The sequence below is a fragment of the Acinonyx jubatus genome, chromosome D2, assembly GCF_027475565.1.
Source record: "Acinonyx jubatus isolate Ajub_Pintada_27869175 chromosome D2, VMU_Ajub_asm_v1.0, whole genome shotgun sequence".
NCBI classification, from domain to species: Eukaryota; Metazoa; Chordata; class Mammalia; order Carnivora; family Felidae; genus Acinonyx; species Acinonyx jubatus.
The window spans coordinates 85934321-86078499 of record NC_069393.1 but is presented as its reverse complement, the minus strand read 5'-3'; the positions used below and the strand labels follow the sequence as shown (position 1 = coordinate 86078499).

Sequence of the window (144179 nt, the reverse complement as noted above, 5' to 3'; positions counted from 1 at the left end):
CCTAACCCTAACCCTAACCCTAACCCTAACCCTAACCCTAACCCTAACCCTAACCCTAACCCTAACCCTAACCCTAACCCTAACCCTAACCCTAACCCTAACCCTAACCCTAACCCTAACCCTAACCCTAACCCTAACCCTAACCCTAACCCTAACCCTAACCCTAACCCTAACCCTAACCCTAACCCTAACCCTAACCCTAACCCTAACCCTAACCCTAACCCTAACCCTAACCCTAACCCTAACCCTAACCCTAACCCTAACCCTAACCCTAACCCTAACCCTAACCCTAACCCTAACCCTAACCCTAACCCTAACCCTAACCCTAACCCTAACCCTAACCCTAACCCTAACCCTAACCCTAACCCTAACCCTAACCCTAACCCTAACCCTAACCCTAACCCTAACCCTAACCCTAACCCTAACCCTAACCCTAACCCTAACCCTAACCCTAACCCTAACCCTAACCCTAACCCTAACCCTAACCCTAACCCTAACCCTAACCCTAACCCTAACCCTAACCCTAACCCTAACCCTAACCCTAACCCTAACCCTAACCCTAACCCTAACCCTAACCCTAACCCTAACCCTAACCCTAACCCTAACCCTAACCCTAACCCTAACCCTAACCCTAACCCTAACCCTAACCCTAACCCTAACCCTAACCCTAACCCTAACCCTAACCCTAACCCTAACCCTAACCCTAACCCTAACCCTAACCCTAACCCTAACCCTAACCCTAACCCTAACCCTAACCCTAACCCTAACCCTAACCCTAACCCTAACCCTAACCCTAACCCTAACCCTAACCCTAACCCTAACCCTAACCCTAACCCTAACCCTAACCCTAACCCTAACCCTAACCCTAACCCTAACCCTAACCCTAACCCTAACCCTAACCCTAACCCTAACCCTAACCCTAACCCTAACCCTAACCCTAACCCTAACCCTAACCCTAACCCTAACCCTAACCCTAACCCTAACCCTAACCCTAACCCTAACCCTAACCCTAACCCTAACCCTAACCCTAACCCTAACCCTAACCCTAACCCTAACCCTAACCCTAACCCTAACCCTAACCCTAACCCTAACCCTAACCCTAACCCTAACCCTAACCCTAACCCTAACCCTAACCCTAACCCTAACCCTAACCCTAACCCTAACCCTAACCCTAACCCTAACCCTAACCCTAACCCTAACCCTAACCCTAACCCTAACCCTAACCCTAACCCTAACCCTAACCCTAACCCTAACCCTAACCCTAACCCTAACCCTAACCCTAACCCTAACCCTAACCCTAACCCTAACCCTAACCCTAACCCTAACCCTAACCCTAACCCTAACCCTAACCCTAACCCTAACCCTAACCCTAACCCTAACCCTAACCCTAACCCTAACCCTAACCCTAACCCTAACCCTAACCCTAACCCTAACCCTAACCCTAACCCTAACCCTAACCCTAACCCTAACCCTAACCCTAACCCTAACCCTAACCCTAACCCTAACCCTAACCCTAACCCTAACCCTAACCCTAACCCTAACCCTAACCCTAACCCTAACCCTAACCCTAACCCTAACCCTAACCCTAACCCTAACCCTAACCCTAACCCTAACCCTAACCCTAACCCTAACCCTAACCCTAACCCTAACCCTAACCCTAACCCTAACCCTAACCCTAACCCTAACCCTAACCCTAACCCTAACCCTAACCCTAACCCTAACCCTAACCCTAACCCTAACCCTAACCCTAACCCTAACCCTAACCCTAACCCTAACCCTAACCCTAACCCTAACCCTAACCCTAACCCTAACCCTAACCCTAACCCTAACCCTAACCCTAACCCTAACCCTAACCCTAACCCTAACCCTAACCCTAACCCTAACCCTAACCCTAACCCTAACCCTAACCCTAACCCTAACCCTAACCCTAACCCTAACCCTAACCCTAACCCTAACCCTAACCCTAACCCTAACCCTAACCCTAACCCTAACCCTAACCCTAACCCTAACCCTAACCCTAACCCTAACCCTAACCCTAACCCTAACCCTAACCCTAACCCTAACCCTAACCCTAACCCTAACCCTAACCCTAACCCTAACCCTAACCCTAACCCTAACCCTAACCCTAACCCTAACCCTAACCCTAACCCTAACCCTAACCCTAACCCTAACCCTAACCCTAACCCTAACCCTAACCCTAACCCTAACCCTAACCCTAACCCTAACCCTAACCCTAACCCTAACCCTAACCCTAACCCTAACCCTAACCCTAACCCTAACCCTAACCCTAACCCTAACCCTAACCCTAACCCTAACCCTAACCCTAACCCTAACCCTAACCCTAACCCTAACCCTAACCCTAACCCTAACCCTAACCCTAACCCTAACCCTAACCCTAACCCTAACCCTAACCCTAACCCTAACCCTAACCCTAACCCTAACCCTAACCCTAACCCTAACCCTAACCCTAACCCTAACCCTAACCCTAACCCTAACCCTAACCCTAACCCTAACCCTAACCCTAACCCTAACCCTAACCCTAACCCTAACCCTAACCCTAACCCTAACCCTAACCCTAACCCTAACCCTAACCCTAACCCTAACCCTAACCCTAACCCTAACCCTAACCCTAACCCTAACCCTAACCCTAACCCTAACCCTAACCCTAACCCTAACCCTAACCCTAACCCTAACCCTAACCCTAACCCTAACCCTAACCCTAACCCTAACCCTAACCCTAACCCTAACCCTAACCCTAACCCTAACCCTAACCCTAACCCTAACCCTAACCCTAACCCTAACCCTAACCCTAACCCTAACCCTAACCCTAACCCTAACCCTAACCCTAACCCTAACCCTAACCCTAACCCTAACCCTAACCCTAACCCTAACCCTAACCCTAACCCTAACCCTAACCCTAACCCTAACCCTAACCCTAACCCTAACCCTAACCCTAACCCTAACCCTAACCCTAACCCTAACCCTAACCCTAACCCTAACCCTAACCCTAACCCTAACCCTAACCCTAACCCTAACCCTAACCCTAACCCTAACCCTAACCCTAACCCTAACCCTAACCCTAACCCTAACCCTAACCCTAACCCTAACCCTAACCCTAACCCTAACCCTAACCCTAACCCTAACCCTAACCCTAACCCTAACCCTAACCCTAACCCTAACCCTAACCCTAACCCTAACCCTAACCCTAACCCTAACCCTAACCCTAACCCTAACCCTAACCCTAACCCTAACCCTAACCCTAACCCTAACCCTAACCCTAACCCTAACCCTAACCCTAACCCTAACCCTAACCCTAACCCTAACCCTAACCCTAACCCTAACCCTAACCCTAACCCTAACCCTAACCCTAACCCTAACCCTAACCCTAACCCTAACCCTAACCCTAACCCTAACCCTAACCCTAACCCTAACCCTAACCCTAACCCTAACCCTAACCCTAACCCTAACCCTAACCCTAACCCTAACCCTAACCCTAACCCTAACCCTAACCCTAACCCTAACCCTAACCCTAACCCTAACCCTAACCCTAACCCTAACCCTAACCCTAACCCTAACCCTAACCCTAACCCTAACCCTAACCCTAACCCTAACCCTAACCCTAACCCTAACCCTAACCCTAACCCTAACCCTAACCCTAACCCTAACCCTAACCCTAACCCTAACCCTAACCCTAACCCTAACCCTAACCCTAACCCTAACCCTAACCCTAACCCTAACCCTAACCCTAACCCTAACCCTAACCCTAACCCTAACCCTAACCCTAACCCTAACCCTAACCCTAACCCTAACCCTAACCCTAACCCTAACCCTAACCCTAACCCTAACCCTAACCCTAACCCTAACCCTAACCCTAACCCTAACCCTAACCCTAACCCTAACCCTAACCCTAACCCTAACCCTAACCCTAACCCTAACCCTAACCCTAACCCTAACCCTAACCCTAACCCTAACCCTAACCCTAACCCTAACCCTAACCCTAACCCTAACCCTAACCCTAACCCTAACCCTAACCCTAACCCTAACCCTAACCCTAACCCTAACCCTAACCCTAACCCTAACCCTAACCCTAACCCTAACCCTAACCCTAACCCTAACCCTAACCCTAACCCTAACCCTAACCCTAACCCTAACCCTAACCCTAACCCTAACCCTAACCCTAACCCTAACCCTAACCCTAACCCTAACCCTAACCCTAACCCTAACCCTAACCCTAACCCTAACCCTAACCCTAACCCTAACCCTAACCCTAACCCTAACCCTAACCCTAACCCTAACCCTAACCCTAACCCTAACCCTAACCCTAACCCTAACCCTAACCCTAACCCTAACCCTAACCTAACCCTAACCCTAACCCTAACCCTAACCCTAACCCTAACCCTAACCCTAACCCTAACCCTAACCCTAACCCTAACCCTAACCCTAACCCTAACCCTAACCCTAACCCTAACCCTAACCCTAACCCTAACCCTAACCCTAACCCTAACCCTAACCCTAACCCTAACCCTAACCCTAACCCTAACCCTAACCCTAACCCTAACCCTAACCCTAACCCTAACCCTAACCCTAACCCTAACCCTAACCCTAACCCTAACCCTAACCCTAACCCTAACCCTAACCCTAACCCTAACCCTAACCCTAACCCTAACCCTAACCCTAACCCTAACCCTAACCCTAACCCTAACCCTAACCCTAACCCTAACCCTAACCCTAACCCTAACCCTAACCCTAACCCTAACCCTAACCCTAACCCTAACCCTAACCCTAACCCTAACCCTAACCCTAACCCTAACCCTAACCCTAACCCTAACCCTAACCCTAACCCTAACCCTAACCCTAACCCTAACCCTAACCCTAACCCTAACCCTAACCCTAACCCTAACCCTAACCCTAACCCTAACCCTAACCCTAACCCTAACCCTAACCCTAACCCTAACCCTAACCCTAACCCTAACCCTAACCCTAACCCTAACCCTAACCCTAACCCTAACCCTAACCCTAACCCTAACCCTAACCCTAACCCTAACCCTAACCCTAACCCTAACCCTAACCCTAACCCTAACCCTAACCCTAACCCTAACCCTAACCCTAACCCTAACCCTAACCCTAACCCTAACCCTAACCCTAACCCTAACCCTAACCCTAACCCTAACCCTAACCCTAACCCTAACCCTAACCCTAACCCTAACCCTAACCCTAACCCTAACCCTAACCCTAACCCTAACCCTAACCCTAACCCTAACCCTAACCCTAACCCTAACCCTAACCCTAACCCTAACCCTAACCCTAACCCTAACCCTAACCCTAACCCTAACCCTAACCCTAACCCTAACCCTAACCCTAACCCTAACCCTAACCCTAACCCTAACCCTAACCCTAACCCTAACCCTAACCCTAACCCTAACCCTAACCCTAACCCTAACCCTAACCCTAACCCTAACCCTAACCCTAACCCTAACCCTAACCCTAACCCTAACCCTAACCCTAACCCTAACCCTAACCCTAACCCTAACCCTAACCCTAACCCTAACCCTAACCCTAACCCTAACCCTAACCCTAACCCTAACCCTAACCCTAACCCTAACCCTAACCCTAACCCTAACCCTAACCCTAACCCTAACCCTAACCCTAACCCTAACCCTAACCCTAACCCTAACCCTAACCCTAACCCTAACCCTAACCCTAACCCTAACCCTAACCCTAACCCTAACCCTAACCCTAACCCTAACCCTAACCCTAACCCTAACCCTAACCCTAACCCTAACCCTAACCCTAACCCTAACCCTAACCCTAACCCTAACCCTAACCCTAACCCTAACCCTAACCCTAACCCTAACCCTAACCCTAACCCTAACCCTAACCCTAACCCTAACCCTAACCCTAACCCTAACCCTAACCCTAACCCTAACCCTAACCCTAACCCTAACCCTAACCCTAACCCTAACCCTAACCCTAACCCTAACCCTAACCCTAACCCTAACCCTAACCCTAACCCTAACCCTAACCCTAACCCTAACCCTAACCCTAACCCTAACCCTAACCCTAACCCTAACCCTAACCCTAACCCTAACCCTAACCCTAACCCTAACCCTAACCCTAACCCTAACCCTAACCCTAACCCTAACCCTAACCCTAACCCTAACCCTAACCCTAACCCTAACCCTAACCCTAACCCTAACCCTAACCCTAACCCTAACCCTAACCCTAACCCTAACCCTAACCCTAACCCTAACCCTAACCCTAACCCTAACCCTAACCCTAACCCTAACCCTAACCCTAACCCTAACCCTAACCCTAACCCTAACCCTAACCCTAACCCTAACCCTAACCCTAACCCTAACCCTAACCCTAACCCTAACCCTAACCCTAACCCTAACCCTAACCCTAACCCTAACCCTAACCCTAACCCTAACCCTAACCCTAACCCTAACCCTAACCCTAACCCTAACCCTAACCCTAACCCTAACCCTAACCCTAACCCTAACCCTAACCCTAACCCTAACCCTAACCCTAACCCTAACCCTAACCCTAACCCTAACCCTAACCCTAACCCTAACCCTAACCCTAACCCTAACCCTAACCCTAACCCTAACCCTAACCCTAACCCTAACCCTAACCCTAACCCTAACCCTAACCCTAACCCTAACCCTAACCCTAACCCTAACCCTAACCCTAACCCTAACCCTAACCCTAACCCTAACCCTAACCCTAACCCTAACCCTAACCCTAACCCTAACCCTAACCCTAACCCTAACCCTAACCCTAACCCTAACCCTAACCCTAACCCTAACCCTAACCCTAACCCTAACCCTAACCCTAACCCTAACCCTAACCCTAACCCTAACCCTAACCCTAACCCTAACCCTAACCTAACCCTAACCCTAACCCTAACCCTAACCCTAACCCTAACCCTAACCCTAACCCTAACCCTAACCCTAACCCTAACCCTAACCCTAACCCTAACCCTAACCCTAACCCTAACCCTAACCCTAACCCTAACCCTAACCCTAACCCTAACCCTAACCCTAACCCTAACCCTAACCCTAACCCTAACCCTAACCCTAACCCTAACCCTAACCCTAACCCTAACCCTAACCCTAACCCTAACCCTAACCCTAACCCTAACCCTAACCCTAACCCTAACCCTAACCCTAACCCTAACCCTAACCCTAACCCTAACCCTAACCCTAACCCTAACCCTAACCCTAACCCTAACCCTAACCCTAACCCTAACCCTAACCCTAACCCTAACCCTAACCCTAACCCTAACCCTAACCCTAACCCTAACCCTAACCCTAACCCTAACCCTAACCCTAACCCTAACCCTAACCCTAACCCTAACCCTAACCCTAACCCTAACCCTAACCCTAACCCTAACCCTAACCCTAACCCTAACCCTAACCCTAACCCTAACCCTAACCCTAACCCTAACCCTAACCCTAACCCTAACCCTAACCCTAACCCTAACCCTAACCCTAACCCTAACCCTAACCCTAACCCTAACCCTAACCCTAACCCTAACCCTAACCCTAACCCTAACCCTAACCCTAACCCTAACCCTAACCCTAACCCTAACCCTAACCCTAACCCTAACCCTAACCCTAACCCTAACCCTAACCCTAACCCTAACCCTAACCCTAACCCTAACCCTAACCCTAACCCTAACCCTAACCCTAACCCTAACCCTAACCCTAACCCTAACCCTAACCCTAACCCTAACCCTAACCCTAACCCTAACCCTAACCCTAACCCTAACCCTAACCCTAACCCTAACCCTAACCCTAACCCTAACCCTAACCCTAACCCTAACCCTAACCCTAACCCTAACCCTAACCCTAACCCTAACCCTAACCCTAACCCTAACCCTAACCCTAACCCTAACCCTAACCCTAACCCTAACCCTAACCCTAACCCTAACCCTAACCCTAACCCTAACCCTAACCCTAACCCTAACCCTAACCCTAACCCTAACCCTAACCCTAACCCTAACCCTAACCCTAACCCTAACCCTAACCCTAACCCTAACCCTAACCCTAACCCTAACCCTAACCCTAACCCTAACCCTAACCCTAACCCTAACCCTAACCCTAACCCTAACCCTAACCCTAACCCTAACCCTAACCCTAACCCTAACCCTAACCCTAACCCTAACCCTAACCCTAACCCTAACCCTAACCCTAACCCTAACCCTAACCCTAACCCTAACCCTAACCCTAACCCTAACCCTAACCCTAACCCTAACCCTAACCCTAACCCTAACCCTAACCCTAACCCTAACCCTAACCCTAACCCTAACCCTAACCCTAACCCTAACCCTAACCCTAACCCTAACCCTAACCCTAACCCTAACCCTAACCCTAACCCTAACCCTAACCCTAACCCTAACCCTAACCCTAACCCTAACCCTAACCCTAACCCTAACCCTAACCCTAACCCTAACCCTAACCCTAACCCTAACCCTAACCCTAACCCTAACCCTAACCCTAACCCTAACCCTAACCCTAACCCTAACCCTAACCCTAACCCTAACCCTAACCCTAACCCTAACCCTAACCCTAACCCTAACCCTAACCCTAACCCTAACCCTAACCCTAACCCTAACCCTAACCCTAACCCTAACCCTAACCCTAACCCTAACCCTAACCCTAACCCTAACCCTAACCCTAACCCTAACCCTAACCCTAACCCTAACCCTAACCCTAACCCTAACCCTAACCCTAACCCTAACCCTAACCCTAACCCTAACCCTAACCCTAACCCTAACCCTAACCCTAACCCTAACCCTAACCCTAACCCTAACCCTAACCCTAACCCTAACCCTAACCCTAACCCTAACCCTAACCCTAACCCTAACCCTAACCCTAACCCTAACCCTAACCCTAACCCTAACCCTAACCCTAACCCTAACCCTAACCCTAACCCTAACCCTAACCCTAACCCTAACCCTAACCCTAACCCTAACCCTAACCCTAACCCTAACCCTAACCCTAACCCTAACCCTAACCCTAACCCTAACCCTAACCCTAACCCTAACCCTAACCCTAACCCTAACCCTAACCCTAACCCTAACCCTAACCCTAACCCTAACCCTAACCCTAACCCTAACCCTAACCCTAACCCTAACCCTAACCCTAACCCTAACCCTAACCCTAACCCTAACCCTAACCCTAACCCTAACCCTAACCCTAACCCTAACCCTAACCCTAACCCTAACCCTAACCCTAACCCTAACCCTAACCCTAACCCTAACCCTAACCCTAACCCTAACCCTAACCCTAACCCTAACCCTAACCCTAACCCTAACCCTAACCCTAACCCTAACCCTAACCCTAACCCTAACCCTAACCCTAACCCTAACCCTAACCCTAACCCTAACCCTAACCCTAACCCTAACCCTAACCCTAACCCTAACCCTAACCCTAACCCTAACCCTAACCCTAACCCTAACCCTAACCCTAACCCTAACCCTAACCCTAACCCTAACCCTAACCCTAACCCTAACCCTAACCCTAACCCTAACCCTAACCCTAACCCTAACCCTAACCCTAACCCTAACCCTAACCCTAACCCTAACCCTAACCCTAACCCTAACCCTAACCCTAACCCTAACCCTAACCCTAACCCTAACCCTAACCCTAACCCTAACCCTAACCCTAACCCTAACCCTAACCCTAACCCTAACCCTAACCCTAACCCTAACCCTAACCCTAACCCTAACCCTAACCCTAACCCTAACCCTAACCCTAACCCTAACCCTAACCCTAACCCTAACCCTAACCCTAACCCTAACCCTAACCCTAACCCTAACCCTAACCCTAACCCTAACCCTAACCCTAACCCTAACCCTAACCCTAACCCTAACCCTAACCCTAACCCTAACCCTAACCCTAACCCTAACCCTAACCCTAACCCTAACCCTAACCCTAACCCTAACCCTAACCCTAACCCTAACCCTAACCCTAACCCTAACCCTAACCCTAACCCTAACCCTAACCCTAACCCTAACCCTAACCCTAACCCTAACCCTAACCCTAACCCTAACCCTAACCCTAACCCTAACCCTAACCCTAACCCTAACCCTAACCCTAACCCTAACCCTAACCCTAACCCTAACCCTAACCCTAACCCTAACCCTAACCCTAACCCTAACCCTAACCCTAACCCTAACCCTAACCCTAACCCTAACCCTAACCCTAACCCTAACCCTAACCCTAACCCTAACCCTAACCCTAACCCTAACCCTAACCCTAACCCTAACCCTAACCCTAACCCTAACCCTAACCCTAACCCTAACCCTAACCCTAACCCTAACCCTAACCCTAACCCTAACCCTAACCCTAACCCTAACCCTAACCCTAACCCTAACCCTAACCCTAACCCTAACCCTAACCCTAACCCTAACCCTAACCCTAACCCTAACCCTAACCCTAACCCTAACCCTAACCCTAACCCTAACCCTAACCCTAACCCTAACCCTAACCCTAACCCTAACCCTAACCCTAACCCTAACCCTAACCCTAACCCTAACCCTAACCCTAACCCTAACCCTAACCCTAACCCTAACCCTAACCCTAACCCTAACCCTAACCCTAACCCTAACCCTAACCCTAACCCTAACCCTAACCCTAACCCTAACCCTAACCCTAACCCTAACCCTAACCCTAACCCTAACCCTAACCCTAACCCTAACCCTAACCCTAACCCTAACCCTAACCCTAACCCTAACCCTAACCCTAACCCTAACCCTAACCCTAACCCTAACCCTAACCCTAACCCTAACCCTAACCCTAACCCTAACCCTAACCCTAACCCTAACCCTAACCCTAACCCTAACCCTAACCCTAACCCTAACCCTAACCCTAACCCTAACCCTAACCCTAACCCTAACCCTAACCCTAACCCTAACCCTAACCCTAACCCTAACCCTAACCCTAACCCTAACCCTAACCCTAACCCTAACCCTAACCCTAACCCTAACCCTAACCCTAACCCTAACCCTAACCCTAACCCTAACCCTAACCCTAACCCTAACCCTAACCCTAACCCTAACCCTAACCCTAACCCTAACCCTAACCCTAACCCTAACCCTAACCCTAACCCTAACCCTAACCCTAACCCTAACCCTAACCCTAACCCTAACCCTAACCCTAACCCTAACCCTAACCCTAACCCTAACCCTAACCCTAACCCTAACCCTAACCCTAACCCTAACCCTAACCCTAACCCTAACCCTAACCCTAACCCTAACCCTAACCCTAACCCTAACCCTAACCCTAACCCTAACCCTAACCCTAACCCTAACCCTAACCCTAACCCTAACCCTAACCCTAACCCTAACCCTAACCCTAACCCTAACCCTAACCCTAACCCTAACCCTAACCCTAACCCTAACCCTAACCCTAACCCTAACCCTAACCCTAACCCTAACCCTAACCCTAACCCTAACCCTAACCCTAACCCTAACCCTAACCCTAACCCTAACCCTAACCCTAACCCTAACCCTAACCCTAACCCTAACCCTAACCCTAACCCTAACCCTAACCCTAACCCTAACCCTAACCCTAACCCTAACCCTAACCCTAACCCTAACCCTAACCCTAACCCTAACCCTAACCCTAACCCTAACCCTAACCCTAACCCTAACCCTAACCCTAACCCTAACCCTAACCCTAACCCTAACCCTAACCCTAACCCTAACCCTAACCCTAACCCTAACCCTAACCCTAACCCTAACCCTAACCCTAACCCTAACCCTAACCCTAACCCTAACCCTAACCCTAACCCTAACCCTAACCCTAACCCTAACCCTAACCCTAACCCTAACCCTAACCCTAACCCTAACCCTAACCCTAACCCTAACCCTAACCCTAACCCTAACCCTAACCCTAACCCTAACCCTAACCCTAACCCTAACCCTAACCCTAACCCTAACCCTAACCCTAACCCTAACCCTAACCCTAACCCTAACCCTAACCCTAACCCTAACCCTAACCCTAACCCTAACCCTAACCCTAACCCTAACCCTAACCCTAACCCTAACCCTAACCCTAACCCTAACCCTAACCCTAACCCTAACCCTAACCCTAACCCTAACCCTAACCCTAACCCTAACCCTAACCCTAACCCTAACCCTAACCCTAACCCTAACCCTAACCCTAACCCTAACCCTAACCCTAACCCTAACCCTAACCCTAACCCTAACCCTAACCCTAACCCTAACCCTAACCCTAACCCTAACCCTAACCCTAACCCTAACCCTAACCCTAACCCTAACCCTAACCCTAACCCTAACCCTAACCCTAACCCTAACCCTAACCCTAACCCTAACCCTAACCCTAACCCTAACCCTAACCCTAACCCTAACCCTAACCCTAACCCTAACCCTAACCCTAACCCTAACCCTAACCCTAACCCTAACCCTAACCCTAACCCTAACCCTAACCCTAACCCTAACCCTAACCCTAACCCTAACCCTAACCCTAACCCTAACCCTAACCCTAACCCTAACCCTAACCCTAACCCTAACCCTAACCCTAACCCTAACCCTAACCCTAACCCTAACCCTAACCCTAACCCTAACCCTAACCCTAACCCTAACCCTAACCCTAACCCTAACCCTAACCCTAACCCTAACCCTAACCCTAACCCTAACCCTAACCCTAACCCTAACCCTAACCCTAACCCTAACCCTAACCCTAACCCTAACCCTAACCCTAACCCTAACCCTAACCCTAACCCTAACCCTAACCCTAACCCTAACCCTAACCCTAACCCTAACCCTAACCCTAACCCTAACCCTAACCCTAACCCTAACCCTAACCCTAACCCTAACCCTAACCCTAACCCTAACCCTAACCCTAACCCTAACCCTAACCCTAACCCTAACCCTAACCCTAACCCTAACCCTAACCCTAACCCTAACCCTAACCCTAACCCTAACCCTAACCCTAACCCTAACCCTAACCCTAACCCTAACCCTAACCCTAACCCTAACCCTAACCCTAACCCTAACCCTAACCCTAACCCTAACCCTAACCCTAACCCTAACCCTAACCCTAACCCTAACCCTAACCCTAACCCTAACCCTAACCCTAACCCTAACCCTAACCCTAACCCTAACCCTAACCCTAACCCTAACCCTAACCCTAACCCTAACCCTAACCCTAACCCTAACCCTAACCCTAACCCTAACCCTAACCCTAACCCTAACCCTAACCCTAACCCTAACCCTAACCCTAACCCTAACCCTAACCCTAACCCTAACCCTAACCCTAACCCTAACCCTAACCCTAACCCTAACCCTAACCCTAACCCTAACCCTAACCCTAACCCTAACCTAACCCTAACCCTAACCCTAACCCTAACCCTAACCCTAACCCTAACCCTAACCCTAACCCTAACCCTAACCCTAACCCTAACCCTAACCCTAACCCTAACCCTAACCCTAACCCTAACCCTAACCCTAACCCTAACCCTAACCCTAACCCTAACCCTAACCCTAACCCTAACCCTAACCCTAACCCTAACCCTAACCCTAACCCTAACCCTAACCCTAACCCTAACCCTAACCCTAACCCTAACCCTAACCCTAACCCTAACCCTAACCCTAACCCTAACCCTAACCCTAACCCTAACCCTAACCCTAACCCTAACCCTAACCCTAACCCTAACCCTAACCCTAACCCTAACCCTAACCCTAACCCTAACCCTAACCCTAACCCTAACCCTAACCCTAACCCTAACCCTAACCCTAACCCTAACCCTAACCCTAACCCTAACCCTAACCCTAACCCTAACCCTAACCCTAACCCTAACCCTAACCCTAACCCTAACCCTAACCCTAACCCTAACCCTAACCCTAACCCTAACCCTAACCCTAACCCTAACCCTAACCCTAACCCTAACCCTAACCCTAACCCTAACCCTAACCCTAACCCTAACCCTAACCCTAACCCTAACCCTAACCCTAACCCTAACCCTAACCCTAACCCTAACCCTAACCCTAACCCTAACCCTAACCCTAACCCTAACCCTAACCCTAACCCTAACCCTAACCCTAACCCTAACCCTAACCCTAACCCTAACCCTAACCCTAACCCTAACCCTAACCCTAACCCTAACCCTAACCCTAACCCTAACCCTAACCCTAACCCTAACCCTAACCCTAACCCTAACCCTAACCCTAACCCTAACCCTAACCCTAACCCTAACCCTAACCCTAACCCTAACCCTAACCCTAACCCTAACCCTAACCCTAACCCTAACCCTAACCCTAACCCTAACCCTAACCCTAACCCTAACCCTAACCCTAACCCTAACCCTAACCCTAACCCTAACCCTAACCCTAACCCTAACCCTAACCCTAACCCTAACCCTAACCCTAACCCTAACCCTAACCCTAACCCTAACCCTAACCCTAACCCTAACCCTAACCCTAACCCTAACCCTAACCCTAACCCTAACCCTAACCCTAACCCTAACCCTAACCCTAACCCTAACCCTAACCCTAACCCTAACCCTAACCCTAACCCTAACCCTAACCCTAACCCTAACCCTAACCCTAACCCTAACCCTAACCCTAACCCTAACCCTAACCCTAACCCTAACCCTAACCCTAACCCTAACCCTAACCCTAACCCTAACCCTAACCCTAACCCTAACCCTAACCCTAACCCTAACCCTAACCCTAACCCTAACCCTAACCCTAACCCTAACCCTAACCCTAACCCTAACCCTAACCCTAACCCTAACCCTAACCCTAACCCTAACCCTAACCCTAACCCTAACCCTAACCCTAACCCTAACCCTAACCCTAACCCTAACCCTAACCCTAACCCTAACCCTAACCCTAACCCTAACCCTAACCCTAACCCTAACCCTAACCCTAACCCTAACCCTAACCCTAACCCTAACCCTAACCCTAACCCTAACCCTAACCCTAACCCTAACCCTAACCCTAACCCTAACCCTAACCCTAACCCTAACCCTAACCCTAACCCTAACCCTAACCCTAACCCTAACCCTAACCCTAACCCTAACCCTAACCCTAACCCTAACCCTAACCCTAACCCTAACCCTAACCCTAACCCTAACCCTAACCCTAACCCTAACCCTAACCCTAACCCTAACCCTAACCCTAACCCTAACCCTAACCCTAACCCTAACCCTAACCCTAACCCTAACCCTAACCCTAACCCTAACCCTAACCCTAACCCTAACCCTAACCCTAACCCTAACCCTAACCCTAACCCTAACCCTAACCCTAACCCTAACCCTAACCCTAACCCTAACCCTAACCCTAACCCTAACCCTAACCCTAACCCTAACCCTAACCCTAACCCTAACCCTAACCCTAACCCTAACCCTAACCCTAACCCTAACCCTAACCCTAACCCTAACCCTAACCCTAACCCTAACCCTAACCCTAACCCTAACCCTAACCCTAACCCTAACCCTAACCCTAACCCTAACCCTAACCCTAACCCTAACCCTAACCCTAACCCTAACCCTAACCCTAACCCTAACCCTAACCCTAACCCTAACCCTAACCCTAACCCTAACCCTAACCCTAACCCTAACCCTAACCCTAACCCTAACCCTAACCCTAACCCTAACCCTAACCCTAACCCTAACCCTAACCCTAACCCTAACCCTAACCCTAACCCTAACCCTAACCCTAACCCTAACCCTAACCCTAACCCTAACCCTAACCCTAACCCTAACCCTAACCCTAACCCTAACCCTAACCCTAACCCTAACCCTAACCCTAACCCTAACCCTAACCCTAACCCTAACCCTAACCCTAACCCTAACCCTAACCCTAACCCTAACCCTAACCCTAACCCTAACCCTAACCCTAACCCTAACCCTAACCCTAACCCTAACCCTAACCCTAACCCTAACCCTAACCCTAACCCTAACCCTAACCCTAACCCTAACCCTAACCCTAACCCTAACCCTAACCCTAACCCTAACCCTAACCCTAACCCTAACCCTAACCCTAACCCTAACCCTAACCCTAACCCTAACCCTAACCCTAACCCTAACCCTAACCCTAACCCTAACCCTAACCCTAACCCTAACCCTAACCCTAACCCTAACCCTAACCCTAACCCTAACCCTAACCCTAACCCTAACCCTAACCCTAACCCTAACCCTAACCCTAACCCTAACCCTAACCCTAACCCTAACCCTAACCCTAACCCTAACCCTAACCCTAACCCTAACCCTAACCCTAACCCTAACCCTAACCCTAACCCTAACCCTAACCCTAACCCTAACCCTAACCCTAACCCTAACCCTAACCCTAACCCTAACCCTAACCCTAACCCTAACCCTAACCCTAACCCTAACCCTAACCCTAACCCTAACCCTAACCCTAACCCTAACCCTAACCCTAACCCTAACCCTAACCCTAACCCTAACCCTAACCCTAACCCTAACCCTAACCCTAACCCTAACCCTAACCCTAACCCTAACCCTAACCCTAACCCTAACCCTAACCCTAACCCTAACCCTAACCCTAACCCTAACCCTAACCCTAACCCTAACCCTAACCCTAACCCTAACCCTAACCCTAACCCTAACCCTAACCCTAACCCTAACCCTAACCCTAACCCTAACCCTAACCCTAACCCTAACCCTAACCCTAACCCTAACCCTAACCCTAACCCTAACCCTAACCCTAACCCTAACCCTAACCCTAACCCTAACCCTAACCCTAACCCTAACCCTAACCCTAACCCTAACCCTAACCCTAACCCTAACCCTAACCCTAACCCTAACCCTAACCCTAACCCTAACCCTAACCCTAACCCTAACCCTAACCCTAACCCTAACCCTAACCCTAACCCTAACCCTAACCCTAACCCTAACCCTAACCCTAACCCTAACCCTAACCCTAACCCTAACCCTAACCCTAACCCTAACCCTAACCCTAACCCTAACCCTAACCCTAACCCTAACCCTAACCCTAACCCTAACCCTAACCCTAACCCTAACCCTAACCCTAACCCTAACCCTAACCCTAACCCTAACCCTAACCCTAACCCTAACCCTAACCCTAACCCTAACCCTAACCCTAACCCTAACCCTAACCCTAACCCTAACCCTAACCCTAACCCTAACCCTAACCCTAACCCTAACCCTAACCCTAACCCTAACCCTAACCCTAACCCTAACCCTAACCCTAACCCTAACCCTAACCCTAACCCTAACCCTAACCCTAACCCTAACCCTAACCCTAACCCTAACCCTAACCCTAACCCTAACCCTAACCCTAACCCTAACCCTAACCCTAACCCTAACCCTAACCCTAACCCTAACCCTAACCCTAACCCTAACCCTAACCCTAACCCTAACCCTAACCCTAACCCTAACCCTAACCCTAACCCTAACCCTAACCCTAACCCTAACCCTAACCCTAACCCTAACCCTAACCCTAACCCTAACCCTAACCCTAACCCTAACCCTAACCCTAACCCTAACCCTAACCCTAACCCTAACCCTAACCCTAACCCTAACCCTAACCCTAACCCTAACCCTAACCCTAACCCTAACCCTAACCCTAACCCTAACCCTAACCCTAACCCTAACCCTAACCCTAACCCTAACCCTAACCCTAACCCTAACCCTAACCCTAACCCTAACCCTAACCCTAACCCTAACCCTAACCCTAACCCTAACCCTAACCCTAACCCTAACCCTAACCCTAACCCTAACCCTAACCCTAACCCTAACCCTAACCCTAACCCTAACCCTAACCCTAACCCTAACCCTAACCCTAACCCTAACCCTAACCCTAACCCTAACCCTAACCCTAACCCTAACCCTAACCCTAACCCTAACCCTAACCCTAACCCTAACCCTAACCCTAACCCTAACCCTAACCCTAACCCTAACCCTAACCCTAACCCTAACCCTAACCCTAACCCTAACCCTAACCCTAACCCTAACCCTAACCCTAACCCTAACCCTAACCCTAACCCTAACCCTAACCCTAACCCTAACCCTAACCCTAACCCTAACCCTAACCCTAACCCTAACCCTAACCCTAACCCTAACCCTAACCCTAACCCTAACCCTAACCCTAACCCTAACCCTAACCCTAACCCTAACCCTAACCCTAACCCTAACCCTAACCCTAACCCTAACCCTAACCCTAACCCTAACCCTAACCCTAACCCTAACCCTAACCCTAACCCTAACCCTAACCCTAACCCTAACCCTAACCCTAACCCTAACCCTAACCCTAACCCTAACCCTAACCCTAACCCTAACCCTAACCCTAACCCTAACCCTAACCCTAACCCTAACCCTAACCCTAACCCTAACCCTAACCCTAACCCTAACCCTAACCCTAACCCTAACCCTAACCCTAACCCTAACCCTAACCCTAACCCTAACCCTAACCCTAACCCTAACCCTAACCCTAACCCTAACCCAACCCTAACCCTAACCCTAACCCTAACCCAACCCAACCCTAACCCTAACCCTAACCCTAACCCTAACCCTAACCCTAACCCTAACCCTAACCCTAACCCTAACCCTAACCCTAACCCTAACCCTAACCCTAACCCTAACCCTAACCCTAACCCTAACCCTAACCCTAACCCTAACCCTAACCCTAACCCTAACCCTAACCCTAACCCTAACCCTAACCCTAACCCTAACCCTAACCCTAACCCTAACCCTAACCCTAACCCTAACCCTAACCCTAACCCTAACCCTAACCCTAACCCTAACCCTAACCCTAACCCTAACCCTAACCCTAACCCTAACCCTAACCCTAACCCCTAACCCTAACCCTAACCCTAACCCTAACCCTAACCCTAACCCTAACCCTAACCCTAACCCTAACCCTAACCCTAACCCTAACCCTAACCCTAACCCTAACCCTAACCCTAACCCTAACCCTAACCCTAACCCTAACCCTAACCCTAACCCTAACCCTAACCCTAACCCTAACCCTAACCCTAACCCTAACCCTAACCCTAACCCTAACCCTAACCCTAACCCTAACCCTAACCCTAACCCTAACCCTAACCCTAACCCTAACCCTAACCCTAACCCTAACCCTAACCCTAACCCTAACCCTAACCCTAACCCTAACCCTAACCCTAACCCTAACCCTAACCCTAACCCTAACCCTAACCCTAACCCTAACCCTAACCCTAACCCTAACCCTAACCCTAACCCTAACCCTAACCCTAACCCTAACCCTAACCCTAACCCTAACCCTAACCCTAACCCTAACCCTAACCCTAACCCTAACCCTAACCCTAACCCTAACCCTAACCCTAACCCTAACCCTAACCCTAACCCTAACCCTAACCCTAACCCTAACCCTAACCCTAACCCTAACCCTAACCCTAACCCTAACCCTAACCCTAACCCTAACCCTAACCCTAACCCTAACCCTAACCCTAACCCTAACCCTAACCCTAACCCTAACCCTAACCCTAACCCTAACCCTAACCCTAACCCTAACCCTAACCCTAACCCTAACCCTAACCCTAACCCTAACCCTAACCCTAACCCTAACCCTAACCCTAACCCTAACCCTAACCCTAACCCTAACCCTAACCCTAACCCTAACCCTAACCCTAACCCTAACCCTAACCCTAACCCTAACCCTAACCCTAACCCTAACCCTAACCCTAACCCTAACCCTAACCCTAACCCTAACCCTAACCCTAACCCTAACCCTAACCCTAACCCTAACCCTAACCCTAACCCTAACCCTAACCCTAACCCTAACCCTAACCCTAACCCTAACCCTAACCCTAACCCTAACCCTAACCCTAACCCTAACCCTAACCCTAACCCTAACCCTAACCCTAACCCTAACCCTAACCCTAACCCTAACCCTAACCCTAACCCTAACCCTAACCCTAACCCTAACCCTAACCCTAACCCTAACCCTAACCCTAACCCTAACCCTAACCCTAACCCTAACCCTAACCCTAACCCTAACCCCTAACCCTAACCCTAACCCTAACCCTAACCCTAACCCTAACCCTAACCCTAACCCCTAACCCTAACCCCTAACCCTAACCCTAACCCTAACCCTAACCCTAACCCTAACCCCTAACCCTAACCCTAACCCCTAACCCCTAACCCCTACCCCTACCCCTACCCCTAACCCTAACCCTACCCTAACCCTAACCCTAACCCTAACCCTAACCCTAACCCCTAACCCTAACCCTAACCCCTAACCCTAACCCCTAAGCCTAACCCTAACCCTAACCCTAACCCTAAGCCTAACCCTAAGCCTAACCCCTGCCAAAACCTAACCTTTTCCAGATAAGGTGAAAGGAGTATAAATTTTCAATATGTAATAGATGCAGATTTACTCTCAAAATTACAAACTTCTGCAGGTGCATTGTGTTTAAATTTCTACAGTGTTCTCAATTTCCTTAATCCTACACAACTGTGTGCTTAAATTATTTTACGTGATTCATATTATTTTTCCCTTTTATTTATTATTTTGTACTTATTCTAATTTTATTTGGCCAACATGCAGTGCAATATTAGTTTCAGTAGTGGAATTCCATGATTCATCACTTCCTTACAACATCCCGTAATCCTCACAAATGCGGGGCTTAATACCCATCACTCTTCCAGTCCTTCTCACACCCACCTACTTCTGTTAATCCTCAGTTTCTTTTCCATAGCCAAGAGTCTCCTGTGGTTTCTTTCCCTCTTTCCTCTTGTTACCCCCTCCCATATATTCATCTGTTTTATTTCTTAAACTCCATATGAGTGAAATTATATGGTATTTGTCTTTCTCTGACTGACCTGTCTCGCTTAGCACAATACAGTGTATCTCCATCCACATCATGCAAATGGAAAGGTTTCATTCCTTTTGATCTCTGAGTAATATTCCATTGTACATATACACATCTTCTTTATCCATTCATCAGTCAATGACATTTGGGTTTTTTATGTTGTTTGGTTATTGGTTATAATGCTGCTATAAACATGGGGGTGTATGTACCCCCTCAAATCTGAATTTTTGTGTCCTTTGGGTAAATACCTAGTAGAGCAATTGCTGGAACATAAGGATGTTCTATTTTTAACTTTTGGAGGAATATCCATACTGTTCCCCAGAGTGGCTGCACCAGTTTGCATTCCCACTAACAGTTCCTCTTTGGGGGAAAGAGGGATCCCCTTTCTCTACATCCTTGCCAACACCTGTTGTTTCCTGTGTTGTTAATTTTAGCCATTCTGACAGGTGTGAGGTGGTATCTCATGGTGGTTGTGATTTGTACTTCTTTGATAATGAGTGATGTTGAGCATCTTTTCATGTGTCTGTTAGCCATTGGGTGTCTTCTTTGGAAAAGTGACTATTCCTGTCTTTTGCCCATTTCTTCACCAGATTATTTGTTTTTTGGTGTTGCGTTTGGTAAGTTCTCTATAGATTTTGGATGCTAATATCAGATATGTCTTTTGCAAATATATTTTCCCATTCCCTAGGCTGCTTTTTAGTTTTGTTGATTGTTTCCTTCACTCTGCGGGAGCTTCTTATCTTGATGAAGTCCCAATAGTTCATGTTTGCCTTTGTTTCCCTTGCCTTTAGCAACATGTCTAGTAAGAAGTTGCTGAGGCTGAGGTCAAAGAGGTTGTGTCCTGTGTTCTCCTCTGGGATTTTGATGGTTTTCAGTCTCACGTTTAGTTCTTTCATCCACTTTGAATTTATTTTTGTGCATGGTGTAATAAAATGATCCAGGTTCATTCTTCTGCACATTGATGTCCAGTTTTCCTAACACCACTTGTTGAAGAGATTGTCGTCTGTCCATTGGATATCCTTTCCTGCTCTAACCAAGATTAGTTGACCATAGAGTTGTGCGTCCATTTCTGGGTTTTCTATTCTATTCCATTGATCCATGTGTCTGTTTTTTGTTCCAGCACCCTACTGTCTTGATGTCTACCGCTTTGCAAATTAGCTTGAAATCTGGAATTGCGATGCCTCCAGTTCTGTTTTTCTTTCTCAGGATTACTTTGGCTGTTCAGGGTATTCTGTAGCTCCATACAAATTTTAGGAAGCTTTGTTCCAGCTCTGCAAAAAATGCTGGTGGTATTTTGATAGGGATTGTATTAAATGTGTAGTTTGCTTTGGGTAGTATAGACATTTTAACAATATTTTTTCATCCAATCCATGAGCATGGGATGCTTTTCCATTTCTTTGTGTCCTCTTCAATTTCTTTCATAAATGTTCTATCGTTTTCAGGTACACATCTTTTACTTCCTTGGTTAGGTTTATTCCTTATTATCTTACAGTTTTTGGTGCAATTGTAAATGAAATCAATTCCTTGACTTCTCTTTCTCCTGCTTCGCTATTGGTGCAGAGAAATGCAACAGATTTCTGCATGTCCATTTTATATCCTAATACTTTGTTGAATTCATGTATTAGTTCTAGCAATTTTTTTTGTGGTCTTTCAGGTTTTATACATAGAGTATCACGCCCTCTGCAAATAGTGGAAGTTTGACCTCTTCCTTGCAAACATGGGACGCCTTTTATTTTTGTTGTTGTTGTTGTTGTCTCATTAGTGAGGCCAACTCCCAGTACCGTGCTAAATAGTAATGGTGAGAGGGCACATCCTTTTCTTGTTCCTGACCATAATGGAAAGGCTCTCATTTTTCCCCATTGGAAATGATATCAGCTGTGGGTCTTTCATATATGGCCTTTATGATGTTCAGGTATGTTCCATCTATCCCTACTTTGTTGAGGGTTTTCTATCAAGAAACAATGCTGTATTTTGTCAGATGCTTTCTCTGCATCTACTGACAGGATCATATGGTGCTCATCTTTTCTCTTATTGTGGTGGATAATGTTGATTAAGTTGCTACTATTGAATCAGCCCTGCATCCCAGGAATAAATCCTACTTGATTATGGTGAATAATTGTTTTAATGTACTGTTGAATTCAATCTGATAGTATCTTGTTGAGAATTTTTGCATCCATGTTCATCAGGGAAACTGGCCTGCAATTCTCCTCAAGGTAATGCTAGCTTCATAGAATGAGTTTGGAAGTTTTCCTCCCATTTCTATTTTTTGGAACAGTTTGAGAAGAATAGATACTAACTCTTCTTTAAATGTCTGGTAGAATTCCCCCTGGGAATCCATCTGGCTCTGGACTCATCCGTTTGTTGAGAGATTTTTGATTACTGATCAATTTCTTTGTTGATTATGGGTCTTTTCAAATTTTCTATTTCTTCCTGTTTCGTTTTGGGTAGTGTATGTGTTTCTAGGAATTGGTCCATTTCTTCCAGATGGCACAGTTTGTTACCATATAATTTTCATAGTATTCTCTTATAATTGTTTGCATTTCTGTGGTCTTGGTTGTGATCTCTCCTCTTTTATACATGATTTTATTTGGGTCCTTGGTTGTGGTCTCTTTTCTTTCATTCATTTTTTTCAAATCTATGTGGGTCCCCTCTCTCTTCTTTACAATAAGTCTGCATAGGAGCTTAACAATTTTGTTAATTATTTCAAAGAATCAGCTCTTAGTTTCACAGATCCATTTTACAGCTCTTAGTTTCACAGATCCATTTTGTCTGTGTGTGTGTGTGTGTGTGTGTGTGTGTGTGTGTGTTTATTTCCATATCATTTATTCCAGCTCTAATCTTTGTTCCAGCTCCGTTCTTCTGTGGACTTTAGGCTTGTTTTGTTGTTGTTGTTGTTGTTGTTGTTGTTGTTGTTGTTGTTACGCTTTATTTCTTGCTCCTTTTCTAGCTCCTTTAGGTGTAAGGTTAAGTTGTGTACTTGGGGCCTGTTTTGCTTCTTGAGGTAGAGCTGTATTGCAATATATTTCCCTCCTAGGACAGCCCTCACTGCATCCCAAAGGTTTTGGACTGTCATGTTTTCATTTTCATTTGCTTCCATGTACCTTTTTATTTCTTCTTTAATTTTCTGGCTAACCCATTCATTCTTTACTAGGATGTTCTTTAAGCTCCATGTATTTGAGGGTTTTCCAAATTTTTTCTTGTGGTTGACCTCAAGTGCCATAGCGTTGTGATCTGAAAATATACACGGTATGATCTCAATCTTTTTGTACTTGTTGAGAGCAGATTTGTGACCTGGAATGTGATCTATTCTGGAGAACGTTTCCTGGGCACTCAAAAAGAATTGTATTCTGCTGCTTTAGGATGACATGTTCTCAATATATCTGTTAAGTCCATCTGATTCAATGTCATTTAGAGCTCTTGTTTCCTTGTTGACGTTCTGTTTAGATGATCTGTCCACTGCTGTATGTGGCATGCTAAAGTCCCCTACTATTATTGTATTATCGTCAATGAGTTTCTTTATGCTTGTTAGTAATTAATTTATATATTTGGATGCTTTCATATTGGGGAATAAATATTTACAATTGGTACATCTTCTTTTTTTATTTTTTAAAGTTTATTTATTTATTTTCAGAGAGAGACACAATCTCAAGCAGGCTCTGCACTGTGAGATCATGAGCCAAGCTGAAACCAAGAGTAGGACGCTTGACCAACTGAGCCACCCAGGTGCCCCATCCATCCCCTCACTTTCAATCTGCAGGTGTCTTTAGGTCTCAATGAGTCACCTGTAGGCAGCATAGATGGATCTTGCTTTTCTCATCCATTCTGATACCCTATGCCTTTTGCTTGGAGCATTTAGTCCACTTACATTCAGATTGATTATTAATAGATATGAATTTAATGCAATGTTGGTGCCTGTACAGTTGGTGTTTCTAGTGATATTATCTGGTCTTTTCTAGTCTTTGTTGCTTTGGTCATTTTTTACCTCCACTCAAAGAGTCCCCATGAAAATTTCTTGCAGGGCTAGTTCAGTGGTCACAAACTCCTTTAGTTTTTCTTTGTCTGGGAAACTCTTTCTCTCTCCTTATTTTCATGCTGGATAAAGGATTCTTGGTGCATATTTTTCCCATTCAGCATGTTGGCTATATCCTGCCACTCTTCTCTGGTCTGCCATGTTTCTCTGGACAGATCTGCTGCAAACCTGATGTCATCCCTTGTAGGTTAAGGACTTCATTCCTTTGCTGCTTTCAGGATTCTTTCCTTGTCTGCACATTTTGGGAATTTGACTATGATATACCATGGCAATGATTGGCTTTTGTTGAATTTAATGGGAGTTCTCTGCTTCTTGGACTTGGATGTCTATGTCTTTCCGCATATTAGGGAAGTTTTCAGATATAATTTGTGCACATAAACCTTTTAGCCCTTTTTCTCTCTTCATTCTGGGACTCCTATGATATGAATATTATTCTGTTTTAATATGCCACTGAGTTCCCCAAGTCAGCCTTCATGGTCCATGACCTTTCTTTCCCTCTTCTTTTCAGCTTCATCATTTTCCATAATTTTATCTTCTGTATCACTGATTTACTACACTGATTTACTGATTTCATCCATCCTTGTTTTTATGGCCTCCATTTGGGATTGCATTTCAGTTATAGCATTTTTAATTTTGGCCTCACTAGATTTTAGTTATTTTATCTCTGCAGTAAGGGATTCTCTAGTGTCTTCTATGCTTTTTTCAAGCCCAGCTAATATCCTTATAATTGTGGTTTCAAATTCTAGTTCAGGGTGCCTGGGTACCTCAGTTGGTTAAGTGTCCAACTTTTGACTCCAACTCAGCTCATGATCTCACAGTTCATGAGTTTGAGCCCCACATTGGGCTATGCACTGTCAGTGCAGAGCCTTCTTGGGATTCTCTCTCTCTCTCTCTCTCTCTCTCTTTCTCTCAGAATAAACATACATACATACATACATACACACATACATACATAAATTTAGTTCAGACATCTTATTTATATCCGCATTGATTAAATCTCTGGCCATCATTTATTCCTGTTCTTTCTTTTAGGTGAATTCCTCCATTTTGTCATTTTGGAGAGAAAGAAAAACAAGCAACATTAAACAAAATTAAAATATAAAAATTAAAGAAAATAATTTAAAAAATAAAATGAAGTACCTACAGGAACTTAGATCTTAGGTGTGTTTTGGCCTGCTTGTTACAAGAAGCTTCCATGGGTTGCTTTTCTGGTTTGTAGATGTGTATCTTTGTTCTCTAAGACTTCTGATGGATTTCTTGGGTGTTCCAAATGATTTTATATTTATCTAGCTATATTCAAGTGATGAGACAAGCTTAGGGTCGCCCTACTCTTCCCACTAAATGGCTGATAGTATGTTATGTATTTGAAGCACAATGAATGTCAACTGAAATATATTACAACATGAATGAAAATTGAAAACATACCAAGTTAAAGAGGCCATACAGAAAAGGCCACCCAGATTTCAGTCCCCTGTGATCTTTCAATCGACTAAGGTTATCAAAATGAGGGAAAGTCTTAAGAAAAGTACAGAAAAAAAGAAACCTGGTCATATTGGAAGAAGACTCTTTCACACTTTTTGAACAGGTGGTGACAGCTGAAGTGGCCTGTGGATTCAATGATAATGAGGAAACCATAATGATTTCCTCATTTGGAAATTACGACATAGTTCTCAGGGAGAGTTTTCCTCTTTGGGGGTAAAACATACAAGCTTTTTGTGTGAACTGTCAGAGGTAGTAAAACCTAAATTATGTCTCAAAACAATGACATCAGTACCACACCAGAAAATAAGGAAAAAACATGAAACTTCATGATAGAGGACAAGGCCTGCCAACATGCCATTCACCCAAAGTGAAATTAATGACCCTTGTAAGAGGATATGTGTTACTAAAGGCCATAGAGTGAGGCTTACATTAGTGCCCCCTATGTTTTGGTTATTGGGGATGACCTGGGTAGAAACAGTACCATTTTCTAAATTCCCAATGTTACATATCACCCCAGCAGCAGCAACAACAACAACACACTTTTTACATGACTTCAGGGAAATTGCAGGACACAAAATCAAGATACTGTAATCACTTGTGATTATATATACTTGTAGGGTCCAAAGGCAGATCCCAAGGGGAGTCACTTTGGCATGAAGACTATTTTCACTTAAGAAGCAATCAAGGGGCACCTGGGTGGCTCAGAAGCATCTGACTCTTGATGTCAGCTCAGGTCAAAAACTCACAGTTGTGACATCGAGCCCCGCATCAGTCTCCATGCTTACTTACTGTGGAGCCTGCTTAAGATTCTCTCTCTCTCTCTCTCTCTCTCTCTCTCTCTCTGTGACTCCTCCTCCTCCTCTCCCCCACTCTCTCTCAAAAATAAATTAATCAAAACCAAGCAGAATCAGAAAAAGCTCTTTACCTCCCACACAGCTGCCTAAAAGAATTTAGATAGAGGACCTGCTCCAGGAACAGAGTTATTCACCATGATATGAACCAGGTATGGTAGACAGGGAAGAACCTAGCAAGGTCTGTTTGGTTAAAGCCCTCTATGTCTCATTCCGTCTGAGAGGACAGGAAAACATTTGTTTACCAAACACTTACTCTTTTTCATCTTCCTGTGAACTGAATTCCTTCCCTTTGAGGTACCTGACCCATACCTCCTTGTCTTTAGCTCAGGATGACATATATGCTTCATTTTGCCCAAGTGTCTTCAGAATTCCCATGTCTCTCTGGATTCCCCATATACACAAAATTAAATTTTATCTTCTCTCGTTAATCTGTGTCATATCAATTTGACTGCTAATCCAGTAGAAGGACCTTGAGGGGACAGGACATTCTTAATCCTTACATACTCATGACAAACCTTCACCAAGAAAAACTAAGAAAACAACATCACTAACAGTTTCCTCCAAAATAATAAAATATCTAGGGAAAAATTTAACAAAGATGTGAAAATCCTATAGCATCAGAACGATGTGATGTTGATAAAGAAATTGAAGAAGAGACCAGTAAATGGAAAGTTATTTCACCTTCGTAGATTGTAAATTTTTTTTTAAATTGTTCATTCAACCTAAAGCAATCTAGATTCAGTGTAATCATGACCAAAATTCTAAAGGCATTTTTCAAAACAAACCAACAAGAAAAAAACAATCCTGAAATGTGTATGAAACCACGGAGGGCCCTGAATAGCCAAACCCATCTTGAGAAAGAACAAAGCTGTACAAAGCTATAGTAAACAAACAGTCTTGACAGTGTTGAGATGAAACCAGATACAAGGATCATTGCAGCAGCATATGGTCAATTACACAGAGAGGACAGTCTCCTCAACAAATACTGCTGAGAAAATGAGTCACAAGCAACAGAAGGCAGTATGTTACACCATACACAAAATCTCGTACCACACACACTAAAATAAACAGAAACTCAGGTTTCCACATCAAGCCTTTCCTCCACCAGGTCCTCCGAAGACCACACTCTTCACCATTCACTACACATAGGAAGCCTCTACTCCATCTTACTCACTTTTCCCTCCCACAGCTCCACCTTATCCTGAAGCTGAGGACTCAGCACCACCTTCCAGGAGGGTCCTGTCCATGAGGATGCAAAGCCAACTCCACAGGAGGAGGAGTGAGCACGGCTCTTTGGGATAAGCATTGTTTGAGCCTGGGAAAATTAATAATAAGAAACCTCACTGAAATTAAGTCCTAAGGTTTGGAAGGGGGCACTCTTAAGACTCTAGCAACAGGAAAAGAGACACCTTGCAGGTAGATACACTTCACTATCCCAGCAGGAGGAAAGGCCTCTTCCTCCCCCAGCAACAGCCCAGCCAATGAGAGACACTCACTGCCCAGCCAATGAGAAGCCACTACTCTTCCAGCCCCCCCCCCGCCCCCCAGTTTATGCCAACAGACTTTTAGTTTACAACAGCCCCCCTTCCCCACGCCCTGCCTCCTCTATAAAAGAACCTCCTCTCCTTCCTTCCTTCTCAGGACTCACGGGTGCTTTTGCGGTAGTTTGCTTGTCACAGAGGCAATTCTCTACTGTTCCCAAATAAACCTGTCTTTTGCCGGTAAAATAAACGGTAGCTTTATTTTTAAGGTTGACAGGTGTGATTAATTTTAACGAACAGCAGACACAAAAGGACCTCTGAGGACTGAGTAGAAGTTGTCTTTAGGTAAGGAACATTTACCTTTAAAAGGAAAATTGCCTTTTGTGCTAGGAAGAGAAGGAGGACTCTAAATTTGCAGAAACTTTTATCAATGGGAAAGACACCGTTACCACCATACCCTCATTTCCCTTGTTTGCTCCTCAAAACAAAGTCTTTATCTTTAGCCCATAATAGCAGGTAAGGTGGTGGTAAGCCATTTCAGGGACCTACTCAGCTTCCCTGGGTTTCTTCCATGTATACAGGAGGAATCCGTGTTATTAAACTTCTGTTTCTCCTCCACTTCACTTGTCCCTTATTATGGGGAGGTGTTAACAAAAGTAAATTTAAGTATCTAATTGGCTTTACTAACTGATTCACAAATCACGCAGCACCCCGTGTAGCAAATAGAGGAGAGCTCCGCAGAACTAAACAAAGGAGAGCTTTTTTCCAGGCACAGAGAATGAATAAGACGAAAAACAAGAAACTTATTGACAAATGCAGTGTTGAGACAAGCTCGCTCTCCCGAGGATCTAGGAGTAAATTTCCTACTCTAGACTCCAAGAAATTCCATGCTGCCTAGTTAGAGGTTACATTCCTGTGGTTACACCCCCAGGTGTGCAGCAAGGAATACCAGCAGAGACAAGAATCCAAACCTGGGCCCAACACACGGCAAAGGTGCTCTCCACCTAACCTCCGCAAGCTCGGTAAAGTCGGGGAGGCCCGGCTGGAGGTGTCTGCACATGCGCAGTCACCGACTCCTCAACTGCCAATCGCAAGCCTGGAAGACCACGTACCCCCACCCCCACCTCCACCTCCCCTACTCTGAGTTTGCGGCCCCAGAGACTTTAAACATGCGCACTAGCACCTGTGTTCAGCCTTTGAGCCCCGCCTCAGCTCGAGGCTCACCGCGCCTGGAGCGCACTGCGCAGGCGTGCCGCGGGGCGCCCCGCCCCCGCGCAGGTTTGGCCCAATCCCAACCGAGGCGCCAACACGGAGGGAGTCTACGAGCGGAGGGAATGGCGGGGCGGCTGGGGCCTCCGAGCGCGGAGCGGGTGGGAGCCACGGACCCAGCTGAGAAGGCAGGAGGTAGTGCTGGGCCCCGACGCCCCTGGGAGGTGGGGCGGGGACACGCGGCGGCCCCCCAACCCCCGCTCCTCCCGCCGCCGAGGAAACGCAGGGTCACCGCCGGCAGGTCGGCCTCGGCTGTGTGAAGTAGCCCCGGGGACACCCTTTCTGTTGGGCCGAGCGGCTCTCTGCGCGCAGCTCCTGAGTGAGCCCCCTTCCTCTGTCCTCGCAGCCACGTCTGGGCGTCCCTGCTGCCCCAGAACGGTTCTTACCCGGGCATTCTTTTCCGAGGTTGGGTCCAGGCCGGCGGCACGCGGCGTCCACGTTGTTTTTCTCCCTGACGCCGACCTGAGTGAGCTCCCAGCTCCACGGGCAGGGGTGGCGCCACCCGGCCCCGCGGTGCGCTCCTGGAACACTCCCCTCCCTCGAGGGGCTGAGCCTGCCCTCGCTCCCTTCAGACCCACCTACACTGGTGCAGCCTTGGGACCCGGCGCGGCTCCGGGGTGTCTGTCCCACAGAGGAGAGGTGTGAGTAGCGAACCTTCGCACGCAAGGCTCGCCTGGAGCAGAGCGTGGCAGCCAGGCACGAAGAGGAAAATGGGACGGATGCATATGCACCCCTTGTATTAAACGCCTCCGATGGCCAAGGCTGCGCCAAAGGAGCCTTCCGGTGTGGCTGTTTCAGGTGCCTCCCATAAGCTAGTCCACGTGGGTGGTTTAGTCACTTCACCAATGGCTGAGCTTGCGCTGCTATAATGCAGTACCCTAACCTGGATCGCCCCGTGACCACTGAACTTTGCTTCTCCTGCCTCCGGAGGCTGGAAGTCTGGGACCAAGGCATCGGCAGATAGGGCGTCTGGTGAGGACCAGCTCTCGGTGCCTGCGTGACCATCCTCTGGCTGCATCCTCACGGGGGGGGGGGGGGGGGGGGGAGGGGGGAGGGCTGGGGAGTTGTCTGGGGTCGCTTTTATAAAGGCACTGCTCCCATTCGTCAGGACTCTGCCATCATGACCCAATCACCTCCCCAAAGCCCCATCTCCTGGCACCGTCACATCAGACCAGAGTATTTCAACATGCGTTGTACGGTGCTTACTACATAGGAGAGTGTCCTTGCCCTTTGCGCTTCACACCGGGGACTTCTGGGGTAATGAGGCCTTGTGTCTGCAACTCAGTCTCAAGGTTCAGAAATGTTAGCAAATGGGGGATCGGATTTTTTGTTAATTCAACAGGTGTTTCTTGCCAGGCTGTGCTTTGCCTTATGGCGGGCACTACATAGGCAACAGAGGGTAAAAACAGGGCAGCTCACTGCCTAGGCTATTAATAATACCTGGGGAATTGGTTGCCCAAACAAACTGTAAAGATCAATTTGGGGTCACTTGGGCCAGTTAGCTTTAAAAAATACAGCCATATGCAGAAGTGTGTATGGTGAAAGACAAACATCCTCCTTCCTAGTCCTACCCTCCAGAGGTAACTACTGCTGAGAATATTTTGGTGATTCTGGCCACAAATTATCTGGACGTAGTATGCATATGTTTGTAGACTGGCATATATTTCACCTCTTCTTGTAGCCATATGGGAGTCTATATGCACAATTTTTTACTGACTTTTCATCTGTCTAGGGTCTCCTTCCATGTTTAATGCATAATGAATCTACCTCCTTTTCAATGGCTGCACAGTATTTTGTTGTGGGGATGGATCGTACTTTTCGGCTGATGGGCATCCACGTTGTTTCCCACTTTTGACATGACAAATACTGCTTCCGTGTCTTTTAACATGCCTTTTGCATACTTAGATGAGCATGTCTTATACATAAATTCTTAGAACTGGAATTATGTCTTCAAAATGCTGATGTAGTAAAACTGTCCTCTGAAAGGTCACATCAGTTTCCAGCCTATCTGTATGTGAATTTCCCCACATCATCTCACTGGCCATTGTCAGACTTACTCATCTTTACCAACCAGATAGGTACGATATGCTGTTTTCATCTCATTAATCATGACTGATATTGTATATCTTGTCAAATATTTATGGGCCATTTGTAAAATTTTTGCTTAACTGTCCCCTCCTTTCTTCCACTCTTTGAAAGCAGTGATTGTTTACCTTCTTTATATTGACTCATTGCTTTTTTTAAAAGATTTTATTCTAAGTACTCTCTGCACCCAACATAGGGCTCAAAATTGTAACCCTGAGAGCAAGAGTCACATGCTCTATGTGCCAACCAGGCACCCCTGACTGGTTGCTTTTTAAAAACTTTTTATTATGGAAAACTTTAAGCATATACAAAAGGCAAAAACAAAGTATAAAATTACCCCCATGAGCCCATCTTTTCCACTTTGATGGTTATAAGCTTTTGGCCAACCTTGTTTCCTTTTTATCCTCACCCACTCCACTATTTCGTTTTGAAGCAGCACAGGCATCATAGCATATCATCCATAAATATTTCCATATGTATCTCTAACATCTCTAAAATATAGTACTGTACTCTTTCCAGAAAACTAACCACAGTAGTACTGTCCTGTCTGAATAACAGCTACAATAGTTCCTGTTTCACCAAAAACCCAGTTTTCAAATTTCTCTGATTATGTCACCACTATTTTTTAAAGTGCACTTGTCGAATCAGGATCTAAATACAGTCCGTTTTTGAGTATTGAGTATATGTCTTTTTAATCCCCTTTCATCTGTAAGGATCTTCCTTTTTTCCTCCCCCCCCCCAAAAAAAATTTGTTAAAAATCCTGATTTTTTCCTGTAAAGTTCCTGGTCTGGATGTTGCTAATTGCATCCCCGTGTGTCCTGTGTTCCTGTATTTTCCCTAAATTAGTATTTAGATTAAGAGAATTAAAAGGCATTACTCTGACTTCTTTTTTGGCAAGAATCCTATGTTGTATTTTTACATCAAGTGGCTCATAGTGTCCATTTATCTCTCTTGTGACGTTAGTACCATTAATAATTGCCAACATCTACTAGTTCATTAAGGAATTAAAAATAACTGCCTATATTGGTTATAAACAGGTGAATACAAAATATTCTACTGACAGGCTTCAGAGTAATTGATTATATAGAATAGCTCTTTGTATTTATGTGCAAATGACATGGTGTCTTATTAAATTTTCTTACTATTCATTGTGGGTTTTTTTAATAAGACTCTAGAACTTTCTAGTTAATTAGCCATCTGCCAGTTACAGTGACTTTTGACCCCTTGTTTCCAGTTTTGTTTTGTTTTTTGCCCCTCCTTTCTTTTCCTTTCATTATTACATCATGAGGTTTGACCCAGTCTTGAATACTACAGGCAGTGAAAGTTCACCCCTCCCCTTGCCCTGAGTTTTATTAAGGGAAACTCTGTGGTATGATTTCACGCTTTAGGAAAAGTTGACCATGAAATAGCCTGACTCCTCTCGAATTCAGTGTCTCCCTCAAGACAAGGGGCAAGAGCACCACTCTGGCTGGAGATCTGAGCCCCCCTCAGTCCCATACCAAAGTTATTGGACCCTTCCTTGGGCCCTCTCCTTTGGGATTGTGAAATGTTTGGTTGTGTCTCCACAGGGCAGGCCAAGTCCTCACAGAAAATTGAAGACTTGATGGAAATGATGAAGAAGTTGCAGAAAGGTCACATGTCTTCTCTGTAACTGAGGCACAGCCTGAGCTTTGGGAAAAGGCGGAAGTGGATTAAGTTCCAGGACTCACAATTCACAACCTTTGGAAATTAACCCATTGGCTCTTTCCTACTTTTTAAAACTTCTTTGAAGTAAAAATACAGCCCAAGGATTTGAAATTAAAGTATAAGGGGATAGAAGGCAAAACATTTCCCCCAAGCCCCCTTGCTAGCCACCCATGTGGTCCCCACCACACTCAGTTAAATCCAGGTTTTGACCTTCACCTCCTTTCCCTCCACCTTACCTCTGCTGCTCTCTGCTTGCTCACATGGCTTCTTCTAGCCATGTTCCCACTTCAGGGAAGGCCTTTTCACTGACTACCTACCACCCCACCCGGGAACTGCCCTCCCCTTGATTTAAGGCCTTCAAGAGGTCTTCCCATATCTGAAGAGCATGCCCCACTCCTTCGCGCTTTAATTAATTCCTTGCCCCTCTATTTTTCTTGACTGCGATGACTACAGCCTGACTCAGTATCTCTGTTTTTTCCCTTGTATCCTCTACCCAGAATGAGAGTCCCTGTAGGGCCCCCAACTCCCTCTGCCTGCCCTGTCATCTCCATTCAACCTCCTTTCCTCCCTACAGCGGGAAGCCTAGAGCCCAGGGTTGAGGTCCTGATTAATCGGATTAATGAGGTTCAGCAAGGTGAGCTCAGGGACAAGCTACATGATTTGCAGGGCCCCTGGTTACAGGATTACTAAGTATGTATTTCAGGACCACAGCAGCAGGTCAAACCAAGGGTGGGTTTTTCTAAAGGCAACTGCTGTAGTCACATGTCCGTGAACCTGGCCCTGCTGCCAACTGAGACCAACAAGAAGGGCTTGGGCTCTGGAAGCCTCATTTCTTGCCCTGTAAAATGTGTCCTCCCCACCCCCTCCCCAGTTTGCTTGAAGACAAATGTGAAATGTCACTATTTGCAAGGAATGGTGTAGTTGGATGTTGCACTTACACGTCTGTTTCTTGTTTTGTTTTGTTTTGGTTTTTTTGGCACAGCAAAAAAGAAAGCCAGTGAGGAGCTGGGAGAGGCCCGGACTGTTTGGGAGGCCCTGCAGAAGGAAATGGACTCACGTAAGCATGCAGGGTTCGGTCACCCAGAGGTCCCCAGTGTCATGCCTTCCTGAACTCAATATTCTGGACCCTTAGCATTCTTGCTGCGGCCAAGGGCTCCTGCCCCCTCTGCGGCATCAGGTCCTACCAGTCTCCCACTCTCTACTGTCCAAGCATACTCCCACCTCAGGGCCTTTGCTAGACTCTTCTGCCCCAGATACCACTGGTTTCTATTGCCATACATCATCACCATCAGCTCTTAGCTTGAATGTCCCCTTCTTAGAGAAACCTACCCTGGTCATCCCATCTAAAGACAGCACCTTGTCCCCACCTGATCACATTCCCCTTACTGCTTGATGTGTTTCTTCATAGCCCATATCCCAGTTCAGATGATGTGTCTTTCTCTCCCGTCCATGTAAAGTGCACTGGCATTCTGCAGGACCCTCACAGTCAACCCTTTATCAACATCAGGGCCCTTTGCTGCCACATCAGGGAGTGTGTGCACAAGATGGGAGGGGGCTCAACTCAAGGGGTCCACAGTTGGGACTGGGGTACAGTTGACCCAAACCGCCTGTGTGACTGTGGGCAGGTATGCTCTCTGAGGGTGCAGTGGGTGGTACCTGATGCCTGAACATGTTACTGTGTTTTCCAGTGAGTGGAGAGGAAGTACGTCTGAAAGAGACCTTGAACAAAAAGCAAGGTAATTGTAGTTATTCTGTGTCCAGGCTTTTGCCTTTGTCACCCTGCAGAGGCAGTGTGACAGTCTCTCCACAGCAGCTGAATCCTTTTGAAACCTGAATCCTCTTGCATCCCTCCTGTGGCTTCCACCAGACTTGAAGCAAATTACAAAGCCCAATCAGGTGTCCACGAGACTCCACGTGATCTGACCATATTAACTATGCCCAGGCCTGATGCTTTAACGGGTTCTCCTGGGGCCCTTGGTTCCTATCCCTGCAGAGACCCTAAGGATCCTCAGACTCCACTGCCAAGAGAAGGAAAGTGAGGCACAGAGGTAAGACCTTCCAGCTGGGCCTTGCTCTTCTTTCCCCTTCATTGTGGGGGAGTAGAGAAAGAGGGAAACTCAGTCATGGACCCAGAGCTCTCATTTCCTCCGTTTTTAAAATGGAGAGGTCAGATGCGTGTCTTCCCACCTTGGACCCAACAGTAGGCAGTAGTGTTAAGAACACTCTCACTCACTGGGATAATCATTCGTTTGCTAGAATACCAAATTCCTTTGGCTGTTTTTTCTTCTGTGCCTGTCACTCTTCCCAAAATAGGCCCCTTGGCTGTCTGTCCACTCATCTGTCCCTTCATTGAGGCATCAAGCCATTCCGTCTCTCTCTATTCATCGGGACCCTTCCATCCACCTCAGAATTTGTGAATCCACCTCTCCACTTCCTGAACATTGGTTTAGCTAATTTTGTGACCAGAGTCACTGAGCCCTGGCATACCAAGACTGGAACTGTGTGGGGAAATTGGGATGAGATGTGTGTGTGTGTGTGTGTGTGTGTGTGTGTGTGTGTGTGTGTGTTCGCAGTTGACCATGCCCCGGTGACTACACTATTCCCAGGGGGCACATGCTCATGCCCCAACCCATGAAGTTACTAGAGAAGGACCTCAATTTAGAAGGCTACAACACACCCCAAGAGGAGGCAGAAGCCCCACCCAGCCCCATCCTGGGGAGACATTCAGAGAACATGACTGAGGGCTGCTTTGCCTCTTCGCAGGAAGCAGACCATGCTGCAGGAGTGCAAGGAGCGAATTTCTGCCCTGAACTCCCAGATCGAGGACGAGAAGAACAAACAGAGGCAACTGAGGTGAAGCCCAGTGCTCCAATCAGGTGGGGGGTGAGGGGGCAGTGTGCGAGGATGGGTTGTAGGTGCAGGTAATATCAGGGATGGGGGTTATAAGAGGAGCTGGCTGACCTGAGGTTTGGAAGGTCAAGGTGGGGAAGGTGCTCCCTGCCAAGCAAAGAACATGGGCAAGCCTCCCATGGTCTGTACATGAAGACCCCTGGCCTGGGCCTGGCTGGGGAGGGGTGTCTCAGCCAATGGTCCCTCATCTTGTGTGGCCGGCCCCCAGGTTGGATTTTGAGGAACAGCTGGAGGATCTGATGGGCCAGCACAAGGACCTCTGGGAGTTCCACGTGAGTCACTCACAGCCATTCCTCCCACCTTACACATCTTCCCTAAGAGTCCCTGGCCCCAAACTGAAGGTCACGCCGCAGGCCTCCTTCCTCTCACTGGCTTTTGAGCCAGCCTTGGTGGCGTAACGTCAAAATGGCCCTCAACTCAGTGCTTTATCCCCACCCTCACTGCCACCCGGTGTCATCCTCTTCACTGGTCCTGCCCGCCCTCTCTGCTGCTCCCCCAGGGCCCTGCAGTGACCAGGAGGAGCCCTGATGAAGTCAGGAAAGGTTATCCATAGAGAAGATCCATGAATGTGTTTGCAGCCATGACTGCCACAGGGCAGACAGCGGGGAACCAAGCAGACTGGTGTTTGCCCCTTGGGGATCCTAGATACCAAGTGAAAGGGGCAGAGAGAACAGACGTTGGGATAGAGAGAGAGGTTCATTGAAGAGGCCACATAAGGGGAAGAGAAACGGCAATGCAGGGCTAGTAAATGATTCTCCAGGGAACACTTCTGGTTAGTGATGCTTTTAGGATCCCCTGTAATAAATGCTTGCCTCACGTCAAAGCTTCCAAGATTACCGAACGTTAACCACCTCGTGAGCCTCTCAAGCACAGCATCACAGGTGTCTGGGGTGAGACAGTTCCAGGTGGAGAGGATGGCCAGTACAAAGGCCCTGAGGCTGGAACGTGCCCTGTGTGCCCAGAGGGCCCGAGTAGTAGGAAGGGAGGCAGGCTGAGTAAAGACCAGATCCAGGTAGGCTTGTCTGAGGTGCATGGGGGTAGGCCGAAACACATGCACAGGCCTCCTTTCTACCTACTCAGAGACCAGAGCAGATGGCCCAGGAGATTGGCGCCCTGGACAGCAGCAAGGAGCAATTGCTCAGGGAAGGTGAGGCCTGGAGATTGGGGAGGCCCTGATTTGCCTTGCACTGCCCTGCTTATCTGTCCCTTCCTGCCGCAGAGAAGCTCGTGGAAGCAAAGCTGGAGGACGTGAAGCATCGTCTGTGTTCCCAGTTTGGGGCTGACGGTTGCTCGACCACTGCTGAGGGGCTCTTTCTCCGCAGCCAGGAGGCAGCAGCTGCAGTGTAAGACGAGCAGGACAGGGACAGGGACTGGGGTGGAGGGAGGGAGATGCCAGTGCTGATGCCCAACCCCCTCAGACATATGTTTGAAGAGGAGAACAGGAAGGCCCAGGAGCTCCTAGAGGCTGCTGCCCAGCACCATGAACAGCTACAGCAGAAGTGCCAGCAGCTACAGCAAAAGAGGCAGAGGTGCGTGTGGAGGCCCTCCCCCCAGTCCTCTAGGGGAAGGTGGCTGAGGCATCTCTGCTCCCTTTTCAGCCTGTCTCCTGGTCTCTTCACAGCCTCTTGTCCTTTCTCCTCCCCTTCCCCCTCCCCACACTCCTACCCTACCTCTGTCTGTCCAGGCTTAAGGAAGAGCTGGAAACGCTTGGGGTGCAGATCCCTGCTCAAGCCCAAAGCAAACAAGATGAAGGGGCTGGCCCAGGAGAACTTGTGAGCCCTGGGTTGGGTGGCAGGGAGCAGAAATAGCTCATGCAAGGAGCTGGGTGCAGGAAGGCAAAGAAGGGGATCGAGAGTCCTCAGAGGATGGTCTTTGGGGAAGGGTGCTCCCACAGGGCACAAAGAAGACAGAAATGCAGGGGCTGGCAGTGTGGAGTGGGAAGAGGCAGGTCCCAGGGAGGGTGTGGGCACAGGGATACATGGACATTTCCCTCCTCAGACTCTGACCTCCCACAGGCCAATCCTAAGCTCCTAGGAGTCAGCAAGGAGAAAGACCCAGGGCTGCCCACCAAGCAAGGCCATACTATGCCCTCCTAGGCCAGGACTCTCTTTGCCTTGGAGCATATTCCATGAACTTCAGGAAATAAAGGCACTATTTCAGTACAACTGCCTCAGCTGAGTTTATGCAGAGGGGGTAGGGCTTGTCTGGCCCCTGAGACTGTGTAAAGCCTTGGCCTCAGCCAGAGGGCCACAGCAGGACTCCCTACCCTCATAGTCTCTGGTCTGCTCCTTTCTAGGACTTAACACACTGTACTGGGTTCCCAGGCAGAAGGATGCAGGTCTGCAAAGCCACAGTGTGATTGTTTCTTTAATTCCTTATTCAGGCCTGAAGTAAACCGAATCCCAGAAATCTCAACAGTGGGGATGGAGGTGCTAGGGGTTCTCATCCAGTCAGTCCCTTGCCCACAGTCTCCACTGATTAGCTGAGAAAAAAAAAAAAAAAAAAAAAACATAATTGGAGGCCAAGTGTAGTTTGTGCCTTCCTGGGCACAAAATATGTAACCGACACCTGTCACAAGAACATAGTGTCTTAGAAATCCTGTGTGCTGGGAGTCAATCACCTAAGACTCCATGAAAATGCACTCACCCAATAAAGGGCAGCAGTGCTCCTGAGCCAAAATACGGTGAATGAAGTAGGAAGAGATTCCTTGTCTTGAAAGACTCCCACATCCAGGTAGGACAGTAACGTGGTGGGATTGCAGAGAGGTCCAGACAGGCTCCCTGGAGAGTACTGTTTCTGTGGAAGAACAGGGGAATGTGACATGGTGGGAAATTACTCCGTCAGTTAGAGACACCAGGCATAAATCTCCCAGTTTTCTGACATGGAGTTAATCAGACCTGTGTCATAAATGAATTGGTTACACCTTATCAGAACAACTCCTGCATTGCCTGGAAATTAGTACATTCCCCTGAGTAGCAATGGAAATAATCACCTTGAATAGCAGCAGTTCAGCTAAGTTTGCAGCTTCAGGTGATTCACAATAAAAAAAGACACATGAGGGGCGCCTGGATGGCTCAGTCGGTTAAGTGTCCAGCTTCGGTTCAGGTCATGATCTCATGGTTCGTGGGCTCGAGCCCTACATCGGGCTCTGTGCTGACGGTTCAGAGCCTGGAGCCTGCTTTGGATTCTGGGTCTCCCTCTCTCTCTATTTCTCCCCTGCTCTCCTTCTGTCTGTCTCCCTCTCTCAAAAATAAAGATTAAAAAAATTTTTTAATTAAATAGACACATGCTTACTTCAACAGAAGCACAAAAGGCCTTTGACAAAATCCAACACCTATTTAAATTTAAAAAGTGTAAAATCTAGGAATAGAAGGTACCTTCTTTAATACTTACCAGTGAAATGTTTAAAGCACTTTAGGGTATGTTCAAATACTATTCACTGTACTAAAGTTCTAGACAGAGAAACAGGACCAGAACCTTCCCCACCCCTGCTCACAACCACACGGATATCTGCCAAGGAAGAAGATCCTCCTTCCTGCTCTGCCTTGCAATCTCCCTCCAGGCCCTTTCTTTGGAAACCCAGAGATTGTGTCAGCTGGAATAAGAGAAATGTAGTCCCAGCATCACATAGTAGAGCCACCAAGGGTGGGTTTCTAGCTGAGACAAAAAGAAAAAAATCCATAGCTGGTAGAGTCACTTACCATAGGTATAGGTAGAGACAGAGGAGCTAAAAGAAATCGTTCAGTTTTAGAGAACAATCTAGACAAAACACCAAGGGGCCAGGACTACCTAGGTGTGAAAATAAAACTGTTCCTCCTTCCCAGCGTCTCCAGTCAGAAATAAAGATCCCTGAAGTATGAAATGAATGCAGGCTACAGGTCACAATCAGGATGCTACCGGCAAAATGGAGCACCAGAGCGAATCTCAGACCAAGGGTGTTGCTCTAAGACCCTTTTCTTGAGACTCTAAAGAGTGTGCCTTGTAAACCCTTACGACAGATGATAAATAGTAGCACTGTCCCCACATCTCTCAGTTCGAGGTGGAGTGGATCCTGTTCCAGAAATATAGGGGTGGCTTTCACCTAGTGGACTACATTATAATTTATCAGAAATCCAAAAACTTTCTTAAAGGCATGAAATCAATTTGAAACACAAGTTTTAGAAACAGTTCAAATGAGAAGAGCCCTCTGGGCAGGAACCAGAACTGAAGAAACTAGACAGCAAAATGAATAAATAAATCAGGCTAGGTCATGCAGAAGAGAGGTGACGGAGTGCAGAATCCAGAGCCCTAACGTCATTCCCAGAATCGCTGCATCCTAATTAAGGAACTGATGGTGTGCCCTGCCAGATTTCAGTTTCTGTGTATGGGAGGCTAAGTGCCTCCCAGTTCCTCTCCCTTTAATGGACCATCGGTGAATCCCTCATCTCTGTGCTACCATTGTGTGTTGAGTGTGTGCAGGGCACATAACTAGTCACATCAGGTCCTAGGCTTTCAGACTAAGTCACAGACAAGGGACTGTGTCCAAAAAGACTATGTGCATGTAGACCAGATACAGATGATGAGGTCCTACATTTTGAGCTAAACAGCTTTATAAACTGAGGTCCTTTAATTGTATAGTACAGATTACATGTGTGAGCAATGTGAACTCGGTGGTCATAAAGTGGACAGTGTCCTATTGCATTTTCTAAAGACGGCCACACTACTATGTCCCATCCCACATACTATTTAAGGTGCTCTTACATCGAAAGGTGGAGCCTATTTCTCTACCCCTTAGAATCTTCATGGGCCCTATAACTACCTTGTATAGAAAAAGGCAGAATTGACACCATGCTAGTACCATTAGTGTTGCCAAATATCCCCTTGTAGGCAAAATCACCCGCAGCAGAGAACCAATGGTCGTCTAGTTCAAAAATTTTTTTCAATACAGTACCATTTCTATCTGAAATTTTCATCCACATTACCTAACCTGATAGTTTTCCCTTAATGAGAAATTCTCTGATAGACACAAAGTCAGACATTCAGTTGAAAATTTGGACACAATAGGTATTTATCAGGTTTTACTTTATTCTCACTGTTCAATGAGCTATCTCTGACCAATAAAGGTATTCCTACATTTACTGCATTATTTCTTCCTATGATTTCTGACTTAGGGTTGAAAGATGAAAACACAGGTTCTTTCCTCTGTGAGTTTCCTACACAAGGACTGGTAACTTCAACAGAAGCCTGCCACAAATTCACAAATTCATAAAGTGAACTGGCTACAATGGATTGGTAGTGCTGTAGTCAGGTCACACATAGAAGGGTTCTCACTCAGGTAAAGTACAAGTGAGGATTTCTGAAGTAGAGATGGAAAGATTTCTGCCCTCCACAATCAATTCTTTCTGCCTGAGGTCATGGTTGCAATCTTCACTCTATGGCTTTGAAGACAAACCTGTGTGTCATCTGCACTTCAGGAGCACAGGGAATAAAAAAACTCAGCAAATGCATGTTGTTTTTGGTTTTTTTGTGGCCAGGCTTAGAAGTACTGTTCATCATGTGTGTTCATATTCTCTTGGCCAGAACTCAGTTACATGGTCCCGCCCACAACAAAGGGAGGCTGAGAAATGTAGGCTAACTGTGTGCCCAACACAAAGAGAAAGTGAGTTTTGGTATACATACAGCCAGTCTCTGCCACACATGACTTCTCCCCTGTGTGAGTTCTCAAATGTTTGCTGAGGTGTGATTTCTGACAGAAGGTTTTTCCACAATCATTACATTCATAGGGTTTCTCTCCTGTGTGAGTTCTCTGATGAACAGTGAGGGCTGATTTCTGGTAGAAAGTTTTCCTACATTCTTTACATCCATAAGGTTTCTCTCCCCTGTGAGTTCTCTGATGCCTATTGAGGGTTGACTTCTCACAAAAGGTTTTCCGACATTCATTACATTCATAAGGTTTCTCACCAGTGTGAGTTCTCTGGTGTACAGTGAGTTTGGACTTCTGGTAGAAAGTTTTCCCACACTCCTTACATTCAAAGGGCTTCTCACCTGTGTGAAGTCTCAGATGCACAGTGAGTTTTGGCTTCACACAAAAGGATTTCCCACATTCGTTACATTTATAAGGTTTGTCTCTTGTGTGAGTTCTCTGATGTACAGTGAGAGCTGGGCGATGGCCAAAGCATTTCCCACATTGTTTACATTCATAAGGTCTCTCTCCTGTATGAGTTCTCTGATGTGCAGTGAGAACTGACTTCTTATGGAATGTCTTACCACAGTCATTGCATTCATGATGTGTCTCCCTATTGTGAATCTTCTGATGTATGGTGAGGGCTGACTTCTGGTAAAAGGATTTCCTACATTCATTACATTCATAGGGCTTCTCCCCTGTGTGTGTTCTCAGATGTACGGTGAGTTTTGTTTTCACAGGGAAGGATTTCCCACATTCATAACATTCATACGGTTTTTCCCCTGTGTGGATTCTCTGATGAACAGTCAGGTGTGACTTATGGCAGAAAGATTTCTCACATTCGACACATGCATAGGGCTTCTCCCCTGTATGAGTTCTCCGATGTACTGTAAGAACTGTTTTACTAATGAAGGTCTTCTCACACTCGCTACATTTATAGGGTTTCTCTCCTGTGTGTATTTTCCGATGTTTACTGAGATTAGACCTCTTGTAGAAAGTTTTAGCACATACATCACATTCAAAAGTTTTCTCTTCTAACGGAGTTCTCGAAAGCTGAGCGAGGTGTGATTTCTTGCTGAAATTACCCCCACTTTGATCATGTTTATGGCGTTGCTCCTCGAAATCGGCTAGACCAAGATTCAACTGTGTTGGTTTCTCACAAAAGGTGTTCCTCCATTTGTTACATCCACAGTGATTCTCCCCTATGTGAGTTCTCTCTTGGGCAGTGACAGCTGACTTACCACAGGCTTCCCGATGTTCATTATACCTACAGGCAGTCTCTCCCATGTGAGCTCTCCTATAGGTACAGAGTGTTGCCCCCTTGTTGAAGTCTTTCCCTTGCCCACTAAATTCAAGAGGCTGCCGCAAAGTCTGATTCCTCAGATGACAACTAGGACACTCGGCACACCTGAGGGGGCTCCCAGTTGTATGACATTCCTCGGCATTCTCTCCAACACGCATCCCACCAGGCTCACCAGGGAGAAACGTGTTCTGACACACATTACACAACTCTGGCTTCACTCCTGAGTAGCTTCCGTTATTTACAATCAGTTTTGAAACGTCGGCTGCACTCAAATTAAGTGTTTTTCCCAAACTGGTTCTCTCCTTCGTTGACGTTTCATAGTTGGCCAATCCAACTTGCCACAAAAGTCTGCTCTGATACTCCTGGCCAGTCTCCATCAGGTCACCTGCAGTCTGGACATCTAAAATGAGACAAAGTAACCATATGTATGAACCACACCTAAGCATTTCTTACGGAATGTTCATGTAAAAATGGAGAAGTTTCTTTCCATCGTGTAGGATAAGAATTTTACAGAGTTAAAATGGGTATGATTATGGTAAGTATATGATTTTTCTTTCTAATGAAATAATGTAACAAGTTACACCAACAGATTCTCTAATGTCAGATCATGGTTTTATTTATTTGTTGGTTTTGCTTTTTTATCGTTTTTTTTTTTCCTTTTTGAATCCATGAGGAAACCATTGGTCACAATATTCACCTATTCCCTAGTCTTAGTGTTCAGCTGACTTCTCTTCATCTGCCATTTGTGTTCCTGTTCCATTTCCCGCTTTCTCTCACAATAACTGTAGGTCACTTGTGCTGGGCCTTTTCTCATCACTCAGCTTTGAAGACGACAAGGTCTTCCTGGATCCGCCACTTCAGGATGCAGTACAGAGCCATTCTTCTGTCATCTCAGCAGGGATGCTGCTTAGGAACAAGGATTTGTTCCCACATTTCTTTGCTTTTTCACCTTTCCCTGGGCATCCGTGGGGTTTTTCAAAGGCATCATCTCTCCTTCTCCAGGCCAGCCAGAGACCGCTTTCGGCTAATTCCTAATTAAACCCAGCATGCTTGGCTTCTCACAACCATAACAGGTACAGAGAGCTCCAATCCTCCACACTGGGCTACCTCTCCCTGCTGGCCTAAAGGGTTTAAGCTCTGCAACCCAGGCTGTGCCCACCATCATTGGAAAACCTCTTTCTGGCTCCTTCTTAGATCAAAAACCCTGGCATCCCCACCCCACTTCCTGGTATATGCAGCCCTACTTGACAATGTGCAGTTTCTAAAGGCTTGTGTTTTGCACTCTGGAGTTTTGCACGTGTCCTAGTTTCAGCGAAAATGGAGTCCGTGTATGGGCCATTGCTTCAGGATGATTTAGCGTAAGCAACTGCACCCTGAAACCCCGGGCTCCACTGGCCTCGAGGACACACGTTCTCCAGATTCTCCTCCCATGCCATGGACTGCCCCTTTCCACACTGTGCGTGGTTCTCCTCACCTTCCTGCCACCTGTGGTGCCGTGGTTGACAACGCTTGGTCCTGGGCTCCCCTTCTTTTCTTAACAACTCCCTGGGCAACCTCCTCTAATCCTCTGCCTTCAACAATTTTTCTAACTTGTACCTTGTAATAGCGATGTCCAATTTCTACTCCAGATATTATATCCACCTATATGTTATACTGTCAAATTTGGTAAATCGCCACCTTAAACTTAAGCTATCCCAAAGTACAGTCTTAATAATTAATCACCCCAAAACCACTTTCCCTGGGCTTCCTTACTAAAATGGTACACCCCATTTTCGGTCACGGTGACATCTGTGCGGGTTATCCCACTACTTCATGTGTACTTCGTATGTCGTATATGTGTTTCATGCTGACTCAATAACTGGTAACCACCTAGAAAGGAGTGCACTTGTTTGATTACTGTCGTTATCCCCATAATTACAAAATGACTAGCACTTGCTTAACACTTGTTAAAAGAATAATGAGTATATAAATAAATGTCTGAAAAAAACTAGTGCATGAGGATGGAGGAAAGGAGGGCATCTTACAACCTACAGACAGTGGCTAACAAAGAAAAACATTCTAAGAGGAGGCAGGTAAAGGCTGGATTTTGGGTAAGACTAAGAAAATAGAAAAAAAGATGGGGGTGGTTTATACATAAGAAGCATCTTTGGAGACTAAATAGAGCATGTCTGAACCTAGGAAAAGCACGGGTAAAAAACAACCCAGCACGGCCAACATCTGCTATGCTCTCCCCTTCCCAGACCCCTGCCCAGTATGCACTGACAGACCTGGGAGGCTCTGCTCTAGGGGTTCCTCTACCGTCCATGGCTCTGCTCCTTGCTCCAACTTGACGATCACCTCAGGTTTGGTAATGCAGTGCCCTGTTGATCAGAAATAAAGGGGGGGCTTTTACCAAACCGTTTTAAAGAATGACAGGAGCACAGCGTCAAGAGTCGTGCAACGAACAGCCGATGTGAACCTCTGATTAGAGAGGTGAACACCCACGTTCTTCTGGGCCTCGAATCTTAAACCTAAGTAGCATGTAACCTCATAAACAGTTTCCACGTTTACCAATGAAGAAAGCAGTGCTAGGACACTAAGACACTTTCACTCACCCAGTGACACCAGGCTACTGTAGGTCTCCAGCATCACGACCCTGTACAGGGTCCGCTGGGCATCATCCAGGTCCTGCCACTCCTCCCAGGTGAAGTTCACAGCCACATCCTCAAACGACACCAACCCCTGTAATGAATGACACATGTCTCAATTCAAGGGATCAGCTGGGATCAGAAGAACAAGTCTGGGAGTTCATTCTTTTTTGTGTGTTTTGTCTTACACAGAATACACCATGCTTTGTACTCTATACCGTGGGCTAAAGCGAATCCACAGTAGAACTATCCTACACATGTTAACTCTTTAATCCCTAAAAGTACAATCATAAAGTTTCCCTTGTCAATCTGGAACCGTCCTTGCTACTAGAGACGAAAAGATAACTGTGCTCCCCAAAAGTGTGTATGACCTGGTATGGAGGCCTTAGTGTAAACATACACCTGCAGTAATGCACTAGATAAACGAGGTTAGACGTGTTTAATGTAGACAAGAGTAAGAAAGAAGAAAACAGCTGCCCTTGTGCCATCCAATCACACTTCCCTGAAGAGCCAAACACATTAGCTGTTTAATGTGAACAACATATTCTCATAACTGAGACTACAGTAGAAGTCACGAGGGCAACAGGTACACATGCTACATTACTGGAAGTACAAACAGCATCATGTCCAAATGGTTGCTCCTAGGCTGTGACGAGACATAAAGGCAGTAAAGGTATTTAAGGAACAGATTATAGTTTGCATTTAAAAAAAAAATTGTTTTGAGAGAGAGAGGGAGACAGAGTGCAAGTGGGGGAGGGGCAGAGAGAGAGGGAGACACAGAATCCGAAGCAGGCTCCAGGCTCTGAGCTGTCAGCACAGAGCCTGACGCAGGGCTCGAACTCACAGACTGCGAGATCATGACCTGAGCTGAAGTCAGACACTTAACCGATAAGCCACCCAGGCGCCCCTATAGTTCTGCGTTTAAATATCTGACCTAATTCCAACACAACAAATTTGATGCACTCACCGTTGTTTTTATTACTTATACATTAAAAGCATGTACAGACGCATTTGAATATTTCCTCCTTATCCCAAAGGGTTGCTTCTGTCCTCCCCAGTGTGAGTACCTCCTACTTCCTAAACCACAGGGTGTGAATAATGAGGGGCCAGTAAGAAGAGGTAAGTTACACGGCCAGATTTGCATTTTAACAGTCCTCCCCTAGAAGCAGGATGGGAAAGAGCTTAGAAGAGAGTGACAGAGGACAAACTTGGGGTTACAGGATACAGAGCAATAAAATTACAGAATAGGGTACTAATCCTACAAAGCAAAAACGAAAAGAAAGCAGGAACACAAGTTGGTTCTAATTTGTTCTGAGAAGGGTGAAGACAGAACCCGGCTGTCTGCATGACCAGCTAGATACATACTGGTGCTATAAGATGAAATAAAATAGGGCACAGAGTGTGCACAAGAGACACAGATTTTGGACACAGCATGTCTGAAGTCTGTGCGTACGCAGGGATGTCATACTGGCAACTGAATACATGATCTAGAGCTCAGGAGAGATCCAAGATGAAAATAAACATGGGGAAGCAGCAGAATTTTAGTAGTAGCTGAAGCCATCAGAGTGAATGGAACGGCTCACAGAGAACCTAAGACTTTGAAAGGAGAAAGGAACAGGTGCCGTGTTTTAGGACACACCAATGCTGACTGTCAGAGAAAGAGAGAGACACCACGACACAGAGAAGATTTCTAGAGATTATTCCAGGAATAGAAATAACCTCCATACTAAGGAATCTATTAATACACGTCATCATGTTCACGTTTCTGAAAAGTCCTATGATGATTCAAATAGACACTAAGCAAGTATCCACAAAATATTCTCCCATTTGTAATAATAACCATTAACCAAAGGGGATTTAGAGGATTCTTCCTTAAAATGATTAAATGTGTATGTCTTACCCCGGAGGCAGCATCACACTTCATGAGGAAACACTGGAGTATAAAGGTGCTCTCCCACCACAATTATTCAACAATTTACAAGTGGTAACAGTCAATGCAATTGAAAAGAGATAAATAGTTGTAAAAACGGTCATAATTTAAATATAATTTATACGTAGAAAACTCAAAAGAATCCTATGAGAACTATTCTATAGAAAGAAAATAATTTTCTTTTTTAAGTTTGAGACAGAGAAAGAGATAGTGAAAGTGCACACACAATCAGGAGGGGGCAGAGAGAGACAGACAGAGAGACAGACAGACAGAAAGACAGAGAGATAGAGAGACAGACAGAGAGACAAGGAGAGCACACCAGCAGGCCCGACTCTTATCCCACCAACTGTGAGATCATGACCTGAGCCAAAATCAAGAACTGGACACTTAATCACCACCCAGGCGTCACAAAGAAAAGAATTTTCTATAAGAAAATTCTATAAACTGTAGATTATAAAAATAATGTCTTCATACATACAAAAACATTCATACTATAACAACAACAAAAAGCAGAATACATATCAATACATTAACAGAAAACATACAAAGCTGTGGGAGAAAAAAATATGAAGACTACAAGAACTAATAAATGAAAGACACCATATTCACAAGTAGGAAGATCTACATCAAAAAGATATCAATTCTCAGTAAGTTAATAATCAGGAAATTCATGTAATATTACCCTAATAAACAACACATCCTTAGATACAGACAAGCTAATTTAAAAGTTCATAGAGAAGATTAAGTAAGAATAGACAGAGACCGTGGTAGGTTATACTTCTGTTCACCAAAATTTAGTGTCTCTCCCTTATCAGTCAGCTCTGGCTGACACAACAAATGCCCTAGACTAGATGGATTCAAAAGCAAATTTCTTGGGGCACCTGGGTGGCTCAGTTGGTTAAGCTTCCAACTTTGGCTCAGGTCATGATCTCATGGCTCGTGCGTTCGGGCCCCACGTTGGTCCGTGTGCTAACAGCTCCGAGCGAGCCTGGAGTCTGGAGTCTGCTTTAGATTCTGTGACTCCCTCTCTCTCTCTCTCTCTCTCAGCCGCCCCGCCCCCCCCACCCCCACCCCCCCCCCCCCCCCGCTCACACTCTGTCTCTTTCAAAAATAAATAAACATTTAAAAAAATTCTTTTGTAAGCAAATTTTTCTCAGATTTCTGGAGGCTGCGACATCCAAGGTCAGGTGTCAGCCAGTTCTGTGCCGGGTATAGACCATCTTCCTGGCTTGCAGATGGTCACTCTCCTGCTGTTTTCTCATGGTGGAGGAATGAAGATCTCTCCTCTTCCTCTTTTCATAAGGCCACCAATCCTATCAGATTAGGGCCCCACCATTAGGACCTCATTTAACAATAATTACTTTCTAAAGGCTTGATCTCCAAATGCAGTCACATTGGCAGTTAGGGCTGGCCTTCAATATACAAATTCTGGGGGAATACAATGCAGTCCACAGTACTCCCTGAGGTGCCCTTCTCTGCAAAAGGATTAGTATCCCTTGGAGGTGGAACTCACATAAACAGATCTATATTCTTCCATGTACCTGGCACTGAACAAGAACAAGTCAATGGAAGTGACACATGTCACTTCTAAGCAGGAGCTGGAAGAGCCATGCACAGATCACCATGTCCTCCCTCTGTCACAGGACCAACAATGTTACAGTAAAAAAAAGTGCTCCTCCGTCTGGGATACTGAATGAGACAAAAAGGATAAAAAGCAAAACTGATCCGTGATAGATAGGTAGCATAAGAAAGAATGAAACCTTTGTTGTGGACCTAACTGGTAATGAATCGGCATAATCACCAAACAGAAACAAGCAGTGCAAAGAAACCGGGAGGAAGGTGATCCATGACCAGGGGCTAAATAGCAGATCAGTGTTACTTATGATCACTGGTACTTATGTACCTAATGTTACTGAAGTAACATGAGTGATGATTACCATATGGATTTAAAGCTTTAGAAAAAGAGGTGGGAAAACAGAGTATTAGTAGTAAGTATCAGGCACTAGTCGCTGCCTTTAGTTAAATACTATAGGAAAAGTGATAAGCTCAGGTGGAAAAAAAAGAGTTCAGTGTGCAAACAGGAATGAAAGAAAATTGGGAGATACTATAAATTTGGGAACCTGTAGGACTGAAAAACTTTCAAAGGATTTCTCATTTTATCTGTTACTGTTTAGGGCTGAAAAAGTTGCCTCTTCCAATTTTTACAGAAAAAAATGTAAGAAATGCTTGGAGAGTCAAGACTAATTAAACTCAACCTCAAGGGAGTAACAAACATGTTATAACCACGGCATCCTGTGACACAATTGAACCCTGAAGACAATACACTAAGTAAAATGAGTCAGTCATGAAAAGATGAATATTGCCTGACTTCACCTATAGAGGCTCCCTAGAATAGCCAAATTCATGGACATAGAAAATAAAATCATGGTTGCCAAGGGCTGAATTAGAGGGGACAGGTACTTGGTATTTAATGAGCAGAGCTTCACTTGGGAAACATGAAAAAATTCTGGAGACAGTTGCACAAGATGATTAAAACTGATGCCACTGAACTGACATTTTTAATTAAAATGGTCACTACGGCCAATTCGAGGTTATATATATATATATATATATATATATATATATATATATATTTTACTGCTTATTTGTTTATTTTGAGAGAGGGAGTGAGCACAAGCAGGGGAGGGGCACAGAGGGAGGGAAGGAGAGAATCCTAAGCAGGCTCCATGCTGTCAGTGCAGAGATTGACATGGGGCTCGAACCCATGAACTGTGAGATCATGACCTGAGCCAAAATCAAGAGTCAGATGCCTAACCGACTGAGCCACTCAGGTGTTCCAGGTTATGTATATGTTATCAAAATAAAAAAAGTTAACCAACTTTTCACCAAATTGTAGCCCAAAATTCTATTTATGGTTGATGCAAACATCCATTTTTCCTTACTCATTTCTTTTAAATGATTAGCTGGAACAGAAAAATTAAATATCCTTTAACAAGGTTGAAAACATGGCAGTTCATTTTTGAACTAGCAATTTCAATTATACGATAATAAAAAATACAGATAGAATCACTGACAAATTAATGAAAATAAAAGGTAAAAATTATAAAAATCTGAGCTCCTTGTTTCATACTTTGCCTATCTTCATCTTAACACTTGTTTGAACGTAGATCACTGACTCCTGAATACTTTCTCCAACCGGACTCCTGAAGCTGTCACCACACATGTTGGCTAGTAGCACAGCTCAAGAGGGATCCAACCCAATCACCAGGCATATACATCCTTCAGATTTTTCCAAGAAGGACAATTCCAATGTAAAACAGACAGTTACTACATTTGTCTGTGAGCACCAATGCAGATTTTGGATACACTAACAAAACAAACACATGGGTCTTCATGTAAGAGGAGATTATACCTGAGAGAGAAGGAGGCATCCAGGAGAAATCTCATTAGAGTCACTGGTGAATGGAAGGTATATCACATGTAAGGGAAGAAAAGACGACATGGATTTCAGGTGGGACTCGCTCAGTGTGAGGTGCCTTCTGGACAGCCACAAAAAACGCATTCACGGGGGAGTTGGACCTATGGTCTAAAGGATGGGGAGGAGGTCCAAGATGGAGAGAAATGCTCAAGACTATCAAACCACAGAGGGCCAGACAAGTCAAGGAAAACCGCATCGTGTGAATACGGGGGCCAGATTTGAACACTTGGAGAGCGATGTTCGGGAGAAGAAACACACAGGAGAAGAATTCAGGGAAGCAGAAGAAATCATCAGGCAGGCCGCCACAGGAGCTAACGGACAAGAATGTCCAGGAGAAGATCCTGGAGAGCAGTGTCACTACGGCAGAAGGTTCACATGAGGCAACGCCCACAGTACACGGAGTCTAACATAATCTAGGTGGATAATGCAGGTTGTAGGTTATTTCCTCACTTAGAAGACGTGAATTGGGACCACACTGAGTAGGTTAAGATGCAGACCAGCGGTGGAAATATTTGTCAGAAAAATACAACTTTGAACAGTCGGCCCCACAACCCACACAGACAGACTAGCTGACAGAAACGTGGGGAGACTGATTTGAAGGACCTGCAGTCAATTCAGTCCCCCAGACATCCCAAGTTTTAGCCGAGGATCAAGTAGGGCCTTCCAAAAGCTGTCTGGGACGCTACTTTCGCAACTCCAGAAAACCCTTAGTGAGCAAGCCGTGTTCCAGCCCCAGGTGACCGACACCGCTGCAGAATGCTGGACGTGTTGATTTCCAGGTTGGCAGTGAAACACTGTCCACGACACCATCTCCGTGACCGACAAAGGCACCCTTTCGGACTTCTGTGCCTGCAAGCTTTCGTGTCCCATGAGAATGTGGCACACTTTCCTCTAAGGGGCCATTCTGAAAAGATAACAAATGTGCCTATCTTTTCTCCACGACATCAGAAAGAGAAATCAGGGACGAATCTGCACTCACCTTGGAGGACTCTCAGATCATAGAACCCGTCCATACCTACATGCCACCATTTCCACGTTTAGGTATTTTTCCCAGAAGCTGAGTTTCACTTATTTCTACTTTTCTATTTTAATTTATGAACTGCCCTGCGTAAAGCTCACAAAGCACGATGTAAAACAAGCTGAGGAGCAAGCAAACAAACCACTCACCAGAGATGAATTCTGCATGTTCTGCTGCTCTTGGAAACGCAACGAGGACTGTGGGAGGACAGCTGGGAGAGAGGGCCAATGGACCAGAGTCATGACAGGACTGCGGTGACTTGCTCCCAGGTCCTGGATTCTCTTGTGTGAGGCTCTCTACACACAGCTAGAAAAGACAATTAACAAGGGGGGGGGGGGGGGGGGGTTCACCTGCTGTGAGACAACAGAACCTCACACCTTGAGAAACAGCAGGAAACACCCTATTGCAGGGGAACCCCCAAGCCCATTAACTGCACATGCAGTTTATGCTTGGTTACTGAAAACACCCATGTCCTACTGATTTTATCAACAGTTACTAGTAAGAATTAACTTAAAATTCTGAAGATGCTTATTTAAACCACGGTGGTTTAACTACGCTCCTATTAATAGAGACATACACACAGGGCTTCATATTTGCGTTTCCACGAGGACACCTGTAGCTTAAACACCTTATCTTCACGGAAAGTATACATCTTGCAACTCAACATTTTTGGCCTGTGATTTTATAGGAAAAGAACCTAAGGTACATTTCTTGTGTGGCACACTGTTCCCATAATGGTTCTCAATGACCTGCTTCCCTGTAACCATTTCCTCAACACTGGCGTGGGCTTTGCCATTCGACTTGCTTTGGTCAAAGGGAGCTCAGCTCAGCACATGTGACCCAGACACAGGATGAAGAGGACTTTTCCACTAGCGGTTACCTTCCGGGAACACTATCATCTTGTGAAGACACCTGGGGCTAGCCTGCTAGGGATGCACGGCTTAGCCGGCAGCCAACACAAATCACCAAAAAGGTCACGCTGTAAGGGTTAAATAGTACTATAGGGCTAACGCTTAGCTTGAAAGATAACAACTTTGTTCTGACACTAAAAGTCAAAAGATAACAGCCTTGCTTTTACTCTTGTAAATCATACTTCATACTCTTGTGAATTAGGCTTTACCAATGAAGGAAACAAAAGCTCAAAAAAGAGCATCAGAGACAAGGTCAAGGAGATCCACTGGTTGCAACTTAGCGGCAGAAAGTCTAAAATAATCACCTCATTCAATAACTGTTTCTGACTCATCTGGCAACTGTTTCTAACTCATCTGGGAACTGTTTATCTGTTCTGTTCCCAGATAATGATAAAACGATGTGATCGGCTTTAAAAACTCTGTACCCCAGCTGTTCGGGGCCACACTCTTATCAAGAGTGTTGGTCCCAATCGGTCGGCCTTGCCTCTCATTGTAATAAACTTTGTTGCAACTGTCACTGGTACCCATAGCATTCTGTTTCAGGAGTCGTGTGGATGCAACAACGCTACACAGTGCGGGGGGGGGGGGGGGGGGGGGAGACCTGACCCCTGCCACCGCCTGCTGTGGAGACGCCAAGAAACCCTGCAAATACAACAACTGCCTCACCCTTAGACCCGGGTGCGCACACCTTTCACGATGATCTCTCTGGAAATCGCGGACATGTCACTGATCATCAATACGCTCATGTTACAGGTGAGCAAACCGAACGCCACCACGGTTGAGGACACCGCTGGAACGAGGACGCTGACCGCAGCCCCTGACGCTCGCTGACCATCTGCAGACCCACCCCCGCCCTCGCTGCCTCTTGGACTCGACCACCCAGTTCGCCAAGCTCCCGGAGGCACATGCCGCGCCTTCTACAGCGCGCCTTCTCCTGACCAAGCAACCACTGAAAGCACAGCCCGAGCCGGATCCCGTCTCGCCGTGGGTCACCAACCCACCTTCCCGCGCCCACCAAGGGGACGACCCCTCCCCCTCGCCCGCCCAGTCCCCGAGTGGCGCAGGGCTCCCCTTTCACCCTCGCACCAACCTTCAGGGACCGACAGCCTAGGGCCCTCGGGGCAGCGGCGAAAGAGGAGCCAGGAGCGGAAGTTCCTGGCGGAAGGGGGCGGGGCCGCACGTGCGCAGAAGGAGCCCGGAAGAATCCCAGAGTCCCCTGCGGGAAGACGTCTGTGCAAGAGAGAGACTACATTTCCCACAAACCTCTGCGCTCTGTCCATTAGGGGCTTTGGGAGGTGAGGTGATGGATGAGAGTTGGGGTCTACCCACGTGGCCAAACGTGGGATTCTCGTCCCTTATTAATTCCTGACTTTTTTTAACTCCTTTGAAAGACATTTTTAAAAAAGGTTTTTTTAATGTTTACTTGTTTTTGAGAGAGAGAGAGAGTGTGAGTGGGAGAGGAGCAGAGAGAGAAGAGACAGAATTCCAAACAGGTTCCAGGCTGCAAGCTGTCAGCACACAGACACACCATGAGATCTTGACCTGAGCTGAAGTCAGACTCTTAACCAACTGAGCCACCCAGGTGCCCCAGATCCTGATTTTACCAAATGATAGAGATGTCGTCTCTAAATAGGAAAAGTCTAATGTGGAGGAAACATTACATCACATGAAATGTTAGCTTTAATTGCTAGCGATGTTATGGTAATGGTTATAGAACGCACTGGGTTTTTTTTTTCCCACAAGCATACTAAAGCATGAATAGTGAACTACCACAATATCTGCATTTTATTAAAGTATTTAACAAACATATGGCAAGTGTTAAATTAATATTTGTAAAGTAGATCCTGGAGTTTGGGATTGAGTCAATCTTCAACGAAAGACCACGGGGGAAAGGGAAATGGAGAAGTTTACTGCGCACAGGTTCAGGAGGAACTATACCTTATGCTTCAAGGGGCCACAAGGCGAGAGGTCAAGACAGGGTGCAGGCAGAGTGAGTGCAGCAGAACCTGGACCGCATCTTCATTATGGTCCCCCTTTGATGTGCTTTGGGATTCCAAGGATAAGGCCAAATGGGTCAATTCAAACCAGAAAGAGTACAGTTTTGCTATGGTCCATGGGGGTCTTACCTAAGGGATGTACAAGGTGAAGGTCGTGGGAGGGAGGAGAACTGTTGCTCACAAGGGATACTGGGGAAGTTTATATGAGGAATTTGCATTTGTTCCTGACTCTGCAGACTGTTACCTAGGGAAGGGCTATTGTCAGTCTGAGGTTCCAGCATGCCCCTTGGGCACACAAAATGGATGCAGAGGCAGAAATATCACGGGGTAGTTATGTAAACATGTACCTGCAACTCCCAATGAATGTATTAAATAGATGCTAGTTCAAATGCCTTCTTTTTAAATTTTCAGTGTGTTTATTTATTTTGAGAGAGACAAAGTCAGCACAAGTGGGGGATAGACAGAGAGAGGGGGAGACAGAGAATCCCAAGCAGGCTCCACACTGTCAGCACGGAGGCCAACATGGGGCTCAAACTCATGAAACTGTAAGATCATGACCTGAGCCGAAATCAAGAGTCAGACATTCAACCGACTGAGCCACCCGGCGCCCCTAGTTCAAATGCCCTCTTAGCGCAGAAGGCATGTACCAGTTTCATAAATAGATGCTATTCTCACCCATTAAAATAACTTCTAAGCCTTCAAAGGATGATATTACACTATTGGGAAACCTGCTCTAGTGTATATACAGGAATGAAATCTTTGGGTCATAGAGTGGATGCCCTCCAAAACAGTGCAAATTTACACTTCCAGTGTCTGGTAATTACTTGCTCAGAGACTCCAACGATTTTTCCATTCATGAATCTACTCATCAGAATCTTATTTATTTTCCTGAGGGTTGGGCTTCAACATGGGCTTCCCTTCCCTGGTTTCTGTCACGCTATAAACAAATTCAACACTCGGCTTTCTGCTGTCGATGCAGCATCTGTAGAAACAGGGATAAAACTGGCTTTTGTAATTGGGTTGATGTGTACTTTAGAGGTAGGGGTGGGGGTTGACTGTCTGGCCCATGACCTATCTGACCTATCTGTGGTTTTCCCTTTTCCTAAAATATGACCTCATCTTTTCAAATGTATGTATCTTTTTTTCATCCTGCAATTGCCCCTCATCGGCTGTACTGTGTAGACCCAGGAACCTCCGTCTTTATTTCCTATTCTCTTCTTTTCTCAGATTCTGGGATCCCTCACCTCCCTTCCTCAGTCCCCTGGATCCCATATTCCTCTATTTAACACCTATGCGTGTGATAGTTGGAGATCCTTTAAATCCCTCCCAAACATTCAAATGTTTGTTCCTTCATCAGTGAAGTTCTGGACCTGGGCTTTTCTTGATGGGAACTTTTAAGTTACTAATTGAATCTCTTCACTTGTTCACATTTTTTTCTTGAGTCAGTTTTGGTATTTTAGGAATTTATCCATGTCATCTAAATTATCTAATGTATGTACAGTCGTTCATATAATTCCTTTTAAAACTGTTTAATTTCTGTAGGGTCTGTAGTAATGTCCAATCTTTTATTTCAGATTTTAGCAATTTGACTCTTATCTATTTCTTGGTCAATTTACTTAATGTTCATAAGTTTTGTTGACCTTTTCAAAGAATCTGATTTTGATTTCATTGATTTTTCTCTTTTGTTTTTCTATTCTCTGTTTCATTTCTTTCTGTTCCAATCTTTATTTCCTTCCCTTACTTGCTTTAGGTCAGTTTCTATCTCTTTTTTTTCCCCTCTCCTACCCCTGTTTTTTCTTCTTTTTCAAGAGTCTTAAGGTGGAAGTTTCCATTATTGATTGAAAATCTCTTTTCTTTTGTCATATAGACATTTGTGGAATAAAGTGACCCCCAAGCACTGTTTTACTTGCCTCCCATGAGTTTTGGTAAGTTGTGTGTTAATTGTCAATTATTTCAGTGTACTTTCTAATTTCCCTTTTGATTTCTTCTTTGACAAATGTAATTTTGGGGGTTGTTAATTTTCAACATATTTGTGAGTTTCCTTAACTACGTTCTGTTTTTAATTATGAAAAACACTCGATCGTGATTTTGTTTTGTATTATTTGTGATTGCGATTGTATTTGTGATTATGTTTTGTGTTATTTCCATCATTTTACATGTATTCTAGTTTGGTTTATGGATTAGTATATGGGTTTTCTTGAAGAATGTTTATGGGCAGTTGAGAAGCATGCATATTCGGCTGTTGTTGATTGGATTGTTCCAGATATGTTGGTTAAGTCTAATTGGTTTCTACTGTTATTTGAATCTTCTAGTTTTTAGTTATTCTTTTGCTTAGTTGTTCTATCCATTATTAACATGAGGTATTGAAGTCTTTAACTATTGTCATTTTGTTGTCTATTTCTCCCTTTATTACTGTCAGGTTTTCTTACATGTATTTTGGTATTCTGTCATTAGGTGCATATATGTTTATAACTGCTATATCTTCTTGATGAATTGACAGTTTTCCATTAAAAAATGTCCCTCTTTAGCTCTAATAACTAGTTTTTGTTTTAAAGTCAATTTTGTCTAGCAGCGGCATAACCACTTTAGTATAGCATTCTTGTAGATTTTTGTTTGAATTTCATTTATTTTCCCATCCTTCTATTTTTAATCCATTTTTATCTTTGAATCTCAAGTCTGGCTCTTGTATACAACACAGATATGAGATTTTGTTCTTTATCCAGTCTGATAAGCTCTATTTTATGATTGGATCATTTAATCCATTCACATTTAATGTATTATTGATATACTTGGACTTTTTTTTGCAATTTTAGTTTTTTTCTATGTTTCACATCTTTTCATTTCTCTATCCCTCCTTACTGCTTTCTTTTGCAAAAGTTAATATTTTCTATGTAACATTTAAGTTTCATTTATGATTTTTTTTTCCTTATATATTTGTTATTTCCTCAGTGATTGCTCTTTGGCTTACCATATACATCTCAAATTATCAGGATCAGATCTAGATTCATACTAACTTAGTTGTAGTTACATATAAAAGCATGATTTCTATAAATCTCTATATGCACCTCATCCTTTCTTAAAGTATTATTTAATACATGTTACATCTAAAAATTCTACAAACTAAACAAAATTTATTATAATTCTTCTATTACATAATTTTATGTTTTTTTAAAGAAGTTGAGAAAAGAAGAGCAAGGATACACTTAATGCACTTTTAGGTATTAAACTTATTTATCACTCATGATTCTCTTCATTTATTCTTATAGTCTCAAGTTACCATCTGGAGTGATTTCTTATCACAATACATATTCTCTCCCACTCACCTCCTTTGTACTATTATAAGCAAAGATATTTTCATATATTACAGGCCCAATAAGACATTATATACCTACTTTTCTATACAGTTCTTTCAAATCAGATAAAAGAAGAAAGTAAAAAAATTTTCACTTATACTCTCTTTTACAGCTATCTAATTACCTTTCTTGGTACCTCCCCCTACTTTTGGAGGGCATATATTCAAGTTACTCTCTGGGGTCATTTACTTTCATCTTGAACAGCTTCTCTTAATATTTCTTGTCAGGCAAGTCGGATAGCAACAAATTTCCTCAGTTTTGTTTATCTAGGCATGTCTTTTTTTCATCTTCATTTTTGAAAAATAGTTTTGATGGATATAGGCTTTTTGGTTGACAGTGTTTTCCTTTGGGCAATTTGAATACGTTATTTGCATTCCTTCTGACTTCTCTTGTTTCTGCTGAGAAGTACATTGTTAATCTTACCGGGTTTTTTTCTTCACGTGATAAAAAGTTTCCTTTTTAAGTAAAAAGGTCTTCATTTGTCTATCCTCCTCCTCTTAAGATTTCTTCCCTGCCATTCACGTTCAGCATTTTTACTGGATTTCTTTGTGTTTATCCTAATTGTAGTTCACTGAGTTCCTAGCCAGTTAACATTTCTTCATTTGCCATATATCCTTGGAACTGATTCCTCAGATTTCAAATGGTTATTGTTTTCTTTTGTTTTGTTTTGTTTTATAATTTTCAGTTTGGCTGGGGAGCAGATCAACGGTCCCCCTATAATGCTGGAAGTCCCTCTAAGAATCACATAATTTTCAAACCTGGATGCTCAGTCACTTGTGAACTTTGCAGTTGTCACAGAATAATGACACATAGTTTAACAAACAAAACTAAGCTCAAACAATTGTCAGTATTATGTGAATGAGTCATTATTATTTATTTGCTTTGGAAGTTTCGCAGATACTATCATGACCGGGGTATTATACTTAAAAAATTTATTTTAATTCTATAATAGCAATACACATGTTCACGAAGTGGGTAAAATTATAGCAAATGCTGAAAAATACACTTGACAATAACTTAGAAGGTCTGTTTATATTACAGAATTCATCAAGCAATTGAAAAAAACCCACCATGACACACTACACAATTTAGTAGATAATACAGAGAAAATAAAAAGAAATATTACATAAACTTTTTGCTACAGTATTGGTAAATACATGCCTTCTGGGACTATATTTCCCTGGAATGTCATATAGTCCCAAATGTGAGCTTTTAGAGACATTAATTTAAAATTTACAAGGTCTGTAGAGGACATAATAAAAGTCAGTTAGAGCCTGGAGGCTACTTAAACCAGAAGGAACTGTGGCTTTTTACACTATGATGTTGTATTTTAGATTTTGCTGCCAGCCACTGCCTTGAAAATTCAAGCAAGAGGGGACTCCATGTGCAGTTTGGAACTCTCTGAACACTGTCAAGAATGAAGTACAGGAGATCCATTGGTGTCCTTGGCTACATCCTTCAGCCCAGCTATGGAGGTGGAGGATAGTCCCTCTCACACAGATAGAGCCCTAGCCCGTCTCCACCTTGTCTCTCCATGATTCAGCCTTGGGAATTTTCCCAAAGCTAAGGGAGATCAGTCACTCCATTCGTGGGGAGTTCAAGGAGTTCATGGCCAACTTTCAAGCCATAGCTTCTCATGACTCAGTGGGTCAGCTGAGATACATATGACCTAGCTTTTTACAGAGTACCCAACAGGATGAATGTCAGCTTGTGCACAGCGGTCAGCAGCTCAGCAGGACACCCTTAACTGTCTTTCCCTCCACTCCTCTCTTATTTTCTGCACTTCCTCATTGTTGCTTTTCGCAATCATTTCCCAAATAAACGGTGTACACAAGCTAGTATCTCAGCTCTTCTGGGGATAGAGGGGAATACAAAACAAAGACAGCAAGAAACCCAAGCAAGACAACAACTCCTACTCAAGTCAAGTCAAAACAAATACGAGAACCCTAGCCAGAACACTGACCTCTTCTCAGCAAAGAGTGGTCCCCAAGCCAACAATCCTAACACAATCACCCACCAGAATCAATAACATCACCAGGAGGGTAGCACTTCCCGTGTGTTTCTCAGAAGACCCAATTGCCCCACTGAAAACTACCACTTATGTTTGAGTACATCTCTGCTTGATAGAGCCTGAGTCACATATGGGATATAAACTGCAAGGAAGTCTGGTTTCTCCTGTGACACCTGCAGGACATCGGAGTCCCCCACCTGCCCCCATCCTCTGCAGGACTCTGCCCCACAGGTCCGAAGCCTCCTCTCTTGGATCACGCTTCTGCCATTTCACCGCCACGGGTCTCCATGTGCCCTCACTGTGGTCTGGAAAGCTAAGGCAGTCATTAGGCCCACCTGGTCTAATGGTGTTGTGTCTCATTTATCTCCGTGACTGGATGGAACAGAACTTATTTCTCACTCACTGTCCTTCCTGTGCTGATCAATGCAGTGTGGCATGTGAGATGCTGCAGGTGACTCAGACAGGCGGGGGTGGTGCCCGCTCCAGGTGGGCACCGGCTCTCCCACACAGGACGTGGAAGGAATGCATTGACCTAAAGTAGTGCTCTGGGTAGGATGTGTGGGCACGGGATGTTTAGCAGCTCTGTTTCAGCACACTTAGCATGGACTCAGCCCGGAGAAGGAGACGTCTTCCCAAAGCAAGCAAAGGGGTCCCTTTTCCATCCTCTAACACAGGTGGCAAAGGAAGACTTACAGAAGAAAACGTATAAATATTTTGTGTTTCCAAAGTGGCAGCAAAAGCACATATCTGAGATACAAATACACACTCTGCCGGGAAAGTGCCTGCTCCAGACTTGTTAAAGTAAAAGGGTCAGTTCCTACTCCTACTTTATCATCATTTCCTCTGCATCCCGTTGGTAGCCCCTTTGCTCTGAGCTCTTTCTCCAGGAACCACCCTGAGTCATGGAGAGAGCAGGCTTCAGGAGAAGCTGATCTGTCAGTGAAGCAGGGAAGAGAGAGTACAAGAGCCAAAAGAGAGGAGGAAGAGACAGTCATGGAGCAAGACAGCAATGAAGACTTTGGGAGGTTTCTGATCATAGCCTGGAATTTTTGGAATCCCAATACTCCCTTTCAACCACATGCACGAGGATGAGACAGGGAGGAGAGAAGGGTTTAGGTATCATGGAGAGAAGCATTGAGAGAGTTGAGGTGACGTGATGGAAGAAAGAGTTCTGGAAAGAAAAGAATAGGAAGGTACTGTTAAAGGTGGAGCCTGCACTTTCAGTTGGGCATCTTAATTGGCTCTGGTGGCCCCTGCACTCCAGGAACCTGAGGCTCCAGGCTCTGTCATGGAGAAGAGGGCAGCAGTAATACAACATGCACACACACACACACACACACACGCACGCACGCACTTAATGGGATTCATCAAGGCAGCACCTTCTCTCCAGCAGGCAGATGTGTAACTACAACATACAGGAGGCAACTTGCGGAACACCTTCCAAGGCGAGATGCGTGAATAAGAGTAACTTGTGGTTTTCAGACGTTTTGAGAATTCAGCCCATAATAGGACACACATTTTACTTCCAACCCAGTAAATCCCTATATACCCTCACACAACTGAAACAAAAAGTTCACAAAGTGAATCTTACCCTTTACTAATTGTGGTATGTTCTAATATTTTCTTTTCTATTCTACCCCAATTTTAAAAAATAAGTTCATCAAGCTTCTCAGAATTGATTCTGCTGCAACTTCAAAAACAGTTAGATGAATGAAGTATTTAATGGCCTGGCAGTGCCTCTTCTACGTTGACCTCCCACGGCACTGGATGGAGGAGTCATGGAGCAAGGCCTTACTCTCCTATGGAATGTGGTGAGAGTCACAGTATGACCATTTCCTCTGAGAAGGATCCCTGTGTGAGTAACTCATCATCAATTGTGTAATGCTGAGAAGCACACTTAGCTCTTGGAATCTCATGTTCTGGATTTTTCTAAGTTGGAAAGGAGAACATACACTATACAAGGGTGCCTGGGTGGCTCAGGCAGTTCAGCATCTGACTTCGGCTCAGGTCACGACCTCACAGCTTGTGGGTTTGAGCCTTGCAGCGGGCTTTGTGCTGACAGCTCAGGGCCTGGACCCTGCTTCACAGTCTGTGTCTCCCTCTCTCTCTGCCCCTCCCCTGCTCACACTCTGTCTCTCTCTTTATCAAGAATAAAAAACATTAAAAATTTTTTATAAATAAATATTTAAAATATATGTATATAAAGGATGTATACTGTACAAAATTGTGAAGACAGAAGCTGTGTCCATATCACTCCTGGCATATGGAAGATGATCCACATACAGGCCCACCTTAGATATATTGTGGGTTCTGTTCCCAACCACTACAATAAAGTGAATATCACAATAAAGTGAGTCAGATGAATTTTTTGTCTCCCAGTGCTGTAAAAGTTATGTTTACACTACACAATATTAAGTGTGCAATAGCATTATCTCAGAAAAGCAATGTACATATTTTAATTGTAAAATATTTTACTGCTAAAAAATGCTAAGCATCATCTGAATTTTCATCAGGTTGTAATCTTTTCACGGGTGGATGGTCATGGCTCAGTGTTTTTGGCTCATCAGGGTGGTGGCTGCTGAAGGTTGAGGTGGCCATGGCAATTTCTTAAAATCAGATGACAAGGAAGTTTGCTGCACTGATTAACTCTTCCTTTCCTGAATGACTTCTCTGTGGTGTGTGATGCTTTTTGACAGCATTTTACACACAGAACTTCTTTTAAAATGGGAGTCAGTCCTCTCAAGTCCTGCTGCTGTTTTATCAACTACATTGATGTTAACATCTCGCATACAATACTGGACTCAGTTGGACGCATTCCCCATTACTACCAACACTCAGCGGAAGAGCGGTCCAGACCGCTTTGACTTGGGCACTCCGCATGGTCCTTGGCTACTGTGGCCTGACTCACCCCTTTGTTCCCCTGAGCCTGCTCTGGCAAAGACGTGTCACTGCCACCATGTGCTGGAAGCAGCCTCTTGTCAGCTCTCTCCTGCCTTGATGAGCCTGCTGCATCTGACACTGTCCGTGGGAATGCTCCTTCCCTGGCTCTCCCAGTCTGCCCCAACTCTCCATCACCATTGCTATGCTCCTTCGTCTGCTCACCCCTGGAGGAAACATCTCGTTAGCAGTGAGATCGTGGGTGGGAAGAGAGGTGTTCCTGTGTCGGTGAGGGACGCCAAACAGGAACAGGGAAGGCAGGACAGCAGAAGGCATGGGTCATGTCCATGCCAAGTCCTGCCCTGATGAGTATTTTTGGCCCTACAGGAGAGAGGAGTTAGGGCAGAAGCTGAAAGTCAGAACATGAGCATTGCAGCACCTGAGCCTCGTGACCAAGGCAGACACACAGCGGAGTGGGTCAACTTCCTGCTTCAACAGCAGAGCACCAGGCCGGCAACTGGTGTGCTGCGCAGAGCTGGTGACCCGCACCAGGTATCCCTGTGTCCCCAGAGCACTGGGGAAGCAGCTCGCACCGAGGGCATTTTCACAGGGAGACAGGGCAGGGCAGCCTTCTCCTTCAGCACGTGTGAGGCTCTGTGAGGTCTCCCGGCTCCGAGCTCGGGACAGAGACTAGCCAGTTGTCCACCAATTATGTTCGCTCTTGTTCCTTGATTTCGGTCGGATGTTTCCCAGAGGACTTCCTTGGGGTTTGGTGTGTCCACTTACAGTGAAGGGAAAATGAATAGAAGGCATGGCTGCCAACCCCCTGGTTCTCAATGCTGCTTTCTCATCCGCTAGCTGGATTCAAGTGAGCGTGGCGATAATGTGTTGAGACTGGACGTGGGGCAGACTCAGTCGGCATTTGAGATGGGACAGGAGAAGAGCTCTGGGCAGCATGGAGGGGTAAGAACACTCTTGTTCTTCAATAGGCTTGGCAACTGGAAAACTGTGTAACTGGGCTATCCGTTTTCACTCTCTGAGACACTTTTATTAAGCAGAAAATATGCCTGTTTCCTTCCTTGTGCTGGCCCCCGGGAGAACATGCCATGAGATGATGCCAAAGCAGTAGGTGAATATTTTTGCACATTTAACAGGGAGTAATGGATGGAAGGGAGGCATGACAAGGTTGAAGTCATACACTCATCAGGCCCATATAAGGGCATTTTCTCAGTTTCTCCTGGTAAACCAGCTTATGTGAGTCAGTGCTCAGTCAGCTGACACTGTGAGTCTGCTGTGAACGAGGGTTTCCTAACTTGGCTACACAGCAGGGAGTCTGGTTCCTGGAGAAACATGGCTTCAAAGAGCACCTCTTGAGAGCAAGTGTGGGAAGAAACCCTAGCTCTCAATGTGCACTCTAGATCCTTAAAACTGGACCTTAATCTTATCCTCAACCCTATACTCTGACCCTCACCTATGACCCTAATTTAACCCCTGACCCTGAACTCAAAATCCTGCCCTGACCTTTCAACTCTGATTCTGGTTCTGGCCATATGTAAGGCCCCGGTGTCACAGCGCTGGGACAGACAGGCTACAGTGACGCCGGTGGCATCCAGGACAGCCTGCACTTGGTTCTCAGATTCCCTGTGCAGGTAAACACACTCACGTTTACAGAAATTAGGGTTCGTGTTTTCACCCTTTTTGGGGCATGTTTCCATTCTTTATGAATCTAAGACCTTCTGGTTGTGCCCCATGGAAACATAGTTCAAAATCTTATTTGAATTGAAATGAATTTATAGATTAATATGGGGAAAATGTCATCCTGGTGTTGGTTTTTCTCTACTCACATGTTCAAAATATCTCCATTTACTGAGGTCTTCTTTGTGCCCTTCAATACCTTGTTAATTTTCTCCAAAATTGTCTTGCATAGCTTTTGTTAGATTAATTCCTAGGGATGTATTTCTTATAATTTTTGAGTCCATTTTAAATGGGCCTTCTTTAAAGTGCATTTTGTGTTTGACCATTGCTGATGTACCTAACCCATCTTTTCTGTCATATGCCTTTAGAACCATAAATTTTCCCACTAAAACATTACATCTGTTCCTAATCATAAAAAGATAAGGAATTCCACAGCATACATTTTCTAATTCTCTTCTTGCTGCCCATGCGATTTTCCTTTTATATCTTACTGTTGTTTAAATGCAAATATATTCCAATTTCTATAAGAATTTCTGTTTTGGGGGGGCACCTGGGTGGTTCAGCCGGTTGGGCGTCCAACTTCGGCTCAGGTCACAATCTCACTGTTTGTGAATTCGAGCCCTGTGTCAGGCTCTATGCTAACAGCTCAGAGCCTGGAGCCTGCTTTGGATTCTGTCTGTCTGTCTGCCTGTCTGTCTCTCTTTCTCTCAAAAATAAATAAACATTTAAAAATTTGTTTAAATTTCTCATTTTTTAGTTGATTATTTAATTTATTCCCTCAAACTCTTTTTTTCTTAATCAGTCTCTCTAGAGGTTTGCTATTTTTATAGTTTTCCCCAAAACCTAGATCTCATTTTTTTCTATCATTAGTTTCTGCTTTTGGTATTATGACCTCTTTATGCTCTTTTAGAATTTGCACTCTTACTCTTTCTCTACCTTCTAATTTAATCACTTATTAGACTTCAGTCTTTCCTTCCTCTTTTCCAAGATTCCTTTTATTTTCCTTAGGTCTATCTCACAAGTATTTCTAGTAGGGTTTTATTTAACGACTGCTTAAAGTGCAAATTATAATGGACATTATGAATCTCTAGAATAAAAACTGTCCTAAATATTTTTTCTCCTACCTTTGTTAAGGTATAAAGGTTTATTTTTTTTACCATGATTACTAAAATGCCTTTTTTTAATTTAAAAAAATTTATGTTTTTTCATTCTTTTTGAGAGAGAGAGAGAGAGAGAGAGAGAGAGTGACAGAGCATGAGTGGGGGAGGGGCAGAGAGAGAGAGGGAGACACAGAATCTGAAACAGGCTCCAGGCTCTGAGCTGTCAGCACAGAGCCCAACACAGGGCTTGAACTCATGAACTGTGAGATCAAAACCTGAGCTGAAGTCAGAGGCTTAACCAACTGAGCCACCCAGGAGCCCCCTAAAATGCCCCTTAAGGAAACAAACAGGGGTGCTTGGGTAGCTCTGTCCATTAAGTATCCGACTCTTGATTTCGGCTCAAGTCATGATCTCACGGTTTGTGGGATAGAGCCCTACATCAGCTTCATGTGCTGATGGTGTGGAGCCTCTTGGAATTCTCTCTCTCCCTCTCTCTCTGCCTTTCCCCTACTCATATGCACGCACTGCTTTCTCTCTCCCTTTCTCAAAATAAATAAACTTTAATAAAAAAAAAAGAAAACAAATGACTTTTTGGTAAAAATTGTACTTACCCAGAGTTAGCCAATGGGGTTAATAGAAATATACTTCCCTTAAAATTAAATACTCAGGCACTAATGTAGCAGAGCCCCTCCCTAAGGAATGTGGTGAAAAACCTCAAGACAAGGGAAGGCAACCTGGCTATATGCCCGCACGTGACATCTCTCATGACTCTGTTACAAGACTGCCCATTCAGAGTGTACCTTACCATATATGGGAGGCAAAGGAGCAAAAATTGTACAAAAGGCCACACCCCGCTGCACTCGGGGCTCAGTTTTTGGGGTATGAACTCACTGAGCCCCTGCCGGCACGATGAATAAAGTTGCTTCCTGGAAAGAAAAGTCTCGGTGACCTGTCTCTTTGTGCGAGAACGCTGCTACGCTTGTCATATTTTAAAGTTTTTAAAGGAAAAAGATGACTGACCTTACGAGTGAAGCACTGTCTGAACTAGGTGTCCTGAGTCATGGCATGAGGCAGATTGGACGGGACGAGATTAATGTATCTCTGGACCTCACGCACCAGGGCGTCTGTGTAGAGCATCCGGGCACTGTCGCTCATGCAGGGGAAACCACTCTGTTGATTTCCTTGTGGACTCTACCTGCATGAGAAACAGTGTCACTTGTGAACCATCCAGAAATGCCAACCCAAACTGGGCTGTTGGGGACAGAAACTGGATCCTACAAACTCGCAAAGGAAAGCATCCCTTCAGTATGTTTTGCTGTGCTGCAGCTGTGGTTTGACCGAAATGGCCTGTAGTGCAAGTGTGCTGTAAGTTCTCCACACAGCGGTTCCGTTAGCGTCTGGATCTTTCCCGTGTTGTTCACAAGAACTAAGAGGGCAAAGTTACAACCCTTCAGTCCCACACAGATCTTTGCACGATGATAATGCAGAGAAGTCTGACTCCAGAGACCATCTAAGATGTCTCCAGCAACCATTTTTCTGAACACTTACAAGAAATGGAGGGAAATGCTTGCGAAGTGCCTCTTTGTACCAGACAGCCAGCTAGAAACCTTCCTTACCCATGTCTAGGGCAGGTTTTGATGTTGTTGTTGTTGTTGTTAATTTTTTAAAGGTTTATTTGTTTTTGAGAGAGAGGCAAAGAGAGAGGGAGACACAGAATCCGAAGCAGGCTCCAGGCTCCGAGCTGTCAGCACAGGGTCCAATGTGGGGCTCACATCCACAAACCACGAGATCATGACCTGAGCCAAAGTCGGAGGCCCAGCCGACTGAGCCATGCAGGTGTCTAAGGCAGGGCTTAATGTTCCTGTTTTTAAGAGGAAACAACTACAATTCAGAGACCTCGAGTATCCAGATGGAAGCTATCTGATTGTGGAGCCAGGATTGCAACCAAGACTGTTTTACTATAACCACACACCGCTTTTTGGAACAAAACTTCCTAAGTCAATAAAGTGCTGATTCCCTCAGTCTTTCAAGTGATAACTATGTCAATTTCATGAACTAGCTCCACAGAACCACAGAAGTGCTACAGATAGGCCCTCAGCTTTTGCTTGGTGTTGCTTTGTACCAAGGGGGAAGGGAACTGAACTGAGAGCACACCTGCTTGTCCTGAGCCACACAGCCAGTGTGCAACACATGTATGCCGGCTCTGTCACAAGCCTCCCTCGTGTGTGAGATTCAGAAACCAATCCCTTCCTCTTTCACTGTTCAAAAACTTACTTGTGATATTTCATCTCCATTGTCATGAAACATCCCAGTTTATTTGTTGCCTGCTTGTGTAGGACAGTATGTGCAGGGGTCTCCAAAGACACGTCAAAGTTTGGGAACAATGATCCAAACTTATTTAAGTTATTCTTTGCTGTTAACATAGCAAGTCAGTTTCTAAAAATTTAACCTAAATCCACAATCAAGTGGATAGGACTAAATTATGGTATCCCTCAGTATAAAAAATTGCATGCTAATTTGAAATAATATTTTGTAGGAACACCTAATAATGTGTAAACAAGTCCATAATTTACTACTAGGTGGAAAAATAAAGTTCAATGCTGTGAAATTCCAATTGTGTGCAATATGTGCATACACACACAGAAAGAGGGGAGGCTGGAGACCATGCAAATGGAAGTATAAACTTTTATCTGAATGATAGGACTACTAGTGAATTTTTAAAAATTGTCTTCGTCATTTTCTATACTTTCCAATTTTCATAGGATAGGCCTGTGTTAGTTAACTTGGAAATCAGGGAAAGCCAGAACATGAAAAGAACTAGCTGTGCTGAAGCACCAGGAGGGCTGTCTTCTTCCCCCGTGTCTGCCCCCACCCAGGAGCGCCTCACTCACCTTCCACCTCTGGGTGCTTCAGCCGGATTGGCAGGGCCAGCCACAGTGTGCTGCTGACCGTCTCCGGGCCAGCGCTGAACAGGTTAGAGCCAACAGCTGCTAGGTTCTCAACATTAAATTCAGAATATGGGTCGGTTTCCCTGTAGATAGTGGAGTAATCAGTTACATGATTTCATCATAAGTCCTCTATTAGACACACACAGATGTGGGTTAGAAAGGACAATAAGTCCTTAGGAGGTGGAATGTTTATGGCGTATATGAATGGTTATTTTATGCCCTTTTTTTTTTTTTTTTTTGCCTAAGTGATTTTCACTTGATGCCTTTTGTAATCGGCAAAGAGGTTAATAGTTGTAACATCTTGCATAGTGGAAAATATACTTTAAGATGTTGTGCTTTGGACGTAGTCTTGAAGAAAAGGTAAAAACAGGGCCCACTTGTGCATAAACACACGCACACACACACACACGTTAGCCACCAGGCCCTTATTCATTGTCCCATGGTGGGCTCTGTCCAGGGATTAGAGACAGGCGACCTGTGCTCCCAAAGTAGCAATGGTTCCAAACGTCACCCTGAATACCAGCCACTTTACCTGCAGTTCTGTGATGGTCCATGGGCTTCTGGGGGGCAGGAGGGATGGTCTCAGTCAGGTCACTTTGCCTAGCAAGTGCTGAGTAAACACTGAACCATCAGGCAGTTAATGAGGGAAAGGTACGCGCTCCACATGTCAGCCCAGTGGTGGGGAAACACACCATGGAGGCCTGGGGTCTTCCAGACAAGGGGCGTCAGACCTGCGTGCACGGAGCCCAGGCAACATCTATGCAATGAGGGCCATGCAGCCGCCCATGCAGCACGGGGGGGTCTGCCACACGCACCTCCTCCAAAATGTTGAGGAAGCGGTCGACGTAGTCCCAGGGCCGCTCAGACTCCAGAGCCCCTTGATGCTGTACTACTCTCTCCAAAATGAAATTTCTTATATTCTGAGTGTTTTAAAAATATTCTGGTGTCTCCCAGGAAGATAGTGACTGAGCAATGGCCACAAATTTAGGGAAAAGCCACACCCTTCCTTCTGCCTCCAGGACTCAAAAGCGAAGACAGGTTGTGAGGCGTTGAAGCATCTCTGTTAAGGGGGACCCTACCCTCTGCAGCCCCTTCCCATTTCTGGCTGCAGGACCCTGAGCGGGCTGCAGCCTCTGTCGGCACGTCAAAAGAGACGTGTTGGCAGAGGGCAGCCTGACTGCCTCTCCAACGGGCTTTCAGCTGTGTTACATAAGTGGCCCTATCACTTTTCCACAGCTGCCCTCCATCATCTCAGGTGCACCCTGGGCCGCTGCCTCCCTGTTGCCCATGGTGGGACTCTGCACGCGGGCTCACCCCTGACACCAGTGGCAGGTAATCCAACAAGCAGAGACAATTGGCTTTACCTGGGCCCAGAAAGAGCTTAATATGGAAACGTTTTCATTCAACAACCCAATCCGATTCAGGAACTCCTCGTCTTGATAGTTGACGTGCTCCTTAAAGAGGATGAAGCAGATTGTGTTGCAGGGAGAGCCAGCCAGGATGCAGGCAGGGTCCATGGGCTCAACTGGTAGGAGGGACGATTACCAAACTCAAGGAAAACTTTCATGAGTGGTCTACACTTTCCAAATAAAAATGAGGGAAGATGGTTCCAGCAGGGTGGTGCCGGGGCTCAGGGAAGCATAGGGAGGTAACCCTAACTTCCCACCAGATGCAAACCCACCCTCTGTGTGAGGACCCGCACCAGGTGCTGGGCTTCCTCCCGGACACTGCCCTCGATGCTCCTCCTCCCCGTCCCAAAGTTCCACAGGGTCATGAGAGGAAAACGACACATTTGCTTCCACCGCTTTGCTATGGCTGGACGCAAGTCCTGAGGGAGAAGCCAAGGACAGGAGTCTGGTCACCAGAGGGCAGTCAGAGGGGCCCTGGCACGTGATGGGCACTTGATAGTATGGGGACTTCCTTGAGAACTGCTTTCAGAGGATTAGAACGTCAGGAACTTTTCCCCTTCTACAGACAAGCAGCAGCCTCTACCTGGGGCTAATGTTAGAAAGTCAATTTTCAAAAGTCCATTGACTATCAGCTCTTCCCTGGAGGGAGCTCATCTGAAGGACTTCACCTTCAGACACATCCCAGTTTGGCTCCTGCCCCAACCTGACAGGCCGCTTCTCTCCCTGTGTCCTACACAAAAGCCCCATCAGGAGACATCTCACCTCCGGCCACACAGATCAGACGTCAGTCCCACCAACTTCACCACAGGCTTGCCAAAAAACACTTGCATAAGAGCAGGTGAGCTCACGCCAGCTACCCATATCCATTAATGGGGAAACAAAGATATTTCTGATAACTTAAAGTGTTCAGATTAATGTCTCCAGACTGATTCGACAGGATCTTGGCACCACAAGCAAAATAATAAGCAGAGATAAAAGAAGCAATTGGGACAGAAGAGTTGGTAAGAGTTAAAAATTGATGTCGCGTCTTCTCACAGTGACGGGCTAGGTGATTCTGATCAACCTGTTCTGCTGAGATGCTGCATAAATGTACATATGGTTCATGAGAACCAGAGCCAAGAAGGGAACAAGGAACTTGGGCTTGCTTTCCCACAGAAGCACAGGTGAGACACAAAACCCCAGCAGAGCTACTAAACACTGGGAAGGTCCCAGAAGCAAGAGTCAAGCCTGCCAAGGAGGGCATCTGCAGTAAAGGACTGGGGTTGCAGCCGGCACTGAGGGTCTGCTGGAGACGGACCAGCCCAGCGGGGTCGGCAGCCCAGCTTCTGACCAGCTGCCAGTGAGGCCCTAGAACACTGGTGGTGCTCTTCCTCACCTGCCCCGAGGAAGCAGGAAATCCTCTCGGTGGGAAGGTGCTGTTGTTAAAACCTGAAACTACAGCCACAAGTTTTTGCATAAAGTGTCTGGAACCTAATACAAAATTAGTAACAACCTAGAGAGTGCAGGTCACAGAAATCAGCTGCCTGGGGCTCCATCCAGTGGCAACATCAGGGACATTACAACTGCTGAATAGGTCAGACTTAAAAACATTAAGAGTTTGTCAGAGATCTGAAAACTAATCAAAGAACCACATCAAGCTTTTCAAATTGAAAAACAAAATAACTGAAGTGAAACACTCAGTGTTTACACACAACCAAAGACAGGACTTGTGAGCTGACAGCCTAGAAGAAGTCTAGGCCGAACAGCAGAAGTTGAGGGATTCGAAATCCCGAAAGAATTTAAGGAAGTATTCGGATAACATGTATGATCTGAGGGTAGCAGGGAAATAATATCATGGAGGAAATGCTTGGCTGAATGATGGCACAACTTTCTCAAACCAACACTTACTCTTTAAAATGGAGAAATAGGATCAATACACACAAAACCAAATTTAGTCGCCTCTGAATAAAATTGATGATGATAAAAACAAATAACCCTACAAGCAGCCAGGGGTGGGGGTGGGGGCAAAATACACATCACCCTCAAAAGGATGACACTATGAACTGTAATTTTGCAACAGATCGAATGCACGTCAGACACGAAGAATGACATCTTTAAAGGACAATCACCACTGACCGAGAGTTCTGTATCATTTGAAACAATTTTCAAAAATGAAGAAGAATGTGGGGCGCCTGGAGGGTGTAGTCGGTTAGGTGTCTGACTTCAGTTCAGGTCATGATCTCGCAGTTGGTGGGTTCGAGCCCCGCGTCGGGCTCTGTGCTGACAGCTCAGAGCCTGGAGCCTGCTTTGGATTCTGTGTCTCCCTCTCTCTCTGTCCCTCCCCCACTCTTGTTCTGTCTCTCTCTCTCTCTGTCAAAAAAATAAATAACCATTTTTTAAAAATGAAGAAGAATTTAAGGCATATTGAGGCCACTGTAATCTGAAAGAATTTGTCAAGAGAAGACTGCATTAAATAAATATTAAAGGACGTATTTTGGGCAGAAGTAATATGATTCCAATAGTCACAGGGCCCCTAATCTTCATTGTTTGGATACAGACATAGGGATAATATGACTTATCACAGCTTGTGTATTTTCTGCCTTAGTAGATAGTGTTTAATCAACACAGGAGATGCGCTCAGGTGTGTCCCTGGTAGCATCATCGGTCATGACCCCAAACTGAAAACAGCCCAGATGTCCACCATCAGCAGAAAAGGTAAATGATACCCAAACAGTGGAGTGCTACACAGGAACAGAAATGGACGAGTGCTTCAAGCACAACGTGGATGCAGCCAGAAGCACACTTTTGAAGGGCACAGACCATGTCCTTCAGAGAACCTGCTGTATGATACCACGTCTCCATAGTTCAAAACCAGGAAAATAACACGCTGCCATTAGATATCAGAACATGTGGTACCTCTGGGGAAAGGCAGAGAGAAATGATCGCGGAGAGGGCAAGAGAGGGCTTACGCGGTGCTGAGGTTCTTGATCTGAGTGGTGGTTGCTCATGTGCGTTTGCTGTGTAGTCCCCCCCTGAACTGTACATTTGTGACTTCATACTAACGCCACAAAAGGTCATATCAACTGTTGTGCAAAGTGGTTCAAGGGTTCCCTGAGCAATCGAGACGGGGCTTAAGACTGAGCCAGTGACCTGAGAGAGGTCAAGGAAATTTCTCCTATTATGGAAACAAAGAGACAGCAGTGGGATAGAATGGACACCAAGGCCCCCGGCCTAGGACACAAAATGCAGCAGCTGGATGTCCAGTTCAAGTCTTCTACTCACAAGCCACCAGATGGCCATGAGGGCAAAGGGAGGACACTCCTCGGGGTACGGGGACTCAGAAAATACCCACACGCCCCCTTGCTCACTCCAAGGTGGTGCTCCCATGAAACACAAAAGGAGTGCGCTCCCCCCTCCTCTTGTGCACTGTAGGGTTTCTCGAGAAATGAACACTTTGGCCCAAGACAACCCAGCAGTACCTACCATCCATCAGCACAGCAACTCTGCAAGAAAGTAGACATTTTAGCCCTTCTAAAAATGAAGACCTGTCGCTTGGAGAGTCTGAGTAACTTGCACAAATCACCCATGTGACACTCTCCCACCCTACAACCCCCTTCTCCTCAAAAAGCCACCTATTCTGGAACAAGACATGGAGGAGAAAAGAGGGAGAGAAAAAGCAAGCAGGTTTGGGTGCCGTGGGGGGGGGTGGGGGCAAGGCCGTGATGGAGTAAGTGAGGTGCCTGACACACCCCCAGCTCTCCAGCCCCAGGAAGGCCTGTGAACCACAGAAATGGGCACATGTGAGGCCCGAAGGGAAGCAGGCTGGCCAGTGTTCTGGAGGGAGACATACCACAGCCTCTGAGGGCAGCATCCAGGATGGGGAACCTCCCTCTGCCTCCGAAGCTGACTGTCTGACTGCACAGAGCATCCTTCAGGGCCTGGTGTCCATGTAGCACAACAATGGGATGCAGCGAAAACATGGGGCCATATTGCTCACCCAGGTGGGGAGAGTGGCACAGGGCACCTGAGCCCCTGTCCTGGGTCCCAGAGGCACAGGAACAGTAGAGGTGAAGACAGTCCCTCTCAGCAGCCCCAACGCCTGGCCAGCTCCCTCCCCTTCAATGTGTCCCAGCCAAGACTCGGGGCTACAGATTGGGGGCCACACCCGCCTGGGATGGGGGACAGGACACACCAGTGAGGAGGGGCAGCAAGCTGGGAGGTGATCTGGTCCTTGAGAGAAGGTCGCTGGGGAGGGTCTCCTTGGGAAGGCAGCATTTGAACACCAAGAAAGGAGGGGATGCAGGCAAGGGGGATATCTGTGGGAGCAGTCCCTGCAGAGGGACCCTCAAAGCCCTGAGACCTGAGAGTGCCCAGGTTGGGAAGGGGTGAGGAGGCCAGTGGCCACAATGGGCAGCGAAGGGCAGGAGGGCATGAGAAGCAGGGTGGAGGGTGAGAGGGCAGGTCCCGTGAGGTCTCCTCTGTATGTCAGACAGGGACGCTGGCTGCTGAGGGAGTGGGCCCCCCAGGGTCTCCCTGTGTGGAGCATGGACAGAGTGGAAGGAGGGGCATCTGTAGGCAGGAAGCTGGTGGATTCATCAAGATACCGAGAGAAGGCTGGATTCCCAGTGTCTTCTCAAGGTAGAGTGAGGGGTTTGCTGGTGGCTGGGACATGGTGGGAGAGGGTGGTTGGGATGATTCTTGGCCTCTGGTTGGAGCAGCTATGGGAACACATCTAGCCCTTCTTGACACAGGGAAGCTGGGAGAGGTGGTGGGAGCAGAGGCACAGCTTTGCGCCCATCAGTGCAAAGTGCCCATGAGCTTGCAAGTGCTGTGGAGTCCTGGGCTGCTGGCCTGGGAGCTGCAGAACATTCTCTCTGATGGCCGTGTTTCTCAGAGAAATAGGAGTGAGCACGTCATGGGAGTCAGAGGGGATATTGTTGGAGATTTGAAAAAATAGGAGCAGACAGGAAAGAGTCCTCTAGGAGATTGGAAGAAGGGCAGGAGGGGACATCCTGGGGCTGCAGATGGCACGAAGGGGCCCAAGAGGTCAGGGACCAGGGAGTAGGGCCACCTGTGTCCTCAAAGCATGGCCCTGCAGAGGTACAGACTCTGGACAGGGAGCGAGGGGAGCAGACCTGATGCCAGGGAAAGAAGCACATGACTGGAATCCCAGCCACGCTGGGACAAGAAGGTGCCCAGGTGGGTGGCAGAGAGTGGAGACACTCCGTTGGGCACCACTAAATGCCCACAGTCAGTCTCTTCATGACCAGAGCCAGGGGACTCCATGAGGGCCCTGCATAAGCTTCTAGACCACAAGGCAGCCTAGGACACGTCCACCCACCCCCCTCCTCCCTCACTCAGGTCAAAATCCACCCCTGTCTGAGGACCCTGATCACCCTTCCCGAGTAGATGCCCTTGATCTTCGTGTCTGAGTCTACAGGCACTGGACTGACAAAGGACAGGGATATAGCAGGTCTCAGCGGAGCTGACCTTGAGATCTCACAGGTGCAGCCAGAAAGCTGGATAGGTGGTGGGCACTTTGAGTCATGACAATGTGGTGCACCTTTGGCAATGACCACAGCATGCCATGGACATACTCCTCACTCCACAGATGCCCCATATTTTAAGGTCACATGTCAGTCAGAATCAAAGCTGGCAGGGCCCTCTCATGTGAGAGACCATTAAAGAGGGCTTAGAGAGCCAGGTGAATGACTTAAGACACCACCACTAGTTAAGAGTGGAGCCAGTTTGGAGGGGTCACCCCTCGTGGTCTTTTCAAGAGGATCAAATAAACAAAAAGTAGGATATTCTAGCACAACTGAAAGAGACAAAAACGTCCCCAACACTAGCTGAGAAATCTCAGCCCAGTACCTGTAGCAACCCAGAGTACAGCTGGCCATACCTCAGGGGTCTTACCCTGGATAGAGAGGTGGCATGTCCCACAGTTTCACCTGCAGGATATTCCCAATGATGGGAAGGGGATGAGCAAAAGCCTGTGAGTGCCTCTTCTTCTCCACACAGAGTGGAACATCAGGAAAGCCACACAAGCCACCAGGAGGGTGGGCAGACCCAACAGAGCCATGTCACTCCCCTGTGTGGGCTGTGGAGCTGGCACTCAGAACGCCAGCCACTGTTGGCATCTGCTGTTGAAGACGGTTGGTTGTGATTGCAGATCAAGTGTACAGGAGACCCACATGCTCCCACACCACGTTTAGAAATGTAATGGGTTTGGCATCCTTAAAGCCACTTTACTCAGACTCTACACCCTCCCCAACAGGGTTCATCGTTGTCCCTTTTTTGTCCCCCCACACACACACACCTAATCCACAAGGGAAAATCTGGGTGTCTCTTGGTGGCCACAGACTGAGTCCTGCTCTAGCTCACACAGCCCTGGCAGGTGGAAGAGGGTCTTTAACTGGATCCCCTGACTCTCTCTTCTTCCCAACCACATCCCACTCTATCTCCTCCATCTTGGGCATCCGTGGTTCCTCCACCTGCAGCACCTTCTTCTCCCTTCCCACTGCGCCCCTGCACCAGCCTGTTCAATCCATTTAAGACACAGCAGTCAGAATCTCTTTTAAAGGCACAGATCAGGCCAGGTCATTCCCCTGCTGAAAAACCCTGCTGGAGATCTGAAGACACAGGAGCAGGCAGGGAAGAGCCCCCTCAGAGATTGGAAGAGGGCAGAGGGTAAAATCCAAAACCCTTAGAAAGATTTCCAAGACCCTCCTAGCCTGCCCTACGGGGCCTCCCAGCACTCAGCTACAAGGACAGCACGCGTGATGTAGCCTCAAGGGCATCTCCCCCTGCCCTTCCCCCTGCTTGCAATGCCCTTCCCACCTCTTCTGTACACTCACCTGCACCATCAGCTCCCAGCCTCTCCTGCACTCTCACCACACTGACCTTTCCTTCTGTCATGTCGCAAGTGGAGATTGTACATTAACTTTGACGGGTCACTGTGTTTGGGACAGAGACCGTGGAGTTCAGGACAATGGGCTGGTGTTCACTTCACTTTGGCCCCCAGGATGGGGTCCAGCTTCTCCGTGCCTCCCGCTGGACAGACGCAGCGCACTTTACAACCCCCTGCATCCTCTGTCTCAGGACCTCTCACCCTTCCCTAACCTCTTCCTGCTTCCATCCCATGGCAGGCTGCTTCCTCATTTTAATTGGCATCTATTTGGTTATCAACAAGATTGCACGAGATTAGTATTTTTAGGTTAATGGTCCATTTGTAATGTTTGAACTGTCATTTGCCCATTTTGCTAATGGCGTATTTACCTCATTGACTTTTCAAGATCTTCATGATGTAGTCAATTTTCAAAAAAGGCAACAACATCTTCATCTACCCAAACAATAAACACGTTTACTTACTGGGCATATCCCCCAAGTATATATCAGTTTGTCAGATTTGATGTCAGGATAGTTAAGACAACGTTTTACATGAAAAATAATTGCCATTTACTCACTTATGGCATTATAAATTAAAGTTTGTTTTTTTAAGCTAAATCCTCATTTTAAGTGTGGGAACGATGCAAAGGTACGTGAGGAAAGTTACTACCTCTCCTCCGAACTCACCCTTGCAAACTCCCCAGGGTCAGCAGCCAGACACACATTGCGCCTGTTGGCTGCACATACAGAAACACAGAAGTGGGCGGGGGGTGGGGGGGATCCAGTGCCACTGGACTATACAAAACAGGGCCCTGCTATACCACTAGCCTACTTGATTTTTATTCCCTCACCAATATTTCTTGGGCATCCTCCTAGAAATCAGTAGACGTAGATTCTGGTCATTCCTTTCTTTTTTTTTTTTTTAATGTTTTATTTATTTTTGAGACAGAGAGACACAGAGCATGAATGGGGGAGGGTCAGAGAGAGAGGGAGACACAGAATCCGAAGCAGGCTCCAGGCTCTGAGCTGTCAGCACAGACCCCGACGCAGGGCTCGAACTCACGGACCATGAGATCATGACCTGAGCCAAAGTCGGACGCTTCACCGACTGAGCCACCCAGGTGCCCCATTCCATTCTTTTTAAGAGAGAGAGAGAAAGAGAGAGAGACAGAGAGAGAGAATGCATGAGCGGGGGAAAGGAGAAGAGGGAGAGAGAGAAAGAATCCTAAGCAGGCTCCATGCTCAGTGTGGGGCCAGATGTGGGGCTTGATCCCATGACTCTGGGATCGTGACCTGAGCCCAAATCAAGAGTCAGACGCTGAACCAACTGAGCCACCTAGGCACCCCAATTCTGGTCATACCTTTTAAATGCTGCATAATATTCCAAGATGTGATACATGGTAATATAAAGGAAATTCTCAACTTTAATGTTTGTGGGCCCTGCTCCTGGGCTCCCAGGAGAGCTATACTTGAACATTGACCAGGGTCAAAATGACTCTGCAAAAACTCCACACGTGGGTCTATTTCTGCCCCAGCATGCTTTGTATATCTGCTTTGTTTAAAATATAACCAAGAAGGAACATCCCACACACAAAGATAAGCAAAAGGAAGAAACCTCCCTTGTTCCCACAAAATTAAAGCCCTACAGCCCAGCACACATTAGAGGCTGAAGATGAGCTCTGCAGCTTTCTGAAATGTCCTTTGTCTGATGGCTTGTGACCTTTTCTGAAAACAATGCATCCAACCCTGGACAACCCTGGACCGGATGTCCTTCCCCCGCACCCTCCTCCTCTCTGTGAAGAGCACGTTCCCAGGCAGCCATCCTCACTTGGGCTCAAGGAATAAAGCTCTTTCTTCTTTTTAAAGATTCCAAAAGGTTTGCTCATTTTTGCATCACGCATCAACTTACACCACACTTGCTAAGTCATTCCCCAGAAGGTGCCTTTGTGTTGATTCCAGGTGTTTTTGTTTGCTTTTTACCCACAGTAAAGGATGCTGCCTTGAGGGTTATTTCACATATATTTTAATATTCTGTTGTTTCTATTCCTGTGGTTCCCAAAACAGGAATAATTGGATCAAAGGGTGTGTATCATTTTCCCTGGAGAAGGTTCTGCCAGATTACTTTCTAGAAGGCTAGAGCACCCCCTTTTTCCCGGCCCTGCATGTGCTCCCTGCTTCCCCACATCCCTGCTTCCGTGGGTCTTCAGTCACTGCAGTGTCTCCATCTGCACACTCTTGTTGGCACGTCCCATGTGCCCGCTAGAGTAGGTGAGCGTTATTTTTATTTCCACAGGACACGCTCCCAAAGTGAGATTGTTGGTTCTGCCAGTTTACTATCTTTAAAATTTAATAATTTGAATTTTCTTATTTATTGACTACCTGTTCATTTTCTTTGTCCACCTTTCTCTAGTCTTTTTTCTACAGATTGTATGTGTTCTCCGCATGTAAAGGCATTAAGTATTTGCCTATCACATGAGTGTATATGTGCAAACTTCCCAGTGTTGTTGCTTTATGCTTATAGTGAAATTTGTGCTACAAAAATATGAAACTTTAATACAATCAGATATGTCTATCTTTTTTTTTAATAGCTTCTGTTTTTGCTGTAATCCTTAGCACAGATTTGTTGGAATAGCTTTCTGGGTTTTCTTTGTTTTTTTTTTTTTATGTGTATTTATTTTGAGACAGAGAGCATGGGAAGAACACAACTAGAGGGAAACAGAGAATCCCTAGCGGGCTCTGGGCTGTCAGCACATAGCCTGACATGGGGCTGGAACTCATGAACCTTGAGATCATGACCTGAGCCAAAATCAAGACTTGGACGCTGAACCCACTGATCCACCCAGGTGCCCCTTTCTGGATTTTCTTCATAGCTAGATGATTAATAGATAGATATTCCTTGAAAAGATGCTTTCAACAGAGCAGCTCCAGTATCTTGTGAAGAAACCTCAGGACTCCGCTCCTGCCTGCCCTTTGACTGTGCATCAGGGACTGGCTCCAGTCCCCTGCAGCAGCCCAGCCCCCGCTGTTGACCACCGACACACACAGACAACGAATGATGCTGAGTCTGGGTTGGCAGGAACTGGCTCCCGTCAGACAGCATGCATTATGGGATAATATCAGGGGTTGTCCTGAAGCCCCCCTCTTTTTACTGAAGTGTTGTCCACCTCTGGAGTCCAAGTGAGGATGGCATCTGAAATGCTTTCAAAATAATAGAGTGTCTCTATGTGAACGGTACTTGTGCACATGGAACCTTGGAGCCCACGGTGTGAGAACACACTCATGGGGCCCTGGTACAGAGTCAGAGTCCAAGGCTCTGTCCTTGAAAGGTGCTCTCCAACCTTGTACTGGTTCATCAAAAGCCACTCTGTATGATGGGAAATCTTGTGGCAGTTCCTTGCCGTGTGGCACCAGCAATTAGAGTTTCTCCGAGTTGGGCTTTCTGTAGGTGCTCTGACTCCAGCGGAAGCAGGTGCCTGCTTAAACCAGAGGAAGAGGAGAATACTGGTCATTTATTCAACAGGTATGTATCAGGTCCCTACTCTGAGCCAAATACCATTCTAACCAAAAGGGAAATCTTCAGGGCACAAAACAGAGTGTGGCTCCCAGGAGCCTCCATGTTGTCTTCGTGGACCATGTTCAGAGTTTTTCTCAATCCTCTCACTGATCACACAATAATTCTGGCAGGCAGCTGCTATTGTCCTTTCACACATGTCCAACAGAGGCAGAGAGTGATCCAGTAGCTTGCTCCGGGCTACACCATTAGTGAATTTGGAAGCATGGATTTGAAGCGAGGCAGCTGCACAGCTAATGGAGGTGCTCCTCTGGAAGGCTGCCCCTGCACTAGGTAGACTAGACCATTGGCCTCAGGCCTATCCCTTCATCCCAAGAAGCAGAACTAAGTATGTTTTCCAGGAAACCTGGGCCCTGCTCTCTTTCCTGGGTCAGTGCAGATGCAGGAGGCCGCCCTTGATGGCAAACTTCTCCCCAAAGGCACTTAGCAGCAGCAGGGGGGGCAGGCGGGCATCACTGTCCTCAGGTGCCTGCCAGGGACAGACTTTGAGGCCCCCTGACCACCACTTATGTGGACACTGGTCAGAAGTTCAGGGAGAGGAGGGAGTGGTGTTACTTCCCTCCTTCCCTCCCCAGGCAGGTGAATCACACTGGGATCACACAGAGGAAACTGTGTAGCAACCTCCTCTGCTGCCCTCAGGTGGGACTTGTTGGCGATTCCGGTCACCAGAGCAGTGTCCCGCCCAGCGGGGCCTCGGTGCTGTGTGGAGGTCACAGTGTGGTCCAGCCTCCGCCCTCGGTTCCTCTTTTCCCCCACTTGACTTTGGGTGATGTTGCCATATCCATTGCCCTGTAAAATAACTCCAGTACATCTGTTTTGGAACAAGTTTACTTTTCTTTCCACAACAGAAATTCGCTGCTTTTCATCTTCTCCCCCGCTTCAAAAAAAATAAAATAATAAAAAAAATAAAAAAAAAAAGCGTTGGCATGATTTAGGGACCTCACACGGAAACTTAGAGACAGTTCCGTGTTTCTGCGCCTGGGACCTGGGCACGTGGACAGGGCTGCTCTCTCAAGGCCGCGGTGGGGGCGTCCTCTGCCCTGACCCGTGTGCACTCTGCAAATACAAGTGAACTATAGATCAATATTTGCCCTTGGCAGAAAGAACCGTCAAGGACTCTGAGAGGGTTTGCAAAACCGCGGCTGACGGCACCATCCGCTGGCGTGTGCTGGAAGCTGAGGCGAGCCTGGCAGGTGCAGGTGCGCGGCGCGGCTCCTGCCGCGGGAGGTGCCCACGGCAGAATGGGACAGGGGTCCACGGGGGCCCGGGGTGCTCGGCGTCCAGTGTCGAGGGTGCGAGGGAATTCGGAGGGGTGCGTGTACCTCTGTTGACTAAAGCGGCGCGGTCGGTGCTGGTTTCCTAACCCGCTCTCACTTGCACCAACACGTTGCTGTGCTAGTAAGTGGTCCCGAGCCCGGGAATTTAAGCGGTGGGACACTTAGCGTCTGTCTCCACAGCCTGCTGCGGACGACTTTGAGCGCGTCTCCTTTTCTCTCCCACACGACATGGATGAACCGCGACTCTCGACGGGGGCGCAGGAGGCCCCGCCCGGACCGGGAGGGCGCCCGGGGACCGCCCACAGGAGGCGGCAGGCTGAGCCCGAGCACCCCGCCCCGCTCTGCACGACGACAGGGTTGGAGGACCTGGCAAGCTGGCTGAGAGCGCTCCGTCGTGGGCACGTCCCTGGTTCGGAGGAGGAGATGAAGCCCGCTCCTTCTGCGCGGTCCCGGTCCCCGGAGCTCCGTTCCAGACCTTCCGCTGCTCAAGCAGGGAACTGTCACAACCCCAGGCCGCTGCCCCAGCGGCAATCCCCAGTTCCTTGGCGTCGAAGGGCCAGGCACCGACCTAAAGCCCCAGGCGCTCTGCCTTGCCCCCCGGGCTCGGGCCACAGGAAACGTCCTCACCCAGCCCAGTCCTGGCCTTTATCTTCCAGCGCCCAAGGAGCTATGGAGGGAGTCTGTTTCTCTGTCCCAAAACCCGGAGGGAGTTCCCTCCCAAACCAGGCTCTCCCACTGCTCCAGCCCCAAACATTCAGGTCCCCACCACCTAAGTAGCAGGATTCTTGTCTTGGCTCACCCAGCGGCTTGAGCACCCGGCGGTTCTGCTTCAGCTGAAGAAAGCTTCCTTCAGATGGGAGTCCTGAGCCAGGATGTCTGGACTCCTGAGAAATCACATCAGGTCATAACTGACCCCAGTCAAAGCAAAGCATGTGTGCCAGGAATGCCTGGTGTGCCCAGCGTGGACAGCACAATGCCAGCCGGTTAGCCTCACTTCAGACCACAGTCCCTAAGAGAAATCACTAGTAGGTATGGAAAGTCCATAGGCCCTTCCCTTGGGAAAGTGTCAGCAGAAAATTCACATGCATAGGTTGGCAGGTAAGCCGGGGATTGCATGAGGGCCCAGGGTCAGCTGGCCCCAATGGGTCCTCAGGCCACAATGGCCTGGTGGGTCCACCTCCCATGTGGCGGTCTTCTGTGACCCACTCCCATCCGGGCTCTCTGGGGTCACCAATCGACTTCTACCACACTGCAGCTCGGGTCTCCAAGGCCATGCAGGTAAGAGCCAAAGGCTCAAGACTCCATCTGGGTCCAATTGTCAGGAGCCTTTAGACAGCACCTGGCCCATCAGCCTGGCCCCACACTCCCACCTGCACACACCCCTGCTTCCCATCACAACATCTGTACAGACGCCTGCATGCCACACAGTATGTGCTTCATGTCCTACACACGTACATGCCTGGTTCATCTCTCTCTCTCTCTCTCTCTCTCTCTCTCTCTCACACACACACACACACACACACACACGCAAATGCTTGTGTACTTACAACACACACAGAGTCTTTCTCACTCTCACTCCTCCCTGGTCCTTTGATGGAGCATGCTACGTCTAATCAAAACCCTTTGTTTTCGTACATGATCATCTCTGAGGCAGGAAATCCCCCCAGCGGATGGCCTCACTCCCAGTGGGAACACTTGTGATTTCTGAATCGGGCCTGTCCAGTCACTTTCCCCCAGTTTCTTGGGGATATCGGGACTCCTTCCCCAGTGGGGCTGCAGCACCTTGAAGTGGGTCGGCTCTGCTCTGGGCCAGTGAGGACACAGATCATCTGCTTCCTCTTAGTTCACCCTTGCACAACCTCACAGCCCTCCTCTCCAATTAACGATATATTTTAGTTGTTACTAAATCTGTCCTGAGAGCAAGTTGTATGCTTCTTATAAAGTAACTCTCTAGTACCTGTGCTAATTTGCAGCAGCTCCCAAGCATGTTGATGCCCTGCCCCATGCATGCCTTGTCTAATTCTAGCTGCCTGAGCAGACCATGCCCCAGGGACAGTGCTCCCCGTGGGTGGTGCTCTTCTCCGTGAAATAGTCCTTCCTCAGTACCACCCTCAGGCATTCACTTTTCCTCAATACACACCAGGAGCTCATTTTCCTTCCATGTCTCGAGGATACCACTTTCAAAACCTTTTGATATGCAGGAGGATAATACCATTGACTGATGTATACATGTATACTTCCTTGAACCATCCATAACCCAAGGCATGGGAGTCACCCACAAAAATGATGAGGAAACTGCAGGTCTGAGAATTAAAGTAGGTGCCAGAGCATTTTTCCCCATGGACGGCCAACTGGAGCTGATATTGTTTTGGTTGTTATAACTTTAAGATATTTTATGTAATGCCCGTGGTAAGCACACACACAATAATTGTGTGTAGGATCAACACAAAAGGAAACAACAGGGCATCAAAGCATGTCACTACAAAAAATGTCAAGTAAATACAAAGGAGGGCAGTAAGACAGGAAGGGAGGGCTAAAAAAGCAAGAAGACATACAGAAACACAATGAACAAAGCAGCTGTGGTAAGTCCTCCCTATCAGGGATCACTTCAGTGTAAATGGGTGAAACTTCACAATCTAAAGGATCCAGCTCCACGTTGTCCGCAAGAAACTCACATCAGATCTAAGGACATACACACTGACAGTGAAAGCATGGCGAAAAGACACCTGGGGCAAATAGTGCCCCAGGGAGAGCAAGTGCGGCTATACTAATAAGCGACAACATAGGCACTATGCCAAATATTGTTATAAGAGACAGAGAAGAACATTCTAGAATGATACAAGGGTCAACTGGCCAAGAAGATATAACATTATGCATAGCCATATGCACTATCATCAGAGTTCCTACACATATGAAGCAAACACTGGCAGAGTTCAAGGGAGAAACGCACCGATCTAGCAATAGTCATAGTCATCGCCAACACCTCACTTTCAGTAAAGAGAAGAACAACCAGACAGTCCATCAATAAGGAAGCAGAGGACCGTCAACAACACCGTGGGCCAGTTGGATAGAACAGACACAAGAACACGCACAATAGCAGAATACCCATTTTTCTCAAGAAGAGAGACTGCATGTTACATCACAAAATAAGTCTGAATAATTTTTAAAATAGTGAAATCATACAACTTAAGTAGTTTGAAATCATACAAGGTGTCTTTTCTGATTATGTGTGATGAAACTAGAAATCAATACCAGAAGGAAAATCAGAAAATCCATAAGTATGTGGAAATTAAACCACCAATGGGTCAAAGAAACCACTGAGAGATTAGAAAATATCTTGACACCAAAATAAGTAAATAAATAATTAAATAGATAGATAGATAGATAGATAGATAGATAGATAAAGTAAACCACATACCATAACTTATGGGACACTATTTACAGAGGGAAATATATAGCTGTAAACACTTCCATAAAAAAAAAGGACTTCAAATCAGCAACCTATATTTAAACCTTAAGGACCTAGACAAACAAGAACACACTAAAATCAATGCTAGCAGAAAGACAGAAATAATATGGATTAAAGATAAACTGCATAAAGAATAGAAAAACAATAGGGAAAATCCATAAAACCAAGTTGGGTCTTGGAAAGATCAACACAATTGACAAACCGTTTGCTTTTTCACTCTGTTCAGCTTTGTCTTGCTTTTGGGTGGAAGTGGTTACCTCCTAGGCCCTTACGTGCAGAACTCAAACCAGAAGGCCTCTGCACCGTTCTTGATCCTTGAGAGAGCAAAGGGCAGAGGGAAAGTTGTGCCCCCAAGGCCGAGAGGCAGACAGGCGGACACAGAGCCCGGCTTGCAGGAGCAGACCCAAGAGCTGAAGGGGCGGGAAACCTGAACTGGGCAGTACAGGCAACACACCTATTCACAGGTGTGTCCCTGAAGTGTCGTGAGGTCAGACTCCAGGGCCTTGCCCAGATTCCCACAGCAAATATCAGAGAAAAAAAGGAAAAAGGGGAGGGGGGAAAAATCGTGTGAAACACACCAGAGCACTGTTTTCTTAAAAGGACCTGCCCTAAGCGATACCTCGTTACCCAGAGTTTCACTGACCCAGGAAGAGAAATAACCACTCCAGCCCCCTTTAGACACCCCGTCCCAACTGGGGGAAGGGGGAGAGCTTAGAAAACCTTGTGACAGTCACAGTCCTGAGGTACAGGCCCACTGATGACTAAGACCTGACAGTAGGCTATGGAATATGTCCCCTCCCCCTCACCTCACTGCCACATCCCCAAAGGCCTATTTACTGCAGTTCCTTTTACCTGATGCATCATTTTCAGCAATAAAGAAAAATTACAAGGCATACCAAAAGGCAAAAAACACAATCTAAAGATGCAAAGCAGCATCAGAACGAGACAGGGAAGGATATTGGAATTGTCAGACCAGGAATTTACGACAACTATAATTAATATGCTAAGGGTCCTAAGGGATGAAGTAGACAGCATGCAGGGGTAGGTGGGCAATGTAAGCAAAGAGGTAGAAATCCTAAGAAAGAACCAGAAAAGAAATGCTATATACACACATCACTATAACAGAAATGAAAAATGTCTTTGATGGACTCATTGGTAGACTGGACACAGCTGAAGAAAGAATCTATGAGCTAGAAAATATATCAACAGAATCATCAAAAACAAAAAGCAAAGAGAACAAAGGCTGAAAAAAAAGTATCAGAATACCCAATTCTGTAGGATGACTACAAAACATGTAACACACATGTAATGGGAAGACCAGAAGGAGAGGGGACCAGAAGAAACATGGGAACAATAACAACCGAGGATCTCCCCAAATTAATGTCAGACACCAAACAGATATCTCAGAAAACACCAAGTATTCAATAAATGCCCAAAACACTACACCTAGGCATATCATATTCAAACTGCAGACAATCAAAAAATAAGACAAAATCCTGAAAGAAGGTCAGGGGCAAAAACCATCCTACTTACAGCAGAACACAGCTAAGAATTACATCCAGGAGGAGTTAAGATAGTGGAGAAGTAGGGGGACTGGGATGTTCCTTCTCTCAAACACAGCTGTATTGAGGTCAGATTACTTACAACACCCAGGAAATTGATCGGTGGATGGGCAGAATGATCTCCACAGTTGGAAGGAGACAGCCTGGCAGGATTGAGGCACGTGTATGTGATTTGGGGAGATAAGTTGGCACAGCCACGGAGTGGAGGGAACCCCTTCTGTGCAGAGACAAAAGGGACCAGCAGAGAGAGGGGCTGTGAAAGGGCAGCTTCCAGTTAGCACAAGAGGAAAACCTCTCTGGACTACGGAATGGGGAGCAAGAAATACAGAGAGTGTGGGTTCTTTTTGTAATCAGCCTTTGGAGCTGAAACTCAGAGGCTTTGAAAGTGCTTAACTTTCTCCAGAGCAGAGCCGTGGCCCATGCTTCTGGGAAGGAGGGAGCCGGCCCCAGAGTGCATAGCAAGCGGTAGTGATCTCTGGAGTGCACTGGGAGAGAACTTCCTAGAGTGCTTTGGGAAGAGGGGTTATTGCTTCCCAAGGACAAAAGACCCTGCAGATGCTAGCCAAAGGCCTTTCATCAGCAAGGTGGAGAGGCTCTACTCTTGGATCCACATGGTACCAATCCTTGAAGACATTAGGTTTTGAATCCCAGCCAAGAGCCAAGTCGAAGATGCAGGAAAATTGGGGCACAGGGCAAGCTGACCATCCTCACAACTCTGTGAAGAGCTGCTGAATAGCGTCGGTTGAGAGCCCCAGTCCAGGAAGGAGAGATTGACAGTGGCCCCCAGGGGAATCAGGACATGCTTATACCAAACCCCACCCCTCCGTGCCTGGCAACTGCTTATTTACTGGAGCAAGACTGACTTACCCAATGTAGCCAGCCTCTGCTCCAGACCAGCACAGCCACCGGTCCCAGGCAGCAACAGACGACAACTGTTTCTTTTTTTTTCTTTTCTTCCACGCTTTTTCTTTTTTGAAATCAGGCTCATAGTTTCTCATTCCTTTTTGGTCTCTCTCTCTCTCTTCCTCTCTCTCTATATATATGTATGTATGTGTGTGTGTGTGTGTGTGTGTGTGTATGCTCTTTATTCTATGCTTTTTCCATCTTTTCTCTTTCTTCTTCTTTATTTTCCTTTCTCTTTCTCTGGAATTAGCCTTCTAGTATCTTGAGTCTCAGTTTGGTTTTCTTTTCTTTTCTTCCCTTCCCTTTTTCTCTTTTTATGAGATCAAGCTTCTCCTCCCTTTTGTTCAGGGTTACTTCAACAAACGTATCAAAGTACACCACTTAAAGGTCCAAAAACTCCACCACAGCAAGCAAGGAGGAGCTCTGCAGAAGAATGACCAGTGGGAAGGACCAGCCAAAACACAACCACAGAGTTCATGCAGAATACACAAAAAAAACACTTCCTGGAGGGCCAGGTCCTGGACAGTGTATGACCCCTTTTTAATAGAGTAATACTCTCAGGTGCAGGACACATAACAAGCTTTTAAAACATGCAAAAGACAGAAATTTAGCCAAAAATGACAAGGCAGAGAAAGGTCAAGGAGAAATAACAGCCAGAGACTTGCCCAAAACAGATATAAGCAATATATCTGAACATGAATTTATAACAATAGTTATAAGACTAATAGCTGGGCTTGGAAAAAGCATAGAAACACCAGAGAAACCCTTGCTGCAGAGATCAACGACCTACAAACCAGTAGAGATGAATTTTAAAATGCTATATCTGAGGTGCAAAAATAAGCCAGATGCAGTGACAGTAAGGATTGAAGAAGCAGAGGAGAGAATAGGTGACACAGAAGATAAAATTATGGAAAAGAGTGAAGCTGAGAGAAGGGGAACAGGAAATTACTAGATCAAGAGGGGAGAATTAGAGAACTAGGTGATGCCATGAAACAAAACAATATCCGTATCATAGGAGTCTCAGGACAAGAAGAGCAAGAAAAAGAGGCAGAGGGTTTATTTGAGCAAATTATAGTTGAGAACTGCCCTAATTCAGGAAGGAAACAGGCATGCAAATCCAAGAGGCACAGAGAACTCCCTTCAAAGTCAACACAAACAGGTCAACACCATGACATATCATAGTGACACTTGCAAAATACAAAGATAGAGAATTTTGAAAGCAGCTAGGGACAAAAGGTCTTCATCCTACAAGGGGAAACACATAAGTTTAGCATACCTGTCCACTGAAACTTGGCAGACCGGAAGGGAGTGGCAGGAAATATTCAAAGTTCTGGATTAAAAAAATATGCAGCCAAGAATCCTTCATCCAGCAAGGCTGTCACGTGGAAAATAAGGAGAGATACAGGCTTTCCCAGACAAACAAAAACTAAAGAAGTTCAAGAGCACTAAACCAGCCCCGCAAGTGATTCTAAGGGTCCCCTGTGAGCGGAAAGGAGCAAAGACCAAAGGACCAGAGAACATCACCAGAACACAAAATCTACAGATAACACAATGACACTAAATTCATATCTTTCAATAATCACGGAATGTAAGCAGATGAAATGTCCAATCAAAGGCATAGAGCATCAGAATGGATTTTAAAAACCCAAGATCTATCTATATACTCCTATGAGAGACTAGTTTTTGACCTGAAGACACCTGCAGATTGAAAGTGAGGGGATGAAGAACCATCTATCATGCTAATGCATATCAAAACAAAGCTGGAGTGGCCATACTTATATCACGCAAACTAGATTGTAAACCAAAGACTGTAACAAGAGATGAAGAAGGCATTATACACCTAAAGGGGTTAGAAAAGGAGCAGCAAATAAAGCCCAAAGCCAACAGAAGAAGGGAAAAAATAAAGATGAGAGCAGAAATAAATGACATAGAATACTTGGAGCACCTAGGTGGTTCAGTCAGTTAAGCATCCAATGTTTGATTTGAGCTCACGTCATGATCTCACAATTTGTGGGTTCAGGCCCCACATCGGGTTCTGTGCTGGCAGCACAGAGCCTGCTTGGGATTCTCTCTTATTCTCCCCCACTCTCTGCCCCTCCCCTGCTTGCACTGTCTCTGTCTCTCTGAAAATAAATAAATAAATAAATAAATAAACAAACAAACTTTTTTTAAAAAGGATATGACTAGACCCCAGTCTATGGTACTTTGTTACAGCAGACAGGACAGACCAAGACATTCCTCCCCTCCCTCATGCACTCCACCCTCGCTCTTTCCATTTTTGCCAAATGTGGTTCAGATCACTGGAGAGTTTCTCAAGCTCAGACTAATTATTAAGGTGGGATTACCTCCTGTTTATAACCAAGCTAATAACCTAACGCCACTGTCTGGATCAGTTAAACATTTACACTAAAAAGGCTCCCACTATCCATTCCAATGCTTATTCATCAGTTTTGAGTACTTTAGAATTTTCCTAGGGCATTTTCTAAAATTTAAATCCCCTAAGCAAATTAAAAGACATTTTCTTTTATTTTTCTGCTGGAAGCAGTGTCACTCACCAGGTAGGTGTTGTAATGAAAATGACAGGCACCTTTCAGAATGGGGCAGCTGGTCCTCCTCGGATTATGATTTGCCAATCTGTCAGTGTTCGGATTTGTTAGCGCCTCATGGGGGATAAGGTGGCATGCCCATCCTAATCCCAGAATCAGTGGTTATGCTACCTTATGTGGTGAAGGGACTTTGGTTGTGTGATTAAGTTAAGAACCCTGAAACAGGGAGATTAGCTTGGGTTATCTGCGTGGGCCCAGTATTGTCACATGTCACAGATTTTGAGTCTAGACTGCTCTCTTGTCCATCAAGAGAGCAGGTGAAGAATTGAATACAAGAGAGGCTAATGTCTGGGAGGGGACAAGAGCCCTGAGAAAGAGTCCTTTCTCCATATTTATTAGGATCAGAAGGCTCACATATGTGATGGACATGCAGAAAGAGACAATAAAACAGTGATCATTAACTCGTGTGTGTGTGTGTGTGTGTGTGTGTGTGTGTGTGTGTGTGAGAGAGAGAGAGAGAGAGAGAAAAGGGGCTTCAAAAGTATGCAGTTCTAGGGGTTTGGGTCAAGACAAATCAAAACCCCCGCTCTGAGCAGACAGCCGTTTACTGCAGGCACCAGGCACTGTGTCTGTTTATCTTAACTTTTCTAGGGGCTAAGGCAGATAGAGCATGCTACCTCAGAGTCCACAAGGTGTTTTTCTTGCTAATTAGCTCTGGGCGCTTTCACCCCATAGTGGCTTTCTGCCCTATGCTTTGTTTTACCTAATGAAGACCTCTTCGTGCTTTCATCCTGCTGCAGAGGCTTTCTGCCCCTACCTGTTCTTGGACACTTTTGTCCTGTGGAGGTGGCTTTCCACTCTATGTTTCATTCTAAGCTGGACACTTTTGCCCTGTGGTGGCTTTCCACCCTAAGCCTTGTTAGCCCATTGGTGCAAGCTCAGAGAATTCTTAAACTTATTCCCCACAGTCACAGGACTCTTACAAGAGGCAGGCAGGAGGGTTAGCCAGAGAGAGATTGAAGGATGCTACAGTGCTGGCTTTGAAACATTACTCGTTTTATTCAGGAACACTTAGGCAGGATTTCTGTGTGCCACACGGTGTTCCAAAAGCTCGGCACACCACCCTGTGCAGCCCTCATCCTCTATTTCATGGAGGGGCTTCTAGCACACCCACAGACAGTCAATCAGGGCCTGAAGGTTGAGCACAAAGGGACCTTTGGTGTGTGTCAGTGGGGTGGGGGCAAAAAGCTCTTGTTCCAAATTCCTCTTCTGTTTCACAACATTGTTTAATGCACTGAGCTGATTAATGATTTCCTCATTTCTGCCTCATTTCATGTAAGGTCCCCATGTGCCTAGAGTTTTTTCTTCCAGGTACAAAGTCACATTTTAACGTTAAGAGATGATAACAGATGTCTATGTTGACTTTTCAGTCATATTTTAATCATAAAATATAGCCCAGAAGAATGCTGACAAGTGAGTCCAAAGGGATACCTTCATGTCCTAGGGACAGACGGTAGGGGATATATTTTAGGCGTGGCTAACAGGCCTTCAAAGGTATATTACTTCCCCCTTTTCAAAGTACACAATAGCATTTGTATTGCTTTGTATGAACCCTGGTGACTGGGTAGCTCTGCTTTCCCAGAAGAGGTATTTACACCACAATGGTCTCACTCACCCTTGTTTCCAGGGACTCGAATACAGATTCAACTAGGTCATCAATTGTTTCAATTTGTTTAATTAGTCTTACACAATCTGTTTTGGACTTGGCTGTCAAATTCTGTCTGATGAATGTGACTCTGGAAAGCGGCATCTCTGAGCCAATTTATTCCCCGTGAAGCCCTGACTGCCCTTGATGAGACCGTGCAGGGAGAGTCCTCCTGGAGGCATCCAAGGGGATTTGGGAGAGCAGGAAGACTCCAGGCTTGCATCAAAGAGCCTAGGACAGGGGTCTTCAGGGCATGTGTGCCTCACACACCCGAACGGGGAATGACACAGAGCTTGTAACGGGGTGGGATTTTGGCAAACCCAATTGTGCTGGGACTGAGATCGATATCCTTGGGGTCAACGAGAGGCTTCAGGTTAAAGTGCTGCAAAATGGCGGACAAGAACAGGAACAACTCCATGCGAGCCAGGCCTTCTCCAACACACACCCGCTTTCCTGCAAGTGACAACAGTGCTGCTGAGACTCCGAGGCAGCCTCAAGACACAGCAGCACTGCTACAGGCGAGGCAGCAGAGGGGGTCGGGGGGAGGAGTTTGTGGCTAAACTGTCACCCTAAAGCAAAACTGACCCCTCTCTGCCTGTTGAAAGGAAGCACACAACACATTTCAGTATAAGAATATCTGTGATAGACATATTCCGGGACCAGCCTTCATACAGCTTCCGTCACCAGGACTCAGCAGCATAAGCATACGTTAGTTGGGAGAGTGATCTCTGTCCAGTGCTCACCCTGACATCCTACAGGAAAGAACCGGGGCCACAGCTGGAAGCCAAACACTAACGCTGGGTGTTACTGAGCTGGTTATATGATCTTCCCTCCCACCAACCCCTAGGGAAAGGCCCTGGAGAATGAGGCCAAGGGCCCAAGAGAGGGCCAGATGGTCCCATGATGAGTCCAGGTAATCAAACATTAGATTTTGCTTATTAACCCTTGTTTAAAATTATGGAGAATTAGGTACTAGAGTTTTGAAAGACATTCACTAAGTCCTATTAAATACATAAGGGTTTCAGCACTGAATGAAATATCTGCTTTGCAGAAATAATAAATCATCTCATTCCCAGGACCTCCAGTAAGAGAATGTCATTTGGGCTCTGTGAACAGGGACAGACACCTCTGGGACATGTTGTGACCAGAAGCCAGGCCCTGGTGCAAGTGCATGGCCACAGCAAAGAGCACAAACCAGGGACAGACACATCTGGGACATGTGGCCAGAAGCCAGGCCCAGTGCAGGTTCACAGCCATGGCAAAGAGCACAAACCAGGGACAGACACATCTGCGACATGTGGCCAGAAGCCAGGCCTGGTGCAGGTGCATGGCCTCGGCAGAGAGCAAAAACCAGGGCAGCTCCCCAGGGAAGGGGCTATGTCTGCTCTCTTCTTACCTGCAGAAAATGCCTTGAAATAGTCACTATACTTGAACTTTCCACTTTCATTCAGAAAGTGCTCTGGCTTAAACTTCTCTGGATCAGGGAACTCTTGGTTGTCAAACAAGAGGGAGTCCAGTGTTGGGACCACGACCGTACCCTAGAAGTAGCAAAGGCCTATGTCAGTCCATCAAGTTAACAGAACATGAGCTTTCCACCGGGACCTCCAGTTGGGGAAGTCATTTGCTTAAGGACTAGATGGAAGGCAGTCAGGGGTCAAGTCTAAATGGTGACAAGAGCTGTAATCTCATCAGAGGAGGAGCCCTGGGCAAGATTGTACCATTGTTGGTTTCTGGGGTTGGGAAATACCACAAACCCAAGGCACTGTCCCAGGGTCCCCTTTCCAGATTTTCTCCATTTCTTCATCACCAGGCCCATGTGAGGACTGCTGGGAAGCAGCACTCTGCAGGTGGGAACGCTGGCCCAGCCCCCACCATTCAGCCACGTCCGCCCTTGGAGGCTGGAGGATCCCGCCCTTTGGAGGCTGGCTGATGTGCTGGCGGGGTGGTGCTCAGCGTGTGCACGCCAGGCTCACATCTGACCTTGGGGATGACGTATCCTCTGAACATTGTGTCCCGGATTGCTTCATGGGGCAGGTTGGAGGGCAAGAGGTCGATGAATCGCTGAATCTCATGCACCACGGCATCCATATAGGGCATCTCTAACCGGTCCTTGATGGCAGGGATTCGGCTTGGCCCAATCACCCTGTCGATTTCTTCATGCAGTTTCTCTGCCACAACATGAACAGATGTAAAGGATCGACTCCAGACTGGCTCAGCACCCATGCCCCCACCCATCTGGCAGATGCTTATGGAGCACTGCCAGCAGTGCTCCAGGGCATCCTGGGCACCACAAGTGCCAAGACGGCCAAGCTCTGTGAGTCTGTTTAAGCTTCTCGCATGTTAGCCTCTAGATGATCATAGCTAATCCAGTTCTTGTCATTACACCAGGAGTAGAGAACAGGAGGGTCTTAAGACCTTCTAGTTGGAGGATGGGGAGCCTGAATGGCTCAGTCAGTTAAGCATCTGACACTCGATTTCAGCTCATGTCACAATCCCAGGGTCAAGAGATTGAGCCCCAAGCCATGCTCCACACTGAGCGTGAAGCCTGCTTAAGATTCTCTCTCTCTCTCCCTTTGTCCATCTCCCCCACTTGTGCCCTCTAAAAAGAAAAATACAAATTCTAGTAGGAGCAAACTCTCGTCATTAGTTATTAATTACCCCAGGCTGGTTCATTGCATGTTTCAGGAAGTGTGGATGTGGAAGGCAGATTGGAAACAGACGTGCATGGCCTTCTGCATGAAGAACTAGGAAGCAGGGTCTGGGTGTCCCTCTCTTCCTGGCAGAGGTAACAGCAACCTTTGAGTTGGGCTGGGCCTCTCTGAGCTTGAGATTCCCTGTGGGCCTTCACAACATGTTGAGTGAATCACAAAACTGTGTGCCATGTGGTTCCCAGGTAAAGATGTAAAACACACAATGTGGATCGTATGCTGACATTTAACAAGCATTGAGTGTATGAAGTCGAGCACAGAGATGACACAGCAGTCCTGGGACACTGCCAAGTCTGGGGGTGGGCAGCAGGGCGGCCTAAGGAGGGGCTTTGGCTGGCTCTGCAACGTGTTCATTCCAAGAGCTCTGAAGCAGATACTGCGAAACATTAACACATGTTACATTTTGTAGTAGCGTATGGCTCTCAGTCATATTTATTTTCCTTTTCTCTATATCGTAAGTTACTCATAATTAATCATGTAAAACACTTTTTCAGTCTACAGTCCCCCTGGTACAGACTGGTCAGAAGTTCTCTCAGATTTGTAAAAGACTTTCCTCCAGGGACTTCTGGCTCCTTCACCCCTCAGCCTTCTGTGAGACAGAAAACTCAATGGGCTTGGAGTCAGATGGACCAGATCTGATCCTGGACAGGTCACATTCCACATCACTGTGGGAAATTACTTCAAGCCCTATAATACCTACCGGTAAGTATGCAGTGTCCTGGAGTGCTTAGACCCATGCCTGGCACACAGCAGAAGCCATATTATTAGAAGCAGCAGCAAGCAAGCCTCGGGATGGTGAGGGGTCCCCTGGAGCGGAACCCAGGGGAAGGGGGGACACTAGGCCTGGCCACTAGCCATGAGGGCACCCTCACCCCAGGCAGTGGCTCCCTTTCCTTCCTCTTTCCTGGGAGGTCAGCACCCTACTAACACATTGATGCCCTCTCAGTGCCTCTATTTGGCCCATGCCCAGGGCGGGCACCTCTGGGGCATGGCTCTATGCATGTGCGGCACCAGAAGCCTCCTGCCCTTCTGAGGCACTCAGAGCCCCACCTGGCCCCGGTGCAGGAGGAGCCCCTGGGGAAGAACAACGCAGTTCAAGGAGAGCAGGCAGCCTTGGGACATTTCTCCCTGGGGATCCCGTCTTCTGGTCCCCATTCTTCCAGTTGGGTCAACTATGCCATGGAGGCCATGGCCCCATCCCGCACTCTCTCTCTGCTCTGCCCAGGAGGCCAGGTCTGGCTCATGGACAAGGTAGACATTATTTTCACTGTCATAGATAGGTTGTATTATGGGCTGGAATGCAGGTGGCATTGCATTTTTCCATGCTGGTGTTGGCTCTTTGTTTCTGAAATCAGGTGTGTGTCAATGGCATGTGGTGGGACTGGTGTTCAAAAGTGGCATGTCCCTGTCATATACAAGAACACTTCCATTGAATTCATGCCGGCGATTCCAGTCTCACTCCGCTGAGGGTTAACAAGCAATGCCAGTTTCCATTTGCAGGCAGAAAGCGAAAGCCCAAGTGCTCCAGCCTGACCGGTCCAGGGGGGACGGCTGCATGGCCCCGAAATCTTTGCCCACTACTTGGCATACCTTCGATCTCTGGGTATTTCATGAGAATCAGGAGCCCATATCTCAGAGTGGTGCTGGTGGTCTCTGTACCCGCAAAAAACAGGTCAGCTACGGTGGCAGCAATGTTGTCAAAGGTGAACCAAGGCTCTTTGCTGTATCTTTCCTGCAGATATTAGAGACAGCCAGGGACTCTATAAGAGGGTGTCTTCAGGTGGATGAGAAAAGAGCCTGACAAGCCTGCCAGCTCCCAGCGAAGGGGGCAGGTGTGCGTGAGGCTATCCCATGGAAACGTGATCGTCTCCACCGCACAGGTAGCAGCACCAAGGCTCCCACAAAACTGGCCATTGGCAGGATTGTGCCCCTCGCCCAGGGTGCTGAGTCTTGTGCTCCTTCTACAGAGTTGAGGGCTGTCCTGGGGAGTAAGGCTCTCCCCTGTGCAGAGCCGTGACCTCCAGCAGCCCAGAGCTGAACTGTGGGGCCTCTGCTAACAACCCAAGAGTCGCAGGGGTTGCTCTTGGCCTTCTCCAAGCCCACAGTCAGCACCATTGATTCCCAGGAGGCAGGAAGTCACCAAGAAGCCAGACACCAGGGTGGGGCAGTGAGGACCCCAGTGATAGATCAGCTTCCAGGGACATCAGTTCCAGAATTCACATGCTGTTCTAGAGCCCCAAGAGACATCAAAGGAGGGAGGAGAAGCGTCACCATCTCAGTGGGGGGCCTGGAGGGCCGTCAGGTAGGTAATGCTGGCGAGGCCTGGAAACCCTTGAACTCATGTACAATTTGGGGGTTATGTGCTAAGGAAGAGTGTGGAGGCCTTCACACCAAATGAGACACAGTCATCAAAGTCAGAAATGGTTATGAAGTACAGCCTGGAGGGGGCCACAGGAAGGGCCCACGCACCAGCCCCACAGCCACTGATGGCTCTCCCAAGAAACCCCTCTTGCTGGCCAGCACTGCAGACCTCCTATGGTGTTTGAGGCCAGCCAGGCAGGCTGGCCCAATCTCCACACCCATGGGAGCAGGTGTGGTGGTCATATGAAGCCAGAGTGGTGTAGAGCCAGCAGCACCCATGCCCAGCGGGGGCAGTGTGGGTTGCAGCTGCGTCGCCCCGCCCCCCAGCAGTCTCAGCCCCTAGCAGGGAGCAGAAGAGCTTCCCTACTCGTGGTGTCTGCGGTACCTTCTGCATCTCCAGGAGCAGGCTGTCGGTGAAGTCCCGGGGGCAGTTGGGGTCCAGCGACTCCTCGTGCTCCTTCACCCTTGCTGCAGTATAACTTTTTATTTCATACACATTTTTTATTACTTTTCTATGGTTTCCAGGCAGGTAGCTCATATAGCTTGGGAAAATGTTATATAACTGGGGGGGGGGGGGGAGGAGAGGGGGCAGAGAGACAGAGAGACGGAGAGAGACACAGAGGGAGAGAGAGAGAGTTATCTTACTATTCTTTCTTGCAAATGCAACATGGTTTTGTGTCCTGGGCTAAAAACTTTTCCAACTTGAATTGATGGCCATCAAACTGTGTTATTTAGAACATTTTGGCTCGCAGTAACTTTTTGGTGCCACGACTTCGGGTGTGCGAAGTCACGTGTTAGTGCGGTACTGTTTTAAAGCGTAATACCGTAGGTGTCCCATGGTCAGCGAGGGGAACTTGGGGCCTCGGGGAGGTTCCAGAAGCAACATCCAGGCGCAAGCGCCTGGGGCCCCCGCCCATCCCCCAACCCCCCACCTTGTCCTGTGCCAAACTCAGAGGGCAGGTGCAGACTAGGGGGTGGGGGAGCCTCACTTGGAGCCAGCTGGTGCTGAGCAGGTGGAAGTTCTCATTGAACAGCTTCTGTATCCTCAGCCCGGTTTGGTCCGTGTAGTCAAAGCGCTTGCAGAAGAGGATGTCTGAGATGACGTTGCAGGGAGCATAGCCCAGAACAAAGGTGGGGTCGAAGGGTTGCCCTGGACCACAGATGAGCTGTCAGGGACCCTACGCCCCAACCTACCCCTCCCCCCCCCCCCCCACTAAGGCTTTCCGGCACCTGGGAGCAGTGGCCCTGAACACAGCCCAAACTCTGAAAGCCTTGTGAGAGCTACTGGGGGTCCCCTTCTTTTTGGCGCCCTTGCTCCACCTGAGGTGGAGAGGACCCCTAGCTGCCAGAGGTGCCTGAGGGTAACGTGACCCTGTCGGGGTCAGCGGCTGTTGATGACTCTGGGGCCCAACAACCCACCCCAGGCAGTGCGCACGAGGACCCAGCCCTGCCCCCCCAGCCCCACTCAGTGAGCCTGACAACCTGGCCCTGACCCCCTCCCCTGCCCAGGCAGTGCGCACCAATCCCGACCCTGCGCCCCGCCCCAGGCAGTGCACACAAGGACCCCGCCCGCACACACCCTGGGTCTTCCGGAACGCCTCCATCAGGAAGGGCACCTCCCTCTGGATCCGCTCCTCATTGGCAAGCTTCCCCATGCCATAGTCCCGGAGGATGCTCAGAGACAGGCGCCGGGTGTCCTTCCAGCTCGGCCCATTGTTGAACGTAATTCCTAGGGCAGAGGGAACAAGCACCCAGTCACAATACACGCCGAGGGCAGGGTGACAGCCCAGGCTGCCCAGCTTCGGAGAAGCCTTCTCGGCTTCTCCCCACTGCTCCTTTCCCCACTGCATGTCCCCTCCCAGGGGCGCCCTTCTTATCATCAGTGTGCCTTCTCCTTCCACTTTGCCTGGAGACCTCCCCAGGGGACACAGAACCTCAGCTGCACAGCAAGACGAGCCCCCACCTCTTTTCCCTCTGTTCACAAAATTCCCAAGAAGCTGTCCTGTTTCCACTGATTTTTAACCTCCACACTGCAAATACCTTAACTTGAAGCTATGTGGCTTCTCAGAAAGTGTCCTCACTAAAACCTGAGCTGTCACTCAGCTCCCAGACTCTGCCCACCATTGGATCTGGGAAGACCTCACTCATGTTCCCCTTGGAGGGAAGAGATCTGAGGAAAGCCAAGGCAAGGTATGTTCTAGAAGGAAGTGTGGCCACATGGGAGGGACAGGGAGGAGTGAGATGACGAAGCACAGACCAGACTGAGGGTCTCAGTTCCACCTTGCAGGGAAGCATGAGGTGGGGAAGGACAGGTGGACTGACAGACAGCATGGCCCCCTACTGGGTGTGGGTGCACAGAGAGTACACGGCACCCAAGGCCCTACTTAGACATTAGGGTTAGATTTGGTTAAAAACACAGCTGGGATGGAGTTTGGGGGTCCTGGGATCAAGTCTGTGCATGCTGAGCTCTCGATCCCTGCTGGACGCTGCAGAGGCTGCTGGGTGGATACCAGGGACACAGCTCAGAGCCCAGAGGGAACTCAGGGCACAGGTGACCACACTCCCACGTGTCTGCGGGACCACTGACAGCCTCAGGGGGAGGGCAGCCTCAACCTTCCAGTGGCAGCAGCAGACTCACTGACACAGGATGCAGGGCAGACAAGTGAGGGGACCAGAGTATGTGTGTTCAGGAGGCCAGAAGACAGAGCTGTGAGCTGGGTCCCCAGTCCTGAGGACCCAGGAAGCTGCAGAGAAAGGAGGAAGAGGGAGTGCCCAGTGGACGCCCCCTCACCTCCTCCCCCCAGCCCTTGGCTCTGACATGGTGACTGAGGAGGGACAGGCAGGGAGGTAGATAATTTTAAAATGGCAGAGAGAGGTGCACCTGGGTGGCTCAGTTGGTTAGGCGACTGCCTTCGGCTCAGGTCATGATCTCACAGTTCGTGAGTTCCAGCCCCACGTCAGGCTCTGTGCTGACAGCTCAGAGCATGGAGCCGACTTCAGATTCTGTGGCTCCCCTCTCTCTACCCCTCCCCTGATCACACTCTGTGTCTCTCTGTCTCTCAGTAATAAACAAACGTTAAAAAAATTTGTTTTAAATGGTAGAGAGAGACAGAGACAGAGACAAAGACAGAGATAGAGACACAGAAGGAGAGATTCCAGAGGAGCCAAGATGTTGGGGTCCAAAACAGGCTGAGATGGATATGATAATGATTCTCTGTCATAGGTTTATAAACATTTACTGAAATGAAAAAAAAATTTTTTTTAATTAACATGCGCCTTGTGCTCACTATTATGCTGATAATTAACATTTGCATTGTTATCCCTGGGGAACCAGATGTATCCCATGTACAGAGCCTGGGCCACGTGGCACATGTGAAAATAGGACTTGGGAGCCACTATCAGGAGGGGATGAAGCCCCCTTTGAGTCCAGCCCATGGAATGGGAAGTGGCCCTGGCCTGGCTGCATTCAGGGACCCATGACTTGGACGAGGGGTGGCAGATAAGGGCTCCCTGGAGCTAGTACAGAGCTCCTTGACCCACAACTGCTGTTCTCGTGGGGCAGCAAAGCTCCTGTGGTGTTAATGACAAACAATGACTAGTTAACTTTGCTTTTGACAACCCCAAAGAAGTAAAACCCACAACATCCAAGAGAGAAAGTCAAATGCCACTGATAGTGACAGGGTATGACCTTGGGAATGTATACAGGAATAAGGGGACAGCACCATGAGAACAGCGCACACAACAGGAAGCACATCAATTTGAAATTTCTGCATAAAATGGATACAGGTTTTCTAGAGGTTTGTCACCAAAGCTAAGCCAAGAGAAACTAGGGCCTGCAGGGTTTTGTAGGGTAGATGGGACATGGCTTCATTTCCAATCTGCTTTAGAATCTCACTAAAATGACAGTGAGCAAGTAGAAAGGAATGAGCACATGAGGCCAGGGGGGCAGGAAGGGGCAGGCAGGGAGCTCACAGGGGTGTGAGCAGGTGCCCCCATGAGCTCCAGGATGTCCCAGGAGACACAGGAGGTGGGGATTGGAGTCAACAGTCTGGACATCACTCAGATAAAAACCAGGCAGGTCCCCAGACCCCAACAGGAGGTGACAGCGCGTGTTCTAGATACGGGGAACCCAGGGCGCTGGAGACATGGGCTGCCGAATAAAGAGAGCTGAGGCTGGCAAGACAGGATCATGTGGAGGACCCTTTGTGAGCTGGGGCTGCGCTCAGCACCCTTCCTGGTCTAAGAACACCCCAGGTGCAGTATCGGAGGCCTCCTCATTGGAGAATTCGAACCGCAGATGAGCTAAGCCCCACAGACCAGCAGAATGCTCTGTGGTGTCAGTGCCTCATCTTAGGTGAGGGACCTTGGAGGGTGGAGCCTCGACACCCAGGAACAGGTGGGGCTGTGAGTGGAGGCTCTCTGGACTGAGGCTACACCCAGGAGGCTACAACATGTGCAGGAGGAAGGCACAGCTCAACTGCTGGAGGTATTTTCCTTTGTGGCATTTCTCTGCAAGCACACATCTGTCCTGCTCACCAATGCATGGGTGCTTGAGGTCCTACCTTTTTTAGAGCAAGTCTGTCATAGTAGCTTTCAATACAGTATGTGCTGAGCACCTGAATTGTCTGAGGGTCTCTTTACCTTTCTATCTTGTACTATTTACTATGTGGCTGTCATCACTGGTATTTCACGACCTGGCTGGTCCCCCACCATGGGGGTGCTCTGAGAAGTGGGGCTCACCTTTTTCCTTGTGTGCCTCAAACGCATAGATTTCTCCTCTGCCAGAAAAGTCATTCTTGTAGTCGAGCAGGACTTCCTTCACTGCCTTATAGCCATGCAGAACCACGGTGCGCTGGGAGCCCAGGTACAAGGTGAACACAGGCCCGTACCGCTCTGCCAACTGCAGAGACCAGCAAGCAGATAAGTGAGGCCACTGGGAACTTATGGAAGAAGTCGGACAGGCTTTAAACTGACCCCCAAAATTGTTATTCACCAAGAGAAGACAGAGGGATCTGGGAAAAGACAGTCTTTGTCCAGCCCAATTTGGAAAGACTCTCCCCATAGAGGCTTTCTTCTGCAGAGAGGGAGGTTCCAGCACACCTAGGCACCTGGACACATGTGCCTGAACACAGTTAACTTGGTGGGCTGACTCCTGCTCCTCCCCTGTGGCCCCTTTGACCACATCTGTGCCATCACCCCCACTGTCTGCTATCCCCAGTCTAAGTCCTTGACCCCAGGGTGCTACTGGAGGACCCTGAGCCAGCACTGTCCTGACCTCCACAAGTCCATCCTCCATGGTGCACAAAGCACTGTCAACATCTCCCTATTGCAAACACTAGGCAAGCCTGCTCTTGGGCATTCTTTTATGAACTCATGTAACAGATTTAGCAACTCATTCAGTTTTTAGATTCTTTAGCTCATTCACTGTTCACAACAACTGTAGGTGGAGGTGCCACACAGGTTGACCACTATTCACCCTGTTGTCTGGCATCTACAGTGTGCACCTGGTGTGAATATATGGCTTCTCCGTGCTTTGCAGTGGCAAACAGCAGCAGCAACCCCAGCCACACTGGCCTCACCAAGACATCCAGTGACAGAGCAGTTAACACTGGGCTCAAGCAGAGGCCTCTGGGGATGACCATGGCCAATGGCCACTCAAGGGCTCCACGCCCATGCTGTACCACCAGCTAAATATTTTTAATGTCACTCTTGGATACTACTGTTCAGTCAGTTCATTCATAACAGGCTTGTATTGAATAGCAACCTGTCTGACAATTAATTGAGTGCACACATATTATGTCTAATCTGTGCATTCTCCTCCCCCAAATCAATGATATTTTTCCTACCTTGGTTAAAGATTTGGGAACATTCTTGAAATCCAACTGGAGAAGATTCCCAATAATGGGCAGTGGGAAAGGGCCAGGAGGTAGTTTCCAGCTGCTGTAGATCTGCTTCCAAACAGAGATAAGCATTAGGGTGGCCATCCACACCAACAGGGCAACTGTGATGCCCAGGGCAGCCATGGTGACTATGGGGTCACTACTGACTTGTGAGAATGCTCTGGAAAAAAAACAAAGCTTTTATAACACACCCTCAGGAAGGAGGGTAACCATCCAACCAATGCCACCTTCCTTTTCCTTGGGCTCAAGATATTAATTTATAATTAACTACTGTTGGCCATCATTTCAAAGGCTGATTCCTGTAGCGCTTGCATCCAAGAAGCTCCATCCCAGTACCCACTTTATGATCCCCAGGGTCTGTCAACACTGAATGCTGGCATCTGCACCAAAGTCAGCCAACACAACATCCAGGGGAATATCACCAACCCATAGGTCAGACCATGGACGCTGGTTTGGACAGGAGGGTTCACGTTAAGTTTACACGTGTTGTTTGGGGGCAGGATCTATGTGCTGCATCAATTATGTGCTGTCTCCATGGCCAAATGCTAGATCTCATAATGCAAGTCTCTGAACATCTGATCAGGTTCGCCTGAGCAGCCTCCAGTAGTACCTGAATCACTAGCAGTGAAACTCATAGGACTAGAACAGGGAAATTCAAGAGCTGAATTCCACTCCACTTGGTCAAAGCAACTGGAAAATTCAGAAGAGGAAAAAAGAAAGAAAAAGAATTTACCAATTTTGAAAAAGTTAATATCTATTATAAAAAAGTATATTTTTGTAGAAAATTAGGGGACAATTTTTCTTTAGAATAATTTTTATAAAACTCTAAAAAAATTTACATTAGGCTCACATTAACAACTCAGGCAACAACAGATGTTGGCGAGGATGTGGAGAAAGAGTACCTCTTTTGCATTGTTAGTGGCAATGCAAGCTGGTGCAGCCACTCTGGAAAACAGTATGGAGGTTCCTCAAAAAACTAAAAATAAAGCTACTCTACCACCCAGCAATTGCACTACTAGGCATTTATCCACAGGATACAGGTGTGCTGTTTCGAAGGGACACAGGCACCCCCATGTTTATAGCAGCGCTATCAACAATAGCCAAAGTATGGAAAGAGCCCAAATGTCCATCGATGGATGAATGGATAAAGAAGATGTGATATATATATATATATATATATATATATATATATATATATATACATACACACACACACACACACACACACACACACAAGGGAGTATTACTTGGCAATCAAAAAGAATGAAATCTTGCCATTTGCAACTCCATGGATGGAACTGGAGGGTATTATGCTAAGTGAAATTAGTCAGACAAAGACAAAAATCATATGACTTCACTCATGAGGACTTTAAGAGACAAAACAGATGAACATATAAGAAGGGAAACAAAAATAATATAAAAACAGGGAGGGGGACAAAACAGAAGAGACTCATAAATATGGAGAACAAACTGAGGGTTGCTGAGGGGTTGTGGGAAGGGGTATGGGCTAAATGGGTAAGGGGCATTAAGGAATCTACTCCTGAAGTCATTGTTTCACTATATGCTAACTAATTTGGATGTAAATCTTTAAAAAAAAAGGAAGAAGAAGAAGAAGAAGAAGAAGAAGAAGAAGAAGCAGCAGCTTGGGAAATAAATGTATCACAAGGAGAAATAAAAAAAATTACATTAGGATTTTTACTGGGTTTGTTTCAAATCAATGAATTAACTTGAGCAGATTTTATACTCTTGCAATGTCTTGTCTGTTTATCCATGAACGTCGCAGGGCTCCACTGCTCCTCGGGTCACCATTAGTCCTTCACAGGGAACTTTCACCTGCCTATTGGGGCTGTTTCTAGGCATTTCACTGAGCTTTTGTGCACACATGTGTGTTTAGAATGAAGAGAATGCTTTTCATTCTGTCTTCTAACTGGAGATATAGAGAAGATATTAATTGTAATTTTATACTTTTATGTTGGTAATGAATTTTTTGTATAATGGAAAGTAGGATAAAAGATGAAAAAAATGAAAGCCATCTTCTATACTTTCATTTATATGAAAATGAGGATGTACCTTATATACCTAATTCTAACCCATTTTCTTTCTCTCAAATTATTAGCCATGTGGGCAATGTATTGATTGTTCTGTATTTATTTTTTTTCATTTTTAATGCTTATTTATCTTTGAGAGAGAGAGAGTGTGGTGGGGGGGGGGAAGGGCAGAGAGAGAGGGAGACACAGAATCCAAAGCAGGCTCCAGGGTCTGAGCTGTCAGTACAGAGCCCAACAGGGGGCTTGAACTCACCAACCATGAGATCATGCCCTGAGCCAAAGTCAGACGTCTAACCAACTAAGCCACCCAGGCACCCCTGATTGTTCTGTATTTAGAACCGCAGCCATGTTACTTGTGTTTTACTTGTTAACTCTCCTGTGTTGGTAAAGGGTGTGAGTCTCTGGCAGCATTTGGGGGGTGGGGTGGTCTTTGTTCCTCTCAGCTGTGCTGTGCCCCTTAAGATGGAACAGACCAGGCTGGTTGAGTCGTGGACCCTGTGTGGGAACCGACAAGGCTGATCAGACTGTAGACCCTGTGTGGGAACTGACACTGTGGGTTGGATGGTAGACCCTGTGTGAGTTTCACTTGGCCTTGCTATCCCTTCCAAGAGCTAGTGTGGGGGCAGGTGCACCCCTCAGGATGGAAACTGAGCTGTCTGGACCCTCTACCCTCTTAATCTGCCCTAAGGCCCATCTGGGTCAGACACCCACTGAGTTCACACAACATTTCTCCTGTTTGCTTGTCCCACTTGCTGCTTCTGGAGGAGGGGGCAGAGTCAGCTTCCTCTCAGGCTCTCATTCAAGCCGGGGTGAGGACAGGCTGTGTGTGTGGTAGAGCAGGCCTCCTGGCTCCCACTGGCTGAGAACAGCTGTGCCTGGGCATCTTGCCAGGAAGGGAGGCTGAGGGCAGGTGCTGGGAAGTCTGGACCTCACAGGGGTGCAGTTGTGGTTGGGGCCAGGTCCCCTGCTCTAGGTCATCAGTCCACTTGGACTGTTGGCACCCAAATAACATCAACTGTCAGGAAATTATCAGGAATTTACCTGTCAGGAAACAATATGGAGACGCTTTATTGAAGTTTAACAATTGTGTGTAAAGATTAAAAGACCATCTTAGGGGTACCTGGGTGGCTCAGTGGGTTGAGTATCCGACTCTTGATTTCAGCTCAGGACATGAGCTAAAATACCAGTGTTGTGATATTGAGCCCCATGTTAGGCTCCACACTGAGTGTGGATCCTGCTTCAGATTCTCTCCTTCTGCCTCTCTCCCCAGTTGCGCGCTCTCTCTCTCTCTGTCTAAAATAAAAAAAGAGAGAGACCTTTTTAATTAGGAAAGTAAAGCATGCTCTTTGTAACATATTCAAGCAATGCAGAATTGGATAAAGCAAAGAGTGAGAGTCTCAGACTCTCGTCACGGAGGTAGCTTTCCTATTTTAAACCCCATTAAGAAAGAAAATTTGCTGCTAATTCTTTCTTGTTGTTTCTGATTTTTGGTATACTTTTTAAATGATTTCTTTTGCACGTATTAATTCTGTGTATCAATCCCATGCATACATTTAAAAGGGAAATGTGAACATATCTTTTGGGTAAAGTGAACTTTAAACAGCTTCCTATGTGCTGCCATGGCGTTTCGCTCCAGGTGGGAGCCACACCTTTGACACTTCTTGCAGAATTAGAGGCAGGAATGTGAAATAAAGTCCTAGGAAAATATCCCAGTCTTCTTTTTAAAAAGGCTGCCTGCCTAAAATGAACAACACAAGAAACAACAGATGTTGGTGAGGATGTGGAGAAAGGGGAACCATGTGCACTATTGGTGGGAATGCAAACTGGTGCAGCCACTGTGGAAAATAATGTAGAGGTTCCTCAGAAAGTTTAAGATAGGGTGCCTGGGTGGCTCGTCAGTTGAGTGTCCAACTTCGCCTCAGGTCATGATCTCGCGGTCTGTGAGTTCGAGCCCTGTGTCAGGCTCTGTGCTGACAGTGCAGAGCTTGCTTGGAATTCTCTCTCTCCCTCTCTCTCTACCCCTCCCCTGTTCACACACACACTCTCTCAAAATAAATAGATAAACTTCAAAAAATTAAATTTCTAAAAAAACATAAAATAAAGTATGTGTCTTATAGATAAATGTAAGATGGCCATTTTGAAAAATCCATTATGACAATCTCTGCCTTTGTCTGGAGTGTGTAGTTCATTTAAATTTAATATCATCACTGATACAGTAGGATTTACATCTGTTATTTTGTTATTAGTTTTCCGTGTGTCCTATGTCTTTTTTGGTTCTCTCTTTTCTATTATTTTCTGTGGGTGTGTTAAATCAATATTTACAAGTTTAATACTTTAATTTCATTTTTACTTATATAGTCATATAAATTATATTAAATTATAATATATTTATGTAATATAATATATTATTTTATAATTCTGTTAAGTGTAATATTATACTATGCTATGGGTTATTTTCTTGGTTGCTCTAGAGTTTACAATGAACATCTTAACTTAAAACAATCTAGTTTGTATTTAATACAAACAATTTCAATCATATACAAATTCACACAAATATAGCTTTTTCCTCTCCTTCTCTTATTTTTTTTTGTCATACAAATGACACTATTATACATTATAGCTTATCAATACTATTTTGTACTTATTGATTCATGCAGTTGTCTTTTAAATCAGGTAGAAGAGTTACAAGTGAAAATACATTTATGCTGCCTTTTCTGTTCATCTATGTGGTTACTTTTACTGTTGCTCTCTATTTTGTAACGTGGAATGAATTACTGTCTAGTGTCCTTTCATTTTATCCTGAAGGGTGCCCTTTAGTATTTCTTGCAAGACAGGCCTGCTAGTAATGAATTGTCTCAATTTTTGTGTATCTGAGAATGTCTCAGTCTCTCCTTTTTTGAAGAATTGCTTTTCTGTATATAGAACTCTTAATTGTCAGTATTTTTCTTTATGAATTTTGAATATATAATCTCACTGCCTTCTAGCTTCTATGGTGTCTGATGAGAAGTCAACTGTTATTTTTAATGAAGACTGTTCATATATAAGGACTCCCTTTTCTCTTGGTGTCTCCAGGTTTCCCCCTTTGTCTTTGTCTTCTAACAGTTTGAATATGAGTATCTGGATGTGGCCCTCCTTCAATTTATTTAACTTGGAGTTTGTTAAGCTTCTTGAATATGTAGATGAATATTTTTCATGAAATTTGGGAGTTTTCAGCTACTTCTTCTTCCAATAGTTTTCTTGTTCCTTTATTTTTTCTCTACTTCTGGGATGTCCATCATGCATATATAGATATCTTGATGATGTCCCATAGGTCTCTGACGTTATGTTTATTCTTGATTTTGACAAATTTTACTTGTTCCTCATTGTTTTTACAGAGAAGCAGATTTGGAGGTTCTTAACTCTACCATTCCTATCCCCTTTGTCAGACGTATTTAGAAGTTTTCCAAGAAACTGCCAGGAAACCTGAAATTGTTTTATTACTGATTAGAACATGGGCACACCTATCTGCAAGAGAGATTTGAGAGTGAGTATTTACTTTTTCCAGACTTTATAAATGGATATGTGCAAAGAAGGAAGTAATTGGGAATAGATGTTAGATTATCAATTAATAGTATGTGCAACACGAGGGGGTTAAAACTTTTCTGTGTAGAAATCTGGAAGGCCAGAAAGGAGTGGCAGGAAGTATTCAATGTGCAGAACGGAAAAAATATGCAGCCAAGAATTATTCTCCCAGCAAGACTGTCATTCAGAATAGAAGAGATAAAGAGTTTCCCAGACAAATAAAATCTAAAAGAGTTTGTGACCGCTAAACCACCCTGCAAGAACTTTTAAGGGGGGACACTTTGAGTGGAGGGAAAAAATACCAAAGCAACAAAGACTAAAAAGGACAAGAAAACATCACCAGAAACACTAACTCTATGGACTACACAATGGCAATAAATTCATACTTTTCAATAATCACTCTGAATGTCAATGGACTAAGTGCTCCAATGAAAAGACATAGGATATCATAACGAATTAAAAAAAAAAACAAGCTCTATCTATATGCTGGCTACAAGAGACTCATTTTAGACCTAAACATGCTTTCAGATTGAAAGTGGGAAGATGGATTTATAACCAGCAAAGAAACTGAGTCAGTAATCAAAATTTTCCAAACAAATAAGAGTTCTGGGCCAGACGGCTTCCCATGGGAATTCTACCAGACATTTAAAGAAAAGTTAAGACCTATTATTCTCAAACTATTCCAAAAAATAGAGATGGAAGGAAAACTTCCAAACTCATTCTATGAAGCCAGAATTACCTTGATTCCAAAACAAAAAGACCCCTCTAAAAAGGAGAATTACAGGCCAATATCTCTGATGTACATGGATGCAAAAATTCTCAGCAAGATACTAGCAAATCGGATCCAACAGTACATTAAAAGAATTATTCACCATGATCAAGTGGGATTAATTCCTGGGCTGCAGGCATAGTTCAATACCTCCAAATCAATCAATGTGATACATCACATTAATAAAAGAAAGGATAAGAGCCATATGATCCTATCAATAGATGTAGAAAAAGCATTTGCAAAATAAAGCACACTTCTTGATAAACACCCCAAGAAAGTAGGGATAAAAGGAACATATGTCAACATCATGAAAGCCATATAGTAAAGACCCACAGCTAATATCAGCCTCAATGGGGGAAATACTGAGATATTTTCCCCCTAAGGTCAGGACCACGACAGGGATGCCCACTTTCACTACTGTTGTTCAACACAACAGGCCAGGAAATCCTGGCCTCAGCAATCAGAGAACAAAAAGAAATAAACAGCATGCAAACTGGCAAAAAAGAAGTCAAACTTTCACCTTTTGCAGATGACATGATACTCTACATGGAAAACCCAAAAGACTCCACCAAAAAATTGCTAGAACTGATACGTGAGTTCATCAAAGTCGCAGAATATAAAATCAATGCACAGAAATCGGTTGCATTTCTATACACCAATAATGAAGCAGCCAAAAGAGAAACCAAGGGGCTGATCCCATTTACAATTGCATGAAAACCAACAGATACCTAGAAATAAACCAAACCAAAGAAGTCATAGATCTGTATGCTGAAAACTATAGAAAACTTATGAAAGAAATTGAAGAAGACGCAAAAAACTGGAAAAACATTCCATGTTCATGGGTTGGAAGAACAAACACTATTAAAATGTTGATACTGCCCAAGGCAATATACACATTCAATGCAATCCCTGTGTAAACAATACCAGCATTCTTCACAGAGCTGGAACAAACAATCCAAAAATTGGTATGGGACCAGAAAATATCCCAAATAGCGAAAATGTTGAAAAAGAAAACCAAAGCTGGGGGCATCACAATTCCAGACTTCAAGATGTATTACAAACTGTAATCATCAAGACAGTATGGTACTGGCACAAATACATATACATGAACCAATGGAACAGAATAGAGAACCCAGAAATGGACACACAAATGTATGACCAACCAAACTTTGACAAATCAGGAAAGAGTATGCAATGGGGGGAAAAAAGCAGTCTCTTCAGCAAATGGTGCTGGAAAAACTGGACACCAACATGCAGAAGAATGAAACTGGACCACTTGCTTACACCATACACAAAAATAAATTCAAAATGGATAAAAGACCTAAATGTGAGACAGGAAACCATCAAAATCCTAGAGGAGAACACAGGCAGCAACCTATTTGAACTTGTCCACAGCAACTTCCTACTAGATATGTCTCCAGAGGCAAGGGAAATAAAAGCAAGCATGAACTACTGGGACCTCACCAAGGTAAAATATTCTGCACAGCAAAGGAGAAAATCAAAAAACTAAAAAGTACCAAGAGAATGGGAAAAGATATTTGGAAATGACACATCAGATAAAGGGCTAGTATCCAAAATCTATAAAGAACTTACCAAACTCAACATCCTCCCCCCAAAAAAAATCCAGTGAAGAAATAGGCAGAAGACATGAATAGACACTTTTCCAAGAAAGATATCCAGATGGCCAAGAGACACATGAAAAGATGCTTAACATCACTCATTATCAGAGAAATACAAATCACAACCACAATTAAATGCTACCTCATATGTGTCAGAATATCTAAAATTAACAATTCAGGAAATAACAGATTTGCAAGGACACAGAGAAAGAGGAACCCTCTTGCACTGCTGGTGGGAATGCAAACTGATGCAGCTACTCTGGAAAACAGTATGGAGGTTCCCCCAAAAGTGAAAAATAGAACTACCCTATGATCCAGAAATTGCACTACTAGGTATTTATCCAAAGGATACAAAACATCTGATTTGAAGGTATACATGCACCCCCAATGTTTTAGCAGTGCTACCAACTGCTAAATTCCCAAATTATGGAAAGAGCCTAAATGTCCATCAAATGAGGAATGGATAAAGAATATGTGGTATACATACACACACACTCACACACACACACACACACACACACGCGCGCAATGGAATACTACTTGGCGACCAGAAAGAATAAAATCTTGCCACTTGTAACAACATGGATAGAATTAGAGTGTATTTTTTAATTTTGTTAATGTTTATATTGTTTTTGAAAGAGAGAGAGAGACAGAGCATGAGTGGCAGAGGGGCAGAGAGAGAGGAGGGAGACACAGAATCAGAAGCAGGCTCCAGGTTCTGAGCTGTCAGCACAGAGCCCGAAGCAGGGCTCAAACTCACAGACCATGAGATCATGGCCTGGGCCAGAGTCAGGCGCTCAACCAACTGAGCCAGCAGGTGCCCTAAGGGAATTAGAGTGTATTATGCTAAAAGAAATAAGTCCATCATACAAAGACAAATACCATATGATTTCACTCATATGTGGAATTTAGTAAACAAAATAGATGAATGTAGTAAAAGGGAAGGAAAAATAAAATAAAAATAGAGGGAGGCAAACCATAAGAGACTCTGAAATCCAGAGAACAAACTGAGGGTTGCTGGAGGGTAGTTGGGTAGGCACTTGTCGGGATGCGCACTGGATGTTATATGTAAGTGATGAATCACTGGGTTTCTTCTGAAACCAATAATACTATGTATATTAACTAACTTGAATTTAAATAAATTAATTTAAAACATAATAATAATAAAGCACAGGAAGAAAGAAAGAAAGAGAAAAAAAGAGAAAGTGAGTGGATGCAGAACCACCTGTCAAACTAATGCACATCAAAAGAAAGCCAGAGTAGCCATACTTATATCAGACAAACTAGATTGTAAACGAAAGTCTATACCAAGAGATGAAAAAGGGCACTGTATCATAATAAAAGGGTCTATCCAACAAAGATCTAACAATTGTACATATTTATTCCCCCAACTTGGAAGAACCCAAATATATATATCAATTGTTAACAAACATAAAGAAACTCATTGATAATAATATAATAATAGTAGGGGACTTTAACACCCCACTTACAGCAATACACAGATAATCTAAGCAGAAAATCAACAAGGAAACAATGGCTTTGAATGACACACTTGACCTGATGTACTTAACAGATATATTCAGAACATCTCATCCTAAAGTAGCAGAATATACATTCTTTTCAAGTGTACATGGGACATTCTCCAGAAGAGATCATATACTGAGTCACAAATCAGCCCTCAACAAGTACAAAAGGATCAAGATCATACCATGCATATTTTCAGATTACAGTATGAAACTTGAGGTCAACCACAAGAAAAACTTTGCAAAGCCCTCAAATACATGGAGGTTAAAGAACATCCTACTAAAGAATGAATGGGTTAACCAGAAAATTAAAGAAGAAATAAAAAAGTACATGGAAGCAAATGAAAATGAAAACAAGACAGTCCAAAACCTTTGGGATGCAGCAAGGGTTGTCCTAGGAGGGAAATAAATTACGATACAGGCCTGCCTCAAGAAGCAAAAAAGACCTGAAATACACAACTTAACCTTACACCTACAGAAGCTGGAAAAAGAACAACAAATAAAGCCTAAAGCCAGCAGAAGAAGGAAGCTGGAAAAAGATGAGAGCTGGAATAAATGATATAGAAATACACACACACACACACACACACACACACACACACACACGCAGTAAAACAGATCAATGAAACTAAGGGCTGGTTCTTTGAAAGAATTAACAAAATTGATAAGCCCCTAGACAGACTTATTAAAAAGAAAAGAGAGGGGACCCAAATGGGTTTAGAAAAACAAATGTGGGGTGCTTGGGTGGCTCAGTCAGTTAAGCAGCCGACTTCAGCTCAGGTCATGGCCTCGTGGTTTGTGAGTTCGAGCCCCGCATCGGGCTCCGTGCTGACAGCTCAGAACCTGGTGCCTTCTTCAGATTCTGTATCTCCCCCTCTCCTCTGCCCCTCCGCTGCTCATGCTCTGTCTCTCTCTGTCTCTCAATAATAAATAAACGTTAAAAAAATTCTTTTAATGAATGAAAGAAGAGAGACCACAACCAACACCACAGAAATGCAAACAATTATAAGACAATACTATGAAAAATTACATAGAAACAAACTGGGCAATCTGGAAGAAATGGACAAATTTCTAGAAACTCACAAACTATCAAAACTGAAACAGCAAGAAATAGAAAATTTGAACAGACCTATAACCAGTAAAGAAATTGGATCAGTAATCAAAAATCCCCCCAAAACAAGAGTCCTGGGACAGATGGCTTCCCATGGGAATTCTGCCAGACATTAAAAGAAGAGTTAATACCTATTCTCACAGTGTTCCAAAACATAGAGATGGAAGGAACGCTTCCAAAGTCATTCTATGAAGCCAGCATTACCTTGATTCCAAAACCAGACAAAGACCCCACTAAAAAGGAGAATTATAGGCTGATATCCCTGATGAACATGAACGCAAAAATTCTCAACAAGATACTAACAAATTGAATCCAACAGTACTTAAAAGAATTATTCACCACAATCAAGTGGGATTAATTCCTGAGCTGCAGGAGTGGTTTAAAATACACAAATCAATCAACGTGATACATCACTTTAATAAGAGAAGGGAGAAGAACCATATGATCCTGTCAATAGATGCAGAAAAGACATTTGACAAAATACAACATCAATTGATAAAACTCTCAACAAAGTAGGGATAGACAAAACATACATCAACATCATTAAGGCCATATATGAAAGGCCCACAGCTAATATCATCCTCAATGGAGAAAAACTGAGAGCCTTTCCCCTACAGTCAGGAACAAGACAAGGATGTGCAGTCTCACAATTACTATTTAACAAAGTATTGGAAGTCTTTGGCTCAGCAATCAGACAACAAAAAGAAATAAAAGGCATCCAAAATAGCAAGGAAGAAGTTAAACTTTCACTATTTGCAGACAACATGATACTCTATGTAGAAAACCCAAAAGACTCCACCAAAAAATTGCTGAAACTAATACATGGATTCAGCAAAGGTGCAGGATATAAAATCAATGTGCAGAAATCTGTTTTATTTCTACACACCAATAACAAAGCAGCAGAAAAAGAAATCAAGGAATAAATCCCATTTTCAATTGCACCAAAAACCGTAAGGTACCTAGGAATAAACCTAACTGAAGAGGTAAAAGATCTGTACTCTGAAAACTACAGAACACTTAGGGAAGAACTTGAAGAGGACTGAAAGAAATGGAAAAGCGCCTGGGTGGCGCTACATCAGGCTCCACACTGACACTGTGGAGACTGCTTGGGTTTCTCTCCAATTCCCTCCCTCTCTGCCCCTTCCCCATTCGTGCTCAGTCTCTCTCTCTCAAAATAAACAAACCTTAAAAAAGCATTTCATACTCTTGGTTGGAAGAATAAACATTGTTCAAATGTGTCTACTACCTTGGGACACCAAGGTGGCTCAGTCGGATGAGCGTCCCACTCTTGATTTTGGCCCTGGTCATGATCAGGGTCATAGCATTGAGCCCCATGTTGGCCTCTGCACTGAGAGTGAAGCTTGCTTGAGATTCTCTCTCTCCCTCTTCCTCTGCCCCTCCCCTTCTCACACGTTTGCTCACTCTCTCAAATAAAATAAAATAAAATAAAATAAAATAAAATAAAATAAAATAAAACGACAAATAGTGATGCAGTGATACTCTTATAGAGGCATTTTTGTTCAGACATGCATGCATGTCCATCAGTTAGTTTTGTGAGAGTGGGGCTGTTAGATCAACGGGTATGCAGACTTAAGATATCAACAGGTATATAAAATTGCTCTGTGAAAAGGCTGAACTATGCTAAAATCCCCCCATAGTAGTATAGAAGGCCAGTTTCTACACATCTTCTCCTGACACTGGATGCTGTCAGTTACCAATTAGTGAGAAATGTCATCTCATTACTGTGAGTTGCATTTCTCTGATCAATAAAAAAATCACCAGCTTTTCATACATTTGTTAGCTATTTGAATTCTCTATAAAATTAAATAACTATTTATATATACTTCCCCTTTTATAATGGGATTTTACATATTTCTTTTTCTGTTTGTTTGTTTGTTTTGAGAGAGTAGGAGACAGCACCAGCTGGAGAGGGGCAGAGAGACAGAGGGAGAGAATCCCCAACAGGCTCCATGCTGTCAGCACAGAACCCAATGTGGGGCTCGATCCATGAACCATAGGATCATGACCTGAGCTGAAATCAAGAGTCAGACATTTAACCAACTGAGTCACCCAGGCACCCCTTACATATTTATTATCAGATTTTTAGGACTCTATATATATGAAATAAACATTAGTTCTTTTTCTGTTTTATGTGTTGGAAATAATTTTTTTCAGTCTCTTGTTTGATTTGCCATATGGAAATTTAGGTTCTTATATAGTTAACATTTTCAAACCTTTCCTTTATTGCTTTTGGATTTTATATCTTGCTAATAAAGACTTTCTCCATCTAAAGGTCTTTTTTAGCAATTACAAAACATTTATCTTATATTTTTGTCTTTGTTAATTACTTTTGAATTGTGTAATTTAAAACCTGTCTTTAAAAAAAGTCTATGTGACCTTGTCATCACTAAGCAAAGGATGTTGATTTCTCCTACTATAATCATGTTTCATTAAATTTTCCTTTATTTAAAAAAGTTTACTTTGACATATTTGTTTTGTTTTGTTTGTTTTGTTTTTTTGTAACGTTCATTCATCTTTGAGAGACAGAGAGAGACAGAGCAGGAGCAGGGAAGGGGCAGAGAGAGGGAAACACAGAATCCGAATCAGGCTCCAGGCTCCGAGCTGTCAGGACAGAGCCCGACGCGGGGCCCGAACTCACAAACTGAGAGATCATGACCTGAGCCAAAGACAGATGCTCAACCAACTGAGCCACCCAGGCGCCCCTACTTTGACATATTTAATGCACATTAAGACTTGACAATTTATCTTCTAACAAATTGTGCCTCTTAGCAGCACAAACACTGTTTTGTCCCTTCGGTAACCACTGCATCCTGGGTTTTCTTCTGCGCATTCCAGCATTTGAAGTATTTCTGTGTCATTTTGTTCTTGATGAAAGCCTGGGATATATTCTACATCTTGACACAATCTGAAAGGTTTTTTTTTTCCTTTTAACAGGAGAACTGACATCGTGTTTATCATGATTGCTGGTAAATGTGGCACCATGAGGTATTGGCCCTTTCCCTACTGTTTGCTGGGTTGGTCACATTTAGCTTGATCCTGATCTCCTCTGACACTTTGGCATGTCTGTGTCCTGTTATTGTTGTTCTCGTGGTCACCCTTAAGTCTGAAAGTACATTTAGATGTATAGTTACTGATAAACTTCAAAAATCAATATCTTTTCTTCTGATCCGAAAGAGACCTTTAGCATACTTTTACCTCCATGCAATACACCACCACCCCAACTCTCAGGAATTTTAGTTTCAGAATATTAGTTTTAAATTTATTCAAATACATTTTCTTCTATTTTGTAAGTTAAATTTTAGCAATTGCATTAATATTTATAGCCACCTTATCAAGTGATTATTTGCCCTCAAATATGTGCTTCACTAGTCTGTTCACCTGTTACTTCAACGTCATGTCTTCCATCTTGGATCCCTTCTCCTGGACATGCAAAATCTCCTACAGTCAGCCAGATTTTATGCAGAGAGGATGGACTACATGAGGGGACACTTTGACTATCCACTGAGCCCTCCTTCTCAAGATGCCTGTCAGGCCATTGCTACTTGACTGCCTTCCATTGAGTCATTCTCTTTAGTAGCAGATCATGGGGAAAAAAACACCTTCTGTCTGGCTGACTCGGTGTCCTGATTTTTTTCTTCCTTCACACTCACAGGAAAGAAGTAAACCATCTCAGAAGTTCTTTAGGGCAACTCAGTGGCCATAAATCCTTAGACCATAGAGGGAAAGGGAGAAGAATATCACTTCTCTGGGCAGCATAAAGGCAGTGGATATGCAGGAAGGGAATGGAGTAGGAATGGAGTTGAAAATGTTCTCAGAAGAATTGATTTAACAAATCTCTCCTGAAGGGGTACCTGGCTGACTCTGTCGGTGGAGCATGTGACTCTTGATCTCGGGTTGTAAGTTCGAGCCCAACATTGGGCGGAGAGATTACTTAAAATTTTTTTTAACCTTAAAAAAATAAAAGAAATATCTGCTGGAAATTTCCTCTTATTTTGTAGGGTAAAAGGGTTGAGAACACCAAAATAAAAATTAGGGCAGCTAAGTATGTAATGTCTAATGAACTCTTGATTAGAAATAATGACCTTCACAAAAGCCAAAATCTTCTCCAAGTAAACAAAAGTAGAGAACACACAACATCACAATGTCCAAAGAGCAAGCTGGCTTGGCCCAGGATTGCTTTCCACATCAAAGGGACTGGGGACAATATATGTGTGTTCTCTTATCTGTCCCTTGGCTCTGCCTGCCTCCATCTGTGAGCTGCTGTTCAAGGTTCTGGGAGCAAGCTACACTGTTAACTGACATGCAAAAACATCAGCCCTGCTGGGTGGAAGAAGAAGTCCCCTTGAATTCCATGTGGGTAGTTTCAGCTCACCAGGACCCCAAAAGAGACGCCAACACACCAGCGGTTGGGGAGCTTGGCAAGAGAAGGGGCAGGATGTCTGTGGAAGACTGTGGATGCAGAGGGAGGGACAGCAGCTGTGGTGCCCACCAGACAGCAGCAGAGGGGAAGAGCAAGGACAAAAGATCTCTGAAGCAACTTTGTCTTATTATCTTCAATGTCATATTTGACACATCAAAAAGAATGTGTGACGTATTTCTTTTGCATGTTATAGGGTGTAATAATATCACGAACACTGAACAACCCATTCCTAACCCAAAAACCACAACCCCCAATTCCAATTTCAGATACCTGTACACTTCACTCACACCTGACGGTCTACCTCCAGAGGCAACCACTGTCCTGACTTTGCTTCTAATATTCTCTGTGGTTTTTTCTTACGTTTGTATATTGTTTAATTCTTCTTATTGTTGACTTTCTAAAAGATATTTCATAGTATTTATATTCTCTGAGGTCTAAATTTTTTATTCACCATCAACTCTCTGTGCCCATTGTGAGATGTGGCTGCACTGACAGCATGACTTATCCACTATCCTATCAGATTATTTTCTAGTTTTGCTGTTGCAGAGTGCTGCTCAGAACATGTTCATGCATGCCTCCTGGAACACCTTGCAAGGATATCTCTAGGCTGATTAAGTACATGGCAACATTCTCACGTATTTGAAGCCATTTACACTCTTACCAGTGTGTCTAAGTGGTCCTGCTGATTCACTACCTCTCCAACGATTAATACAAATAGATTTCTTAATTTTTGCTTGTCTAGCAGGTACAAAGTGGTATTTACGTGTGGTCCCAGTTTACATTTCCCTGATTGTGAATAAAGCAGAGAATCTCTTTATACACGTTTATTCATCAAACTTGTCTCCTCTTCTATAAAGTGCCTACTTGTATATTCAGTTCTCCTCTCCTACTGGGGTTTCTGCCTTTCTCTCACTGTTGAAATGCTTTATATCTTCTGGTTAATGTTCCTTTTTTAGTTTTCTGTGTTGCAATGATTTTTTTCCCACTCTTTGGGCTACCTTTTCACATGATATGATATTTTTTTATGAACAACTGTTTTAAAACTATCAATCTTTTATTTTGGGGTTAGCACTTTTGGGGATTTAAAAAATCTCTCCTTATCCCAGAAAGATCAGAAAGACAGTTGCCCATTTTAAAAATTTTGCCTCTCATATTTACATCTTAAATCTATGTGGAATTGATTTTTGTGTATGGTAAGGGTTAAGTATAAAATTTGTTTTCCCCATATAGATATAAATTGTCCCAGGACAAATAACTAACCTTGCAGCTTAGTACAATGCTGCTTACCATGTGGTGCACAGACCAGTGCCATCTGCGATGAGAACTTACAGAAACAGAAAGGAAGTATAAACTCACCCACATTGACGTCACTGTGCTAAGCACATGAACCTTTTTCTAGTAATTCTTTTTTATTTTTCTTTAAAAAATATTGGCCTGCACTGGATTGGAAAACAACAGAAACCATAAAATAAACAAACTCTTCACTACAGATAGTCTGAGAATCACTGGCCTAGAAGAGGCCCATCTACATTAATGTCCAGCTAATGCTTAAAAAGTTGCATGTTCTATAATGGTAGGATTATTTGAATGTCTTTCCTACTTTTAAAAAACTGTGTTTGTTTGTTTACTTGATGTCGTGTTGGACAGAGGACTGTTAAAACCTTCCACATCTCCCCCAAAGGTCTATCAGTTATTATTTTATGCATCTTGAGAATATTTTTTTGGATGCATTGATAACACCTTCTGTCTTAGAGCCAATTTTGTTTTTTGGTGTTAATGTAACTACCCAGGCTTCCTATATAAGGCATTAAACCCAACGTAGTTGATAGTAACTTATGAGACCAAAGGGTCATGGGTGGGGTTTGTGTACACCTGAAGCCTGACTCAGGGATGGACGGGTTTTGGAAGGGACTCACACATGTCACAAGAAACAACTGCCCAGTCAGACAACACACAATCTTCTTTCAACTTCACACCCCTCCACCCGAGGCAGGATCACAACTAAGCACCCACTTTCAAACATGGGAGCAGAGTAAATATGGGTAATGAGCTTGTCATAGCAGTGCCACCCACCACCCACAGCATGACCTCTAAGTGCTGACCCACCTTGCCGACAGCCTGCCTTCTCCCCTCCATCTCTGGCTCACAAAATGACTCTCAGTTCTCTCATAAATTCAGCTGAGAAATAATGGAAACATGAAGATAAGATTTGGAGAAATATTGACCACTAAGAAAAACTCACATTGGCAGAAGCGATGAGATAAAAATAATAGGTATGAACAAAAAAACTAATTGATAAATCAAATCTTCATTGGGTAATTTAAATGGAGAAACTAATATAGATGAAAAACATTTAAGTAAAATTAAATAGAAAAAAAATTAGACATAGTTTACTCTACATAGGAATATGGCCAACATATTAGATCATAGTAACTGAATTTTAATGAAGAGTCATCAATGTTGGCACAATTCTGTTTGTAAAGTGCATATTTATGAGAAAATGTCATCTGAGTTAAAACATCCTTACAGTAAAAGTGCACATAGGAACATTGGGGACTGAAGGTCTCTGGCCTTCCTTACTTTTAAATGTCATCCAGGAGGAGAGTTGAGAGGTCCCTGGTTAAATGGCAGGGAGCTGAGACATCCCATGGTTATATAATGTTTTAGCTCTACAACCTGCATTTTCTAATTTAGAAGATAGAGTTGTCTGGAACTTAACTACATGCAGTTGCAATTAAATTTTTCCAAACTCAGTGTTTTCAATCCTGGCTGCACATCAAAATCACCAAGAGAGCTTTCAAAAAACACTGATGTCCAGAACTCCCTAAAACAATTACAATAGGATCTCTGGGTTTAGGGTATGGGCATGAGGGAGAAGCGGAGTGCTGCCTGCACAGAGAGCACTGCCTCATAGGTGATACCTGCAAGGGACTCTTCAATGAAGAACATGGAGACTGTGCAAATGGCCCTGAGTAAAGGGGAAAGATGAAGTGAAGACACAGCATGAAGGACTGATGAAAGAAAAGAGGAGAGAGGATCAATGGGTTCAAAGAATAAAAACAAGCATGGAGGAAGAGTGTAGTTAAGAGATGGAGACAAGAGTTATAAAGGTCATCTGAGTCTAAGTGAAAAAGTGGGACCAGAGTGCAACCACATCACTACTTTCTTTCCTATGATGATGATGATAACAGCAACAATGCAAATGGTGATGGTGATGATGATAATGTTGATGGTGGTGATGGTAGTGTTAGTGATGGTGATGATAATAGTGATAATGTTGATGATGATGGTGATGATGATGGTGGCAATGGTGAGAACAGTGATGATGACGTTCATGGTAATGATGGTGGTGATGATGATTGCGGTGGTGATGATGATAGTGATAGTAGCGGTGGCAATGATGGTAATAGTAATAGTAATGATAATATTCATTAAGACACTCTTAGAAAATTGGCATATCATTTTCTGGACTTAAATCATGTGCAAGTTGCAAGGCTTTCAATATATCTGTTGTATTCAGAGGATTTACAAACAGAAAGGCCGCAGTTTTGTTAATGGCCTCAGAAGTAAATCTCTATCTAAAATGCCAGAGTTTACAATAGATGAAGAGAAAGCATTTGACAAATTACAGCATCCTTTCTTGATAAAAACTCTTAAGAAAGTAGGGATAGAAGGATCATACTTCGAGATCATAAAAGCCATATATGAAAGACCGAATTCTAATATCATCCTCAATGGGGAAAAACTGAGAACATTCCCCATAAGGTGAGGGACAAGACAAGGATGTCCACTCTCGCCACTGTTATTCAACATAGTGTTGGAAGTCAGCCTCAGCAATCAGACAACACAAAGAAATAAAAGTCTTCCAAACTGGCAAGAAGGAGGTCAAACTTTCACTCTCTGCAGATGACATGATACTCTATATGGAAAACCCAAAAGATTCCACCAAAAAACTGCTAGAGCTGATCCATGAGTTCATCAAATTGGCAGGATATAAAATAAATACCAGACATTGGTTGCTTTCCTATACACCAACAATAAAGCAACAGAAAGGTAAATCAAGGAATCAATCCCATTTACAATCGCACCAAAAACCATAAAATACCTAGGAATAAATCTAACCAAAGAGGTGAAAAATCTATACACTAAAAACTATAGAAACCTTATGAAGGAAATTGAAGAAAACACAAAGAATGGAAAAATAGTCCATGCTCCTGGATAGAAAGGACAAATATTGTTAAAATGTTGATACTGCCCAAAGCAATCTGCATATTCAATGCAATCCCTATCAAAATAACACCAGCATTCTTCACAGAGCTAGAACAAACAATTCTAAAATTTGTATGGAACCAGAAAAGACCCCAAATAGCCAAAGCAATCTTGAAAAAGAAAACCAAAGCAGGAGGCATCCCAATCCCGGACTTCAAGCTATATTATAAAGCTGTAATCATCAAGACAGTATGGTACTGGCACAAGAACAGACACTCAGATCAATAGAAAAGATTAGAGAACCCAGAAATGGACCCACAAATGTATGGCCAACTATTCTTTGACAAAGCAGGAAAGAATATCCAGTGGGATCAAGACAGTCTCTTCAACAGGTGGTGCTGAGAAAACTGGACAAGGACATGCAGAAAAATGAACCTGGACCATTTTCTTACACCATACACAAAAACAAACTCAAAATGGATGAAAGACCTAAATTTAAGACAGGAAGCCATCAGAATCCTTGAGGAGAAAGCAGGTAATAACTTCTTTGACCCTGGCCGCAGCAACTTCTTACTCAACATGTCTCCAGAGGGAAGGGACACCAAAGCAAAAATGAACTATTAGGACCTCATCAAAATAAAAAGCTTCTGCACAGCAACGGAAACAATTAGCAAAACTAAAAGGCAACCAATGGAATGGGAGAAGATATTTGCAGATGACATATCAGATAAAGGGTTAGTATCCAAAATCTATAAAGAACTTATCAAACTCAACACCCAAAAAACAAGTAATCCAGTGAAGAAGTGGGCAAAAGACATGAATAGACACTTCTCCAAAGAAGACACCCAGATGGCCAACTGACACATGAAAACATGCTCAACATCACTCATCATCAGGGAAATACAAATCAAAACCACAAGGAGATGCCACCTCACACCTGTCAGAATGGCTAACATTAACAACTCAGGCAACAACAGATGTTGGCAAGGATGTGGAGAAAGAGGATCTCTTTTGCATTGTTAGTGGGAATGCAAACTGGTGCAGCCACTCTGGAAAACAGTATGGAGGTTCCTCAAAAATGAAAAATAGAACTACCTTACAACCCAGCAATTGCACTACTAGGTATTTATCCAAGGGATACAGGTAGGCTGTTTCGAAGGAGTACATGCACCCCCATGTTGATAGCAGCACTATCAACAATAGCCAAAGTATGGAAAGAGCCCAAATGTCCATTGATGGATGAATGGATAAAGAAGATGTGGTGTATATATATAATAGAGTATTACTCAGCAATAAAAAAGAACGAAATTTTGCCATTTGCAGCTACATGGATGGAACCAGAGGGTATTATGCTAAGCGAAATTAGTCAGCCAGAGAAAGAGAAATATCATATGACTTCACTCATATGAGGGCTTTAAGACACAGAACAGATGAACACAAGGGAAGGGAAGCAAATATAATATAAAAACAGGGAGGAGGACAAAACATAAGAGACTCTTAAATATGGAGAACAAACACAGGTTTCCTGGAGGGGTTGTGGGAGGGGGGATGGACTAAATGGGTAAGGGGCATTAAGGAATCTACTCCTGAAATCACTGTTGCACTGTATGCTAACTAACTTGGATGTAAATTAAAATAATAATAATAATAATAATAAAACAAAAGAAATGAGTGTTGCCCACACCTCAGAAGGGTTCCTGACCCTCTTCAGCCACTAACTCCTCCCCCAGGCAAAGGGAACTTTATTCTAACTTGTAATACCATAGATTAGATTAATTTTGTCTATTTTTGTACTTTTGTTTAACATTAATACAATTATACAGTATGTATTCTTTTGTGTCTTGCTTCTCTTACTCAACATCATGTTTGTGCAACTCACACATGTTATTTGCACAAGAAGCTCATTCTTCTTCATTGCTGCACAAGAATCCATTTTGTGACTATAGCATGATATATACATTCTACCCCAAGTGATATTTTTTTATTCCACTTGTTAGCTACTGCAAGCCATGATACTATGAACATTATAGCACTTGTCTTTTCATGCACGTGTGTGCACATTTCTGTTGCTTATGTATCTAAAAGTGAAATTGCTGGAGCATAAGGTAAGCACACATAATAATCAAGGTTTCATACAGGTATAGGTTGCTTCTGAACCTTGTGTGTCTCTATTGGTTTATCTGTCTTTTCTTACACCAATCCCATACTATCTTATTTACTATACTTTAAATGTGAGTCTTGATATTGAGTGGGAGGAATTCAGATGGGGGAGTAATAGGAGGGCCTTAAGCTTGCCTTGTCCCTTGAACACAGCTAATTATAAATCCTTCTGAACACCCAGGAAATACATCTGAAAGAAAAAACCATACAACTAGAGGTAGAAAAGTAGCCACCTTATAGAAGGTAGGGGCTGCAGAGTTGATTTGGGAGAGAAAAGAGCTACGGGTGCTACAGAGGGGAGGGATCCCTGATCACAGAGAGGGGAACAAGAGAGAAAGTGAGGGAGAAAGAGTGAAAACACGTGCAGGGGATTGCACAAGAAAAACTTTTCCCCAAAACCACTTTCTGGGAAAGGGAGAGAGGCAAATAGCACAAGTTTTTATAAGCAGCAGAGCTCAAAGTCTGAAGTTTTAGAAGTCCATGCCATCACCGGGCTGGAGCCTGGCAGGCTTAGCAGTGCTCTGCTGGGGAAGAAGGGCAGAGGCCCAGGTTAGGACAGTGTGGTCTGAGGATCCCCAGGGTCGCATGGGGAGAAATACTTCCCCTACTTGGGGTGCATTTGAGAGAGGTGGCACAGCCCCCCTGGGGACAAAAGAGATGGCAAGCACCCACGTATTTCCCTGTTCATTAACACAAGAACAGAGACATCCTCCAAGGGCAGAGAACTTTGGTCCAACTTTTTGCTGCACTTTACCATAAACTCCAGACTGCTTCGTGGGGGTGCAACTGGTTTTCTATGACAAACCAGCATAGGCCACAGCACCATAAGACCCTCCCCCAGAGGATGAGTGAGGGTCCCTAGAATTTGGAGTTCTTAAACCCAGCCCAACTCTTGAGATAAAGCACAGGAGCACTGGGCTGCCTGGTAGGCAGATAATTTAGACACAGACAGAAGAAGGCAGGGGTCTGACAGAAGCTGGGGACAAAAGTGGGGAGATTGTTTGCCCTTCTCTGAGAGCTTCCTGAAGAGTGGTGGGAGCAAGCTCCCCATTCCAGGGAGGAGAAAGCAGGGCAACATCAACCTCCCCCGACCCCACCAGACCATCAACACTGACCACCTTCAGTGAGCAACACAGCGACCCCCAGTGGAGGCTGGGACTAATTACACCAAGCCCTGCCCTCTTGAGCCCTGCAGGTGCATCTCCACTAGGGCAAGTGCACCTGATGAATCAATGCAGCAGACCCCTCCCCCAGAAGACTACCACAAATCCCTTCCACACGCTTAGGCTACTGATCATAGAGTACAGCAAAACTTCAGCTATAGGGGAAATAGGATCTAGATTCTTTTTTATTAAAAAATATTTTTTATTATTTTTTAAATTTATTTTTGACAAAGAAAGTGACAGAGCATAAGCAGGGGAGGGGAAGGGAGAGAGACAGGAACACAGAATCTGAAGCAGGCTCCAGGCTCTGAGCTGTAAGCACAGAGTCCAATGTGAGGCTCTAACTCGTGAACCATGAGATCATGACCTGAGCCAAAGTTGGCCTCTCAACTGACTGAGCCACCCAGGCGCCCCATGGATCTAGCTTCTTTTAACAAACAGACCAAAACACACTTATTTAAAAATTGCCACATACTGGACAAGGTCCAAACACCCCCCACTGCAGACAAGGAGAAACTCTACAGCGAATAGACCTGAGGGAAGGAAAGGCAAAACATAGCAGCAGAGTGCATGCTCTGAAACATCTCCTGAAGCACCACACCCTGGACAATGTAGGACCTCTTCTTAATATAGCCATTACTCTCAGGACCAGGAAACATATCAGGCTTTCCTAACAATCACACACACACACACACACACACACACACACACACACACACATACACACACACACAGTGACCTAGACAAAATGACAAGATGGATGAATTCACCCCAAAAGAAAGAATAGGAAGAAGTAAGGGCCAGGAATTTAATCAGAATGGATATAAGATGCCTGAACCATAATTTAAAACAACAATCATAATGATATTACCTGGGCTATGAGAAGCATAGAAGACACTAGAGAATCCCTTACTAACTAGTCAGATTGAAATTTTTTTAAAAATGCTATAACCAAGATACTAACCTGAATGAATGCCATGACAACAAGGATGGACAAAGCAGAGCAGCAAATAGTGATATAGAAGATAAAATTATGGAAAATAATAAAGCTGAAAAAAAGAGAGAAACAAAGGTATTGGATCATGAGGGCAGACCTAGGGAACTCAGCAACTCCTTAAAGCATAATAACATTCATACCATTGGAGACCCAGAAGAAGAGAGAGAAAGGTGGGCAGAAGATTTATTTGAGCAAACTGTAGCTGAAAACTTCCCTAATTTGGGAAAGGGAACAGACATCTAAATCCAAAAAGCAGAGAACCAGCATTAAATTCAACAAAAGCACGCCATCACCAAGATACGTCATAGTCAAATTCACAAAATTCACAGACATGGAAAGAATCCTGAAAGCAGCAAGGGAAAAAAATTCCTTAACCTACAAGAGAAGACAGATCAGGTTCACAGAAGATCTGCCCACAGGAACTTAGCAGGCCTGAAGGGCGTAGCACAATATATTCAATGTGCTGAATGGGAAAAATCTTTAGCCAAGAATACTTTATCCAGCAAGGATATCATTCAGAATATAAGGATAGATAAAGAGTTCCCAGACAAACCAAAACTAAAGGAGTTCATGACCACTAAACCAGCCCTGCAAGATATATTAAAAAGGACTCTTTGAGTGGGAAAGACCAAAAGCAACAAAGACTAGAAAGGAACAGAGAACATCACCAGAAACGCCAACTTTACAGGTAATACAATGACACTAAATTATATCTATCAATAATCACTCTGAATGTAAATGTAATAAATGCTCCAATCAAAAAATATAGGGGAAGAGATTGGATAAAAATACAAGACCTTTCTATATGCTGCCTACAAGAGACTCATTTTAGTCCTAAAGATACCTGCATATTGAAAGTGAGGGGATGGAAAACCACCTATCATGCTAATGGACATCAAAAGCAAGAATAGCCATACTTAAAATCAGACAAACTAGATTTTAAATCAAACACTGTACCAAGGGTTGAGAAATCTACTATATCATTTCTCTCCAACAAGATCTAACAAAATTGTAGATATTTATATCCCAAACTTGAAAGCACCTAAATATATAAACCAATAACAATATATATAATCAATAACCTACAAAATATATAACTAAATAACATAAATAAACTAAATAAATAAATAAACTCATTGATAATAATGTAACAATAGTAGGGAACCATTGCTTTAAGAGGACGGATCATCTAAGCAGAAAATCAACATGGAAATAATGGCTTTGAATGACTCACTGGACCCGATCGACTTAACAGATATATTCACAACAATCCACTCTAAAGTAGGAGAATATACATTCTTTTTGAGTGCACATGCAGCATTCTCCAGAATAGATCACATACTGGGCCACAAATCAGCCCTCAACAAGTACAAAAAATTGAGATCATGCCATGCTTGATCTCATATTTTCAGACCACGACACTATGAAACCTGAAGGCAACCACAAGAAAAAATTTGGAAAGACCACAAATACATGGAGGTTAAAGAACATCCTACTAAAAAGTGAAAGGGTTAGTCATGAAATTGAAGAAGAAATGAAGAAGTACATGGAAGCAAATGAAAATGAAAACATTACAGTCCAAAACCTTTGGAATGCAGCAAGGACAGTCCAAAGAGGGAAGTATATCGCAATACAGGCCTACCTTAAGAAGCAAGAAAAGACTCAAATACATAACGTAACCTTATACTTAAAGGAGCTAGAAAAGCAAATAAAGTGGACAAAGGGAAATAATAAAGAATAGGGCAGAAATTAATGATATGGAAACAAACAAACAAAAAACCAGCAGAGCAGACCAACGAAACTAAGACCTGGTTCCTTGAAAGAATTAACAAAATTGATAAACTTTAGCCAGGTTCTCAAAAAGAAAAGAGAAAGGACCTGAATAAATAAAATCACAAACAAAAGAGGAGAGATCACAACACCTCAGAAATAAATCACAAGAGAATATTATGAAAAATTATATGCCAACAAATTGGGCCAAAAAATCTGGAAAAAAATGAATAAATTTCTAGAAACATACAAATGCCAAAACTGCAACAGGAAGAAATAGAAAGTTTGAACAGACCTATAACCAGCAAAAAAATTGAATCAGTAATCAAAAATCTCCCAACAAACAAAAGTCCAGGGCCAGATGGCTTCCCATGGGAATTCTACCAGACATTTAAAGAAGAGTTAATACCTATTCTTCTCAAACTGTTCCAAAAAACAGAGATGGAAGGAAAGCTTCCAAACTCATTCTATAAAGCCAGCATTACCTTGATTCCAAAACCAGATACAACTCCCATAAAAAGGAGAATTACAGGTCAATATCCCTGATGAATATGAATGCAAAAATTCTCAACAAGATACCAGCAAATTGAATCCAATAGTACATTAAAAGAATTATTCACGACGATCAAGTGGGATTTATTCCTGGGTCGCAGGAGTGGTTTAAAATCTGCAAATCAATCAACATGATACATCATATTAATAAGAGAAAGGATAAGAACCATATAATCCTGTCAATAGATGCAGAAAAAGCATTTGACAAAATTCAGAATCGATTCTTGATAAAAAACCCTCAACAAGTGGGGATAGATGGAACATACATCAATATCATAAAGGCCATATATGAAAGGCCCACAGCTAATATCATCCTCAATGTGGAAATACTGAGAGATTTTTTCCCCTACAGTCAGGAACAAGACAGGTATGACTACCCTCACCATTGCTATTTAACATAGTACTGGAAGGCTTAGCTTCAGCAATCAGACAACAAAAAGAAATAAAAGGCATCCAAATCAGCAAGGGAAAAGTCAAATTTTCACTATTTGCAGACAACGTGATACTCTATGTCCAAAACCCAAACGACTCCACCAAAAAAATGCTAAACCTAATACATGAATTCAGCAGAATCATAGGATATAAAATCAATGTACAGATCTGTCGCATTTCTACACACCAATAATGAAGCAGCAGAAAAAGAAATCAAGGAATCAATCCCAATTCCAATTGCATCCAAAGCAGTCAGATACCTAGGGATAAACCTAACTAAAAGGTAAAAGATTTGTACTCTGAAAACCCTAGAACACTTGCGAAAGAAATTGAAGAAGACACCAAAAAATGGAAAAAATTCCATGCTCATGGATTGGAAGACATTGTTAAAGTGTCTACAATACCCAAAGAAATCTACACATTTATTGCAATCCCTATCAAAATCCTGCCAGCATTTTTCGCAGACTAGAACAAACAATCCTGAAATTTGTGTGAAACCACATAAGTCCCCAAGTAGCCAAAGCAATCCTGAAAAAGAAAAGAAAAGCTGGAGGTATCATGAGTCTGGCTATATTGCAAAGCTGTTGTCATCAAGACAGTATGGTACTGCACAAAAAACAGACACATAGATTAATGGAACAGAATAGAAAATTTGGAAATGGACCCACAATTATATGGTCAAATAATCTTTGACAAAACAGGAAAGAATAATAAGGGAAGAAAGACAGTATCTTCAACAAATGGTGCTGGGAAAATGGGACAGAAACATTCAAAAGAATGAAACTGGACCACTTCCTTACATCATAGACAAAAATGAATTAAAAATGGATGAAGACCTAAATGTAAGACAGGAAACCATCAAAACCTTAGAGGAGAAAGCAGGCAACAACCTCTCTAACCTCAGCCACAGGAATTTCTTGCTCGACACATCTCCCAAGCCAAGGGAATTAAAAGCAAAAATGAACTATTAGAACCTCATCAAGATAAAAAGCTTCTACAGTACAAAGGAAACAATCAACAAAACTAAAAGGCAACTGACAGAATGGGAAAATATATTTGCAAATGACATATTGGATAAAGGGTTAGTATCCAAAATCTATAAAGAACTTACCAAACTCAATACTCAAAAAATAAATAATCTAGTGAAGAAATGGGCAAGAGGCATGAATGGACACTTTTCCAAAGAAGACATCCTGATGGCCAACAGACACATGAAAAGATGCTCAATGTCACTCATCATCAGGGAAATACAAATCAAAACCACACTGAGACACCACTTCACACTTGTCAGAGTGGCTAAAATTAACAACTCAGGAAACAACAGTTGCTGGCAAGGATGTGGAAAGACAGGAACCCTTTTGCACCTTTGGTGGGAATGCAAACTGGTGCAGCCACTCTGGAAAACAGTGTGGAGGTTCCTCAAAAAATTAAAAATAGAAGTAACCTACGAACCAGCAATAGCACTACTAGGAATTTATCCAAAGGATACAGGAGTGCTGATTCATAAGGGCACATGTACCCCGATATTTACAGCAGCTTTTTCAACAATAGCCAAATTATGGAAAGAGCCTAAATGTTCATCAACTGATGAATGGATAAAGAAGATGTGGTTTATATATACAATGGAATACTTGACAATGAGAAAGCATGAAATCATGCCATTTGCAGCAACGTGGATGGAACTGGAAGGTATTATGCTGAGTGAAATAAGTCAGTCAGAGAAAGACAGATATCATGTTTTCCCTCATATGTGAATCTTGAGAAACTTAACAGAAGACCATGGGGGAATGGAAGAGGAAAAAAAAAGTTACAAACAGAGAGGGAGGGAGGTAAACCATAAGAGACTCTTATATACAGAGAACAAACTGAGGGTTGATGGGGGGGGTGGGGGAGAGGGGAAAATGGGTGATGGGCATTGAGGAGGGCAGTTGTTTGGATGAGCAATGGGTGTTGTATATAAGCGATAAACCATGGGAATCTACCCCAAAAAACCAAGAGCACACTTTACACACTGTATGTTAGCCAATTTGACAATAAATTCTGTATTTAAAAAAGGGACAAGAAACAATAGATGTTGGTGAGGTGAGAATGGGAACTCTCGTGCACTGTTGGTGGGAGTGCTCCCACTGTTGGTAGGAGTGCAAATTGGTGCAGTCACTGTGGAAAACAATATGGAGATTCCTTGAAAAGTTAAAAATAGAATTACTATATGATCCAGTAATTCCACTACTGGCTATTTACCCAAAGAAAATGAAAACACTAATTCAAAAAAGATATATACACTCCCATGTTTATTGCAGCGTTATTTACAATAGTCAAGATGTGGAAGCAGCCCAAAGTGTCCATCCATAGATGAATGGATAAAGAAGATATGATACACACACACACACACACACACACACACACACACACACAGGGATATTACTCAGCCATAAAAAAAGAATAAAATCTTGCTATTTGCAACAATACGAATAGAACTAGAGAGTGTAATGCTAAACGAAATAAGTCAGAAGGAAAAGATAAATACCATATGATTTCACTCATGTAGAACTTAAGAAACAAAACAAATAAGCAAAGAATAAAAGAAACAAACAAAAGAACAGATCCTTAAATATGAGAACAAACTGGTTGTCAGAAGGGTGGTGGGGATGGGGGAAATAGATAAAGGAGATTACAAGTTCAGTTATCTTGATGAGCACTGAGAAATGCATAGAATTATTAAATCACTATATTGTACACTGCAACTAATGTAACACTATATGATAATTATACTTCAATTTAAAAGAAGAATAAAAGAAAATCAGGTGAAGGAAGGCATATTAGAATTAATCATCCCAGGATGGAGGACAGCACTGAGAAAGGCAACATCTCTACTGATGCTTCCATGATGCCCTGGTCATTGTAGACAGCACAACTCACGTACTGGAAGCCCAGAATCCAACTTTGTGTTTAAGAGTCAAAGTAGGGGCGCCTGGGTGGCTCAGTTGGTTGAGCATCCGACTTCAGCTCAGGTCACGATCTCGCGGTCTGTGAGTTCGAGCCCCGCGTCGGGCTCTGTGCTGACAGCTCAGAGCCTGGAGCTTGTTTCAGATTCTGTGTCTCCCTCTGCCTCTGCTCCTCTCCTACTCATGCTCTCTCTCTCTCTCTGTCAAAAATAAATAAAAATTTTAAAAAAAAGAGTCAAAGTAGCATGAATACCAACATGTGATATTTTAAAAGTCTGAAATCTGGTCTAGCTTCACCTGAAAATGCATCTGGACAGCTCTAGGCTCTGCTAATACATGGAATTGCAAAGGTAACCTTGTCTAGAAAGTACTTTCCATTTGTCTGTCAGCCTGAAGAGCAAGATGACGAAAAGTCTCCCTCATCCTAGTTCAGGACTCTCTGAGGGGCAGGGAACAATCATAAAAATAATGAGATCTATACAGTGAATATGCATGAAAATGTTATGTATACATGAAGAAATTAAAGATGACAAGATATGGTTTCTATCTATCTATCTATCTATTTATATGTTTATTACTTTTTAGAGAGAGTGTGCCCCTTCCCCACTCACACTCTGTCTCTCTCTGTCTCTCAAAAATAAATAAACATTAAACCAAAAGCTAAAACCTACTCTCAATAAAAGAAAAAAAAGCACAGCTATAACTCTGGCTAAAAACCAAAGAATTTTGGTTCAAAGTTATCAAGTAAGAAATGAAGTATATAGTTGAAGATAAAGGGGTCAGAGACCAATATTTGGGAACGATTCATACCCATCTGTTCACACTGTCCACCTGATTGAAGTGGAGCCCAAAAGAGCTTTATTCAGTCAGTGAAAAACTGCACAAAATTAAAATCACAACTTAACAACAAAATTCTTAAAGTATGGAATTGTTATGTTGGTCTTTTAACATTTCAATAAAAATCTAATAATGTCATTTCATTTTCATCCTTTGCATGATTAATTAGATATTCATTTTATGTTTCCTTGGTTCTTGAATAATACTCTATGTTTTTGCATTTTATCTAATAATTTGAATTAGAATGACAAAGTATAGTTAAGAGTTGTATCTTTATAAATCAACATTTTATTTGATGTTGGGTAAATACATTGCAGATATCTATGCAATTTCTCCTAAATACTTCAGCATGCACTAACTAGAGTTCAATATTTATTTATACTGTTTTCTTTTGATGTCTAATTTATATACAACAAAATATACAATCTTAAGTGTATATTCATTGAGTTTTGGCAAATGCATTAAGCTGTGTAACCCAAACATCTACCAAGTTACAGAACATTACCATCACATCCAGAAGGTTCCTTCATGTTCCTTTCTAGCCAATGCCCACCCCTTCTCCTGATGCAACCAGTTTTAATTCTTTCTACCATAAGACAGTTTTGCATGGTCTAGAATTCCATATAAGCCAGAATCATGTGGTATGTACTCTTTTGTGTAAGGGTTCTTACATTTAACATAATGTCCTTGAGACTCATCCATGCTGCTCTGCAATTCCACAGTCTGATTATATTACCAGGGAGTATTCTACCACAGGTGTATTCCACCATTTGTTTTTCCATTTTCTTACTAATGGACACCTGTGTTGATTTTGCTGTTTTGGGTATTATGGATAAAGCTGCTCCAAACATTCTTGCACAGTTTTTCATGGCCATATGTTTTCATTTAACTTAGGTGCAGATATTCTGGGCCTTTATTCCAAAGTAATTCTACCCATTTTCACCCCTCCAAGACTGAACGGGAGATTCATCCTTCCCAACACTTAGTGCTGTCAGTCTTTTCAATGGCAGCTGTTCTAATGGACGTGTAGCAGTATCCCACTGTGGTTTTAATTTTGTCTCAGAGATGTGAGCAGTAGGGTAGTTCCACAGGGAAGCACGGTGGGGGGGGCAAGCCTCAGAGTGATCGTTGCTACTGCTTTGCTTTTTGTCCACACCAATCCTTCCTCCTATTTCTTTTTGGTTCCTTTTTTTTTGGGATTTTTCTTGTTTCTTGAGTTAAATGTTTATTTTTTTACATATTTCCCTATAACTTAAAAATAGACTTTCTTTTTTAAAGCATTTTTAGGTTTACAACAAAACTGATCAGGAAGTATAGATATTTCCCATATACTCCCTGTCTCTTCCCACCGTCAACACCTCTCCAGAAACATATGTCAGCTACAACCAATGAACTTACACTGACACATCATGTCACCCAAATCCATATTTTATGTTAGTATATATAGTCTTTTATTTTTATTTATAATTTTATACAGCATTAATTTTTATTAAAGTATAATTTACATATAACATTACATTAATTTCAGGTGTAAAACATAATGATTTGATATTTGTATATATCAAGAAATGATCACCACAGGTCTAGCTAACATCCATCACCACACATAGTTACAAAGTTTTTTTCTTGCAATGAGAACTTTTAAGATTTACTCTCTTAGCACCTTTCAAATATGCAGTTCAGTATAATTAATTGTAGTCACCATGCCAAACTTGACATCCCATGACTTGTTTACTTTATAACTTGAAGTCTGTACCTGCTCACCCCCTTCACCCATTTTACCTGCTCTCCACCCCAGCCTTCAGCTCTGCCAGTCTGTTCTGTGTTTTTATGAACTTCTTTTAATTCCACATATAAGTGAAATCATAACTTATTTGTCTTTCTCTGCCTGACTTATTTCGTTTGGCATAATGTCCTTCAAGGTTTATCTATGTTGTTGGAAATGACAAGATTTCCTTCTTTTTATGGCTGAATAATATTATATATATAATACACATATATAAATATATTATGTATATAAATCACATCTTCTTTATCCATTCATCCACTGATGGACATTTAGGTTGTTTCCGTATCTTAGCTATTGTAAATACTGCTGCAATAAACATAGAGGTGCATAAATCTTTTTGAATTAGTGTTTTCATTTTCTTTGGACAGATACCCAGAAGTGGAATTACTGGATCATATGGTGGTTCTATTTTTAGTTTTTTGAGGAATGTCCATACTGTTGTCCACAGTGGCTGCACCAGTTGACATTCCCACCAAAAATACATGAGGGTCCTTTTTTTTTGCACATCCTTGTCAGCATTTGTTATTTCCTATCATTTTGATACATGTCATTCTGACAGGTATGAGGTGATATCTTATTGTGGTTCTGATTTGCATTTCCCTGATGGTGAGTGATGTTGAGCATCTTTTCATGTGTCTATTGGCCATCTGTATGTCTTCTTTGGAAAATGTCTATTCAGGTCATCTGTCCATTTTTTAATATGATTATTTTTTTGCTGTTGAATTGTATGAGTTCTTTACATACTTTGGATATTAACCCCTTACTATATAATATGTCTTGCAAAAATTTTCTCCAATTCTATAGGTTGCTTTTTTTACTTTGTTTATGGTTTCCTTTGCTGTGCAGAAGCTTTTTAGTTTGATGTAGTCCCCGCAGTTTATTTTCGAATTTGTTGCTTTTGCTTTTGGTGTTAAATCTAAAAATCATTGCCATGATGATGTCAAACAACTTACTGCCACAGAGGAGATAGTAAAATACTCTCAACAGTGTCCTGCAAACCGTAGGAACTGACGGCCACCAATCCTGGTGCTGTTGGTTCCTGCTCTCTCTCTCTCAAAAGAAATAAACATTTTTTTAAAACATTCATTCAAATGATCAATGTCAAAGAGAAAGCGATGCTGACACTCCCACTCTGTGGGAGTTCATTCTGTTGTCTGGCTTGAGGGCAAGTCTCTACCTGAGCACCTCTCCAGAGGAAGGACCTGCACTGCACCTTGGGACCTGCCAGTCCCCAGCTTTTCAAAGGCCTCAGACCATCACACTAAGGTCCTGGGCTGGGCCTGCTGTCCCCTCTTAGGTTGGGGGAGGAGAGGCTATGTAAGCTCTGCTGTCTCTAGAGTTACTTTCTCTGAATTTCCTTGTTTTCTGGTTACTTGCTTGCTTGAACTCCTTGAACTGATCAAAATAAAGCAAACAAGAAAACAACACATAAAATTCTACAAACTTTTTCAAAAGGCAAAGGACCCATTTCAGTCCATAGAAAGTGTTGCTGATTCTACATGAACAGAAGTGCACTAGATCAGTCAGGAGCTTGATTTTTAGATGCTTGTTCTGAGTCTTGGTGCTATATTGACATCCATCACCCATCTGGGGAACTTTAATCAACATGGGTGCTTGGGTCGATCATCAGCCATTCTGATGTCATGTTTTGAGACCTAACCTGGGCCTTTCCACTTGACTCCCATGTGCAGCCAAGCTTGGGAACCACTCTTGTGAACCTGTGGGGCTCTGGAGTAAAAATCATGTTAAGGCAGGGAGCTCAGGCCTTGAGCACTTTCCTTTGTGGTTAGCAGATATCAGAGCTCAGGGTCACTGCCAGCCCAGGGCAGAGGTGACTGGTGGAAAAGTCCCAGGGGTCAGGGCTCCCTGGGAGGCTAAGCTAAGGGAGGCCAATGGCTGTCGATGGAGAAGATGGTGAAAGAGGTACCAATGAAGAGACGAGTGAGGGGCTTGGGCTCAGGAAGGAACAAGACCCCTAAAAAGCAGTATATGTAGAGTCTGGTGCTTTCTGTGGTTTTGGGCATCCCCCATGGGTAAGGGGGGACTACAGTGATCACATAATATCTTTGTTACTTGCAGATGGTCCTGAGCAAGTTTCATAGAGGTTACTTTGGACCTTGTACCCTCAGAGACGGGAGGAAGCTTGTGGAGCTTCACCTGGGGTGCCATGCAAGGGCTTTTCTGGACATTTCATAGAAGTAGAATCCTGTAATACTTGGTATATCATGACCACGTTTTCCACTTAGCATGGTGTCATTAAGGTTTACCCTCATAGTGTCTATGTCAGGATTTCCTTCCTGTCTATGACCCAGTAACATTTCATGGAATGTCTTGCCATTCATCTAGGTCTTTAGTTTTCTCAACACCGTTGTGTAATTTTCAGTGCACAAGATCTGTGTCTCCTTGCTGATGTACCACATTTGTTTAACTACTCATTAGTTGATGAGAATTGATGTGTTTCCACTTTTTGGCTATTACGGGTTTTGCTGCTACTTGCTGACATTTGTATACAATTGTTTTGTGTACAGATGCTTTCATTTCTCTTGGGTACCTCTATACCTGAGTACATACCTGCATATATACCTGCTGGGTCAGATGGTGACTCCATATTTCACAGAGAACCACAAAACTGTTTTCTGAAGTGGTTGCACCAGTTTATGTTCCCACCAGTGGGGCGTGAATGGTCAGATTTCTCTACATTCTCAGCAACACTAGTTATTGTCTGTCCTAGTGGGTGTGAAGTGGTAACTTGTGTGGTTTTGATTTGCATGTTCTTGATGACTTATGATGTTGAGCATCTTTTCATCTACTCATTGGCCATTTATATATCTTCTTTTGAGAAATTTCTATTCAGACCCTTTGCCTATTTTTTTACATTATTATATATTTTTATTATTATAAATTACATTATTTTTTATTTTTTAATTTTATTTTTTCTTTTTTAAAATTTACATCCAAATTAGTTAGCATATAGTGAAACAATGATTTCAGGAGTAGATTCCTTAATGCCCCTTACTAGGCATTTATCCACGGGATACAGGTGTGCTGTTTTGAAGGGACACGTGCATCCTTTGCCTATTTTTAATCAGGTTATTGATTTTTGTATTATTGAATTGTAGGGTTTTTTAAATTCTATATATAAGTCCCTTATCAGATGTATAATTTGCAAATATTTCCTTCCATTTGCTAGGTTGTCTTTTCAATTTCTTGATAGTGTCTTTTGACACATAAATTTTAAAGTCCAAAGTCCTATTAATCTATTTTTATCAGGTTTCCAGTCATTTTCTTGTCATATCTAAAAAGACATTGTCAAATTCAAGGTCATGATGATATATATGCCTCTATATTTTCTTGTAAATGTCTTATAGTTTTAATTCTTAGGCTTTTGACCCTTTTTAGTGAATTCTGGCATGAGGCAAGGGTCCAGCTGCATTCTTTTGCAGGTAGATGTCCAGTTGTCCCAGCACCATTATTCAAAAGATTGTTTCTTCCTCACTGAATGGTCTTGGTAGATTTGTGGAAAATCGATTGGCAATAGTTACACAGGTTTGTTTCTGTACTCTGAGTTGTATTCCATCTACATGTCCATCCTTATGCCTTGATTACTATAACCTCATAGAAAACTTGAAGTCAGAAAGAGTGTTATTGGGTCCATTAGCATCCTGCTGAGTGTTGCTGCCCTGTGGACCTGGAAACCTCTGGAGAAGACAGACTCTTGCACTATTCTGAGAATCCTCACAGCCCTGGGACAGTTCTACCCATTTGGCCGGTGCCCACCAGACTGTTATTAACTAAATCAGTATAGATATTAAAGTTTATATGCTACAAATTATGGCTACATGCTGTGCCCCATGAGATAAAGTTAGTGTTGCAGGCACCCTTGGTCACTGATTATTTTTATGGATCAACATAATCCCTTTAAAAGAATGTGTCAATTAGGAAAATCAGACATAGTCAAAGGTTATATCACATCTAGGTAAAGTAGAGGAATTATTCAGATCTTGAGTTGCTGAAACTCTATTGCATTTACTGTCATGTGAAATAAATAATTATTGATCAGAGACTAAAACTATGTGCTAATGGTTGAGGTGAAGGAATTAGAAGGCTCGGGACTAGTGGTTAATACTTTTGCAAAGTTAAGAACCACTTTAAATTAATAATGTCCCCTTCTTTGGCTCTTTCACAATGACTAATATCTGTATGCCATATTTTCTGAACTTGGTCACTAAGATAAATTACTGGCTTTTCCTTGTACATATTATCTTTTAATCTTGGGCATGTTGTAGACAGACCACCAACAGATACTCTAGCAGCCAGTTTGGGGCCTCTTCACCATTCAGATGAAGGAGCCACCTGCAATGAGCTCACTGTGCCTCATCACCCATTCCAGAGACCCCGGGGCATGTGGGTTTGGGTTGAGCCTGCCAGTGTGGACTCTCCTCCCCCGACTGGGACACTTGGCATTGGGCTGGGCACTTAAAAATGATGATAGAGAAAACCATATTCTCCAGGCCACATCAACAGTACAATCAAGTGATGGAAGTCTCCTGATGTTGAGGAGAGATGAGGTTACACCTCACCGTGTGATCTTCCTCCTGAACTACACCACCCTCATTTGATTATGAGAAAAGAGCAGACAAATCCCAAGAGAGGAACAGTCTCCAAAAGCCAGGCCAGCACCGCTCAAAACTGCCCAGGTCATCAAAACCAAGGAAAGTCCAAGACAATGTCAGCCAAGAGGACCCTAAATGGCATGTGATGTCCTGGGTGAGATCCTGGGACAGAAAAAGGAACAAATTTACAGTAGAAAATAAAGCAATCTGAATCAACTGTGGACTTTAGGTGATGATAATATATCGATATGGATTCATTACCGATAACAAATATCCCATCATAATGGAAAGTGTTAATAATAAGGGAAACTGGGTCTGGGGCTTATAGGAACTCTCTGTACTGTCTTCTCCATTTTTATGTATGTCCAAAATCTGTTCCAAGAAATAAATTCTATTTAACATAAAACCCCGTTCTTCCTCCAGGGATTGGTTTCATATGGCTCTTACTCTTATCTGAGATCGTCTCTGAGAGAGAGGCTGTCAGCTCATGCTGCTTTCACACTTGTGGGCCTTGAAGCCCTGCCCCTGTGGCCCCAGGCACCCTCATCTTTTTCAGCACCACAGGGGTCCCCGTTTACTTCTTGATGGGGTTACAGCTCTTGCTCTCTGAGCTAGCCAACACTCCAACATCCACTTGAGAGGACAAACTCCACTTAAAGGTTACAGCAAACAAGGGGGTCACAGAACCAAGAGAGATGGTTTCAGCCTCAAGCCCCACCCACTCTCTATCTCACCAGACCTTTCCTGTGTCTGAATGAAAATGTGGATGTCTTACATTTACACAGGAGGTGGTCTAGGGTGCACCCCTTCCATTCACAGTGAGTGACTTTCTGTCATTATCTTTTCTTGTTTTGTGGACTATCTCTCCTAACTTCCCTTTTGATGTTTCTCAAAAGGCAGATTTTTTCTTGCCCTGACCTATTTTATTGTGGAAAAAAATGGTGGAAATCACTTTTCTCATGGCTTTCACTGCGTCAGTTTGAAATTGCAAAGTCCCCAGAGACCTCCAGCACATCTGCTCAACCATGACCTATCTGTGCACAAGATCAGGAAGGAGGAGAAACCGCTATATGGTTTGGTCTCTAAGTGGGTCAGGATCTTTAAGAGAAACCAGAGCCCAAGGTCCCTGACCCAGAAGTGAGCCTGCAGCTGGGGTTTTATGAATCTGGGTGGGCAGCCAGCCACACAGGCAGACAGGTACCTGGGGTGCTAGAGGGGAGCTCAGGCAGCTCAGATGCTGCAGACAGAGATGGCTTTAGGAATTCACGCTTGCACACAGCAGGTCCTGGGTGACTGCCAAGAAGGGGTTTGTGTGGCATCTGGCATGGGACAGGGCCATCAGTGCCCAGCAGATGGGGAGCCCCGTCCTGCTGACTCAATGGCATCTTGGCTCTGCAGGAACGGAGCAAAGAGGGGAAAGGGTTAGACTTGCATGAAGCAGGAGCCCAGAGCCCTCCAGCCTTAACTGATTGCAGCTGATGACATATTTCTGTAAATTGGAAAGTCTGTTCATATTCCTCCCTGGAAAAGACAAACTTTCTCTGTTTGAGATGTGCCATGTTGTTAATATTTGTGCACGGTAGCCCACAACATTTGTGAGCCCCTAGGACATGCTGTGGATTCTCCTGCCTGATACCCCCAGAGCTGCCTGGGGCTGGCCCCAGGGAGGGAGATTGGGCTGGCCTCATTTCCACTCATGCATCATTTGATTTCTCTGTGGCATGAGGAAGATGGTTTCCTTGACTGAGCTGGGGTCTGTCCTGCCCAGGGAGGCTGGGTGGCCCCAGAAGGATTGAGGAGTGTGGGGACTGGTGCATAGGCCTGGGAGCTGGGTGGGTGCATCAGCTGAGGTTGTGGGACTGTGCTGGGCTAGGTTTGTGCCTTTCTTCCCTGTATTCCAGTCTCTGATCCAAAGAAGGGGTACACTTTCTGTCAAGCTCAGGAGCAGGGGGTAGGGTGAGAACCAAGAGCTTGGGCGACCCACATTCCCCGCTTCCCATCCTGAGGGAGCAGCCTGGACTGGCCCTGGCAGGGTTAGGCAGCTGTGGCTTCAAATGAAGGGCTATGGCCAGGTCAGTCCACAGCTGACTCTGACAGTTGATTGTGACCTTCACAGAGCAGCCAAGCCCTCTGGTGCCCAAGCCATGACCACACACTCCCCTCTAAAACCCTGTGCTACCAATGAGTGTCCAGCTCAAAGCCCCCACAGATGAAAACTCCATCCTATCCTTGAGGCCCAACCCCAGTTAATTGGATTCTCCTTCTGGGAATCTGGAGTCTGAGCACACAGTGCAGCAGTGAGCTTCTTGTCTCTGGATAATGTAGGAAATGTCCAAAATCAAAGAACAAAGCCTCACACTGGACTTTCTGTGTGATTTGTGGTGTGATGCAGGCCCAGCCACAAGCAGGCTGTCATGGGGAGGGAGGAAGAAGGGTCTGGAGGGAGTTCAGAGAGGACAGTTTCTCTGATTGTCTCCTAGGGACCTTTGCTGGTATCTTAATTACATGCTTTGTGCAGCAAAGTCTCAGGCAGCAAGCATTCCCACAGAGGCTACCCCACACTCCCTGAGCTTCACTTTGCAAGGGCTGCTGCCTCCCAGGGCCAGGGGGCTTCAGCTGATGAATGGCTGCAAACAACTCCCTGGCTGCAGAGAAGTTTTTCTCCTGGGGGGGGGGGGGGTGGTGTGTCCCTGCAGCACTTCTCGGGGTGGGGGGTGGGGGAGGCTAGGCTGCAGGCTCTCTTCTTGGCCATGTCCCTCCTCCTCTGCCCTCACTGTCATGACCACCAGCCTGCATCCAGGCCTCTGTGCCCCAGTGTACTTCTTTCCCACCAATCTGGCCCTTGTAGACACCACTTTCACATCCACTGTTCTCTCCAAATTGCTGGAGAACCTGGTGGTCACGGCCGGGCATCATTTCCAACCAAGGCTTCATGGTCCAACTCCTCTTCCTGACATCGTTCCTGGGGGTCAGGCCACTGCTGCACACGGCCATGGCCTGTGACTGCTACATGGTCATCCCCCATCCGCTCCATGACAACACTCTGATGAGCTGGCCCATCTGTGCCCTGCTCTTAGGCAGCACGGGCGGTCAGTGTGGTCAGCACATCTGTACAGGCCTGATGACCAGACTAACATTCTGTGGTCCCTGTCAGAGCCATCATTTTCTGCATGGAGTCCCCAAACTGCTGCTGCTCTCCCATGGCCCAACAACCCTGAACAACATTATGATCATCATCATGGACATTTATGCTGAAGTGGTCAACTTCCTGCTCACCCTGGTGTCCTACAGCTGCATCATCGCCTGTATTCTGGGCATCTTCTGGGCCGCGGGGAAGTAGTGGGCATTTCTCTACCCACTATGTGTATTTGGGAATTAAAGATAATACAGAGCAAATGTGAGCATGAACAGAGATGAGGGGAGAGGTTGGAGGGTCTCTACTGAGGGAGGGTGGATGAATCACCAAACCTGGGTCTTCACTGGGAGACACTGTCTGTGCTCCTGAAGCAGGACCTTTAGCCTTAGTCTGACTATACATCATGAAATGGTCTTATAACTCAGCCATCCCCTTCCAGCGGTAGTCAGGTGCACTCCGGCCTGTCCAGGCACCCAACAGGAGACACACCTACCTGTGCCTCTGGCAGCATGCCTGCTAACAGCAGTCCAATTGTGGATCCTGATGCAGCCCTGTAACCGGGCTCCAGGCCCACTCAGCTGCTGTATGGGGCAGTCCTGTCTGCACAGAAACCTAGCAGGAGGCACACCTATCCACCCTGGAGGCCAGTTTGCAGACCTCAGTCTATCTCCGGTCCAGCTGCATGTGGGCCTAATCCTGCCTGCCCAAGGA

The 144179-nt window shown here is 45.0% G+C and overlaps 3 protein-coding genes and 1 pseudogene across 17 annotated transcripts; 2 read left to right on the top strand and 2 right to left on the bottom strand.

Annotated features, from left to right (window-relative positions):
- The first annotated feature begins 28858 nt into the window (after positions 1 to 28858).
- On the top strand, positions 28859 to 38770 carry SYCE1 (synaptonemal complex central element protein 1). 7 transcript variants are annotated; one of them, XM_053206874.1, is made up of 13 exons: positions 28859 to 28999; positions 33578 to 33641; positions 34274 to 34329; positions 34678 to 34752; positions 35384 to 35431; positions 35689 to 35743; positions 36459 to 36548; positions 36814 to 36877; positions 37686 to 37752; positions 37825 to 37948; positions 38024 to 38134; positions 38227 to 38377; positions 38621 to 38770. In XM_053206874.1, the coding sequence occupies exons 2-13, from the start codon at positions 33613 to 33615 to the stop codon at positions 38699 to 38701; spliced, it is 951 nt and encodes a 316-aa protein (XP_053062849.1). In that variant the 5' UTR covers positions 28859 to 28999; positions 33578 to 33612; the 3' UTR covers positions 38702 to 38770. The 7 variants fall into 7 exon arrangements, with proteins under 7 accessions (XP_053062849.1, XP_053062848.1, XP_026919301.1 ...); XM_053206873.1 differs by having other exon boundaries at positions 28862 to 28999; positions 33578 to 33640; positions 34270 to 34329; XM_027063500.2 differs by lacking the exon at positions 28859 to 28999 and adding an exon at positions 29904 to 30058 and having other exon boundaries at positions 33578 to 33640; positions 34270 to 34329; positions 38290 to 38377; positions 38604 to 38770.
- Positions 38771 to 42095: 3325 nt separating this feature from the next.
- On the bottom strand, positions 42096 to 87307 carry LOC106987507 (zinc finger protein 883-like). Of its 9 annotated transcripts, XM_053206868.1 has the most exons (8): positions 71193 to 76810; positions 70868 to 70969; positions 69459 to 69598; positions 67588 to 67762; positions 52773 to 52929; positions 46165 to 46291; positions 45838 to 45930; positions 42096 to 43970 (listed from the first exon to the last, which is right to left on the bottom strand). In XM_053206868.1, exons 5-8 carry the CDS (start codon positions 52863 to 52865, stop codon positions 42172 to 42174), a joined length of 2112 nt encoding a protein of 703 aa, XP_053062843.1. In that variant the 5' UTR covers positions 52866 to 52929; positions 67588 to 67762; positions 69459 to 69598; positions 70868 to 70969; positions 71193 to 76810; the 3' UTR covers positions 42096 to 42171. The 9 variants fall into 9 exon arrangements, with proteins under 9 accessions (XP_053062843.1, XP_014941285.3, XP_053062844.1 ...); XM_015085799.3 differs by adding an exon at positions 86311 to 87307 and having other exon boundaries at positions 69459 to 71343; XM_053206869.1 differs by having other exon boundaries at positions 42096 to 42844; positions 42929 to 43970; positions 69459 to 76811.
- A 4847-nt stretch (positions 87308 to 92154) lies between these two features.
- On the bottom strand, positions 92155 to 103953 carry LOC106987509 (cytochrome P450 2E1). The gene is made up of 9 exons (XM_015085802.3): positions 103740 to 103953; positions 102634 to 102793; positions 99473 to 99622; positions 98883 to 99043; positions 98279 to 98455; positions 97123 to 97264; positions 94805 to 94992; positions 94221 to 94362; positions 92155 to 93277 (listed from the first exon to the last, which is right to left on the bottom strand). Exons 1-9 carry the CDS (start codon positions 103914 to 103916, stop codon positions 93087 to 93089), a joined length of 1488 nt encoding a protein of 495 aa, XP_014941288.1. The 5' UTR covers positions 103917 to 103953; the 3' UTR covers positions 92155 to 93086.
- Positions 103954 to 143110: 39157 nt separating this feature from the next.
- LOC113600389 (olfactory receptor 13A1-like) lies at positions 143111 to 143672 on the top strand (annotated as a pseudogene).
- Positions 143673 to 144179: the final 507 nt, after the last annotated feature.

Coding starts and splice junctions, on each gene's coding strand:
- LOC106987507 (XM_015085799.3), bottom strand. CDS start 52,865: ATGACTCTGGTCCATTGGCCCTCTCTCCCAGCTGTCCTCCCACAGTCC. Junction 46,292..52,772: donor ACATGCAGAATTCATCTCTG/GTGAGTGGTTTG, acceptor CATTCATTACAG/GGGTTGGTGTCGTTTGAGGA. Junction 45,931..46,164: donor CAGTAGCCTGGTGTCACTGG/GTGAGTGAAAGT, acceptor TCTGATCAACAG/GGCACTGCATTACCAAACCT.
- SYCE1 (XM_053206870.1), top strand. CDS start 29,989: ATGGCGGGGCGGCTGGGGCCTCCGAGCGCGGAGCGGGTGGGAGCCACG. Junction 33,641..34,269: donor GATGAAGAAGTTGCAGAAAG/GTCACATGTCTT, acceptor TCCTCCCTACAG/CGGGAAGCCTAGAGCCCAGG. Junction 36,549..36,813: donor AACAAACAGAGGCAACTGAG/GTGAAGCCCAGT, acceptor GCCGGCCCCCAG/GTTGGATTTTGAGGAACAGC.
- LOC106987509 (XM_015085802.3), bottom strand. CDS start 103,916: ATGGCTGCCCTGGGCATCACAGTTGCCCTGTTGGTGTGGATGGCCACC. Junction 99,623..102,633: donor TGAGGCACACAAGGAAAAAG/GTGAGCCCCACT, acceptor CCTCTGCCCTAG/GAATTACGTTCAACAATGGG. Junction 97,265..98,278: donor TGCTCCTGGAGATGCAGAAG/GTACCGCAGACA, acceptor TAATATCTGCAG/GAAAGATACAGCAAAGAGCC.